Below are 144,179 nucleotides of genomic sequence, written 5' to 3' on the forward strand. Positions count from 1 at the left end.
GGCAGTTGGCAAGGGCCTTCTTGCTGTCTTGGCTCATGGCGGAGGGCCAGAGAGCTCACAAGAGCTTGCTGAGACCACAGTTCATGATGGTGTGACCCTAGTGACCTGGACATCTTCCATTCAGCCCAGCCCCTGTCTACCTAACATTTACACTGGAGCTTCAGTTTTCAAAACATGATTTTGGAGAATACATTCAAACCCTTTCTGTGCACAAATATTAAAAGCAAAACCAAGAATGAGTAGATAAATGAACAAATGAGTGAATGAATGAATGAATGAATGAATGAATGAATGAAAGAATTTCTAACTTGGCAACACCAAAGTGTCCCCGTAACACAGTTACTAAAGTAGTCACTAAAGCTGACTCGTCATCTGTGGGAGTCTGACCCCTCACTGGACAGAAGTAGAAACCCCAGTTCTGGGATGGCATTTGTGTTCTGGAAGACAAGCCTCCAACACAGCATGAGCTAATGTAAGTCAGCTACAGCTAGATTCTTTATTCTTAGCTTCTAATCTGAAGTTCTCTCTGCTCTTCCACACACATGACATTAAATTAACCTTCAACCAGATAATAACCTTGTGTGAGAACGTGCCAGAACTTGATTGCCGTAGTATCCAGGATTGAAGCAGGTTTTCTGGGGTTGTTATGACGGACTAATAAGAAGAAGTTAAGGTATGTACCTGACTGGAAGGTGACTTTGGGGTGTGGTTACTCTACTGTGTACAATGAGCTTTTTTAAAAGAATCATTTTATTGAAATCTGAGGGAACACAGAAACAGCGAGTTTATTTGAATGCAATAGTGCTTTCAGGGAATCAGGTCCAGCCAATTTCTCATTCCCTGAGGCTAAATTCTATAAGGCATTAAAACTCCATTTTCAGGCACCTTGCACTGATGAACACAAGGAACATCTGTGGTGAGTTCCTGGCATTATCAGCACTGCATACCGATGGCTGTAGGAAGAACTAGGCAGTCGTGCTAATGGATCAAAATGAAGAAGCATCTGTTCTGAGACACACCCACCTTCCTGCACCTTAATTCCACCTTTCCATGGGTGGGGGAGATGGGTGCTGGCATTGATCAATACAGCTGGTACACGCTCAGTTGGGTTTTATGACTCCAGTGCATTTGGAGGGCTGAACAATAGACTTGTTAGTAATAAGTGCCATTAGTCGGCCATGTAGTGTATTCCAGATACTTCACGTACATCATGGCAACACTTAAAGTCACTCTGAAGGTCCACGGTGTTCAACAGTAGACCTTCATTTTACAGAACACAAAAGCTCACACATCATACATTTTGCCCCAGGTACAGCCATTAGAGATCAAGTCAAGGCTCATCAAACAAGGGTGGTAACAGACTTGAGTGGTAATAGACTCTTCACTGACCTGATGAGACAACAGAGTTTAGAAGAACATGCGTGGGGGTAAGGATGATCGACCTTATTCCTATAGGAAGAACAAGATATTGGCAATCGGATACTATTAATAGTTATGACTTTCCTTGGTTGCACAGTCTGCAGGCAAACTTTCGCCAAGTGGATGTACTAATACTTCAGTATCTAACAGCATCCAAAGACAGGACTTCAACTACCTCTCTAGACTAACCAGTAACTAAAGGACTGGAAGGTATTGGGCTATCTATAACTTCCTGTTTTTTTTTTTTTCATCCCTTTCCAGCTTCTGGGCTAGAGAGCACAGTACGGATATCAAGGCTATCAAGTAATACGGGGATGATGCATAATAGTGTGAAGAACCAACTTCTATCGAATTTGACTCACACTGAGCAAGTGTTTTATGCATATAATCTCACTGGATGAGACTAGTCTAAGAAGTAAGTGGTAGTATTCCTTGATAGGTCAGTAATAAAGCTCTGGGTAGCTCATATTGTTAATTACCATACATGATGCCTGGTCAATGAGCAATCGGAAAATGTTTATTCAATCCTGGTACCTATCTAGTCTTTGTAATACTGCTTTGTGATCAGCAAACCAAGGGGTTTGCTTTACAATCAGACTTTAGCAAGATGCATCAAAAATGCTTTGTGATCATGTAATGACTTTTATTTGAGTGCCTTTACATAGTCAACTATCTGTCTTTCTCTCTAAATTGTGTGAATCACAGATATACAAAGTAACCTACAGCCAGTCCAACATGCATTTATTGTCAGGGAACATGAATAACATTTTTGATTGTCTAGATTTGCTCAGTTCAGTGGCTAGAGTTCTATTTCTGTGACAAAACCTGACTCCCTAATACTGAAGAAAAATTGATAATTAATAAATTTCCAGAAAACAAGGAAGAAGATATTTTGTAACTTTAGACATAGCAATATCATATCTCTGTCTGTCTGTCTGTCTGTCTATCTGCCTGCCTATCTATCTATCTATCTATCTATCTATCTATCTATCTATCTATCTATCTATCTATCTATCATCTATCTATCTATCTATCTATCTATCTATCTATCTATCTATCTATCTATCTATCTATCATCTATCTATCTTGCTTCAAGTTGATTTAACTCAAGAGTGAGAGAAGAGGACAAACTCCAGGGTTATGCTCTTGACTTGAATCTAGGCACAGTCTCATTGTGAAATATTACCACATCAAGTGTAGAAGATCCTTTAGCCCCAATGAGCTTAATTCTGGACTTGCCTGTCTTTTAGTCAATTTTTGGAGCATATTTTTATTTGACTCCTTTTTTTCTTCAACCATGAAAATAAAAATAATTACTTCATCTCACAGGTTTATTAGATGGGATCATTTTCAGAAAAGTACACTTTAGATTTTTAAAAGCACTGTACTATTATTATCTTCTATGATGAATGCTTGTTTCATAAATTCAAAAGGCAGAGGGAACTGTGAAGTGAAACCCCTCCGTCTACCACACAGGTTAAGAAATAACAGAGCAGTGATTGTTTGGCATTTTTCTACCTACGTGCTGTGTCTTTTCTTTGTACAAGTACTCCTTTTGACTAGAGAATTATCTTGAATTTATTTAACACTATAAGGCATTTAAAAACGAGTTTATAGCATGAATACTTCTCCACACCCGCCCCCCCACGCACACTAGGTGTTTGAACCATTGAACCCTTATGATACCTGTTTTTTCCCACTTAGATAAATTTTTTGGTAAGATTTTATCCATGTTAACAATGGTCATTCATTAACAAATTCATTTCAAGTTATATTCTAGTCCATTATATAAATAAACTACATTGTTATTTGTCTTCATCTTGTTAGAGAACTATTTCCTTTTTAAATTTAGGAATATGTATAATTCTCTAGTCTGGGTTCTTTTAAAATTACTTTGTGCACAGAACAGTATCTTGTTAGTCCTGGAAGTGACTTTAATGTCCTTCTTCCCTGACATTGCTGGTGGGATGTGTCCCCAGTACTGTGCCGTAGCTGTGAGACCCTTCTCTGTTCCCAAGGCTCTGCTGCCCTCTCAGACCATCACCGCCTGTTACAGGCTCTCTGACGCCCTCTACTTCAGGCTTCATTACTGTCAATAATTTTGATATCAACCATTGTGACTTTCTCTAGCCATATTGCGGCCATTACATTGGTGATTTTGTTATTTACACACATGATTCTTCTCACACTGTGAGCTCGAGTGACTTCAGTTTCTCCCCTTCATCTCATCTCAGATATTCACTTGCATGGTGAGTGTAGTGTAGACTTTCGTTCATCTTCACATATGCCCAGGCTCAAGCATTCAGCCCTTTGGGCCTTTTTCTGTTTGTCCAGATTGGCCCTTCAACTGCTCCTGCTCTGTTCAAGGTCCGGGTCAAGGTTCAAGGTTCAAGGTTCAAGGTCTACAGCTCATTGTCAATGAGACTTTTTACTCTTTTTAATCCCCACTTACATCCTTCTGATTCGCCTCCTACAGTTCAAATGCACCCCCAATCATTACAGGTCTACCTTGCAGACACCCTCATTCCCTTTCTTTTCTTTCTTTCTTTTTTTTTTTTTTACTGTGATCATTTGCTTGGCAGAACTTTGACCCTGAAGAAGTCTAGTTCTACCTTGTGATTTCATGCCGAAAGAAAACCCATAGTCACACTGATTCGTTTCCCATTGACGACTTCATCACTGTGACTATCAATGGGTCTTCAGAGCTGCCAGGAATCTTGTTTTTCTTGTCTGTTCATAGTCTTACCCTTTTAGATGGCTGTTCTATGCTTTCTTCCCTCTGTTCATAATTTCAACAACTTGGTACCTCCCTGTCCTTCATTTGATGACCTGGTCCCTATTGTACTTGAAGAAATAGAAGCAAGACAGAGTGAGTGTCCATAAACCCTATTGTTGTTTCTTGGCTCTTTTGTGGGGGGCCCTCCACCCAGCTCCCAAATAAATCACTTATTTTTACTAATGAATGCCCAAACTTAGCTTGGCTTAGTTTCTAGCCAGTTTTTCTTAATTTAAATGATCTCATCTGTCTGTTGCCTCTGGGTGTTTCCCATTCTCTTACTTCTGTAAATCTTACGCTTACTCTGTGGCTTGCTGTGTAGCTGGGTGGCTGGCCCCTGGAGTTATCCTCTTTCTCTGGCTACTTCTTCTTTTTCCCCTTTTTCACAGATTTCTCTCTATATATAATCTTTGCCTGCCAGCCCTACCTATCCTTTCTCCTGCCTTGCTATTGGCCACTTCTTTATTAGACCACCAGGCACAGTAACACAGCTTCACAGAGTTAAACAAATGCAACATAAACAAAAGTAACACACTTCAAAATAATATTCTACCACAAAACCCTACACATACACTACTTGCCAGTATCTACCCCTACGAGCCTTGTCTTCCCTCCTGGGTTCTAGAGAATGGATGGCTGTGCTAAGGTCAAAGTCACACATATGCCATCAGTGCCACTGCCTCTGTGCTAATCACGTGTTCATTGCTGTGCGAATTCTTGAAAGAAACAACTCAAAGGAGAAAGTTTGCATTTTGGCTCACTGGCTCAGAGGTATTGATCCATCGTCAGCTGGTTCTGTTGTTTCAGGGCTGTGGGAAGCCAGAGCAGCATGGTAGAGCATGCAGTAGGGTTGCTTACCTATGGCAAGAAGGGAGCAGCAAGGAACAGGAAATGGCCAAGAAAAGATGTACCCTCAAAGATAGACCCCAGTGACCTACTTCCTGGAGGTGGCTACACCTTCTAAAGTGTTCATAGTCTCTTAACATAGTACCACCAGCTGGAGAAGTGTTCTTTTTAATACACAGCTCATAGAGGATATTTCAAATTATTAGCCTCGCATTTATTTAAACAAAAAAATTAAGCAGACATTTCTTACATTTTCTTCCTCCTAGAATAAAAGTGCAAACACACACACACACACACACACACACACACACACACACACACACACGTAAAAACTCTTCTGTCTCTCATATTACTCATTTCTCCAGTTGCTATTTTATTTCTCAGCTTCCCCTGCTCAGGGCTCCATCACATATCACACATATGTGCAAAAATTATAATTAAGGAATAAAGGGCCATGGGTTTGAGAAGGAGTGGGAGAGACATAAGGCTTCTAACTGGCTTTCCTGCTGCTGTGCTTGCTGTACCACACAGGCTTGCATTTTAACAGCAGCCAGCAGAACCTATTAAAAATTCAAATCGGGTCACCCCTGCTCAAAATTCCTCAGCGATTCCGCAGCACATTCAGAGGAAAAACTAGTCCTTTCACATTTTACAAGTACAAATGATTTAGCTTTTTAAGAATTCTGGGGGCCGCACTCCTGCTTCTCACCCTTTGCTCGTGGTGGTGTTCCCACCATATTAGGATGTGGCACATGCTCAGAACTCAGGTGTTTTGTGCTGGCTTCTCTGTGGCCATAGAGTTCTTTCTTTCCATAGAGCCACGAGACACATCCACTCTCTTTCCTCTTTCTGAAACTTCTGTTTATTCTTTTAGAGAGCCTCTCTCTCTCTCTCTCTCTCTCTCTCTCTCTCTCTCTCTCTCTCTCTCTCTCTCTCTCTCTCTCTCTCTCTCTCAACACAACCAATAACAAAAGCTGCTCATGTTTCAGGGACAGCTTTGACTCTTCCTTTCCTTCCTTCTTTCTCTCCCTCTCATTCATTCTTTCTTCTTTTGCTTTTAACTTCGTGTATGTGCGAGTGTACATGTGTGTAGAGTACAATTGTATCATAAATAAAACATGACAGTGAGACGCTTGCTTTCGGTTTTCACAGGTTCAAATTATTAAATATGATTTTAAAAATATCTATTTATAGCAGATCTTCATTAAAATGGGGGAATTCTCTCTTCTTAATTATGTGTTTGTCATTAAACAAGTTAATGAGAAATAAGATTTTTCTGTAGCTATTTACACTACCTCACGTTTTAACTGACACATTTTTATTTGTATTTTTTTCATACTCTCTATATTTTGATCATATCCTTTCCCCTCCCCCAACTCCTCTCAGTCCCTCCTCACCTTTAAATTTCTTTTTTTGAGACAGGGTTTCTCTGTGTAGCCTTGGCTGTCCTGGAACTCACTCTATAGACCAGGCTGGCCTTGAACTCACAGAGATCTGCCTGCCTCTGCTTCCCGAGTGCTGGGTCTAAAGGTGTGCGACACCACTACCTGGCTCCCTTTTAAATGTTAAATCTCTTATGCTGATAATTTTATCTCTAAAATTTCTAATGTTGAACTTGAATAAATCCAATTTGTTCAAGATACATTTTTTTGTGATTATTTATTATGCATGTGTGTGTGTGTGGGGGGGGCAATATAATATCTGTGTGGAAGACAAAGGACAACTTGTGGTAGTTGATTCTTTCTTACTCTGTGACTTCCAGGAATCAGAGTTAGTGGCAAGCTTGCTGAGCCATCTCACAGACCCATGATAAATTATTCTTTAAAAAGATCTATTATTGTTGGACTTAACATGTTAGTATATTATATATTCATGCTTAATTTCATAAAGAATGTGTCTGTCTGACTCCAATTCACACTAATGTTGCTAGTTCTTTTTTTTTATATCAGTTATACTAGCCTCATGTTGTAAGCTGGCAAGTGCTTAACTATTTTTTTAAAGCTTTGGAGAATTTTCAAAATGTTGGGACAATCTTTTCCTTTCAAAATTGTCTAGAAATCCCTTCAAAGAACCATGGAACAAAACACCCATTTGTGAATGCTTTAATTATGACTCAACCTCTCTTAAAATATAAGGAAAATGAAGATGTTCTGTTCTTTTTTTTTTTTCTGTCAGCTTTGTAAGTAACATTTTTTTTTCCCCAGAAAATTTCAAGTTTATTAGCAAAACAGGCAAATTCTTCTTACTGATGTCTCCGTAGCTGGAGTGCAGTATTGGTTTTCATGCTTCTCTTTTGTGGTCTTTCCTGACAAGTTTGTCTATCTAGTTTTTTTGGAACTGCCTTTGGGTGAGATGTTTAACTACTTATTCTTTATCATTTCTTTTTTATTCCCACCGAAACATTCAAAGTCATAAATTTCCTTCTGAGGACTTCATTAACACATAGTATTTTATTATTACCCATTTATATATATATTTTAGCCTCATTGTGATTTCTTTTTCACCTCAGTTATTACCTATAACTGTACTCTCCAATATAAACATAATAGAAATCTATGCGCAACTGAAAAAAATTAGCCAAAATGAAAATGAAAAAATATTGAAAACAGTTTCAGCAATACATTTGTTTAACTTGATATATCTAAAGCACTACTATTTTAACACACAACCAATATAAAAATACAATGTCATGTTTTATATTTGTTTTCTGCAGTGTTTTAAAAAGTTAGTGTGTGTTTCACTTTTGAAATCCACCTTCATGGGGTTGGAGAGATGGCTCTGTACTGAAAAATGCTTACTGTTTTTCACAAAGGCTCAAGTTTGGTTCCCAGGAGTCATATCAGATGACTCACAACCTCCTGCAACTCCAGCTTTAGGGTATCCAACTTCCCCTTCTGGCCTCCATGGGCAACTTCACTCGTGCATATATATCTCTACAAACACAGTCACATGTACATAATGAAAAATAAAATAAATTGTTTAAAATTACACCTTCATTTAGACATAAAAATTTCTTTATAAGGACTTTATCCATCTTTGAATTTAACAAGATTCCGACTTGAAAAATTAAATACTGAGTTGTTCCAAATACACCTAAAAGTTGCCCAATAATTTAGGTCAGTATCGAAATTTGCCCTAATGCCTAATGCCCTTATGCCTTCACCAATACAATTAGTTCGTTTCTTTGAGACGAATTAATTTGATTTTGATTCAAAATCACCTGATTTTCAAACCACGTCTCTGTAAAATTACTTCACTGTTTTGTTCACTCAGTATTATTAACTTTTAATTGGATGGTATTGTGGATTGATCCATGATATATGAATATTACACAAAATGATAAGATAATCCAATTCTATCAACATAGCAAGGAGATCATCACTTTGCAATAATGTTGACAATGATTGTAATAGTCTGTGTTGATTCCTGTTAGGAAAAAAGTCTTTCTAAGCCCGAGCTTTTTGTCCTTGTCTGATAGCTTCTGCTAATAGTATAGTTTATGTTAAAGCTTGCTTTTGCTTACTTGAGCCCTGGGACATGCTACATCAGTTTCTCTCTCTCTCTCTCTCTCTCTCTCTCTCTCTCTCTCTCTCTCTCTCTCTCTCTCTCTCTCTCTGTGTGTTTGAACTGAATAGGGAAGGTCAGCCACCCAGATATCTCTATGCCTACTGACTAACTCCCAACATAAAGAATGCATAGCATGTTTTAGATGATTCTCCCTGGATCATGGCTGAAAGAATTAAACTTTGTGTGACCTCATTGGGAGAAGAAGACTGAGGTGTCATACCTGGTCTTTTCTGTGTCCATTTCCTATCTTTATTTTATTTTTTATACTTTTGCTATTATAAGCAATGATAATAAGACTAACCTCTTGGTTCTTTGAGTCATTATATGAATCCTTGAGATTGAAGGGTGTCTGGTGGAACCCTGATTCAGTTAACAATAAAAGTGGGATATACCAGGATGACCCTAACTCCTAGAAATCTGGTGTAAAGATAGTTTGGAAAAAGAAGAAATTAGGAGACACAGGTAGAAGAGTTTTTGGTCCTAAGTATATACTGGGAAACTCAATGTGTGAAATTGACTATGCCACAACCACTGCATTGGGAATTTAGTTTAGGAATAATAATCAATACGGCTCTCAAGGTTAGCTTCACTGAATGGATAAGGAAAGAGAAACATGAAATAAAAGCTATCATTGTCCTTATTAGCTAAAGTGAAAGTTAAGTGGAAGGATGGAGCAGATATTAACATTGCACTAAACTTAAATTTCACCCAGACCAAGGTTCAGCTCCTACTTCTGAGGCTACTGCCGACTAAATGAATTATGCTGGGGTGACAAATGGATGTTCTACAACCTTTATTCACCACGAAGCTTGTCTAGACAGTGGCAGAAGCCAAAACCAAGAAATGACCTGAATCAGGGGCTATTGTATAAAGAGCTGATTTATTTTGGGGATTGATTAAAACCGATTCCCAGAAGAACCTTTACTAAAATGAGCTGTCACTGTGACCAACTATAGGTTAAGTAGCTTTGGTTTTGGATGTTAAAGAGGAGAAGTGTGAGTTTAAGCTGATTTCGAACACAAAGATAATAAGCAGTGGTAAAAGGATGCATATGGCCCTGATAGAGAACTGGGTAGTCTTTCATAACGTAAGAAGGGGATTTTCTTTTCCTCCATAAATGAAGTCATTGATGTTGTATGTGTGATCTGTGCTAGACTGACTTTGTGAGGGTTAAGGTATCTTATTGTGTTCCCAAACCAAGTGGCCTTTGTGTGGAAATTTCATATAATCTTGTTTTTACAACAATCAAATAATGCTTAGGAAGGCATTATTAGATATACTGTCTCAATTTCCCTTTAGTGGTCTCTATATCCTAAGAAAATTTGTGATTTGCAAGAATAGTGCTTGAAAGACAAAGGAGGAAGTATGAAGGGACTCATCCTTGCAGGGTGGATACTTTTAGTTGGTCATTCATAGATTCTGTGAACAAAGCAAATGTTGATGGGTTGAATCATAGTCTTAATGTAGCACCATAAAAAGCTGAGTGAACTCATTTTGAAGCTTGATGAGCCACAGATTTAAAGGATCCTGAACAAATCTGTTCTACCATAGTTTGAATGAATTGAAAAAAAAAAAAGGAAGGAGAAACCAATGAGAAATGTGGCTTCTAATTCTTGGAGGGTGAAAGTCGGGCAAATTAAGCAGAATGAGGATTCATAAAGTATGAGGGTTTTCTAGTTCATCCTTTGCCTGGAAACGAAGCCATATGTCATAAAATCATCAGTAGGTAGGAAGAGACTTCTGGGACTCCTTCCTAAGAGAGTCCAATTCACTGTGATTCCAGAAGCTTTTGAGAATTTATCACAGAGACTCCAGTTAGATCTGAAAATTTGGGGATGAAGTTGTTGATAGGGTTTAGGTCAAAGTTTTGATGAAAATTGGAATGTTCAAGTGGACCTTTTGTGAAGTGGCCAAGTCGGCTTTATCTAAATGCATTGTCAGGATGGATTCGATGCCTAACTGAGCAATAATTCCTTCTTTGCTACTGTTGAACAGAAGACATGTAAATTTACTGCTCAGCCGATATCTCCTGGACATTGTACATGGAAACCTGTAAGATGTCCAAGGTTACACAGTTTAAATTTGAACATAGGAGTCACTAATTTAGTTATCAGCAATGTTAGAAGCTAGTGTCCTGTTATCAAGATTTCTCTGTACAGTAGTCCCACGTAGCTCATGGAAAATGTACATGGCATACAGAGATCCACAGTAAAATACTGATGCTCAAAATAAAGTTGTGATATCTATGTGTAGCTGTAGTTTTCCTGCCTTGCCCACAGTCAGGACAAATCTCTGTCACCTGCCAGTCCCACAGCCGCTCAGACCCAACCAAATAAACACAGAGACTTATATTGCTTACAAACTGTATGGCCGTGGCAGGCTTCTTGTTAACTGTTCCTATATCTTAAAGTAACGCATTTCTACAAATCTATACCTTGCCACGTGGCTCGTGGCTTACCAGCATCTTCACATGCTGCTTGTCCTGGCAGTGTCTGGCAGCGTCTCCTTCTGCCTTCCTGTTCTTTTATTTCTCCTCTGTTAGTCCCGCCTATACTTCCTGCCTAGCCACGACCAATCAGGTTTTATTTATTGACCAATCAGAGCAACTTGACATACAGACCATCCCCCAGTACAGCCAAGTGCAGACCATCTCAGACACCTGCACTCAGGCCCATGGTCCTAATCATCCTCTATGCAAACCTGCTGGGTAACGCCACAAGGAACCCAAGAAGGGCTCCCACAGGACATACATTAACATCCCACAGCATCTATGGCCCTAACTGTTCTTGATATAGATTCAACAGTGCGAAATGTAAAGCATGCTAAAGAACACTGCTTTTTACCTCTTTTTTTTTTCATCTCAGAAAAGAACTGACTGTAATTTATTGAATATTCTCCATTTTCATTTACTTTCTATGGGGCTGTCTGAATTCGCTAGCTTATTTTCATAATTTAGTTAGAAGAGACATGGGCTTATATAATATATGGATGAAGTGAAAATGCCAGGAAGTAAGGAGTAAGCAAGGAATGGCTTACATGCCGTAGGGATGCATATTGTCAATAAATCTGAGCGATAAAGTCAGCAAAGATCATTGTTCTCCTCCAGTAATGAAATCCTTGGGAACCACCTAGAGAAGAGCCGTCACTGACATTTCAGAAATGTCTGGAAGTCAGCTGCTGTATTTGCTTGTGCTGGGGACTAAGTAAGATCCACAACTCCCACTCAGTTTGGACTTCGGAGAATATTATTGCACATCTGAGAATATCACTGATTCTATCCATAAAACTCTCTGGGGAAAGGTCAGTTTTGAGTGTCTGCTCTAACAAAGATGACTATCTGAATTTTGGTTGCCCAGGCTACAGCAAATAACCTGCCATTCCTGCTCCTGCAAGCCATAAACCCTATTGTCGCTTAGAAAAGATGGTAAGTAGGATGGGACTCCTTTGCAAGAAGAGTTTTCACAGGAGAGAGAAGGCAATGGAGGGTGAAAATGACCAACATTCATTCTATATGTGTATAAAACTGTCAGTGAATAAAAAAAGGGAAAAGAATGAAATCATAGTGTTCTCGATGCCTCCAGATGCTGTGGTCCACATGCAGATATGGGTTGGAAACATCTGTAGCAGCCACTGATTTCAGTAGCTCTGGGAGGCACACATGTATCTTGGCATAAATGCTCACTCATGCCTACCTGGTGGTGTATGAAAAGATCAAAGTAATGTAAAAGGAAGATATCGTCAGCTTAAATCCCCACAGTCCACATTGTCCAATAATAGTCAAATATCATATCAACTGGTCATATCAGATTACATATTGCCATTAGAGTAGTGATTTGAATAATTATTGGAATTGGCAATTGATTTTCTTGCTTAAAGTGAGAATAGTGGATAAAGCCATGGAGTATTTATGTGCTTGCTTTCATGAGTGTAGGGAGTGGATGAAGTCCTTGGTGAATGTATATTATTTACATGACCACAGCCATGTCATGATGGACCTTGATGTCTCAGACACATGGCATGGAAAACCTTCTATGAGTCAGGCTCAGAGGCATGACAAAGCCTCCCTCTAGTCCAAGTATGGATGTTATGAAGGATAGATTTTTAGCTAATACCAGTGTAAGCAGAAACTGTCAACCACAGTATTCTCCTCCAAGGTGACTACAATCTGAACGATCTCCTACAAAGACCTCTTACCAAGATTAGCTAAATCTGCCTCCTCCTTGCTCAGCAGTATATAATAAACTTGCCTCCTTGTTTAGGAACATAAAATAACTGTAGTGAGGAGCTTCCCGGCTGCTGGTGTGGATCCATCAGAATGCACAGCCCACCTGATCATCAGCTGTTCTGTACATGTATCTGTCCTTTCTTCATTCCCTGGTTGCCTCAGTCTGGTCAACTCCAGAGCTCTGCAGGTCAAGTTACAGAACGTATATGCTCACTTTCAACACAATGGAGGGTGGGGGGCCAAGGGAAGGATGACTATTATATCTGGCTGGAGAATACTTCTCTGTATGCTATTGTAAAGCAGATGCATTGAGGGTCATCTAGAAAAAGTCCTCCCTTTTCCTTTTTGTGTGGAGTGTGTGTGTGTGTGTGTGTGTGTGTGTGTGTGTGTGTGTGTGAGAGAGAGAGAGAGAGAGAGAGAGAGAGAGAGAGAGAGAGAGAGAGAGAGAGAGAGAGAGAGAGAGATGGACTCAGCTTCTTCAGTGCTGGGATTATAGGCATGAACTACCATATTTACACGGCCAGATTGATTCTTTAACTTTCTTATGGAACTTGTGGAAGAGAGACGATTTCTGGAAAAGACCAAATTTGTACCCTGGGGCTTTGATCCCTAACAAATGGTTATGTTCCTCTCCGTTGCAAGGGTGATGACATTGAAGGCCCATGGTTAACCCAGAATAATCTCTCTACTTCCAAATTCTTAATCATATCTACAATGTCTTTTTGCCAGCATCACATTTATAGTTTTGGGCCTGAGGGTAAGGACATTCTTTTGGTACCATTATGTAGTAAACCTCTGGAAGATGTCACTCCATGGAGCTCTCACATCAGGAAGTAGCAAGGATATGGAGGCTGTGTGCAACAGGAGCACTCATTAAATCTCACTGAGGCAGAGCTAGCTTAGTTCTTCTTACTGCTGCCATTTGCCAAATTGGAGGCCAGAATGTGTCAGATCTCCTAGAATGGGCCCAAGGTGGCGCTAAGAACTCAGACACTCCTGAAGACTAGCACATGTTCTTAACCATAAAGCCATCTGTCCATCTCCCAAGTCACCTTTTGCTTTTAACGTTTTAAAATATTTTTATGTGCATGTGTGTTGTGTGTCTTACCTGTGTATATTTCTGTGTATCATGTGTGTTCCTGGTGCTAGAGGAGGCCAAACGAGAGCATTACATCTTAAGAACTGAAACTGCAGAGGATTGTGAGCTGCTTAGCGGGTACTAGGAATCAAATCCAGGTCCCCTGGAAGAGCTGCTGGTGCTCTTAACTGCTGAGTCATCATTTTTCTTGCCCTAGGCCACATTTTAAATAAGGATAATTTATTATGTTTAAGAATATTAAACAGAGGTCAAACAAAGTGCATCTTTATTTTCTCTTTGCACTTTTTTTTTCATTTTTCTTTATTAAGAAATTTTCTACTCACTCCACATACTATCCACAAACCCCGCCTCCTCCCTCCTTCCTCCTCCCACCCCCAGCCCTCTTTCCCAAGCCACCCCACAATCCCACATCCCCAAAATCGAGGTCTCCCATGGGGAGTCAGCAGAACCCAGCACACTGAGCCTAGGCAGGTCCAAGCCCCTTCCTACTGCACCAAGGCTGTGCAAGGTGCCACAGCACAGGCACCAAGTTCCAAAGCCTGCCCATGCACCAGGGACAGATCTCGATCCCCCTGCCTGGGTGCCCCCTCAAACAGTTTGAGTCAAACAACCGTCTTCCGTATCCAGAGGGCCTAGTCCAGTCCCATGGGGGCTCCACAGCCACCAGTCCACAGTTCATGGGTTTCCACTAGTGTGGCTGGTCATCTCTGCACATCATCCCATCATGATCTTGATGTCCCTTGCCTGCAGAATCCCTCCTCTCTCTCATCAATTGGATTCCCGGAGCTCAGTCTGGTGCCTGGCAGTGGATCTCTGTATCTATCTCCATCTGTCACTGGACAAAGGCTCTATGGTGACAGCTAGGTTATTTGCTAGGCTGGTCATCAGAGTAGAATGGTCCAGGCACCCTCTGGACCACTGCCAGCAGACCAAGGTGGGGTCAACCTTGTAGATTCCTGAGAGCCTTCCCAGTACCCTGCCTCTTCCTATTCCCATGATGTCCTCCTCTATCGTGGTATCTTCCTCCCTGCCCTCCCACTCTGTTCCTGTTCCAGCTTGACCCTCCAATTTCCCTATGTTCTCTTCCCCCACTCCTTGCCCTCTGCCACTCCCCTGCCCCAGTTCACTCATGTAGATCTCATCCACTTCTCCTTCACAGGATCATCCATGTGTCTCTCCCAGGGTCTTTTCCTGTTAGCTAGCCTCTCTGGAGTTGTGGGTTGCAGTCTGGCCATCCCTTCCTTCCCATTTAGTATCCACTTATGAGTGAGTACATACTATGTTTGTCTGGGTTACCTCACTCAAGATGTTCTCTTTGCACTTTTGCAGTGGAACCATTACGAAGAAAACTTTCATCCTCCTGTAGGCTAGCGCCATTTTTCTAAGCCAGAGAAACAACACACTGCTATTGTTTAATAACACATTTACACATATAATATATAACATATATTAAATATAATAATATATAACAATATAACAATAATAACAATATATTTATTAACAGTATAAAAGGAATGCCAGGAAACATTTCTGCATTTTGACTCTGATATGGGAGTGTCTCTAGTTTCAAGGGACAATCTGCAGAATTTAGGTGATAAAGAAGTTGTCCAAGACCAGAGGTGTTACTTCGGCAAAGTCAGAGGTTTATAAAGTTTTTTTTCTCTCTAAGTTCATCCCTTCCCCATGGTCTTTTATTTGCAATTCCTTTTATCCATAGCTAGTGCCCATGTTACCAAGCAGCTCCCTGAGGTCCTGTTGCTCCCAGTGGAAGCCTGGGCCAGTGAGAAGCACTTGCGGTGGCCATCTTTGGCAGCTTCCTCTCCCTCAGTGTTAACAGCAGTGAGTGGTGGCGGTGGTAGCAGGAATTGGGAACCAGCACCAGGTGGTGTCCTTTAGAGTGACAGCTGTCACGCAGGCCTCCAGGACTGGGATCCTTAGCTCTACAAATGCTAGAGTGCTCAAGAAGGCACTCTAGAGTGATGCAGGGGAGGGGCTTGGACCTGCCTCAACTGAATGTTTGCTGACTCCCCAGGGGAGGCCTTACCTTTTTGAGGGAATGGGGGATGGGTTGCAGGGGAGCGGGAGGAGGGAGGAGAGGGGGATCTGTGGTTGGTATGTAGAATGAATAAAAAATTTCTTATTCAAGAAAAAAAGTAGGAAATTAAGTAAAGTGGTTAAAAGTGTAGATGGAGTTTTCTCCAGTCCTGCCCAGACCTGCAGCCGCTCAGACCCAAACAAACACACAGAGGCTTATATTAATTAAAACTGTATGGCCTAAGGGCTCAGGCTTCTTGCTAGCTAGATCTTACATCTTAAATTAATCCATCTCTATAAATCTATACCTTGCCATGTGGCTTGTGGCTTACTGATATCTTTACATCTTGCTTCTCATGGCGGCGGCTGGCAGCGTCCCCTCTGTTCTCAGCCTTCCTGTTCCCAGCTTTCTCTTCTCTGCTTATCCTGCCTATACTTTCTGCCTGGCTACTGGCCAATCAGCACTTTATTTGTTAATCAATCAGAGCAACACATTCATAGCATACAGAGCAATATCCACAGCGTAAAAGCCCTTATGATTCTGTTCAAAAATCAAAATTATAATCAGGCTATGGTGGCACATGCCTTTAATCCCAATAATTAGGAGGCAGAGGCAGACAGATATCTGTGAGTTCGAGGCCAGCCTAGTCTACAGAGCTAGTTCCAGGATGCTAGGGCAGTTACACAGAGAAGTCCTGTTTTGAAAAAAGCAAAAAGAAACAAACAAAAAATCAGAATTATATGCTACTCTCGTGGTATAATTAGTTTTTCCAGAACCTCTTAATATAATTACTGACTCTCAGTAATCAGAAAGAGTTATTTTACATATTGAAACTGTTGAACTTACTCCAGTTGATTCAGAATTAACTTGGTTATTAATTCAGTTAAAAGAAATAATCAGAAATAGAAACCATCCCTTACATATAACACATATCAGAGCCAATACAGACCTACCAGGCCCTCTAGCACAAGGTAATGATAAAATTGATCAGCTATTGGTAGGAAATGTGCTAGAAGTCTCAGAATTTCATAAGAAACACCATGTTAATAGAAAAGGTTTGAAGAAAGATTTTTTTTGTTACTTGGCAACAAGCCAAGGAAATTATAAGGAAATGTCCCACTTCTTCTTTGTGTAACCAAACTCCACTACCTGCAGGAAGTAACCTAAATGGTACTCAAAAAAATGAAATGTGGCAAATGGACGTTTCATTTTTTTTGAGTTTGGAAAATTGAAGTATGCCCACCATACCATCTCATAATACTTTGGTTTTATTTAGACTCTTCAATAATTTTCTTAAGATGTAAATACTATCTCAAAATGTATAAGATTAATATATTATTTATTATAATATGTTATAATAAATAAAAATTTATAACTTTTATAATGATAAAAATTAATATATATTCTGTTGTGATATTAATGGTCATATAGAGTACTAATTCTAGAATTAGGCTTCATTTACCTTCCTGTATGAGACTTTGGCCTTGCGTCTGAAGCAGATAATTAGGTATTAAGCTTGTATATCCTGGGTGTATTTAATAGTTTGCAGTCCTTTAACCTCTCTGAGATCTGCTGCATACTACATTTAAAATGTTTAAGTTTTCTACAGTGAATTGTGACAATTCCTAACAGTATTCTTTGAACTCTCCAAAAGGATGATAGGGCCCCACAATGATGCTTCCACCTGGATTGTGACAGTACCACTAACCTGATGAACATTACCCAAAGATCAGCTTTGGATTACAAACTGCTCAGGACAATTTCAAGGCAGTTAGCTAAGAAGGTCCAGCCTCATAGACAACTCCAGCCAGAACTTCAGATAAGCCTTGCACTTTCCCATCACACAGAGACTGGACAACAGCTAGGTCTCCCCGAACTTGATCTTTATCTCAATTTTTTCAGGGTCCCCCTGAAGATGCCATCACCTCCAGACAACAGGAAGTAATTTTAAGAACATGACATTCACATTTCCAAGAGGTGGAGTGGGTGGTTTTTGGTCATTTGGTGGATGTTTATCATCGTTTAGGAGGGTTGATTACAAACTGTTATTAGTCATGGTCAAGGAGGAAACTAAGCAAAGGAGATTAGACCCTAGGATCTCATTCTGAAAAGAAAAAGGGGGATGGATATAAGAATGATAGGATAAAAGGGTAGATTATTAAATCTATTTTTAAACTAAAAAAGCAACTACTAGTCTCAAATATTTCACATTGGTATGGATTTTTGTCTATTGATACAAATTTAAGGTTATATTTGTTATATTGTATATATATTTCTACTCTTGTTTAGGATATTTTTGTATGTTGATAGAAATTTAAGGTCATTTTTGTTATACTTTATTATATGTTTTTATTCTTGTTTAAGGTATTGTACTTATGCAACTCATTAAAAAATGTAATATAAAGTTATAGTTTTTGAAAGCTATCAAGGATAATAAAGAAGAACAGGTTAATAGTCATCTATAACAATCAAACTTATAGTCATGTTAGGTATGTTTTTAAGGTCTAACAGAGATATATTTTAAATAGATATATGGTCTTCAAATACTTCAGAGAGTTGAAGAACATGACATTGAAAATATTTTAATAACATAAGGCTTTTCATGACAGTGAGACATGTCTAATCTTGGCAGTACCAATTTACTTAAAAAAAGATGCTGGGCATCAAAGAAACACTATATGGAGTTTGCTTACATTGTGGCAAAGTTAGCCATTGGGCAAGAAACTATCATTGCTTTGGCTGCTGGCAGTATGCTGTTCAAATTGGACAATCAGGACACAAAAGAAGGTGACTGCCGAATTTTGCCAAGGCAAGGTAAGACAGTCCTTCAAAAATTCCTGCTTCACAAAAAGTCTGTCAGATATTCTAGGCCCATAGGCCAAAGATAGATGCCTCAACATTGTGGAGGAACCTTGTGGTGACTGTCCAGGTAGCCAGATGTCTCTGCCATTTCTATAGTTTTAGAAGTTTCTTGCTCTGCACTTCCTGTTTAATCAGGTAATATTATATGCTTCTTGAGTTTTGATGGGGTTGAAAGATTAGATAGTTATAGTTACAGTTTTCTGTAGTTATGACAGAGAGCAAACCGGGCCCAAAACTTTGGACACACTAAAATAGGATAGATAACAGAGTATTTTCTCCAAATTTGCCAAATACTAATGGACTGGACATTGTGAACGTATTTCTTACTTGGTAATTGTTCTTGTTTTATATAGTTTTACTATGCTAGAGTTAAAACCTTTCCTTTTTATTTAGACAAAGGGGTGGGAAATGTTGCAGGAGATTTGTTTGCACTGCTGCTCTGCTGTGCCAATAAAGTTTACCTTGAATCAGAGGGCAGAGTTAGCTACTAGCTGACCAAAATTAGCCATAGAGATTTTGGAAGACTGGGGACACATGGGAAGAAGTTAGGGAGGTACTTGGACCGATGGGTGGCTTTTTGGATCAAGGAAGGAGACAGAGAGTTTGTCACTGGTCACTTCTCTGCCGCTTCTCTGATCAATCAGATTTTAACCCCATATCTGACTCCGGAGTTTTTGTTAATAATAGAATAATTTAGATAATCATGACAACGTTGTTGGCATTTGGTTAGAGTTCTCCTGGCAGTGTGGTGATATGACAGAATGGAAAGGGGCTGGCTGGTCATATGCAGAAGGAGCCTCGTCTGTGGGGCAGCTTTGCTTAGTAACAAAGAACAAACCTGGCCCTAGAAGAGGAACATGGGTTTCTTGCCAAGATGTCTCTCCAGTTACTTATGGGACTCTGACCCTGAAAGAGCCACCACCTATGAATACTGTTGCTGTTACATCAGGCAACAAGCTTCTAGCACTCCAGGTTTGGGGTGGGATGATATATTTAAACCATATCCAAACCATAGGAAGAAAACTGTTAGGATACAGATTACACTAAGTCTGAGCTACTAGCCATGTGCAGAAAAACCAACCACCAAAAAAAAAAAAAAAAAAAAAAAAGAAAGAAAGAAAGAAACCCAAACCAGCCAACCAGCCAACCACCCACCTACCCACCCACCCAACCCAAAACCACCCAGCAACCAAATAAACAAAACCATAAGAAGCAAAACCAAACACTTTGCTCCACCATTCCTGCATTATGAGTAGACGTGGTAAAGCCAAGCCCTACCCATGTCACCCCCCACCACTGCCACCCACACACCCAAGAGAGGCTTAGGGAGAACCCAAAGCTTCATTTCTCCAAAAATGTCTGAGCACAGAGCATGGGCCTAGATGGAATCTGTCACGTCATTCTGCTCTGCTTCTGTTTTTGAACTAACAGACTCCCCTGAGGGGAGCTCTCAGCCTCTCCTTCTTTCCTTCCTTCTCTTCCCTTCCCTTTCTCCCTCCTCCCTCCTTCCCCTCCCCTTTCCTTCCCTGCCCTGTCCTGCCTTCCCCTCCCCTGTCCTGTCCTGCCCTCTCCTATCTTTTCTTCCCCTGCCCTGTCCTGTGCCCCTCCCTTCCCCTCCCCTGCCCTGTCCTGCCCTCTCCTATCTCCCCTTCCATTCCCCTCCCCTCCCCTTCCCTTCCAGCTGCTGGAATATTGTACGAGCAAACATTTACTGATGGTTAGCCATTAGATGGCTCTTATTATTGATTTTTTTTCTTTGTTGTGCTTTTCCTTTGAAAGCTGCATTCTGTATTTTGGCATTAAAGAAAGCCAGGCATGAATAAAAACAGCATAATTTCCCCCTTTCTTTCTTTGTGAGACGCCAACATCAGAATAAGCCACAAAGTCTTGTGTGGCTAAAGTGACTTTTGGAAACCATGGCTATGCTCAGAGTGCTCACACAAGAAGCATTGCCTCAAAGCCATTAGTGAGTGAACAGCTGCCCTGAGGAGAGAGGGTCTTCAAGGCGGAATTTTTGCCTTTGGTTTTTCTTGTTTGCTGCCCACTGTGAGTTACAAATTGGATGCAAACACCTTACCCTTGGCCGGCAGCACTCAATTTCACGATGTCTAATTTATATGTAAACGAAGTCTCACATTTACTTAATTATATTTCTCTTAAGGTTTTTCCACCTTATTTGGGGGGAGATTGTTTAACCTGCAATTCCTTTAATTCTGACTAACTCCTCATTTTCTGGAATACTCTGACAAAATGACACCTGGGAATTTTCCAGGGGTCGCAAGCTGTGAGTCCACCTCCGCGGGAACCACACAGCTCCCCAGAGCTGACAACAAAGTTTCAAGGATGAAAACAAAAACCTGTCTCCATTTGACAAGCGATTGGTAGCACATTGCACTGGGGTTTTTAGATAAAATGAGGTATGAGAAATGGGAAAGAATTAGATGAGGGTCAGTGAGGCTCTGACTTCCAACTGCATCGAGAAATTTCTCCCAGTAGAACAGGTGGGTGCCCATTCCCATTTGATATGACCATAACCTGTATTTTTTTTTTTTTAAGGAATGATGTGGTTAAGCATTCTCTTGTCTTTAATCCTAGCACTCTGAAGTCTAAAGCAAGAAGAAGTTGAAGGCTAGCCTGGGCTACGCAGTGAGATCTTATTTCATAAGAGAAAATAATACTTGTTGGATGTGAATGTCTGTGCTGTGATCTGAGCGCTGGGGAGTTTATTGGAAGTCAGCCTCAACTGTAGAGAAAGTTTGAGGCCACTCAGGACTGTATGAGACTCTATCTCAAAATCAAACAACCAAAGTTACAACTAAACCAAAACAAAAATACTTTGTTGATATTTTTCCAATTCTTAGCTTATAATTTATTTATTTATTTTTCAAACTGCAATCCCAGAATAAAACTAAAGTTACTCCCCACTCCATGTCAAAAGGCAAGGTCCTAAACTGAGCTAGTTGTTCCAGAAAGTCAGCTTTTTGGAGACTGCCCAAGAGAAGCAGCTGTCACTGACTCCAGATACCCAGTGGATGCAAAAAGAGACAACAGAATTCTTTCTGTTGTCTTTCAAATACAGTTTGTCTGCGGAAAACAGAGAACCTCCCCATTCTGCTCCTAATGAACCCTGCTTCCCTGTCCCCTCTTCCCTAGCCTTAGCTACAAAAACCCAGTTTGAAGGTGCTTTCTCTGTTCATTGTGCGGCTGGGTCCTGATGCTGGTCATGGTGTAGTCAGACCTTGAGACACCACCTCTCTGGTATAATGCATTGCTGATAACTCTGAGCTGTCAGGGTCTTCTAAATGCTCATCCTTTATTTCTTCCTACAATCTTAATTCTTATGAAAGCATTCCCACATAAATCTAGGGGCTGCTGTGGGATAGTCTATGCTGGTTGCTGTGTGCATTTTCTCTGGGCTACCATCCTTTCATAAGGATATTTCATAAGGAGCTGAGTCTTCTAGACACCTTAATGGGGGGGGGAACGGTTGGCAGAGTTGCTGTGCCCTCTCCACAGGCTTTAGAGAAGATGCCTTCTTTCCTTTCTCCTGGATTCTATTAGATGCCAACAATCTGATGCATTCTCCACACAGCAGTCTTCTGTGTGTCTTCTTATTTATTGACATCAGTGGGTAATTATCTCTCTTGCCCTAATCTGATGTGACCCCATTCTAATCAATTACAGTCCAGAGAAGGTCCCCCTTTTAGGATTTGGGTTCCTACTACTTACCCAACCACTGCAGTTATTCTTTACTGGTATAAACTCATAATAACACAATGACAAATGGGCACTGTCCTCTGAAGCCTTCCATGTTTTGACAATGGTGACTTCTTTGTGCAGGGGTGGCGTCAAGCATTGGTAGGAGCAGCTCAGGTGTTCTTTTTATTCACAAGAGGTCAGTCTTCAGTCCTCTTCCATGCACAGAGCAAACAGATAACATGACAGGGCAGTCTGGTAGAATGGATGAATTCCAGGTTGCAGGAGGGATCTCTGCACCCTTCTTGCCAAGGAGGGAATGAAGCTGTCCCTTGCAAAGTCCCTCTGAGGGATTCACGGTGACATCTGGATTATTATTTCCAGACAGTCCTTCTTGTTGAAGCTCTGCCTTGTAACTGAATGTTTAGCATTCAAGTGCAGTCTACCACTTACATCTCCAAGACTCAGTGAAACACCTATCTAGTTGAGGTGGGATAATAATGCCTTCCATTTCACAGTAGGAAAACAGGCATGTCTGGGCTCTGCTGGAAAAATTTAGTGACATGCTGACACTAAGCTATTAAAAATTCTCATTAAAACATTCCAGTCTTGACTGACTCATCAAGGTCATGCCTCGTCATTCTAAATCTTTCTAATTTGACTGCATTTGGCAATAGCACATGTATGCAGGGAAAGGAGAGAGGGACAAGAAATGACTAGTCATTGAATTAACTGCCTTCTAGATTTCTCATCTTAATTTCTTGTTGTTAGTCTATCAGTTTCTTCTGAACTCATGTAGGTGGTAGTGAGAGAACATTTTTATAAGAAAGTTTGCATGAGTCAAATTTGTGTGACTCTTGATACTGCCATATGTAGAGAGAGGGTCAGGGTCCTTCATCTTCAGGGGTGTTGCTAGATTTGTTTTAGTGAGAACATGTTGGAAGCCAGAGGGGCAGTGACTGGTAGGAAACAGAGGGAGGCTTTAGACCACTGAGACAGTTACATTTACCCAAATCCTGAAGGCATTTGTTTAAAAATATTCGATCTGTCATAGACCCAGGTAGTCTTTTTCGCACGTCTGCACGATTTGTTTAGCTACCCATGGATGATCCACAGGGGTGTGGGATAAACGGGAAAGATAAATCATTGTAGCATCAGTTTTCTTATTACATGATAACAAGGAAGTATCAGGAAGATTTTGATTCCTAGCTTATCAATCATCCGAGCCAACTGTGGTTATTCTAGAGTTTGGAAACAAATTTGAATCACCACTTTCTAGCTTATGATTATTCTGAATTCTTCTTAGTCACTCTGCAACTAGATTCACCCACTAAATTTAGTTGATTTGGGAACCAAAATTCAAATTAATGCATAGAACTTTATTGTCATCTCCAGTTTCCATTCTCATAAAGTCTGTACAGCGTGAAAGATATGGCTGGCAGAATTCTAAGAAATTTATTACATCTGCAATTATTTCGCTCATGATGTCAACATTAAATTATACATTGGAAATAGACACTTTGTGAAGATATATTTTGTTTCTAGGAATTTCTGACAGGTTACCATGCTACGAAAGGAAACAAATTTAAGGCAATAAATTAGTACAGGCTTTAATATGATAGCTCAGATTTGCTTGTATTTACTGTTCCACTCAAGTATGTAGCAAGTGATTATTTTGCTGAGAGCCTTCTCTGTGTCCCTCACAGTTCTAGAGTTCAGTGATGTGAGAGACAGGACAAGCCTTAGTGTCACACTAGAGCTCACATACCTGAAGGAGGCAGGGGAAGACACAGGAAAGGTTCTTAAAGACTAAAACTTTGAGTCCTTAAAGACTAAAAAATGAATTACTCTGTAACCTAGGAATCCCATTTCCTGATTTTGAAAAGATGTCTTCATTCTTGCAACTGTTGTAGCTCTGTTCATAATAGCCAAATTACAGAATCAACCTAGGAACATCACACACACACACACACACACACACACACACACACACACACACACACACACACACACTTTGAGTCAACCCTTAAAAGGGGAAAAGTTTACCGTCTGTCAAAACATGGATGAAACTGGAGAAGAGTGTGCTAAGTGGAATGAGCCAGATACAGAAAGACAAATGATGTATATTTTTGCTAATTTGTGGAATTAAAACAATTGAAATTGCAAAAAGAGTAGAGTGATAACTGATTGCCTGGATCGTGACTCACGTTGTACTTGAGGTTGAATTACTATGAGCTGGAGGGTGGTTTACTCTGGGTTGTATGGGTGGGTTATTGTTTGGTGGAGAGTGAATATATGTGAAATGCTTCAGTTAGGTAGGATGAATGAGTGAGTCTGATTTTCTTTTCTCCGTTCTTATTTGGAGATCTGTTGCAGAGTGGTGAATGTCGCTAATAAATGAGCACTATGATTTCATTATAGTAAGATTGTACATTTGAAGTGTTCTCATTGCAAAACATGTTAAATATTTGTGGGTTGATCACATCTGCATACCTAGCACTTGGGAGGTTGAAACAGGAGGATTCTGAGTTCAAGGTCAGCCTGGGCTTCATAGAAAATTTGGTCTTAATAAAAGAAGTTAAGGGCTGATTAGATTCAAGTGGTTCCTAGTAGTAGCAAAACAAAAGGGGTCAGAAATCAGGAGAAAAACAGGCTGGAGTGCAGTAGGCAGAGTTGAGTTGGAGGAAGGTAGTGGTGGACGGATAGATCAAATTACACCATACAAATGCAAGACATTTCAGAGATTAAATACAAATATTATTTTTAAGTTAAATAATTAAGGTAATTGTATATGATAATTAGTTGCCTTAATCACTCCACATTGTCTCAAAAATTTTAACATAAATTTGTACTCTCAAAACATGTACATTAATTTATCAATATATGAGAAAAATAAAAGGACACACAGTTAAGTATTTTTGCTAAGCTTACCTTAAGGATCAAAAGTTTAGATTCTACTAGATTCCATTTCTCTCCTTAGCAAAGGTGGAATTGAAATCTGTCTCATATGCTGTAGCAAGATTGTACAAGTGATGCAAAGTGCAAGGGTGTAGACCCTCAGTCACCCTTGGAAGCTGAGGCAAGAGGATCACAAGTTCAAAGCCAGCCTAGGCTGTCTCGAAAACCCATAAATGTACTGCATTTTATTATGAAATAAATGTCTCCTTTTAAAATGGCTGTAATGAGATATGCAACCACGTTTTAAAGATTCTGTGTGCTGGGTTGTTACCCATTTATGTGGCATAGGTGATTCAATAATTACAATGGCCTTGCACCATCAAGTTAGTTTTTACTGTGTTGTAGATGAAGAAACTATTACTCTGCTGAAGGTCAGTTTGGATGGAGGCTTTGGTCCCGGGTCCAAACCAGGTCTGCATTCACACTCTGGTCTTCATACCACACTAGTAATTCTCCAGAAAAGTTGGAATTCTGTTAAATGCATAATTCCAGAGAATGTCAACTCTCAGGAAACGAAAACAGAAAAAAAGGAGACTTTTTTGGGGGAGTGTTGAGTCTAGTTAGCAGAAGAGTGTTAAAATGCTGAAGCCGTTGGCCACAACTTCAGCCTGGTGAGGGAATTTTAAATAACTCACAGCTCCTGTTTGGCAGGCATTTGCAAAAGAAGAACCTGCCAAGATCCCTCTATTAGGAGGATTTAAGATTTCCTTAGGAAGCACTGCTGTCGTTAATATCGTATTATGTAAATTATCTTGCAGTCATCAACATGTTTAGGAAAACAGAACCATTTTTAGCCTTTTTTTTGTAAGTCTGTATCCCAACTCTGTTGGGAGGGCACATTGAGGTATGAGGCATACAGGTACTTGAGTGCACTCATATTCCAAATTTTAAATGTAAATAGAAGTAGAGTAGGCCCCCATCATCCACAAGGACTGTATTTCATAAGGTTTGCGACCCCACCCACTGCCAAACCCCAGAAACGTTCTCCCTGAGCCCCTGTATGCGCAATCTTGTGATAAATTTTAATAAATAAATAAATAAATTAGATTTATTTTTCTTGTATTTGTGTGTGTTTGGTATGTGTATGTGCTCACGTCTGTGGGTGCCTGCGTGTGTGTGTAGTATCATTTATCAGGAGGGTCTACCTGGCTTTTGCATTAAGCTTTTTCGCTGGAGCCTGGAACTAGGCAAGTAGGCTAGGCTGCTAAGCCAACGAGCCCCACAGATCCTCCTATTTCTGCCTCCTCAGAACTGGGCTAGCAGCATGTTACCATCCCTGGCTTTCTGTGTATGTACCAGGCATCACACTTAGGACATCATGATTTTGCAGCAAGCGCTCTACTCACTGACTTATCTCTTCGACTTCCAACTTTAATTGACAAATTAGGCACAGCGAGGAGTGAATAATGACCAATAAAGAAGAAGGACAAGACCAACCACATGCTGGAGTAAAAGTTACATGAATATGATCTCTCTCTCCCTCCCTCCCTCCTATCCTATGGTATTTACTTTTCTTGTGATTATATGAAATGATATGATGCTTAAGGCACTGGTTCTCAGCCTGGGGGTCATGAACGCTTCGGGGTTGCCTAAGACCATCTGCCTATCAGATATTTATATTACGATTCATAACAGCAGCAAAATGACAGTTATGAAGTAGCAATGAAATAATGCTACAGTTGGGGTCACCACAACATGAGGCACTGTATTAAGGGGTTGGGTATATTAGGAATGTTGTGGAGCACTGGTCTAGCTGATCCTTCATAGACTCCCAAAAGTCTCATCTACTCAGTAATTCTCAATTATTTCTAATAACACTGCTGGGAACTTCAGCATGTAAGTTCTTTATTTACATGTTTCATTTCTCTCTGTTGCATATGTACATTGTGTGTGTGTGTGTGTGTGTGTGTGTGTGTGTGTGTGTAAAATCAGGTACATGTGCACATGTGTATATGTGCTTATGGAGGCCAGTACTCAGTGTTGGGTGTCTTCACCAATTGGTTTCCATTGTATGTTCTTTTTTTTTTTTTTCAGTGCATTCCACTGAACCTGGAGCTCATAATTCAGTTAGAGAGATGCTGGCTAACAACCTTTAGGAATCCTCTTCTGTCTGCCCTGGCCTTGGATCTGAAATTACAGACACACATCACACAATTTGCCTGTATTGTTCCTACGAAAGGACCTTCGTTTTGGGCTAGGATGCAAAGGTGCAGTCTGGCTTTTTACCCTCCCCTTGAGTGAGAGTCACATACTTTGGAGACAATGTTCTTTGGTTGGAGAGAGGAAAATCCTTCCCTCCATGTTTTATATACATGTCACCTTTCCTACTACTGTGACTCTAACCACGATATCCCCACTGTGACTCTAACCATGATGTCACCACTGTGACTCTAGCCATGATGTCACCACTGTGACTCTAACTATGATGTCACCACTGTGACTCTCTAACCATGGTGTCACCACTGTGACTCTAAACATGGTGATCTTGGCTAAGCATGGGTGTAGCAGGACCCATACAAGATGCATATACTATTACGCTGGTGGAAAATGATTATATTATTACAAAGGTATTCTGCCAGCACCATGTGCAGTGACCTTGTTACGTTCATCTACTTTATTCTTGTTGGCTACTCAGCAGTTTTGAATCTACCTAATATTTCACCTGTGGATCTGGGCCTTATTCTAGCCCTCTCTAGGATAATTTTGAAGCTCAAGAAATTTGTTTTCTGTGCACAGTTTCGAATTGTGCTTGTCAACACTCTGAGATTGTATCTTCTGTGCTCTGGGTATATTCATATGGAATGCGATCACCTTGGGATCATGCTTGGGACCATGCCCTGATAACACAGGAACTCTCTAGGTGGGATATCATTCTATATTATGTATAGGCCTTTCTCTTATGACTTGTTACCTAAGTTCACCCCTAAGTCTTATTACGTATTTCAGTCTTTCCAATGAGCAGAGAATTACTTTGGGGTGGGTGTATTTCAGCCTGTGTACACCTATCCAGAAACCCTTATCCTAGTGTTTCTTTTTGGATTAAATGGAATGGTTAATTTTGTGCAACAGGCTAGCTTACGCTAATCAGTTATGTTTTTTGCATGAAGCATTAAATGCCCCTTTCAGTTCTCTGGATTTTTATGTTAACTTTGATTATGAGGATGGCAAGGCTCAATCAGATTTTAACACATTTTTCATTGAAAAAAATTCTAAAATAGTCAAGATTGGTGGGAAGTGGGTATTTCAATTTACTCAGAACTGTGTATGTAGGCACGAGTTTCAATGATAGCCCATAACAAAATAAACAAACCCCAAAACCTAGAAAGGTCTCACTTACCCATGTAGGATCACAAGGTAATGATCTAAATGGCTGGCAAGAAGGTATCTGTTTATAGAGTCACAGAAAATGGAGCTTACTGCTCCATAGATAAGAGCAGGGAGAATTTGGGGGATTTAATCAGTGTTCATATGCTGGGCCAATTCCAGGTTAAATTTAGGTTCCAGGTTGATTTTTCCAAGAAGCAGCATGTTTAGCACTTGTATCAGGATGTTTCGAGGTTTCTTTTTAAATTTGGAATCCCGGTGGCTTATTGTTTACACAGTTCAACAGCGTTCCTCTTTGAAAGTGGGAGTAGAAACCTCCTGAGGCCTGACAAGGTCAGGTCAGACTCTTTCCCTGAAGGTTTTTTTTGGGGGGGGGAACCAAGTTTTTGAATTAATTTTAAGGAAGACAACCTTGATTGTTCCAAGGTCAGGGTAAGTTTCATCCAACCCGGATGGTCAAAATGGAAGAAATATTTAAAATTGGATTTGTACATCCGTCCTTGAATTCCAGAGACCCTATTGAAAAATAACCCTGGCTGTGGCTGAGTAACCAACTCAGCTTCTAAAGTTTCTGGAGAAAGAAGTGGTGTCATTGCCTTAGCAAGGCTTTCTTGAGAGAGCAACATGCCAGACTCTTGTTCTTGTTAGCCCCCATGAAGGCTGTAGCTCTGGGAAGGCCTTCCGGATGCAGCCTCTGCACTCGCTGCAACAGCTGCTCTTCACTCCCTTCTCCCTTCATCATTCGTGTGCAAAGAAAAAAGAAAAAGAGGAGGCAAAATGGCTCAAGGCATAAAGACAAAGTTGCCAAGCCTGGTGACCTGAGTTTTATCCCCAATACCCACCCAGTGAGAGGAAAGAACTACTGTATCCTGCATGTTGTCCTCTGACTTGCATACATGTATTTTCGTGTACACACACACACACACACACACACACACGAATGAATTAGTAAATAAGCAAATATATATATATATATTAAATGAAATTTTTAGAATGGGAATGAACAGCTCCACAAAGTTCCTGTTCTTTAATTTTCAATCTGATTTGGTTTGACAAGTAGAACTCTTTTTTTTTTTCTTGCTCCTTTGCATCTTTCCTGGCCATTTCGGAAATTCTATAATGATTGAAAGCACTCAGGATGCCCCCTTAGGAGAATTGACTCAGCCATCCTCTGCTAAGAGGAAAGGCACCCCTTCCCATCTTCTGATGGGTTTGATGATCAATACTGCTTACACTGATACATTATCTTCTCAGTAAGGGATTGCAACAGTGGAGTTTCTTTCTCTGTGGATCCAGTTAGCAGTATTTATATGGCACTCACAGCATAGTCACATGCTGGGCACAGAGTCAAAACGCAAGGAAACCACAAGAGCATTTTCAGACCCTCATAATGGATATGATAGTGATGTGTTAGTCAGGGTTCTATGGAGACAAAATGAGAAAGACCGTGGCTATATATAAAAAAAAATTAGACCACGTGTTTATGATGGCCAAGGAATCCCCAGATCTCCAGAGGTGGGAAGTTGGGCCCTCAGCAGAGTCAATCATATTAATTCTATACTCAGGGCAGAAAACCAATGTTCCATTTCAACAGTAAGATCAGGGAAGGACTGTCTTAAAGTCTTTTTGTTTCAGTCATGCCTTCAACTGAGGAGAAAGGAACACCCTGGTGAGGAATGTCAACAGGCTTGCTTGGGCCCCCTAACTCAAATGCAAACCTCATTGTAAAATATCCCACAGAGACATCCAAAGGGGGATGTTTAGCTAAGTCCCGAATGGTCCCTTGGTTCAGTTAAGTTCACATAAAGTCAAACATCACAATAAGCACGTATCAAGGATTTGACAGAGACTAAGTGACTAATATATTTGATGGACTTTGTTGGAGATTTTCCTTGTCCCTTTCCAATCCATGGTAGATTATAATTCTATAATTTAAAAGTGCATTTAATGTACCTAGTATATTGAATATTAGAGAACAGGAGCACAGTGTTCTTGCAGAGAATTATTTGTTTACCCTTATTATCATATGGATAATTGGACCTGTCCCTTGCTTCTTCTACCCAGCACCAGGAGAGTGTTCTATTTCATATCAGTATCCGGTAAAAGATCAAAATTCAAAGTTTCTACCGAAGACACATCACTTTTATGCCACAATAAAGTTGAACCTTGGAGTTTGGAGACTGTCTGTATTTCCTGGGAAGTTAAGGCTGGTTCTCCATGTGTGCATATGGAATCAACCATTCCTCTGGGACCAGAATGTGTTCAGAGAATGAACACGCAGTATGCATGCTGTTTCTTGGGGGATAGGGTAGGGAAAGATGTGGTGAAAACTGATGCTGAATATTATTCCATGTTTTTCAACATGATTTTATAAAAAAGAGCTGGTTGTCTTAATGCAATGTAGAACTTATTTAAATATTCTGACTCCAAAGAGAATTATGCCTGCAGTTGGAAAATGCTCTGGGAAGACAGAAGCAGTTAAGAGACATATTTTAAAAATTAAATTTATCCACATTTGGGATGAACTAGATTTCAAAGTATGTCAAAAGCAATAAAAATGTCTTTGGGGGTTAAAAGTAAATAATTAAGATAGAGATTTTTTTTTTTTACATTTAACATACATTTGGAGGCTCCTTAGAAGCTAAACATTTGGAGAAGAAATAAATATAGTCAAGATATCATTTCTCGGTGTCCATGAATTTAGAGTGTTATAGGGAAAGAGAAAATCGGTGAGGATCCCTGATATTGGAAGCAAGGAAAAATGAGGATGAGAGTGAGATTTAGAAGACAGACTGTGGTCAAGTGTGCAGAAGACACCTCAAAAGGCAGTAGAAAGGACAAGAGCATCTCCATTTTAAAAAATCCTGTAATGGGTACAGACTCTCACCCATTGTGCTGTTTAGTTTTAAATGTCAGCTTACCATAACCTATATTGTCCTGAGAAGGGAGTTTCAGTTAGAGGGTTACCTAGCCCAGACTGGCCAGTGCACATGCCTGTGGGGTATTGTTAACTGACACAGTCCACTGTGGGTAGCACCATTCCTTGGGCAGTGGGTTGTAGTGGGTAGCTGTTCCAGCTTTGACCTTGAAGCACCACGCCAGTTAGGCAGCCCGTAACTGCCATGCCAACCTAGGACCTGCCCCTGGGACATGGCCAGGACAGGAGGCCTTAAGACCTGAGATCTGGACATGCCGGCTCTCTTGGTTCCTCGTGATCCTGGATGCTGGATGGCAGACTGAGAGTCAGAGTTCTCAGAGAACCCTGCTGGACTGCACTTCACCTCTCCCAGATCCTGTAACCAACCCCTTTACTGGCTGCAAGTTACCCCCAAATAAACCTCCTTTTAACTATGTGGAGTTGCCTTGTTAAATCCCCGCATTAGTGGGTCTTGAGATGTGTAAGAATGGAGATGGTTGACTTGAGAGTAAGCATGCAGCATGGGCACACATGTCTCTTCCTGCTTTTTACTGTGGATGTGATGCTTAAGTTTCTGCCTTGACTTCTCGAAAATGGAATTATAAGCCAAATAAAATTCTGTCATCCCCTATGTTGCTTTTTGTCATGGCATTTTGTCCCAGCTATCAAAATGAAACTGCATTTTATGTTCTAGGCTGCTTAGGAAGGAGTCTTAGAAGTCTTCTAGGCTAGTCCCTCCTGCAGGACTCCTTTTTTTTTTTAATTGTTCAAATGTATTTTTTAATATTGTATTTTTTGAGATTCTAATATATCTATTCCCCCTTCCCTTTCCTCCTTCCATACTGTCCCATGTACTGGATTTATACATTTCAGAAAGTTCTAAAACAAAGATGCTCAAGATTTGAAATCATTTTGTTGCTGATCAGTCTTTTTAATTCTCCCGTGCAGACGCAAGCAGCTTGCTTTCCACAGAAAATTTCCTTATTGACGATACGAACATTAGATCAGGAGAAAGGTTCTCTGAGCTCATTAGCAGCACAGTGCCCATCAACGTGTATTTCACAGGGGCACAAAAGTGAAGAAACACCAGCTAGCCCATCAAAAGAGAGCTGCTCTTCAAATGATGTTCCTCCCTCAAAAAGTTTGAACAAGAATAACCTTTGGGCTGTTAGTACCTTTGCCTTTTGTTTTTGCTTGTGTGTGTGTGTGTGTGTGTGTGTGTGTGTGTGTGTTTACATGTGTGTGGATGCATATGTGTATGGGCCTCATATTGACATTGAGTGTCTTCCTTAGCAGATCTCGATCTTATATGTTGAGGCAAAGTCTCTCACTTCGAAGCAGAACTTACCAATTCTGCTAGTTTCAGTTTGCATTAGCTATCCCTTCAGGTACCTGGGAGTGCAGGTGGGCTGCATCACTCACTGGTTTTTATATGGATTCTAGGGATCCAGGCTCTATTCCTCACCAGGATTTGTCTCTCAATGGCTATTATTGGTGGCATTTCATTAGTGTAGACTACAGCTTTAGTACTATAGTGCTTGCATTTTACCTGTTGTTTCTCATTGTAAATCCCTCGTTCTGCCCGTTCAATCTCTCTTTCCAACTCCTTATGTAACTCATATAAAAAATAGCTTGAAGTCTATTTTGTTAGATATTAGGACGGCTACACCAGCTTGCTTCTTAAGTCCATTTGATTGGAAAGTCTTTTCCCAGATTTTTACTCTGAGGTAGTGTCTGTCTTTGAAGTTGAGGCGTGTTTCTTGTATGCAGCAGAAAGGTGGGTCCTGCTTTCATATCCATTCTGTTAGCCTGTGTCTCTTTATAGGTGAATTAAGTCTATTGGTATTAAGGGATATTAATGACCAGTGATTGTTAATTCCTGCTATCTTTTTGGTGGTAGTGTGTGTGAATTTCTCTTCTTTGGAATTTACTGCTGTGGCATTACCTATTGCCTGTGCTTTTGTGGGTGTACTGACTTCCTTAGGTTGGAATTTTCCTTCTAGTGCTTTCTGTAGGGCTGGATTTATGGATAGGTATTGTTTAGATCTGGTTTTGTCTTGGAATGTCTTGTTCAATCCGCCTGTGGTAACTGAAAGTTTTGCTACAAAACAACAGCCTACAGAATGGGAAAAGACTTTCACCAACTCCACATCTGACAGAGGGCTGATCTCCAAAATACATAAAGAACTCAAGAAACTAGACAGCAAAATAATGAACAACCCACTTTAAAAAATGGGCTATAGAGCTAAACAGAGAATTCTCAAAGGAAGAATTTCAAATGGCCAAAAGACATTTAAGGAATTTCTCAGCATCCCTAGTCATCAGGGAGATGCAAATCAAAATGACTCTGAGATACCATCTTACACCTGTCAGAATGGCTAGGATCAAAAGCACTACAGACAGCTTATGTTGGAAAGGATGTGGGGCAAGGGGAACACTCCTCCACTGTTGGTGGGAGTGTAAACATGTACAGCCACTTTGGAAATCAGTATGGTGGTTTTTCAGAAAATTGAGAATAAATCTACCTTGAGACCCATCTATACCACTCTTGGGCATATACCCAATGAATGCTCAATTATATCACAAGGACGCATGCTCAACTATGTTCATAGCAGTATTATTCATTATAGCCAGAACCTGGAAACAACCTAGATGCCCCTCAACTGAAGAATGGATTTTAAAAAAATGTGGTATATATACACAGCAGAGTAAAACAATGACATCATGAGGTTTTGCAGGCAAATGGATGGCACTAGAAAAATATCATCCTGAGTGAGGTAACTCAGACTCAGAAGGACAAACATGGTATGTATTCACTCATAGGATACTAGATATAAAGCAAAGGATAACCAGACTACAACCCACAGCTTCAGAGAAGCTAGCTAACAAGGAAGACCCAAAGACAGATGCATGGATCACCCTGGGAAGGAGAAATAGATGAGATCTCATGAGTAAACTGGGGATGAAGGGTGGGCAATGGAGGGTAGGGGATAGGGGCTGAGAACATAAAGGAATGGAATGGATGAGCTGGAACAGGGATGGAGTCGGACAGCATTGAAAGAGATACCATGATAGAAGGAGATATCATGGGAGATAGAGAAAAACCCAGTGAAAGGAAAGTTGCCAAGAATTCCTAAGGATGACCCAAGCTTGGACTACTAGAAATAGTGGAGAGGGTGCCTGAACTGAACTGGCTTACCCCAGTGACCAGACTGGTGAATACCCTAATTGTCATCATAGAGCTTCTCTCCAATGACTGATGGAAGCAGATGCAGAGATCCACAGCCAAACAACAAGCAGAGCTCCAGGAGTCCAGTCAAAGAGAGAGAAAAGGGATTCTATGAGCAAGTGCATCAGGATCATGATGGAGAAAGCTGCAGAGATGACCAAACCAAACTAGTGGGAACTCATGAAAGTTGGATCAATGTCTGTGGAACTGCATGGGACTGGACTAGGCCCTTTGCATGGCAAGACAGTTGTGTAGCTTGATCTGCTTGGCGGCCCTCTGGTGGCAGGATCAGAATCCATTCCTGGTGCATGAGTAGGCTTTTTGGAGTTCACTACCTATGATGGGACACCTTGTATAGCCTTGAGACAGGGGAAGAAGGGCTTGGACTTGCCTCTACTGGATGTGCCTTCCCATGGGAGGCCTTGCCTTCTTGTGGGGAGAGTAGGGGGTGGTTTGGGAGCGGGAGGCTGGGGGGGGCGGGAGAAGGGAAGAGGGGGAATCTTTGATTGGCACATAAAATGAATGAAAAAAATTTCCTAATAAAAAATAAAATAGAAAAAAATAGCACAATCATAAAGGCCACAAACTCACTTCCTTAAAATATATTGGTGTGTGGGGTGTTTGTGGGTATGTGTGGATGTCTGTGGGGAAGTGTTTTGCGGAGTAGGTTCTCTCCTTCTACCTATGGGTAGATTCCTAGGATGAAACTCCAGGTGCCAGTTTGGCATGGCAAAGCACCTTTACTCACTGAGCCCTTGTGCTGTCCCATCATTTTAGATGTCTGTCTGCAAAATGATCTTGCTTGAAAAAATGGCTGTTGTTTGACTGCATTCTCATCCCAGATCAACCACACTCACACTTTGAAAGTTTTCAGAGAAAACTGTTCTAAAAATACAAACACAACTTTTCATTTTGCAGATGTTTTGAGGGTTTTGACTACTTTAGCTTTAATTAATGTCAGTCACAAATTTAAAGTTGGGGAAAAAAATCAAGGAACAAGTGACAAGAAATAAATATGCGACTGTGAATCATCATTTATTATAATTACGATGTGGTGGTATTTCAACGAAGTTTATATGAAATACAAAGCAAATCTTGTACATCGTGTATCAGAACAGCAGTGCAATTTTTATATTTCAATGAGGAATATTTATGCACTTTATTTTTTATTTAACATACAGAGTAATGCTTCATTACAGCATTTTCATACATATGTCATTAGACATTGTTCTCATTCATCCCTCTCTCCTACTGCTTTTCCTTAAGCACCCCTCCATGGGGAATGTATTAATGATGATTTCAAAACTCTGTTGTGGGGTTGGAGTGATAGCTGAGTGGGCAAGAGCTCTTCCTGTGCCATCATGAAGAGCTGAGTTCAGATCGTCCACCCACATAATAATCTGAGAATTACCATGTATGTGTCTGAAACACCAGTACTATCGAGGGGGGGGATAGGCAGACTCCTGGGGCTTAATGTCTACTATCTTAGTTCCAGGTTTGGTGAGAGATCCTGACTAAAAAGAAGTAGGCTGAGAGTGGCAGAGCAGAATATCTGATACCTGACGTCCTCCTCTAGCTTCCACATGTATGGGCACGGTGCCTGTATTTACACACTCTTATCACAGATACATAGATACCCCACCCCTCTTAAAACTGCTATAGTCTAGCAAGTAGTAGTGCATCATTTCATCAACTGAGTACTGTCAAGTAGTTACGTTTATGTTATTGAGCCCCACATTTCACTAAACTAACATATTTAATGTTGATTCTCATACTGATTTGAGAAATTATTCAGAGCAAATTTGTTGAAGTATGTATCTATTTTAAAAGTTTTTTTTTTCCTTCTCTCTAGATCAGTGGTTTGCAACCTGTGTGTTAAGACCCCACAGGGCGGGGGCGGGGGGGGGCGTCTAACGACCCTTTCACAGGGTTTGCATGTTGATATCCTGCATATCAGATATTTATATTATGATTCATAACAGTAGCAACATTACAGTTATGAAGTAGCAATAAAAAAAGTTTACGGTTGGGGTCACCACAACATGAAGAGTTAAAGGGTCTCAGCATTTAGGAAGGTTGAGAACTACTGCTTTAGAAGATGGCATGAGGTAGAGCATAAGTCTTGAAGAAAACATATCCCCTAGTAAGCACAAGGACTAGGAGGGTCCTAGGTGTCAACTTTTGAATTGCTTACCAACTCTTTTTTTTTTTTTTTTTTTGAGACAGGGTTTCTCTGGGTAGCTTTGCACCTTTCCTGGATATTGCTCTGTAGCCCAGGCTGGCCTCGAACTTGTAGATATCCGCCTGCTTCTGCCTCCCGAGTGCTGGGATTAAAGGCGTGCGCCACCACCACGCGGCAGCTTACCAACTCTTTGATGTGCCCCTTCTCTTGCTCACTCTGCTACTGTCCTTTCTACCTCACACCAGTGCTCTGAGGTTTACTTTACTTTTCTTTTCTCTTCTCTTCTTTTCTTTTCTGTTTTTATGGTTCTGGTCCCAGCCCTCCTGTGACTTTCTCAGGGATTTTCTGAAACCTTAAATACAGCAGGGTTTCTCACTGTTGATATTCTAAATTTCTCCATTCCCCATTTAGAAAACAGAGTTGCTGCAAATTCCACATCTAGAAAACCATTGCCTGAGACACTGCTTTCAATGTGAGATGGACCACTCAGTGATTTCTGCAGGATTTCTCTGTACTGTGTTATTACATCTGACTTGGCAGGAAGGAACATGGATGGGGAAGGTGAAATATTACTTCCTCAAATAAAAACTCAACTTACTTTCATTTGACTCTTTTTTTTGTATTTGTGTTACACATTTGTAGTAAATGTTTACAATCATTTATTTATTTGCTTACTGATGTGATATTGCTTGGTCTGTATCCATAGGAGCAGAGACTTACTTAGTATAATCATTGCTGAATGTTCCTTGTCTTAACGATATGTATCACATATGGATATACAAATGTTGTGAAATAGAGTGTCATAAAGTGATTCAATCATGAAATAATTACAGATGTGAGGCTGGATTTCAATGCTCTATGTGCATTTCTTGGAAAGGATTTGGTGTGTAGTAGGCAATTTACCAATATTCCATCTCTCTCCAACTTTCTTTGAGAGGGAGGCTCAGTGAAATCTTTGCAGTTGCTACTCGGAGAGGATTTACAACCAGAGACCAAGAAGTTACTCCATATCCTCTATGTATTTATACAAACTCAAAGTTACCAACACCTTAGAGTCCATCAATCTGTTCTCCATGCTTGGCAAACATTTAGTTTTTGTAATGGTTCTTTGGCTGTATTTTGTAACTCAAGAGTTTTTCCTATGTCTGAGTGTCCTTCCTTCTTAAGCAGGAGCCATTAATGTGGATGCTATTAAAGGATACAATTTTTTTTCCTAAGAATGACTGGTAACCTAATCAGAAACTCGTATACCCACAACATTTCATATACTTTATATGGCCACTGAGATAGGAATGAGTGCACCAGTAGATGTATGCACCACAAAATTGGATTATGACTTATCTGCTCTAATAAAAAGAACTGTACATTAGTGCTTATTAGTTTTATCTTCACAAATGAGGCCTGCCTGGGGTTTTGCTAACAGTAAGTTCTATTAATTAGCATATCTCCCAGCTTGGTTAAGCAGGCACATGGTAGAATCATTGCCCCTTGACTCCATTTCTAATTCAGAAAGGAGGTTGCCTCAGATCCTGGAATCAGAAAACCATTGCCTTAGAGGTTTTTTTTTTTTTTTTTTTTTTTTTTTTTTTTTTTTTAAAGAGGATTTTGATAGATTCAAAAGAATGTGCTTGTCTTTCTCATTAATTCATGTTTTCTGTCTAAGACTGAAAAGATGCAATCACTGTAACATTGCACCTGTCAAAACCTTAGCAATCATTCTGTCAAGATGAGAAAGCCAAGCTCTCCTAGGTGTGTGCCGTGAGCAAGAAGCACCATTCACCACCCTGCTTCTCCCCAAATGACCCAGAACCATTGTGTACAGCCTTTGTAGGTGAAACTGACAGCTTCCAGGTTGTACGCAGTTGGAGCTTTATTCTTCCCATGTTGAGCACTTGCATATCTCCACCTCCGTAAGGAAGAGGCTTAGGGTCTGTTAGACACTGCCTGCCCCCAGCTTCAACTTCAGCTCAGGATGATTGACCTCCTAAGTGTGAGGATCAGTGCTAAGGACCTTATGATATCTTGGGTTTAAGATAAAACCAGGAATTCATTTGTGTGGTTGATCTATGATGCCCAGGCAGGCATTACTTCTATAGCTCCAGTTTTCATAACGCAAATTATGCTATAATAGAACTGAATAATTAAGGGAAATAAATTTCATGATGATGATCAGTGTAGGTTATCACTTGAACATGCTTGGAAATTAATATTCTTGTTGAAGGAGGGGCTATGGTGGATCTGTGACTTGGTTCCTTTTGTGGGGGCCGTATATTGTGTTTTGTAATATTGACTGTGAGTGTGAGACACAGGAAGAAGCCTGTGTTGATGTGTGCCTGGAGGTACGGAAATAAAGGATGCTCACGGAGCTCTCAGCTCCTGTACTAAAAGACAGCAGCATGCAGTAGGGGTCCTTAGATCACATATTAGGGGATATAACTCTTTCTAGGAAAAAGAAGCTCCTATCATCAGATTGAGTCTGTATCCCCTATTCCTTTTCTGTCATTCATTTTAAAACATGGTATATTACATTTCTCCTATGCACCAAGCTCCAGGGACACACTGGTGAGCAAAGTCCATTGCATCCAAATACAATTTTTGATAATGCATCCTACTTTAGACTTTATTTAGGGACAGGGGACTGTTTCAGCGACAATTTTCTCATTACAACAGAAAGCAGGCTGTTTTTCAAATTCTAAAGCTCCTCAGATGTGCTCTAGGTTGTCCCCCTCGCCCTTTTGGTCTTATTTTTTTTTCCTTTCTCTGCTCTTAACTTCCTTTGGAACCAGCTTTTGAGATTGGATCCAGGGCCTTGTATATACTAGGAAAATGTTGTATCATTGACCTATAACCCAGATCATAATATAAGCAACTGGGAGGACTGGAGTCTATACCCACACTGGTCTGGAACCTTGAAAAGATCTAGGAAGAACCAGGTGTAGAAAGTTCAGCTCAAAGTATAGTAGACTATGAGAAAACGCTGAATTGCGCAGTGATGTGATGAACACAAGACTAGAGGTGTGCCCAAAGCCTTTCAGAGGCTAAGCCACATACCAGAGAAGTAGGGACATCTTGACAGAATCTCACCATCCCTAGTGAGATAATATCCAACTTGCAGGGTGTTTTGGAACTTGAATGAGATATGTTATCTAGAATAATCAGCATACAGTAATCCTTTACACCTATTAGCTACCAAGATGATGAAAAATTACACTGTTGCTTATATCTGGACTAAAGGAATTTGCTTTATAATTATCTTAACACCTTCAGAATATGGAAGATTTTTTATAATTCTTTCTTTAAAAAAAAAGCCTACTTATCCAGATTTCTTCTTCCATTCCAGACACGTGTCTGTCAGTAAAACTAAATTAAAACAAAAAGATTTAAGGTAGAAAGTAGAATTGGGGGGAATTGAGAAAAATGGAAATGCAGAGCACCAGAGCTCTGCATGTTCCTCTGCATAACTGCAGGAGCTGGGAATCATACAGGGAACCTGGCCAGAGGACGCAAATGTTTCTCTGATGAATGTCAGTGCTGCAGCTGAGGATGATAAGATGTGTCAGCAGGAGAGAAGAAGGCCAGGGGAAAAGAAACCATCATTCTCAGCATGCTACCTTGGGACAGAAAGGCAACAGGTGGATTTATAGGAATTTGTGGAAAGGTACTTAATATCATTTTCAGATGCAATGTATAAAGTAATATACTTTTATGAGGGTAAATAGTCTAGAGATAGCGATGCACTTGGTAGATGTAAGTAGATACCATCTTTGGAAAGTATTCAGGGCATTCAAAAAATATCACTGTACTCCACTAAAGCTGTATGGCATTCAGTGTTCAATTTTTTCTTAAAAGTTGAAGGTGGGTAGGAAGCAATATGTTACAGAAATTAAGGACACTGTTAAGCTTGTCACTAGCTGTATTAATTATTGTTTGTTGCTGTGATGAAACACCATAACCAGGCAACTTATAGCAATATGAGTCTATTTTGGCTTACTATTCTAGAGGGAGTTTCTATAAGGTCAGGGCAGGCTTACAGCAGGCAGCTGGAGCAGGAAGCTGAGAGATCCCACATCTTCATCCACATGAGGGGGAAGTAGGGGCAGCAAGGTAAAAGTGGGGTGAAGTTCTCCAAGCCCTTGGACATTGACATACTTACTTGAACAAGACTTTACCTACTAAATGCCCCATCACTTTGCCAACCAGTGCCACCAACGGCAGACCAAGTACTCAAATAACTGAGCCTATGAGACACATTGCTCATTCGGACTACTACACTAGCCACATGACTTTGAAACAGCAGCTTCAAAAGCAGTAGCAGTTGGGCCATAGGACTTTGTGAGGAAGGAATGGAATTTCTCTTATGGTAGTTATCAGTGCACAGCACACCAGGACATTTTAGCAGTCACCAAATTATCCCTTCACTTTTGAACACAGTGTGGAATAGTCATATGCTAAAGGCATCTTCAAATCATGCCCAGGGTTACTTTTCAGGCCTTTTTGGAGATGAGGAAGTTAAGTATGGGAGTATTTCCAAAGACTGCTTTGGTCTAAGAAGCTCTTTGCTTGGGGCTGGGGGGATGGCTTACTTGGTAAAGGGCTTCCTGTGTTAGCATGAAGACCTGAGTTTGGATTTCCAGTACCCCATCATGGTGGGAACAGTTATGAGAGGATCTGTGGGGTTTGATTGCCAGCCAGTCTAGCTGATCAGTGAGCTCTAAGTCAGTTAAAGACCCTGTCTAAAAAAAAAATAAGGGGAGAGCAACTGAGGAAGAAACCAAAAGCCCATCTACCCTCTTACATGAAGTTCTGTTTTATAGCTGCTTGACTCTTTGCCACAATTTGGGGACTGAGAGTGTTGTTTTTTTCTATTATTTCTGCCATGCACCAAGTCAATTTTAAGTGCACAAGGTGGGTCCCAGCCCTGTTGCTCATCTCAGTGATTGTGAAACCAATATTCCCTCTGTAACTTGGGAAATTTTCCTCCAAGGAGATCAAGCTGAACAGAAATGCACAGCAGTCACCAAGAATGGGCTTGACCTTGTGTCTGAACATAAGGAAACTTCACACTTGCGCCAAATTTCAGCTGTAGCATGTTGGGACCTGTCATGTAGACCTGTCATGTAGACCTGCTGTTGCTGACCAACCGGAGCGGCAAGTCTGTGCTCCTTGACTTCAGGACATCTGCCAAACTCCTCAGGTGGCGGGGAGGTGTTTGTCAGGATGTGGAGACCTGGATAAGTTTTGTTGTTTTTATGTGAGCTTGTGTCTTGTGAGAGAGGATCGTCTAGAAGGAAGCAGTCAGATGTCCAGGAAGTAAAGGATGAATCCTAGTTGATATATTGAAAACTATTGATTTCTCAGGACTTTGTTATTTTAGATTGGTCTGGCCCCGTTTGCAAAATGCATTAAAACTTCCAATTCATCTTTCATCTGTCAATTAGCTGTTGCCTGCCTGCATTTGTTATTAGCTGCGCCATCATCCAGTTTTCACAAGGACATGGAATAAGTCCTAAGTGCTCTGTGGCATGGGCTGATGTGATAGGGGAGGTGGCCGGTGACATGATGGTGCAGGTGCAGAGGTCATTTGTTCAGCCCTTACCCTGTGACATTTTAATCTATTCACATGCTGTTTTTGAATTGCTTGGTTTGACCAGACTGGGTGTTCAGAATCAGTTATTGATAATTTTTCCATTTGTCTTCTTGGTTCACTGAATGGACCAAATCGACCGACTGAACCACCGCAAGAAAACACTGTAGCAATTCCTTACCACTCAAATGGAAAGAGAAAAGGAGAAAGCCCAAGCCTCATTTTATCCACTAGTGAACCACGGGATTTAATTCTAACTTTGTAGGCTTTAGTAAGATAATTTTAATGAAGAATGACTGGAGGAAATAGGTGAGCATGGTTTGTAAACTGTACAGCCTGGTACGGAAGCAAGGCATTAGCAACGCCAATTTGCCACTCAGCTCTTTGTCTTCACATTTTAGCTTCCTCTGCTTTATTGCCATAAAATATTGCAACGTTATTCTAGAGCCTTCAGCACACAGACTGCATTCACTCCTGAGACGCAGTCCTCATTCCCTTTGGAGAAGTATGGTGTCGGCCATATTGTCTCAGCATTGGTACGGCAAACAGTTGATGAGAACCTTCTGAGGTGTCCTATGGGCTGTCAGTCAACGACAAACAGATCTAGTTGATTACTTCTCAGTGCCGAATGTTAATGTAGGATGAGCAAGGTGAGGCCGAGTTCACTCTCCAGGAGCCCTTCCTTTTAGTTTCAAAAGGAAGCTCTATGCTTCTTTTAAGCCAACAGTTTTAAAGATTAAAATTGTGATTACAAACACATTTAGACTAATTTTGTGAACTGCAGTGAGTGCAGGCCCCTAATTTTTGTGTGTGTGTGATAATTTTGCATCTTGTAACAACAGTATATATAGGCAGGTAATGATCTGAGGTGCTTCTCTGCCTGGCATCGCCTTCAATTGGTTTGTGCACATGGTCCAAAATATTAAACTCCCATAAATTTCATAAATTTATTTAATCCCATAACCTTCCACCCCTTTCCTCTCTACCCTCCAGTCAAAATTAACTGTCTTTTTCCTTCTTCTCAGTGAGAGATGCTGTGCCAAAAACAGGGTGGGGGGCTCCTGGGGAGTGATAGTGGAGGTTCTATTCTACTCTTGTGAATACTTGTATTTTCACATATGAATTCACACACACACAACACAACACACACACACACACACACACACACACACACACCATACACGAGTACAAGCTTATTTTTTTTTTTCCTAAAATTGCTCAAATCCAGCCAACTTCCAAAGGAAACAAACTGTCTTTTCCTTTTCTTTATCAAGTAAAGCATCACACTGAAGAATAAAGTCCTGCTGTGAGTTAATGTGGAAGTCCATAAAGACAGCATCTCTTTTGCAATTAGTGTCTGTGTAAGCAAGACTATGACAGTTGACTTCTTCATTTTGTAAAATAAAGGAGGCCCACGCTTGCCAACGTTTTTATGTAAGCATTGAGTCTAACAAAAAAAGAAAATCTTAGTTCATTTTTTTCTTAAGGCCTCTGGCATCTTGTGTTGTTAATGTGGAGCAACATCTCAAGCTTTATCCTGCATATGAATGACCAGGCAGATGGTGGTACCAAAGTGCTACCCCATGTGATAGGCTGACTAATGGCCCAAAGACAGCCAGGTATTTATTTTTTGAACCGGTGAATGTTTCCCTATGTGATAAAACTCATGGACCTCATGGACATTCTAAATTCAGAATCTTGAGATGGAGACTCATGCTGGGTCACTGAGGTAGGCCTTAGGAATCACAAGTGTTTTTTTGTGGTGCATTCTCATGCATGCAGAGGCCAGCAGAGGATGTGATGGCTAATTCTGGTTGCCAGTTTGACACACTTAGAGGAAGAAGGACCTCAGTTGAAGAATTAGCTCCGTAAGATTGGTCTGTGGGAATGTCTGTGGGGGAACTGTCTTGATTATTAATTGATGTGGGAGAGTCCAGATTATTGTAGGAGGTACTATCCCTAGGCAAGTGACCTTGGGCTGTCTAATAAGAGCTCACAGAGTCTAGATTGACAGCCAGGGAGCCTGCATGGGACTGACCTACATATATGTGACAGTTGTGTGGCTTAGTCTACTTGTGGGACTCCTTAACAGTGGGAGCAGGGGCTGTCCTTAATGTTTTGCTTGGCTTTTGGGAACCTATTCCTCATAGTGGATTGCCTTAATACAGGGGGAGATGCTTAGTCCTGCCACAACGTGATATGCCATGTTTTGTTGATACGCATCGGAGGCCTGCTCTTTTCTGAACAGAAACAGAGGCAGAGTGGATGGGGGGTAGAGGAAAGGGAAGGTGGGGGGGAGGGATGGGGGGAAAGAGGGAGGGGAAACTGTGGTTTGGATATAAAATAAGTAAAGTTAATTAAAAAAAAAAAGAAAGGTAGGTGAAATTCAGCTTGGAAGCAAGCAAGCCAGTGAACAGCGTTCCTCCATGATTTCTGCTTCAGTTCCTGCCCCCAGATTTCTGCTTGCGTTACTGGTATGACTTCTTCTAAGGATGAACATGGAGCTGTAAGCCTCCTAATCCCTTTTCTCCCCCAAGCTGCTTTTGGTCACCATGGTTATCACAGCAACAGAGCAAACGAAAGGGGAGGATATCGGGTGTCCTGGTCTGTCACCGTTTACTATTCCCTTGACACAAGATCCCCCACGGAACCTGGAGTTAGGCTCACAGCCAGTAAGCCTGGCAACTCTTTTGTCTCTGTTTCCCATGATTCTTGAGTTACTGATACATTTTGCTTCTGTATGGGTGTTGGGGATTTGAACTTCGGTCTTCAGACTTGTGTGCCAAGCACCTTTACCCACTAACTCATCTCTCTAGGCTTCCTTTAGTATTTCATTTGGGGTTGGTCTTCTAGTGATGGATTCTGTATTCTTATTTGTCTTGGAGAGTATTTTTATTTTTAAAGAATGTCTTTGTTGATTATAGAATCCCAGGTTTGGATTTTCTTACTGCATCTGAACATTTTAAATATTTTACTCTCTCCTTGAGTTATTTCGAATGAGAAATATAATTTTTGTTCTTTTCTGCTATAGTTATTTCATTTTTCTTGTTTTCCTTAAAAATTTCCCTTTGTCATTGCTTTTCACATTTTAAATACAGCCCATTGAGGTTTGCTTGGGGCCTGTATCTTGCTTTAAGAACAATTTTCTTGCCGGGCATTGGTGGCACACGCCTTTAATCCCAGCAGAGCCAGGTGGATCTCTGTGAGTTCGAGGCCAGCCCAGTCTACAGAACGAGATCTAGCACAGGCACCAAAACTACACAGAGAAACCCTGTCACGAAAAATAAAAAAAAAAAAAAAAAAATTTTTTTTGTTTGCATTTGGTGTCTTTGTTAGGCTCTGTTATTAGTTTGAGAAAGCTCACTTTTCTTATTACTTTAAACATTTCTTCTATGCTTTCTTCACCTTTTGTGGTTCTGCGTGCCACTCCTTTTGATATTGTTCTGTGAGTCGTGGATGCTTCCTTTTCTTTTCTCCTTTTTACTTTGAAATTGTCCAGTTATATGTCTTCTGGCTTGGGTTGTTTTCTTGGCTGTGTTGACTTTAACGAAGACCGCATCAAAGGCATTCTTTGTTTCTTTCATCACACACACACACACACACACACACACACACAAACACACACACACACACACACACACACACACACATTATTTCTAGCATTTAGTTTGGTTTCTCTGTTGAAGGGTTCCATTGTTCCTCTGACCTGATCAATTTTGTCTGTCATCTTCCTTTCCACTACATCCTGTTACATTTTAAACATAGATATTATGAATTCCTTGAAGTACCGACGAATAATCCTAATTTTTGTATCCTATTCAAATCTGGTTTTGATTACTGCTTTTTCAGTATGTCTTTCTTGTTTTTGTCATGCTCTGTATCTTTGGGATGAAAGCTGGATGCTTGTGTGGATAATAGCCACTGAAGAAAGAAGGCCATTGGCATGATGGTCTTTGTTAACATGGCCTGCAGTTGGAATGTTATTAGTTTTTACTGTGATTGCTAACATCAGAGCCTTCAAGTGCTGCTAATATACTCATGTTTTTCTCTGGCTTTGGCTTTGGGCATTTCTGTATATTTGTTGGAAGAAAGGATATGTGTGTGTGTGTGTGTGTGTGTGTGTGTGTGTGTGTGTGTGTGTGTGTATTGCAGTATATAGCTTAATACACCATTGTTTTTCTGGGGCTTGCTTATGTAGTCATGATTTGTATGGGAGAGGAGGCATATTTTAATTGCTCACATATGTCTGAGTTTTGGTGGGCTTGTGTAGCAGGAATCTTAAAAGTTCTTATTAATAAAATCAAACCCGAGGCCAGTTATTGGGGTCAATGCTGGTAGATCAGAGAGACAGAACAAGCCACAGCTATCTCACCTTGCCAGTTCCTCAGCTGGTCCTGTTTCCTCAGACTGGAAGCTTCTGTGTCCTTATCCCAATGGCTCTCAGCTGAACTGCTCCTTAAAAGCCTGAATGCTTACCCAGCCAAATGCTTAACCAGCCAAATGCTTAACCAGCCAAATGCTTCTAGTTTGTGGTCCTCACGCCTTATATACCTTTCTGCTTTCTACCACCACTCTCTGGGATTAAAGGCTGGCTTTCTGGGATTAAAGGCATGTCACCATGCTTGGCTGTTTCCAATGTGGCCTTGAACTCACAGAGATCCAGAGGGATTTCTATCTCTGGGATGCTAGGATTAAAGGTGTGTGCTATCACTGCCTAACTAGTGGCTTTTCTGTTCTCTGACCCCAGATAAGTTTATTAAGGTACACAATATTTTGGGGAACACAATACCACCACAGGCTTGTATCTTGAGGAATTGCTTTCACAAATGTTCATGTTCCTTCTACAAGTCACATCATTTTATTCCTCTTCACGGCCCCTTGTATTTCCTCACTGCCGTGCTCCATATATGTTTGCTCGAGGATTTATCCTCTAGAGATTATAGATCTCCCACTCCTAGGATAGTCGGGAGGCAGGAGTAGTCGGAGTAGGAAAAACTCCCCTTCTCCTGGCAGAATACCATTTCAGCATCATCCTCTAGTGAAGTTGTTCCAGGGGGGTTAGTCTTTGTTGTGAGCTGATGGGGGTGATGCCTTAGGTTGGGAGGCCAGAGAACAGGGAAGGAGAGAAGAATCTATATAATGTGAGTGGCTAAAAAGGAGAACCAGAGGAGGCATCAGGAAGAAAGCAAGCCATCAAGAATTACTGACCTGTCTCAACCTAAGGTATTGGGGGATGTTGTAGGCCCAGGAAAAGGAATATGGAAAGGGAGACTCACCAAAGTTGGAGAACACTGCCTCTATCCTACTGGGGGATGTGTGCCATAGAAATTGTATCATGCTGTCACTTGCAAGGGAAGTTTGCTTACAGAATTCTTAACCCTCAGTCATACTAGCAAGGGGTTTATTTTCCATCTTCTTGTCCTACATATTCCAAGAGAATGTATGTTTTGTTTATCATTTGCTTTCAAAGCTATAAATCTAACAAAAGAATGCAATAATTCAGATTGCTGGCCCTGCAATTCCACAGTGGTTACTACTTGGCAAGTTAATACATTATTTAATCTTCATTTCTTTATCTTTAAATTTGGATACCGTGAGTCTCATGAAGAAAATCCATTCATGATCTAAAGTGAATGGTTTTATTTCTGGTTCTTAAAAGAAATATCAGTTTATGTGACTGAATTTATCATAGTAATGAGAACTAATTAATAGTTACATATTATATGTACATAAACATACACACATGTATGTTTACATATACATAAATAAACATATGTGCTGTGGGATGTTCTGTATGTCCTGTGGGAGCCTGTTCTTGGGTTCCTCGTGGCTTTACCCAGCAGGTCCGTATAGAGGATGATAAGGACCACAGGCCTGAGTGCAGGTGTCTGAAATGGTCTGCACTTGGCTGTACTGTGGGATGGTCTGTATGTCAAGTTGCTCTGACTGGTCAATAAATAAAACACTGATTGGCCTGTGGCTAGGCAGGAAGTATAGGCAGGACTAACAGAGAGGAGAAATAAAAGAACAGGAAGGCAGAAGGATTCACTGCCAGCCACCACCATGACAAGCAGCATGAAAAGATGCCGGTAAGCCACGAGCCATGTGGCAGGGTATAGATTTGTGGGAATAGATTAATTTAAACTATAAGAACAGATAGCAAGAAGCCTGCCACGGCCATACAGTTTGCAAGCAATATAAGTCTCTGTGTTTACTTGGTTGGGTCTGAGTGGCTGTGGGACTGGCGGGTGACAAAGATTTGTCCTGACTGTGTGCAAGGCAGGAAAACTCTAGCTACACATATGTGTGTGCATATTTTAAGCACACATATGTTTTCTGGGAAAAAAAATCTGAAAAGATATGCCAAAATTTATGCTGTTTATCACAGTAAAATTAACATGGAAAATGGGGAGCACAATAAAGAATTATGAATCAATTTGATGCACTAATTTTGTCATATTTTTATATTTTATTCATTGCTGTATTGTGGAAAATACTAGAAAATAATATTGCAAAAATCTTTTGAGTGCTTGCTTTATATACACCCGAGCAAGAGATTTCAAGTCAATGAATTGTTATTGCTTTGCAATAACTCATAAAACATGTGCCTATCCAATGGCAGCAGTGCTGTGGATATCGCTCTGTATAAATAAACACTGATTGGCCAGGAGCCAGATAGGAAGTATAGGTGGGACGAACAGAGAGGAGAATTGAGGGAACAGGAAGGCAGAGGGGGAGACTGCTGGAGCTGCTACCAGGACAAGGAAGATGTAAGGTACCAATAAGCCACGAGCAATGTCCAAAGTATAGATTAATAGAAATGGGCTAAATATAAGAGTAAGAGCTAGACAATGATAGGCCTGAGCTACTGGCCAAGCAGTTTAAATAATGTAAGAGTCTGTGTGTTTATTTTATAAGTGGGCTAAGGGACTGCTGGGGCTTGGCGGGACCCAGAGAAAAAACTCTCCAGCTACACAGCAGCTTTTAATAGAAGACACACAGATACAGGACCATGAGACCAACAATGGAAGAGAGTTCTTTGAGAAAATGTGTTTGTTTTATTTTATTATTATTACTCTCTCTCTCTCTCTCTCTCTCTCTCTCTCTCTCTGTCTCTCTCTCTCTCTCTCTGTGTGTGTGTGTGTGTGTTCAAATGAGTGAGGTCAAATTCTCCATAACAAAATAATTTCACATAAATTATGGGAAGATGATGGTCAAAGGGCATCGTGTTTCTGTCAGACAAGGGAAGCAAGTTTGAGAGCTCTGTTGTACATGACATGATGATTTATGACAATTGCGTGACTTCAAAACCACACAAGCTTTCAACGTTTTAAGTGCTTACTCTTTCTTCCCCCTTAATTCCCTTCCCCTTTCCTCCATCTCCCCCCACCCCCTACAGATCCCCAATAGCCCAGGTTAGCTCAAATTTCCTATGTAGCCAAGGATAACCTTGAACTCCTTATCCTCCTGCTACCACTCCCCACATGCTGAGATTACAGGAGTGTACTGCCACACTTGTCTCAATATTTTAAGTGCTTTCACTAACAAAAATAATGATTACATTATGAGGTAATGTATGATGAGTTAAGCAGTTCAGGGTAGCTGGCCCATAAAACCTACTGCATACCATAAATATCTGTAATTTTGGGGTTTTTCGATTTAAAAATACATACATAAACAAAGAGCATGCACAATAAACATGAAGGACTGTTTGTGTGCTGTTGGAAGCTTCAGCAACCAGACAGTAAGAGCGACATCATGTATTTTTCGCAGGCTGTCAGACTCTTGATTGGAGATCATTATCAAGAAGATGCTGTGGAGACTTCTACAGGGCAGAGAACACAATTCTTCATTATTTCAGGCAGGGCACAGACCCTTTATTTGACTGGACATCTGCAAATTCAAGCCTTTTGGGGAAAAGTGAAATAACCAGTTAGCACCCTTCTCTCTTCTTGGGGGCTGTTTAGCAAGTGAGCACAGCAGATCTAGCTGTTCTCGTTGACTGCACAATCAGGATTGAGGTCCAAACACCCATCATCCCCCTGTAAGCCGCTCTCAGGCTCTCAGGGTCTTTGCATGTACTACCGGGGGACCAGACACAATATAATCTTGATGAGCACTTGGAATTCAGCTTGTATAGAGGGGGCCTAAGTTATATCAAAACAGGTTTTCTGATGTGGTGGTGATGAGCTGAGGCATTGAAGCTCAGCTGTTACTACTTGTCAGTTTATATCCCTCAATTCTGAATCAGCCATGAGCTCGAGCACTGGATGTGATGATCCCGGTCATTCTCAGTCCATACTTTTTGAAAGGGCTGTGTTGTTGAGAGACTAAAGTGTCAGGGCTGTGTTGAAGATATGCTTTTGATTTTTAAAAATCTACCTTATAGACATTCCTGGGGAGCAGCAGCAAGCTACTCTGGCCAGACAAGCAGGTAGGCTAATTACAGATCGTCACCTCTCCCTCTGTTCCTCCAAGTTCAATCCCCCACTCTCATCCCCACTTTTATAACAGACCACCAGCTGCTTCTCTGCACCCACCTCCAATTGATGATTCTAGACCAGCTCCTCCAACCTTCCTTCCTCCCACTTTTCACTTTATCCTGGCCCTCAACTCCAGCAGGCATTCCCTGGGAACCTGCAGGTTAGCTGCAGATCTTCACCTACACCTCCTTTCTTCCAAATCCACCCCCTAGCCTCATCCCTAGCACCATAGCAGAACACTGGCCTTGTAGGCTAGCTGCAGATCACTACCTCTCTCTTCTCTCTTCCCAACCTAATCCCCCAGTGTCAGCCCAAGTCTGTAGCCTGTGAAGCCTTGACTACCTCCCTCCCTTGCCGACCTTCACTGGATCACACAGCTCTTCCCAGTCAGCTTTTCTCCCCACCCCCACCCCCCCATTCCTCATTTCATCTCAGCCTGGAACCCCAGCATGCATTCTCTGGTCCACTTTTGCCAGGGAAGCAGGTAGCCTAGCTTCAGATCTTCACCTTTTCCTCCTCTCCTCCAAATCCAATCCCCCAGTCTCAGGCCCAGTTCTGTAGCAGACCACCTGCCATGCACCCACCCCTCCCCCACTCCCATCTCAAATCATCATCCCCATCCAACCATCCTCCCTATTCATCTTGTTATCCCAGTCACTTCTCCATCAGACACTCTCCGGGAACCTTCGAGTCAAGCCTGCCAGAGAAGCAAGTAGGCCAGCAAAGTAAGTAGGTGAGCTTTAACTCTTTTTTTTTTTTTTGTTTTGCTTTGTTTTGTTTTGTTTTTCGAGATAGGGTTTCTCTGTGTAGCTTTGCGCCTTTCCTGGAACTCGCTTTGGAGACCAGGCTGGCCTTGAACTCACAGAGATCCGCCTACCTCTGCCTCCCGAGTGCTGGGATTAAAGGCGTGCGCCACCACCTGGCCGAGCTTTAACTCTTCACTCTCCCTCCTCTCCTCCATATCAATCCCCCAGTCTTATCCCTAGCTCTATGGCAGACTACCTGCTGTGGCTTCTCCTAGTTCTCTGTCCCCATCCCCAGATGAGCAGATCCTGGTGGAACTGCCTGTTTTCCTCCCTCCTGTCCACCCCAACAGCTCCACCCCAACAGCTCCCACTCCTAGCCCATCTCCCATCCTAAGTGTCAGCTCCCAATACCCAGAAACACATTTTACCCAGAACCCCCAGTGACCACACCTATCAGGACCCCAGAAAAAAATAACTAACAGGGGACATTCAGCCACCAAAATCTCCTAAGAACCAGAGAGGGCAAAAAAAAAAACCAATGAACAAAGCATCTGCCCAACAAAGATAAGACTAGATGTCAGCGCCTAGAATTACAATCTTTCTAATCCCAGATGCCTAGATGCCAGAGTAAAAACACAATCAATAACAGCCAGAACAAGATGTCTCCATTAGAGACCAGCAACCCTACCACAGCAGGCCCCGAGAAGCACAAAACAAAGACCTTCAAATCTCCTTTATGAATATGATAGAAGTCCTTAAAGAGGAAATAAATTAATCCCTTAAAAATCTATGAAAACACAAACAGTGGAAGAAAGCAAATAAAATTGTTCAAGATCTGAAAGTGGAACTAGAATCAATAAATAAAAAACAAAAAACAAAGTGAGGGAAATCTGGAAATAAAAAATTTAGGAACTCGAACAGGAAAGCTTCAACAACAGAATACAAGAGATGGAAGAGATAATCCCAGACACTGAAGACACAATAGAAGAAATGGATACCTCGGTCAGAGAAAATGTTAAATCTAAAAACAAACTTGGCATAAAACATTCAGGAAATCTGAAACACCATGAAAAGACCAAATATAAAAATAATAGGAATAGAGAAGAAGAAGAAACACAGGCAAAAGGTACAGAAAATATTTTCAATAAAATTATGAAAGAAAATTTCCCTAACCTAAACAGGGATATGCCTATCAAGGTACAAAGACCATACAGAACACCAGGAAAGATATTTCCCTTGTCACATAGTAGTAAAAATATTAAATGTACAGAACAAAGAAAGAATATGAAAAGTTGCAAGGGAAAAGGATCAAGTAAGATATAAAGACAGACCTATTAGAATAACACTTGACTTCTCAATGGAGAACTATAAAAGCCAGAAGGGCCTGAGCAGATGCTCTACAAACTTTAAGAGAACATAGATGCCAGCCCAGACTACTATACCCAGCAAAACTTTCAATCACAATAGATGGAGATATTAAGACATTCCACGATACAACCAGGGAAATGCAAATCAAAATTACTTTGAGAGTTAATTTTACACCTGTCAGAATGTCTAAGAGCAATAAAGTAAGTGACAACTCTCATGCTGTCAAGGATGTGGAGTAAGGGGAATACTCATCCATTGCTGTGGAGTGCAAATTTGTATAGGCTGTATGGAATTCAGTGTGGTGGTTTCTCAGGAAGATGGGAATTGATCCATCTCAAGATCCAGTTATACTATCTTGTGCATATACCCAATGGACATTTCATCCTACCATTAAAACACTTAGTGACCATGTTCATAGGTGCTCATAATATCTAGAAACTAGAAACAACTCAGATGTCTCTCAATAGAAGAATGGACAAAAATGGTGGTACATTTACACAACGGAGTTGTTAAAAAAATAAAATGAATGGAAGAAGAAAAAAATCATCCTGAGTGAAGTAACCTAGACCCCAAAAGGCAAATATGGTATAAATTTGCTTATATGTAGATATTAGCTGTTAAGTTAATGATAACCAAGCTACAGTCTTGTAGAACCATAGAGGTTAGGTATAGAGTAAGGGAATAGAGGGAACAGATAGATCTCCCCAGAAAAGGTAAATAGAATAGATATTTATGGATGAATGGGGGGTGGGGTTATGAAATGGGAGGATCAAGTGGGGAGAGGGAGAGAAGGGTCAGGGAGGGAATATGAGGAGAGACAGCTAAAATTAAGTCATTTGAGCCGGGTGGTGGTGGCGCACGCCTTTAATCCCAGCACTCGGGAGGCAGAGGCAGGTGGATCTTTGTGAGTTCGAGGCCAGCCTGGTCTACAGAGCGAGATCCAGGAAAGGCGCAAAGCTACACAGAGAAACCCTGTCTCGAAAAATAAAAAAAAAATAAAAAAATAAAATAAAAGTCATTTGAGGAGTAGTATGGAAACCTAATAAGTCCTGGGACTGGGTTATAGTTAATTGAGTTGTTGGTCAATAGGGTCACATAGGAACCCCTAAATAACCCTGGCTGTTGCTGGAACTATAGGTTTCTCTCCACAAACTAACACTAAGCCCCATTACCGAAGAAAACATGTACACAATTCACTGAACGTGGAGAAGTGGACCTGGTGTATATATAGAACCGTCACTGCTATGGACTGTCATCCTTCATACAGTAAGGCCCTTCGCATGTTACCAAAGGAAAACATATGCATCAAGCTAGCCACAAACCCTTTGATTTACAATCATGTCCTGCCTGCAAGATATGCTAGTGGAATGGTGGTACAAAGCTTTTTTGCAGTAACCAGTCAATATTTCATTTGGTTTAAGGCCTAGTCTATAATATGGAACCCATACTCAACACTGCTTGAGTGACCAAGAACTTTATGGCCTAGATAGCCCAGCAACCTAGAGTAAAGCCAAATACTACTGTTCTAAAACAAAAACCAAAACAAAAATAGTAGCAATAAACGACTCCGAATGACATAAGTATAGATCAATGCCTTGCTCAGTCATCATCAGAGAAGCTTCCTCCTACAGCAGATGAGAACAGAGACATCACCAGGTATGCAGACAGTGAGAGACCTTGGAACACTCAGCCCTAAATGTGATGTCTCTGTCACATTCCTCCCATCAGAGCTCAGGGAACCCATGAAAGAAGAGGCAGAAAGAGTATAAGAGCCAGAGGGGATGGAGAACATTAAGAAAACAAACAATGCCGGGCCGGGCGGTAGTGGTGCATGCCTTTAATCCCAGCACTCGGGAGGCAGAGCCAGGTGGATCTCTGTGAGTTCAAGGCCAGCCTGGGCTACCAAGTGAGTTTCAGGAAAGGCGCAAAGCTACACAGAGAAACCCTGTCTTGAAAAAAAACAAAACAAAACAACAACAAAAAAAAACCCAAAAAACCCAAAACCAAAAAAACAAGGCCTTCTACACCCGAAGATGGACACACACATGAGCTCACAGAGACTGCGCATGCACAGGGCCTACACAGCTCTATACCAGGTTGGATTGTAGATCTGAGAGGAGAAGTGAACGCATGCTCCCATCCCTATCTCTAACTGATAACCTCTTGCAAATGAAAATTCAGTTTTCCCAATGGGAGTCTTCCTGGGAAAACAAACCGCTCTTAAATATAGGCCATATTCCCTGCAGTAGATGGCTACCAGGAAATGAATTCTAGGGCATCTTCGAGGTTCCTTGACTCAAAATATCATGTCAGAGCTTTTCCCTTTTTAAATGTTTTTTCTTATTATTTTAAATTTTTATTTTATTTGTATATACTTATATACTTTTTCTTCTGTTTTTTTTCACCCTATAGGTCCTTTGTGTATAAATTATGGTTTCCAGTGTAGTGTTGTTATGGGATTCCCGAGTGTAGGAACAAGTGGGTCTCTCCTTCTTGTGACTTCTCTGAGGCTCTTCCCCTTCTGTCTGCTTGTTTTGTTCTGGTCCACTGCATTAGTTTTTGTTTTATCTTACCATATTATATTTGACATTATTATTATTATCCTTTGGAAGCCTATTTGTTTTCTGACAAGAGACAGGAAGGGGCTGGATTTGGATAAGAGGGGAAGTGAGGAAGAACTGGGAAGAGTAGAGGGAGAGGAAACTGTAATCAGGATATATTATGTGAGAAAAAAATTCTATTTTCAATAAAAGGAAAAAAGTCTACATTATACTCCTTGACTTCTGGATGCTTACTTGTGAGAATGTAACCAGTTGTCAGGTAGAACGGCCAGGCTCAGGCAAGAAACATTCCTCATTACCGGCCCCATATTCAAGCATAAACAGTTTGCATGTTTGCACTTCAATATGCGACCTTGAGCCTACTTGCATTAACATTCATGGCTAGTCTGCAATACTTGCCAATTATAATGTCAGAAATCAGTAGATGAAATGGCAAGAGCAGGGTACTGCTCTTTGCAAGTTCACAATTTAACTAAGACCTTCCTTCCCTGGTGGTGGCAGGTTAGTTAAGGATGGCTGAACTAACTGCTACGAAATCAAACACTTTGACTGTTCTAGTACGGTTTATCTCTAGGAAGATCCGTTTGAGTATGTGAATTTGTATGTGCCACCTTGTTCCATAGGCAGACTCCCTAAATTAGAACTTTGCAGGCAGATTCTGCCATAGATTCACTCCTATCACGGGCAGTTGCTAATATTTACTTGATCCGTGTATTTATTGAGTGCTTAGACGGTGGGCGCTCTTCAGCCAGCTGAGAATATGGCAGTATTAAAGAACGAGAAGTTCATGGAGAAGACAGGGGGAGGCAAGCAGAGAAATAAAGTTGTAATACAAGATTAATGTACTGAGGCAAATAGGGAACTAGAGATGGGCAGGGGGAATACAAATGGAGTAATCCTCATTTTCTGGTGAGGGAAGGCCTTTTTGGTATGATGACATATAAACTAGAAGTTGACAGGTGAGAAGGGGTTTGTGAGAGAAAGATTTTGGAGCTCAAGAGTCCAGGCAAAGGAGTAGTAACAGTCAAGGTTATGGAGGAGAAATTCCATTGAGGAAACCCACAGGAGGCCCGTGGGTATGGGAAGGAGTGCAATTCTCCATCTCCCCCTCCGTGAGTATCTTCCTAAGAGGCGGAAAGAGGCAGCCCATTCTGTGGAGCAGTCAGTTAAAAACCTGCTTTTGAAGAATATGCCAGCAAGTCAGAATCGGTTTGCAACTTTTAAAAAGAAAAAAGAACCCCAAACACCTCTTTTCAAGTTTTGTTTACTTTCACAGAAGCTTGGCCTTGCGCCTCTCAGGTCTCCACTGTTGAGATAACAATATATGATGACAGTTTATGCAGAAGTGATATGCAGAAAGTCCTCTTTACTCTAATTCTTCCCTCCTGGAACCAACCCTTCTGTCACCTTCTAAAGAGGGAGTGGTTCTACCTTCCCTGCCCATGGGCAAGCCATTCCTTTCTCCACTCAAATCCAGCCTGTTCCAGTTACATATTCCGGGTACTATTTTTTTTTTTTTTTTTTATTTAGCTTGTGAACTCTTCTGGTTAGCTGAATTTTAAAGCCACAATGGGAAAGGAATCTGAAGTTGGCAGTCATTTGCTGCTAGCCGGAGGTCATTGCTGGGAGCCAAACTTGGTCACTGGAGGCTAACTTGAGAGGGCTGTGCTCTCTCTCTCTCTCTGCCAGCTCTTCTGTCTCCATGCTCTAATTGCACCTGTTGGAGGACATCTGGTGTGGTTGGAGGACAGCGGAAGCTTTTTCAAGTAGCATGTGTTCACAGAGATGTCGATGGCGCCAACATCACAGCGGAGGAGGCAATACATGAGTGAAATAACCGGAGACACATGATAGGAAATACGAAGATCAAAATCAAGCAATGAGGATGTAATTTTTTTTTTTTTACCAAAAGGATTGTTAGGAGGGAATGCTGTTAAGGATAGCAGATTTGGAGGGGGTGGTGGTGTCATAAGGGATATGATTAATTAATATGAAAAAATAACCAGTGAACAGTGAGATCAGAGACAGTCAAGGCCAGGCTCACCTGGGCCTGCTCATGGATGTGTTCATGAGTCAACACCCCTTCTTCTCTCTGTTGTCTATATACCTTCCGGGGAAGTGGGTTGCTTGTGCACCCGGTGACAGTTTTCGGCAGGCATCCCTGGCTCCCTGGAGCAGTACAGCATCAGCCAACTGTCATTTGATGAGGACCTTCTTCATAAAACTCCCTGTGTCATTCTCTAGCCCATAGGGTCAAATACCAACCAGTGAGAACACCCTCTGAACTCCATCAGTCCTGAGGCATGTCTTCATATCCTCCTCACCCTATTCTATGTTCCTTTTTGCTTTATTCCCCTTCTGGTACCATGTGTCCCCCTGTGTATAATGCTCCCTCTGGCAGCAAGTGTCTAAAGTACAATAAATAGAGCTACAAATGAAGTCAGTTATGTATGTTAGCTATGTGTAATGCTGCATTAAAATGATATTGAAAATGGCAACATATGACAGACTGAACTGGCAAAATGGTAATATGTATATTTTATTAACATATATAAGAGCTAGTGATGAGCTCTACTAGTCCCATGCTATTGAAGTATTGTAAATGATAGTGAGGAATCTAGGTCAATTAAAATGTGATATGAAAATACCCGATTTCTCTTGGGGACAAACATGCATGTCACTAACAATTGACAGAAATTTAGCACATTATTTCTGACTAAGCAAATTTTCCAGAAAACACAACTGTAACAGCCTGGATTTATAAGTAGAAAGTACTACTAATTTAACTATGTGATTCTTTTGGCTTATTTACAAATGATATTCTAAATCTCTGTTTGTTGACAATAAGAACAAAGACATACTTTTTTTTTTTTTAATCCATCAAGGCCACAGGCCACCTCAATTCTGTCCACCATTATCAGCCTCTAGCTATAATGTAAGGATCTGCAGTTGGAGATCTCCCTGAGAGAGGGAGGTCAGGTGACCAGCCTATACATCCCAAATTGGTGGGACATACTCTGGTTCAAGGCTTCATTTGTGAATTTAAAGGATCCTTGAGGAAAGAGTAAAGTTTGCATGATACTGGGAGCTTAATGCATTCTGAAAGTGGACTGGCTAATCATTGGCGCATTGGGTATCAGAACAACCGCCAGAGCCTGTTTCTCCAGTAACCCACAAGCCTGGACTTAGCAGAGACCCCTTGTCGGGTAACCATGGGTTTCTGTAATTCCTACATATCACATGGTAATGGACGGCAGCAGGGTGGCTCTGATTGCAGCCTCTCAGACCAGGTGAATACTTTCCACATATCAAGCGGTGTCTTTAAGAAGAAGTAAAATTGATTTTCTTTGTTGCCTGTTGGGATAATTCTTGTTCAGAGCCAGATTTCATCTGTAAATATCAGGCCATGGTAATACACATGCTATTTGAGGGTAGGAAGCGGCAGATACTCCCCCTGCCAAGGTGTCATTATGTATATAGCTGAGGCTGGCCTAGTGTTTTTGATCCTCCTGCCTCAGCCTTCCAAATCCTAAGAATGCAGGTGTGGACCATATCTGTTCATATCTACTTAGATGTGGGTAGAGATTTAGTGAGGCTTCTTGCCTCTGGCATGAGAACACATTTGGCGGGCACCAAGTCATGTGGGTCTCACTAGAGAGTACCTGAGCCAAGGGACAGGCTGGATCAAGGTTACAGAGTAGCTCACAGGAGAGAATCCAGAACAGTTTTCCTGCGACCCTGTCAACAGTTTCTTAGGAAGAAGAGTGAAACAAAACTTCCTCAAGGTGAGAGCGTATCCCCAAGGGTCTTCCCCTCAGTGAGGACCTCCTCTCTTCTGCATCAGACTCTTGCCTTCTAGGTCCCTTGATCCCAACCTCCAGCTTACTCACCTGCAAGCCTTGGCTCTTTCTGGTCCCATTGATGAGAATGCTCCTTCCTTATGGAGATGTTCACCTCTCTCATGACCTAGACATCCACCTGAGTTTCCTGAGAGAGTTGCTCAACTGCCACTCCAGGGAAAGCACTCTTACAACTGTGGTTCACTTTGAGCTTCTTCCTCAGGATCCTTGGTGAGGGGGGAGGGAGCCAAAATGAGTGAGCAGGGTCTCACGGCTTGTGAGTCGGTGGAGACAGCTCTTTGGGGAGATAGTGAAATGTTACAGTTCCCCTTTATCCCAGGAAGAAAGGGGAATATAAAGGCTTTTTCATCCATCAAGGTCACAGCCACCTCAATTCTGTCCACCATTATCAGCCTCTAGCTAGAATGTAAGGATCTACAGTTGGAGATCTCCCTGAGAGAGGAAGGTCAGGTGATCATCCTGTGCATCCCAAATTGGTAAGACATACTCTGGTTCTAGGCTTCATTTGTGAATTTAAAGGATCCTTGAGGAAATAGTAAAGTTTGCATGATACTGAAAGCTTACCCTGCAAGGGGTCTCTGCTAGGATAGGGGCAGGGCCATCACCTAATTTGCATTAGGAGGCACGTACCTACCATAAGGCTCCTAGTACGTGCCACAAGGGAGCCTTCTAGCAGGGATCTATGTCAGGGTTCAAGCTAAAGATAAGTCAGGCATCTGGTTTAGAGACAGCTTTCAGATAAGGTCAGTCCTCCAGGCCTAGGGACATCCTCCAGAAAAGGGTAGGTAGAGAACAGGAAGCTTTGCTGGGGAGGGAGGGAATTTCCCTATTGCCCAGCTTAGAGAGAAAGCTGCTAAGCTATGGCAGACTGCAACCTCTACCAGCCAGCAAAAATCTCCCAACATATGTCCACCTTTTTATTTAGCATCTTAAGGTGTATTTTAAATTTTGATTTGACACAGACATTACATGTACTTAGTGAACGCATATGTATATTTGCATACAGTGTGTAATGATCCAATCAAGGCAACTGTCATGTCTACCACTGCAGACACTGGGTGGGTTACTTTTCTCTTTTTGTGATAGAATACCTGAGAGAAGAAACTGAAGAGAAGGGTTTACTCTGGTTCTTAGTCTGAGAAGGAACCATCTATGAAAGCAGGAAAGGCATGGCAGAGTCCATGGTGGCTACAGCATGCATCTGAGACTTGTTTCTTAATTCCAAGGAAGGAAGTAGAGACCTCAGGCCAAAAATAGGGCTGAACCCTTTAAAATAATAACAGAAGTACAATAAATGCACACACCAGTGACAGTCATTCATTATGGTTGCCAAGTGTTTTTCCTGTAGTAAGTGTGTAAATTATACATTTATGTGACTGGTATCTCAGTACATATGTTTGCTCCAGAGTCACTACAGTCACAATGCAATGCTGTCCTGTCCTGTGATGTGACAGCTATACCCGTCACTCTCAATAAACTTGGAATGGTCCACTCAGCAGGAAATGCCATTTCTGGAATGTTCACACGGGCTAACTGTGAGCAGCATGTTTTTCAGGAGACAGAAGTCTTGAATATGTGTTTGGACTGGATCATCTTTTTTTTTTTTTTGGCCACTTTCAACTATAAAAGTTATGATTCAGTGATTTCATGAAATGCTGCTTAAGACAAGAATGCTGTGGACACAAAGGCACTATTGTTAGCTCCAAGTTTTGAAGTGATGTTATAATCTCTGCTCATCTTCAGTTTTGTTATTCATTTGAGCTTGGTGAATTTTCTCACCAGCTCCCCCTTTTGTATTATCACAATATCTAACAGCTCTAATCAGCCAATTTGTCTTGACAGAAATTACATGCATGGCCGTCCCTATTCACCGCATGGTCGTGTTCTTTAGAGTCTCTATCCAGCCATAACCTCCCTCTCCTGGAATACCCGATATGTATATTCAGACCCAGTGTTTTGATTTTGTCAAAGGCTCCCTTATCTGTTTTCCACAAGCATAACTCACTTTAATGCTTATTGTCTGAGAGCATTGTTTTTAATCATCTCAATTCATGTGGAACGCATGTAGCTCCATTCAAGATGCAGAACGAACCAGCGTTACTTAATGGAATCTTTAAATAGATTGTTAGAAGCAATTTTAGTCCCTCTTGTAATTTAGTCCCATGCTCCTATTTTATCGAGAATGATATTTCCTTTTACCTGGCCTTGTCGAACTTGATCGTTGAGCAAGGGTGTACATTAATAAGATAAAGTCCATAGTCAAGATTAGAATCGTATATGAAGCTCAGATTTTGGTCTGCCTTGAAATTATCTGGAACACTATTCATAGGTTCAGTTTGAAATTGGTCACACTGTTCTACTTTGGGTCGAACTCTCAGCAGCTACCACCCGTTCAGACTGTTGAGGTTTCTAATGATCCATTGTGACATATTTATAGTGTGCACATCTCCTGTAGGTGGGTATTTGAATTTTGTTTTGGAAGATGAAGTAGAAGTTTCTAAGTAGCCGTCTTAAGTAGCATCTCCCAGACTCCAGAGGGCTGTTATATTGTTATATGGATCATCCCCCAGAGCAGAAAGCAAGCTTCAGTGCTCTAAGAAACAAAACAAGATAACACCAACAATGACTGCCAACAACAACAGAAACCAGTTGCAGTCTAGGCAAAGGAATTCTGAAAGTGCAGATATCTTGTGGATGGGGGTGGGTTTCTATTTGGAAATGCAAGGTGTTTATTTGAAAAGTGTTGTCGTCTGCTCCTAAAAGCTTTTATTTTGTTTTGCCTAGTTCAGCTAACATCAGAGGGCATAGGGATCTGCACAGATCATGGCATGTGTGGGAGACTTCTTCCTCATGTAGGTACTCCCATGTGGACTTCTAGACAGTCTGCTTAACATTATACAGCTTTGACTCACATGCAGGAAGATTAGATTTTTGTTGACTTCTTTTGGATCACTCAAAATTTGGAGGCAAAGATTTAAAATGGAAAACATAATCAAAAGGGGAGATGAAATCATTTTGGAATTATCCATTCTTAAGTCCCATGTTTCTCTGCCTTCTCCATTAGCTTGAGTAATTTATTTAGCATTATAAAGATTTTATAGATAAGAGCATGAGTACTTAATTATAAAACTTAGTAAGAAATAACTGCCTTTTTCTCAGATATTCGATTTTCCCGTTTACTCACAGAAACAGCAAGGCAAACACAGGCATACATTAAGCTCTGGCAATAGTCGTGTTTCCCTGAAATTAACATTTAATCAATTGCTGGCAGACCAATTCATATTTTAGCAATAGGAGCAGGGTTGCAGAAGTGTTATGCTATTTAAAGGAATCTTATTATGGATTTAACAATTAAGCCCCTAGCACACCTGCTTTTACAGACTTGGAACTCTTAATAATGACATTCTGTCGAAGAATGACTCAAGTTTTATAAATGAAGTCATGTTTTACATGCACTAGGGGAACACTCTCTTAAAAATACAACCTTCTGTTGAACCCTTCTCTAAATATGCCTCATGATTCACTTCATAATTTATTTTTGACTCAGTGTTTCTTAAAGTAGGGCACAGCTGGATAACCCTTCTTCATCCTGCAGGGGTGTACTGAGTTGGGTAATTAGTTAATATCCACAGCTTTCCGGAGACATGAATAAAACATAGGCTGCCGTACGTTCTCACTCTCCTCTCTCACCTTTCCTCCTTCTCTCACTCAGGTAGGTTCGTGGTGGTTGAAAAGATGGCAAGAAGGTTGTGTCAAATTTACTCAATCTCAAGGTCTTGCTGGTGCTTTTGTGGCGAGGCATGGTTACTTTATGAAGGGAAGAAGGAATAAAAATAGCTCAACTGCACGCAAAAGGCAAGGGGAGCAATAGGAACTCAGAAACTGCAAATTGATTACAGATTAAAAAAAGATAGCATAAGGACAAGACAAATCCCACCTTTTCATTTCTGTCCTGGAATGCCTAAGAAAGAACAAAAGCACACGTTTCACTTGTTCATCTGTTGCACACTTCTTTTTTAATCACAGGGAAACTCATTTCATCTCCTTTGTTCGTGGAAACAGTTAAAATGCTCCCTAAGCTCTCTCTCTATTCCTGCTCCCTGCTCAGACAAACACATGCACATATACACATATCACACACAGTTCACACATATGCACACAGATTACTCCATGCATATGTACACCGCATAAACACCACACGTGTCATATCCAAATCACACACATACACCTCACAGTCACCATCCACATCTGTATCACATGCACAGATACTGATCCTCGTTCCTTCTTCTAACCTGGACTCAAGCCATGTCCCTCATGAGCTCCTCTGGGAGGGTGGTGGTCACTGTCACCATTGCGTGGGTGAGAAAGACAACGCCGTATGAAGCACCTTCTGTGACCTTTGAGTTTCATGAGTTTCTTGAGAACTTTGTGAATATTGAGGTGCAGATGAGACTCTTCTCTTCCCTCTTTACTGTCACCACACCTATGTGGGATTCAAGGTGACTTTTCAAGAAAATGGGCATTCCCAATCTCTGGAGGATCGGGGGAGGAGTCCTGGGAAATACCTTCTGAGCGTGACATGGTTGTTACCTGCATCAACCCACAAGTGTTGTTACTTGCACAAGATGAAGTCAGTGAAAATTCCAGGATGAATGGGGCACAGACTCCCACTCTTAGCTAGGAGTCCATCAGCAGCCAGTGGATGCTGAGGAGTGAAGGACGTTGCTCATGCCCCAGTGCCTAGCCCTCACCCATGTGCAGGTGGTCAACATAAATCAGACACAAGGTTAGTAATAATAATAAAAGAGGACATGAAACTGGGAAGGAGGGTTCCACAGGGAGGTGGAGGGAGGTACTGGAAGATGTATATGATCAAAATATGTACGTATATAGAATTTTTGAAGAATAAATAGAAATATTAGTAACAAAAGAAGAGACAATAGGTATTTCTTACCGGGAAAAGGCATTTATTGTAAGTTGAAAAGGCCAAGTGCTAACTCTCTGTACTTGCTTATGCCTATTGTTAAACATATGAGACATATTTAAGGACTGGGGAATTAGGGTTCTGGGTCTTCACTTTTACAGATCATCTACTTATGTGATTTTTCTCATACCCTGAGGCAATGCAAGCCTCCATGTAATACTCTTCAGAGGTCCATTTAGACCTTGTTCACATTTTGGGATCCTTCGGGAGCTGTTTGGTATTTTCCTAGGAAAGCAGGCGTTCATGAGGCTCATGTTACCAATCCCTGTAGGTCACAGTGTTTTCCGTGTGTGAGGTGATAGAATGTATCTGTGAAAACGCAAAAGAAAGTGTCAATACCAAGGAGAAAAGACAGCAGTACCAAACAGTCGGGCTGCAGAGAGTTCATATACTTGTAAATCACTGGACCTAGGAAACTCGGAAGCAGAAACCGTTAGGGAACTTGCCTAGCTACCAAGTCAGGCAGGGCCTTCACCACTCCCCTGGATCTGCATTCTGAAGAGATGATTTTGTCATTTAGAAAGCGAGTGATACCTGATGCTGCTTTTGCTTGCATTTGATTTATTTAAATAGCTTAACGATTTTGAAGCATAATTCACACACTATGCAGTTCCCTCCTTGAAAGTATGCACTTAAATATTGTTGAGCATGTTCATAGGGAGGTGTGAAACAACCACCTCGGTCTCATTATATTACATCTTCATTTTCTTTAAAAGAAGCACCATACACATTAACAACCGCTTTTTACGTTCTCCTGTCTACTTCTGCTTCAGCACTAATAAGCCATGGTCTATCATCTTACCCTTTTGCATTTGCTCCTTCTGGACATCACAGAAATAGAACCATATACCATAGTGCCTTTTGTGACAAGACTGTTTTCATTTGGCATAATGATTTCAAGTGTCAAGCATCTTGGTAGTACACGTCAGTATTTCACTCCTTTTTTTTTTTTTTTTTTGTGGCTGGATAATATTTCATCCTAGGAGTCAATGACGTTTTAGTGGTGCACTCACCAGTTGATAGAATTGGGATATTTCTGATTGCTGGTTATTTATATGGAGACAAAAATCTTTCATTGTTGTGAATGAAATTTCCTGGAATGAATCACACTTACACCTGAACCTTTTCCAAGGCTGTTGATCAACTGGTAAAAACTTCAAAGATTTTGGAGAGGTTGGAATGTTTCAGTTTTGGAGTCTAATTACAACTCATGGTGGGTCACTTTTAGCTTCTTAATAGGCATTTACTCCTCAACTTTGTAAGTGACCTAACATCTCTGTGACCATTAAGTACATCTTTTGGAGTGTACAGTCAGATCACTGCTTCCACCATTGGAAAGGCTAAGAATGCCATCGGCTAGCATCTGAAGCCTACAGCTGAGATCTCCCCATTTTTCTGTAACTCACCTATCTGATGTTTACACCAATGTATTTTTTTTTAAAAATAGCCTCAATTTATGACTTCTTTTGTTTACTTACTATAAAAACTTCCTTAAAATATTTTCACCTTAGAATATGAAATTCGGGGTCATGGTAACTGTATTTGGCTCCTGAAGAATCTCTCAATCTCTCTCTCTCTCTCTCTCTCTCTCTCTCTCTCTCTCTCTCTCTCTCTCTCTCACAATTTTTTCGAGACAAGGCTTCTCTGTGTAACAATCGTGGCTGTCCTAGAACTCCCTTTGTAGACCAGGCTGGCCTCAAACACACACACACACACACACACACACACACACACACACACACACACACACACACATTTACAATGCACACACATACACAGACCCCCCCACTTCTCTTTATTTGCTACCCAAATCCCATTCTTCTATAAAATCACTTTTTAAAAAAATTAGATTTTTAATTTTATTTAAATTTTTATTTAATAATTTTAATTTAACTTTATTATTAAATTAAAATTAAAATTTATGTGTATGGCTGTTTTGCCTATGAGTCTGTATGCCCTGTGTGTGGCTGATACCTGAGGAGGCCAGCAGAGGGTGTTGGATCACTTGAGCCTGAAGTTATGGATGGTGATAATGGATGTTCAGAATTGAACCTATGTTCTCTGGAATAGCAGGCGGTACTCTTAACCACAGAGCCATTTCTCTGGGCCCTCTAAAATCACTTCAATCCCCCCTTTTCACATGATTTTAAATGTATCTTTGAATAATTTCTTTAATTTCTCATGCCTGGAAGATTATTAAAATGCTTTTATTTTTTAGGTGTTCTTAAAAAGGTAATATTGCTTCATAGAATCATTTAGTATTTACAGCCTTTAAGATAGAGTAGATGTCTAATGTATTTTAAAAAGCAAAAGAAGTAAGCTGGGCATTTTTAGAGGGATGTCAATTATAGTATGTTTTCTAATTAGACATTGGTCTGACTTATTAGTGTTTCAAAATTTGGACAGAGACCCATTAGCATATTTATCTCTGGCCCATTTGAATGAGAGGGTAAGGAAACAACACCTGATGATGTGTAGCAAGGATCAGGCTTTCGTGCATTGGTCATGGCTTGTGAAACCTTGACCTCTGTGTTTCTCACTAGATAAAGGAGCCCTTAGTTTGTCCCCTTCACCTCTAGGGAAGCAATTATCTCTATTGTACTTAGAAAAACTATAACTCATACAACCTCTTTCTCCTCCCCAGGAAATAATCTGCTGGAATTCAAAACACAATTATCACGCTTGACCAATTTCCCGTATCCTGGAGCTGACCATTATTAATGGCATCCAATTATTCACAGCGATCAAGCGGCCGACCTTGCTAAGTAGATCGCAGTGGTTGGCATTTGACAGTCAGCCTGCTGGCTGTGTGTAATGGAAGGAGACAATGTCTGATCCTGGTTGTCGTCAGTAAGAACAACATGCCACTTGCAGGCTTACCCGAATGCTGTAATAACTTGATTGCAACATTTTGTCTGTCATTATGTTAAAAGCATACGTGTATATAAATGCTGGCGGGAGCAGAGGAACAAACTTGGCATGGATGAGCTTCCCAGTTGGGTTTTCCTTGTGCCATTACAAATCGGCTGGGCGAAGCCTGGTAAGATAGGAGGTTTTTCCAAGCATCAGTTTCTTCAGTTAAAAAATGAAGGCAATTTCTCTCCCTTCAAGGGTGATTGTGAGCACTAAAATGATGTCATTACCATGGAACGATCAGGTAAACAAAAGCCACTCACTCACTGTGAGTTTCCTGTTCACAACGTCAGTCAGAGCCCAAGTTCCAGCAGCGGTAAAAGAAACAACACAAAGCCCTTTTGTTCTTCCCCAAGGTGAAGGGCAGGCTTTGACTCTTGTATGGGGGCTGCTTTTTCATCCTGCCTGGTCTACAGGCTCACAAACCAAAGGTTTTCCTTTCGCCTCTGTGGTATGGGAGTGTAATATTTATTTGCAGTAAAGGAGCGTAAGCATACATTCTGACATAAATTTCTAGGTGGTTGGCTTTTGACCCCTCCATCCCTTTGCCTCAATTTTTTTTTCTTCTGACTCAGATGATTGATCACAGGTCGGATCCAGCTCGAGGAAGGGGCAAATTGTTTATGTTAGAAAGGCATCAATTTTCTCATGCCGTGACGAGGGGAATTTTCACAAGGCACCCAATTTGTTGGAATTTTAGGCGAGGCCATCCTGAGGGGAGTGGGGAAAGAGACACACAGCTTTCATCCACTGGGTGACATCAAAGGTTCTGACCCAAGAGACCCTTTTCTGTCACCAAGAGAGATGCTCCAGTGTTCTTGGCATCCCGACATAGAAAAAAAATGCACACATTTATGATTGCCAGAGTGAGTGAAGTGAACACAGCATAACCTCATACATGTTACCCATCCCGGTGGGTCTGTTCTGCTTATGGGGGGGGGGGGGTGTCATTCAACCTTTTCGGAACCGTTAAGGAGCACTGAGCAAAACTACCTTAAGAGAAACACGAAGTTAATTTCAGAGATCGTGCCTGATGGTGTCCGATTAACCCTGAGGGTAAACTGGGGATTTCCTGGTGACCTGAGACACACAGCCTCTATCTCTGTGTATCGAGTGGATCTATAAGCAGGTGGAAGGAAGGGAGACCGAAAGGTGACTTGGGATTCTCATAGAGTCAGCTTGCAGGTTGAGCAATTTAGAAAGTGACCCTGCTTGGTAAAATGGCATACTCATTAAGGGGATACTTAAACCTGGAGAGACTGCACTTTCACTTTCTAGTTTTTCCACATTACTACTAGAATTTTTTTCTCCTGAGAGGTAACAAGAGAGACTGTGCAGGCACCAGGAATCTAGGGTTAAGTGCAGAGGGTTGAATGGAAGTTCTCCCCCAAATATTCATGTTCTTATTCCTGGAACTTGGGAATGTGACCAAATTCATAAAAGGGACTTTTGCAGATTTAATTAAGGGTTTTGTAATTACCTAAAAGAGCCCAAGTCCAGTGAGAGAGAGGAATGGAACACACACACACATACACATGTGCACACACAAATAGACGCTCATATACCTGTTAGGTTCAGACAAATGTGTACACACATACAAATGTGTGTACCTTCAATGCACACACACACACACACACACACCTACACACAACACACAACACACATACAGAGAGAGAGAGAGAGAGAGAGAGAGAGAGAGAGAGAGAGAGAGAGAGAGAGAGAGAGAGAGAGAGAGAAGGAGTCTGTATAAGACATGAACTAAGGTTGGAGTGGACACAGCTAAAGTCAAGGATGCCAGTAACATTAGTGAGGAGCTAGAAGAGGCAATGGATGAAGCATCTTGTAGAAATTCTAGGGAAATGTGACTTGGTCTAAAAAGTACCTTAATCTTAGACTTGATGGTCTTCAGAGCTGGTGAACAAATTTATGCTCTTTTAGCTCACTTTTGACATGTTACGGTAGCCTTGGGAGGCAAGGGACAGTACAGCATCTGGTATGGGGTCCATATTCTATATGTTGTGGCTTTATTTTCCAAATGAAATAGATCTTTGGGGGAGATAAACACATGCCTCCCAAGATTTATTTTCTTACGTTTGCCATCTCTTTTGTTCTAACTTACTAATTTAGTCATTTTTTTTCATTCATCACTTGTTCAGTATCTAGTATGCTAGTATGATCATCATGCATCAGAAGATACTTGGGACCAACTGTAATAAATATTCCTAAAGGAGTGTGGTAAGACAGTGAACAGAGTACACATGGACTCGAGCCACATTGGATTTATGCTCTCAGTGGATATGCATATGAAGATGAGTAAAGCTCATTGCCAGATAAGCACTATGAAGAAATCTGGTTGGAGCTGCTACAAAGGACAAAGAGGGCTACTTTAGCATCATCAGGGTGGTGGACTTCTTGTAAAAAAAAAAAAAAAAAAAGGACCTGAGCAGGGAGTAGAGACACTGGTGTTGACCAAGTGGCTGAGCCTGAAGATAAATGGGAGAAGTTTTAAAAAGAAAAAAGGAAAGGTTTTTGTTGAGAAATTCAATTGTTAAAACCAAGGGGGCTTGTTTTGAATTTATCTATTATCTACCCAGCATCCATCCAACCATTTGTCTATCTATCTATCTATCTATCTATCTATCTATCTATCTATCTATCTATCTATCTATCTATCTATCTATCTATTGTCTATCTATGCTACCAAGCATGAAGCAAAGGGTTTGTCTTTGCTGGCTAGAACACTGATGCACTGATGCTCTATCTGGCAAAAGGCAATTTCCTGGATATTTTAGGGCCAGGGTTGGCATACTTTCTTTTTAAAGGCGAGTTAAGAAGTACAGCTTGCACACTCTGCTTTCTGTGTCTGCTCTTCAATACACCAGCAGGAGAGAGGTTCTAAGCAATATGTAGGTTGATAAGTCTGACTATGGTCTGGGACTTGTTTATTGGACACTGGGACAATTTCTTCCTATCATTTTCCTTGGCTTGAAATATCTTTCTTTTTCCTTTCTCCTCTCTTGTCTCCAGATGTTAAAAATGCAGTGATTGTCTTTGGTTAATAAGCTGAATCAGAACAGGCAGGAGCTGGTGTGGCTCTGAGGCCTTTGTCTACCAAGCCCTGAGATCTAGCACAACCTCTGATCTTTTGAGGTTTCTGTGTCTAAAAGTTGTGCCATAAGCAGCCAACAGCCAGTGAGAGTGGAGAGCTGTGTTGGGAGAGAAGTCTCCTCGGGAAAGTGGTATGACCTCTGCAGAATTCTTAGCTCTTGCTGGCTCAGTAAACATGAGTCTGGGTTTAAATTTTAAAAAATGACTTTTTTTTTTCTTTTTTTGCTTCACAGATCAACATTTAATAATAATGTTTCCACTTGATGTTTCAGCTATAAGAGGGCAAATTACGCATGAAATTGATGTACATTATTCCATAATGAAAACTAATCTGATAGAAAAATACATTTAGGTATTTACCTTGAAAACAAGCCATTCATAAATTGTGAAGACTTTTTGCAAAGGACAATCGTATCTTCAAAATGCCAATGAGTGGAAATTGGGGTCATTCAGTCATAACCAGAGGGGTGGAGCATCATGTCTTCCTTTCTGACAAGTGTTTCCTCATTCATGGCAGTAGATGGAAAAACCGATGAGTAAAATTCTTTCAATTTCTTGTTCAGTGACATCATTTCCCGAGAGATAAGAAACAACACCTTCCCACATAATACTGCATCCACAACCTCCTCCCCACTCTCGGCTCTGGGAACAAACTGATGAATAAGAAATCGTCATAAATGTGAGCTTGTCAAATACTCTTTAGACAGAGCCCTTACAGGTGCTCCACAGATTATTAAGTTTAGGTGTGACTCCTCAATTCACAGTGTGCTTTTTCATCTCCCTTTAAAAATCCTGTGTTTATGCTAAACCAGATCTATGTTAGTATTGCAGAAATTATGGTCTTGTAGTCAGGGAGATTTTGTGAGTTTAACATTAAATGTCCTGTTAAATATAGCTACTCTCTACAAAGACTCCAAGAGCTCAAGGAGACCTCAGAGATGACATATCCTGACTTCCCATTTTACACCCCGGTGGGAAATGAAAGGGAGGCGGCTTTGTAACTCATTAGTTTCATCATTAGCTGTGTGTTGCTTCCATTCCCCTCCATAATGAGCTCAGTTCTCCTCTGTACACTCAAGAATGCTTGCTCAGCAAGGGTTTGTAAAGGAGACAAATTCATTCATGGCATCTCTTCTGTAGACCCAGTTTCCTTAGTAAATATACCTGGGAGACTAGGAAATCCAAAGCAGATTGTTTTAACAACTTTTTCCCATAGCCCACGGCCTTGGACTTGGATAGTAAAAGTAGTTCAGCATAATATCATTGCCCTTATTAAGAGAAAAAGTACAGGAAATGTGTGCACTCTTAATCATTTCGAAAGAGTGGACTTAACATTATTTTGGAGGGATCCTTCCTGTAAATAAGGCTGGGTCAGGATCCTCTGGGGGAAAGGGGGTGCCAATGACTAACTAGATGATTTGATGGCTGAGAGTGACAATGGGATGGAGGTACCCAGATTCAGGAAGTGACTGAGACAATGAAGATCTGTTCAGGGTTTATTATAACAACACAGATGGTAAGGGAGGTCCGCAGAAAGCTGGAGAACTAAGTGCTGGGTTTGGGGCAGAATCCAAACTCTAGACAGAGTTGATTCGTCAATGGGAGTTAGAAGGGGACTAAGAATGACATTTTTTCTGCAACTGGGGAAGAGGACATAAGAGAAGAAAGGGACTCAGTGTCTATTGCAATGCTATCACAAAGGTGCATTAAATCAATTTACAGACCTAAAACTGAAACTCATTTGTCATCTGTTTCCCTGGCATCAGGGAGATGACTTTGTCATGAAGTCAACCTTCCCCATAAATGAAGTTAGCACAGACAGGACTGTGAGCAGGGCCGGGTCTACCTGTCATTTCAGTGCAGATGAGGTTCAACAGCAAATGGGAGCTGTTTCCGTTGCATGGTCTGTGGGCCCAAAACGTTGATGACCTTCTTCTCCCCAAAGACTTTCAGTTTGGAAACTTTAGGGCTTCTGTGTGAATAAATTCTTCATTAAATCTGGAGCTAGCATTCTCTAAGTGACTTTTATTATAGTGACCACAAGTAGGCAATGCTATTTCTTTTCATGAATCCCGATGACTAAGGTGCTAACTCTGTAGTAATTGAAATGGCTTTTTATGTGTTTGAGGCTTAATTCTCAGGGTTATCAGATGGCCAGCCAGTATCTTCTGCTATGAGTCAAGTTTCACTTCTGCAGTTCGTGTTTGACATCTTGTTATTGGCATTCCAGCTATATCAGAGACACTTGAGTTTAAAAAGGATATAAAAATTCACATCTCCTTAAAACTCATTCCTCTGGTGGAAATGGTCCAGTGTTTGTTTGACCCACTTTTATTTGTGGCGGTTGATCATGCCCACAAGATTATTCTTCTTTTGGTGACCTCAGCTCTGCTATATTAGCAACTCTGTGGGAGCCTGAGCTTCAAGCCCATCTTGGTGCTCTTTCTCCAAATAACCTGCCAGGCTACACACTCGGTAAGGTTCCCTGTGCTTACCACTCACCACATGGATCAGCTTAGTGGCTATATTCCCATTCCTAGAGCAAGAACTCAGTAATTACACCTTTTAGGATGTCAGCTAAGCTGATTTGCCCAAGTTTCCTTTGCTAAAATTAGTTCCTCTAAGTGTTTGAGCCTCTCTACTTTTGGATAACTCGAGGTCCTGTTTCTGACCGGCGGGTCTGTCAAGGTCCTCACACATCTTGTTTCTGTTTTTCAGCTCGAGTACTGTGCAAATTTCAGGCTTGGGATCCATTTTACACAACTTATTTTCTGGATCTGCTTTTCACTTCTGAGCAGTCTGTAGTATCTCCAACCATCTCCACTCTCGGCTTTGTTACTAGGCCCTGGGGGATCAGCCTCAATTTAATCATTGCTCACAAACCATTGCCTCCTCTGCCTTTGCCAGTGGTGATCCTTTCATTTAGTTGCATGTCATGCTCCCACCCCAGACTTTTTTCCCTTCTCTTTCTTTTCTTTCCTAGATGTCTAGCTCCATTAACACCACAGATAATATCTCAGTAATCAATCTCCCTTGTATATCTCTTACTTCCATTCTGACATTCAAGAATACCTCTTTCATCTCTTATGTCAAAATATGACTAGATGTCAATACCAGAAGCCTTCCACATTCAGACAAAAAGCAAGAATTTGGGCTCAGGGTGAGGTTCAGTGTTACAGAGCTATAATTGTAATTCTTGATAACTGTTTTGTTACATGTAATTTTACTATGTGAAAGTTAAAACCTTCCTTTTTGATTAGACAGAAAATGGGAAGTGCTGTGGGATGGTCTTTCTGTACACTGTGAATATGTGTTGCTACTATTGGTTAATAAAGAAGCTGTTTTGGCCTATGGCAATATAGGATATAGCCAGGCAGGAAACCCAAGAGAGATACAGGGAAAAGAAAGGCAGAGTCAGGGAGATGCTGCAAGCCGCTAGGGGAGCAAGATGTAATAGAAGACAGATAAAGCCACGAGACACGTGGCAATACATAGATTAATAGAAATGAGTTAATTTAAGATACAATAGCTAGCTAGCAATAAGCCTGAGTCATATATCAAACAATTTGTAATTGATATTAAGCCTCTGAATAAAATATAATATTAAAAACAAAATATAAAAACAGCTGCTGCCTGGGTGGGACTGGGCGGGATCAAGAAACTTCAATTCCCATAGAGCATTTGCCCAGCATGCACGAGGGAGCTCTGGATTTGAACCTAAGCACCATCGAAAGCAAAACAAAACATGTATAGTTCCACTCCAAACACCAAACCACATGTTTTAAAGAAATAACAAAGAGATCCTGTCTCAGGACTAGTGAAAAGAGTGTTGAGTACCAGGTAGCATCATGTGTATTGACGTCAGAGCCTCGCCCGATTCAATCGGACAGATTGCTATTCACCTACAGCAGACACACCTTCCTCAGAGCTCTAAAAGCAACACATCAGGCTGCCTGCCATGCTTACATAATTAAGTCTTATTTGAATTAAGAAAGAATCTCTCTTGATAGCCCCATTCTTGCCTTTAAGATGGTTCATTCAATGTAAAACCTATTTCAGTTACTTGATGCAACACACTTAGGACTTTTGACTGTTGGCTGCATTTTAGTAGCAAGCACAGTGCGATGGGTTTTCAGAGCAGCTGACTTTTGATCATTTATCTTTTGATTGATTGTTTAAAACTACCTTTCACTGAAAAGTTTTCTCCTGTAGATCCTGGGATATCATCCAGTTCATGAAAGAAGATGGAAGAAAAAAAAACCAAACACTTGTTTTTAAAATTTATTTGATAACATCTTTTTAAGCTAGGCTCTATGTTCATGTACAATGATGTAGGCTTTGTAGAGATCACTAGCAGAGGCCTCTTTCAAACATGTTTTAAATAAGCTATGAAACAGGGATAAACTGAACTTTTGCAATCCTTTTAAGTTACCAAGACATGATTTACGGCTCAGTGCACGGGCGTTCTTGGTAAATATGTCACGTGTTCTCAAAACAGATGTGTATGCTTCTATTTCTGAAGGTCAGCCCACAGTCATTTTGTTTACTGATTTTCTGTTTACCCATGGATTTCTAGGAGGATTTGAAGTTCCCAGCTCTACCTGTAGATTCATTTAATTTATTTATTGATTTTAAAAGTTTCTGTCAGTTTTTGCTTTACTTATTTTCAGGATTTAGTTTTAGGTGCACTTACATTTTTAACCCTTCACAGTGAATTCTTTTATCATTATGGTTCCTTTATCTTTATCCATGGTAATATTTCTTGCTTTGATGTCTACTCCATATAATGTCAATATCATCACTTTAGTTTATGATTAGCACATAGCATAGATTTCCCCCATGAACTGCCTTCTGACTTACATTTTTTGTTCCCTCTTTTGGCATTTATGTACATGTGGTGCGTCCATACATTCATATGCACATGTGTATATGGGTGTGTATGAACCTATTTACACATGCCGATGGAGGCCAAGGGTTGATGCTGTGTATTGCCTTCAATCACTTTCTACCTTGTATATTAAAGCATGGTCTCTTACTTGAATGCAGAGCTCAATAATTTGGCTAGTGTAGCTGTCCAAGTAGTTTCAGGGGTCCCCTGTCTCCTCTTCCTGTACACAAGGATTACAGATGGGCTACCACACCCACTTAATAGTTACATAGGTTTTAGATATCCGAACTCTGTTGCTAACATTTGTGCTGACTTCTGGTCTGAACACATATGACAACACAAACTCACACATGCACACACAAATGATGTAAAAAAAATTTAAAGTAATGCCAATTGTGGTGTAGTTCTGATTAGTGTTTCCAAATGGTTTGCTAGTGTATTTTAGATCTTTATCATTCTTTCATCATTATGCATGACCTTTCTAATTGTCATACTAATTATTTCTCTTTTCAAAGCTGTCTTTGTCTAATTTTTAAATATAATCAATATACTTTCTAAAGTATACTTTTATTGTGTTCTATCTTCTGCCATCATTTTAAATCCAATCAATGTACACTTTTATAATTAAATACATCTTTTATGGACAGCATATATTTGAGCTTGACTTTTTGTCCAGTACAACAGTCTATGTTTTTAATTAGAATGGTTTGTCTGCTTATATTTAATGTAATTAATGATATGGTTAGGTTTAAGACTATTACTTTTTTCTAATACACCCATTCTTCCTTTGGTATGATTTGCTTTTTCTATTTGAATGTCCTTTAGTATTCTATTTTTTATCATATTTCATTGTATATATCACTTAAAAATTAGAATTTGGTATAGAAACTAACCTATTTTAACTTGTTAAAATCTAGCTTTAATTAACATTACATCCTTATAGTAAATGTTTGTGCTCCCACCACATTCCTATAATTCATATATCACAGTGTTTTTTGTTGTTGTTATAGTATTTGTAACTACAGGTTTTAAGGATCATTAAGTCATGATGGCAGAATGCTCATTCTGAGATTAATGGCCTTAAAAGAAGAGATGTGATTTATGGTCAGCTAGAAACCTGATGCAAGGTAAACTTCCATGAATCTACAAGAATGACCCCAGCTAAGACTCCTAGCAATAGTGGATATGTAGCCTGAACTTACCATCTCCTGTGATCAGATTGGTGACTACCCTGTCATCAGAGAGCCATCATCCAGTAACTGGTGGAAACACATGCAGAGACCCACAGTGAAACATTAGGCTGAGCTCAGGGAATCATGAAGGAGAGAGGGAGGAAGGATTGTAGGAGCCAGAGGGGTCAAGGACATGACAAGAAAACCCACAGAAACAGCTAACCTGATCTAGGAACTCACAGAGTCTGAACCAACAACCAAGGAGCTTTAATGGGACTGACCAAGGCCCTCTGCATATGTGTGACAGTTGTGTAGCTTGGTATGGTTGTGGGACTCCTAACAATGGGAGCAGGGAGCTTTGCTGGCTCTTGGGAACCTATTCCTCATACTGGATTGCCTTGCCCAGCCTTAATACAAGGGAAGGTGCTTAGTCTCACTGCAACTTGATATGCCATGCTTTGCCGATACCCATGGAGGTCTGCTTCTTTCTGAACAGGAACAGAGGAGTGGATTGGGAGTGGGGCAGAGGAGAGGGGAAAAGGGAAACTGCAGTCAGGCTGTAAAACAAATAAATAAAAAATAAATATTATTTTAAAAAAGAAGAGATGTAATTACCCTCCTCTCTCTTTCTTCTTCAATAAATACACCAAAAGTTGTCTATTAGCAAACAAGAACCAGGACTCTCCTCAGGGCCTGAATTTGCTGACCCTTTACTTTGGACATCTCAGCCTCCCAAACCATGGAACCTATATGACCATGTTATTTGAGATAGCACTCTTAAACACAGAGTATTCTTGAGAGGGTAGTTAAGATGTATATATCATTGTGCTTCTATTGTGTCCCTTTTATTATTTCTCATTTGTGTTTTATATATGCTAAACACACAATCTACTGCCATTGATTTTTGCTTTCAGCAGTATTTTAAATAAAATTGAAGATACACAAAGGTTGTAAACACATGTTTATTGATAATGGTGCTCTTCATTCTGCATGGTGCTTCTGCAAAGCCCTAGAAGTAAATACCTTAAGCCTTACATGGGGGATACATTCCCAACTGTGCCTATGAGAAGTGAAAGAGCCATGGACAATCTTAAAGCAAATTATAGTGACTGTTTTTCCAATAAAACTTTATTAATAAATTCAACAATTTTATTTTATGTGATTTTTTTTTACAATACCCGGAATTTGTCTCATTTTAAATTGTCATTTTTTTTTTTATTTTTCCCAATCACATAAGTATTTGGAAACCACTCTGGCTCATGAACAATGAAGCAAGCCGCTGAGGCACTTGATCTTCATTTTTCAAAGGTCCTGATCTCTGTGACAGACACGTGTCAGAGCTGGGGTCATGCAACCTCAATCTGAAACCCATTCTGTAACGTGTCTTGTAATAAAGGTTGAGTATTCTGACTCTGGTTTTCTGAAAATTTAACTCGTTCTTCTTTATTCCGAACCATAAAACCTGGGGCCACGGTGTTTGGTTTTCAGTATACTAAAAATGATGTTCTACAGCTTTCTGGTTAGTTAGGTATTTGTGTTTTTTCCTCTGTCAAACAAAGAAGTCTTTGTTTGCTCTCCCGAGCTCCAGTCTGGAAGGATAGACTACAGAAGTAGACACAACTGTCTTTGCTTCCTGTGCTTTGCTTTTCTTAATAGTCTACATCTCATACTCTACATTGTCAATTGTCTAGTTTCCAAACCGTTGTTTATATATTCTACTCAGTTATGCACTTATTTTATGGTCAGAATAAGTCCCAAGCTCATGTTTTTTTTTTCTTTTTTTCTTTTTTTATCATGGCCACATTTAAAATTATTAGCTTTAGTTTAAAATAGATGTAGTGATTAGTTTATGTTGTATTATAAAACATGATGGTTTGGAATGCAGAGATGATTCAGTTAAGGTGCATATTACTCTTCTAGAGGACCCAAGTTTGGTTCCCAGTGTCCATGTTAGGTGGTTCACAACCACCTGTAATTCTATCTCTAGGGGTCACAACCACCTATAATTCTATCTCTAGGGGTATCTGCCTGGGTACCTGTACTTATGTACAAATCCACACACATACATATTTAAAATGGTAAGAATGAGCCTTTAAAGACATGTTTAAATGTTTAAATTTAAATATGTTTCACTTTTATTTCTTACTCTTTCTTTCCAAATTCTTAAAAGATAGAAATCCTAAACATTTAGACCATGAGGCCATTGCAAAATTCTCATGCTAGTATGTGAGAAGTGAAAGACATAACCTTAACTAATCAGCATCTGTTGAGCATCATCTATGTAACAGCTATTGCTAGGTCTTAGAAGTGTTATTTTTGCTAGCCCAATGTCATAGAATTTTCATAGCATAGTATCTGTTTATAAAGAAAAAATAAAAACAATGCCATAGCAACCACAACTCTGAAGCATTGAAAGCCAAGAGTTGCCTGAAAAATGAGCTTTCTGAAGGTGACACTGAACCCAGCTGGAACTCTGCGCAGTTCCCACAATCCTTCTGGGCCTCTCTTTCTTCTGTAGTCGTAGGAGTCATGCTCAGCGATCTTTAAGTCCTTTGCATGTCTAATGTTTGTGATCTGATGCTTTTCCTTAACGGTTTTTCATATCGCTCATCTGCCTTAAGTTTTTAGGACACAAAGAGAGGTGCATCCTGTTTTTGAGAGCCTACCTTCTGAGAGTCATTGCGATTACTGAAAACAGAAAAAGTCAGAGTGTACTTACATGGCAAAAGAAGGAAATAGAAGTTTTCCAAGCATAATCGCTAGTTACCTAACACGTGGGCTCTTATGTGTCCTCTGAGTCATATCTACTCTCAGTAGCTGCTGACAAAACACGATTTTACTGCCAAAAGAGCAGCAGATCTAATATTTCTGCAAAAGAGCAGGCTGAATTTTATTTTGCCTTGGGTCATCAGTAAAATTCTAGTCATGCTCTGATCCTACGCTTTTTTATCGTTCCCCATGAAACACCATAAGTAAAAGAGAACTTAACATTTTTTTTTCAAGCCGCTCAAAACTTTAGATAAAGAATTAAAAATGCCTGAAAGATGGCGTGCAAGACTTAGAGCTCGGGAAACATCAACTCTGACTTTTTGCTAGGTGCCCATGTGTGTGTGTGCCTGCCAGGGTAATGCTGACTGCTGTAGCAAACAGACCTTCATGGACAATGACACAGAGCTAATAAGAATGTGTTCCTTGTCTATGTAGCAGTCCCGGGTAGGTAGGTGTGACGAGGCCAGCAGTGCAGGTTCCTTTTTGAGGACTCCGATGGTGGAGGCTCTGCCATTATGTGGGTTTGGAGGCAGGTCAGGGGGCGCTGATATAAAGCTGTTCCTATGGCTGCTGCCGCCCTTAACATCCCAGCATGCCACAGGGGAAAGAGAAAGAAGTTTGTAAGAGACTTTTGATAGGCTGGTCTTTTATATTGTTGGGTTTCATCTGTCTGGAAGGGAGCTGGAGAAATTTTGGATTCAGGAAATACATTTCGGATTGTCTGGTTCTAAACCTTATTAATGTACATAGCCCTACTCTGGTGCTGGGGATCTCACATAGGATTGCACACATGCTAGGAAATCACTCTACTATTGAGCTACAAACTATGTCCTCATGCTCTTGGCCTAAATTTTTACATTAATTGTTTTTTTTTTTTTTTTTTTTTTTTTTTTTTTTGTGTGTGATTGTTTGTTTGTTGGGTCTTATTTTGTAATCTTCTAATGTATGTCTTGGATGGTTAATCTTGGTTGTCAACTGGATTGGCTCTGGAAACAAACCCTTTGGCATGTAGGTTATTGATGCTGGTGCTTTGAAACTTCATGAACGTCAGAATACTTTCGACATGGACTAAGAAACATCAGCTTTTCAGGAATTTTCTAGCTTTCACTGCCAGAGTGGGAATCCATAGGCATGCAGGCTCAGTTCTCAGTCTCTCTGGAGTGAAGACAGCCATTATTATTGGACTATGCAGAACACTTTGTATGAGCCAAACTAATAAATTTCCTTTGTGATATATATTCATTGTAATAGTACTATTCCTCTAGAGACCCCTGATTAATGCAATGAGCAAGTCTAAAACTCTGTAAGTACCCGTTTTTAAAGGATGCAATCATTTGTGCTCACTTTGGTGCTGGGCATAGAAATCAAGGCCTTGTGCATGTTGGCTAAGTGCTCTATCACTGAGTTGTGTGTCCAACCCAAATACCACCTTGTAAAAAACCTGTGCTAACTGAGTCGCATGGAATTTTATGTGTAGATTTCCTATGACTTTGCTTCCACAGAGGTCACATTGCTCTTTCCTCAACTCAGCTTGGTTGAATGGAAGCCACTGTGTCCTCCTTTTGATGACTTGAGCTTTACATTGGGAAATGCAGACACAGATGAGTGACAATACTAAATCAACAGCAGTTTCTGTCTGGCGCCAACAGGTTCAGCATATTAACGGGGATTTTTTTTTTAATACTCTAAATTGGTCTAGATCTGTTGCAAAGACAAGCTTCTTTGCTGAGGGCTGATGACTACACTTATTTGTGGGTATAAGGACAAATGTTCAGAATGTAATTAGGGGTTATGCTAGTTTAGTAAAGTGTTAGCTGTAGGTTGTCTTCCAAGATCCATGACTTCACTCTCTCGGGGTAGGTTGCTAGCTTCCAGTTCCAGGCATGATTTCCCTCTTGTCGAGTGGATCTAAAACCCATTTAGTCTAAAACATGAGCTGAACAAGGATGACACCAATAGAGGCATGCTAAAGAAAACAGAGAGGAGCCCACGGGGCCTCAAATCTACACAAAGAATTGCAAGCAACCAAGGAATGCCCAGAGTAGGAGAAGTAGTCTTCTCCAGGGAGGGTCATACCGTTTGTTTAGCTAATACTACATGGTAAACCCTGAAAAGATACTTATAAGTAACATCATACAGACTAGTAGGTTATATTTATTTATTTAGGAATACATATGTACATACTATATAGTATATACATATAAACATGCATATATATGTATGCATTTGTATATGTATATAATAACAATTAAATTAATGTAAAAAGAGGCCATGGATTAGAAAGAGAGCAAGGAGGGATATATAGGAGGTTTTGGAGGAAGGAAAAAAAAAGGAGAAATGATGTCCATATGTTATCTCAAAAATAAAAGAAATAAACTCTCTAAATTAATCTACAGCTGTGTTATGGAGGAAACTTTTCTCTTTTCTGAATTAAAAGACTAAAAAGGTCTATCTACCTTAATATGTATAAGTCAATTTCCTTAAGTTTCAATTAAAATTCAATTGGTACAGGTGATCATCTGATGTCAGGAAAAGGATGAAACAAAGAAACAAAAATAATGAAATGCAGACATCCAAAACAAACACATGGTCTCTGAATCATCTTAAGAAACTCTCTCTGGATTGGATCACTGAGGCCCCACTTTTTGTTTGTCTTTTGGACTGCCCTTCTATAGTCCCCGAGAACAGTGTGACTAAGTTCAACAACATACTACTTTCACATGGGATTCATAAATGAGAGACATTCATAAATATTTCCAGTTCCAACACACCCACCAAATAATGGGCTCTTTTTAAAATCACATCCATTCTTGCAACTGTGATCTTCAGGTTGATTGAAAAAATTCCAATTTAGCTCTTTAACACAGAGCTCTCCTGAGATACGGTGATAAGAACTCTGTATATTCAGCTTTTAATGTAGGGAAAATTTGTTTTGTGATATTTCTACCTTTGAAGACAAAGATAATTGGAGAAAGAAAGTGTGTGAACTGAGACAGAAAATGAAATGGCCGACATCTGAAGAAGACTTCCGAAAATCATGACATTCTCTCTGAGTCATTGATATACATCGGAACAACACTGAACAGGGATTCAGTGTTGAGTCATTTTTATATACCTCAGGAGTTGCAAAAATGTTCTAAAAGCATAAATGATACATTCCTGGGAGTGATTTTACCATGGCTTTACAAGTGGCACAGGTATCATGTGATAGGAAGAGCATTAATTTTACAGATAAAATTATTTGAATTAGATTTTTGGATTTTGAATGCTCAGTTGACTCAGAAATACGTGGTCCTTAATTTCTTCAAACTCAGTTTTTTTTTAATCTTTGAAACATAACTTTTATGGGATTCCTGTGTGCATGAATATGTGTATGTCTCTGTGTCTATATGTTTTTCTCTTGTTTTTGTTTTTGTTTTTTTCCTTCTGTCTGTTTTGTCCTATTCTGATTTGTTATTTACTTATTTATTTTATTATTATTCTTTAGATGTCCCCCTTTTCTAATGAGAGACAGAAAGGATTTGGATGGGAGGGGAGGTGAGGGGAATCTTGGAAGAGTTGGGTGGAGGAGAACCCATGATCAGAATATATTGCATGAAAAGAAAATCTGTTTTCAATAAAAGAAAGGGAAAAAACCCCAAAATAAAGAACTATGAATACTTTCTACCTATTAAGAGAGAAGTTTCTTAAATTTTTTATGAAGATAAATGCAGTAAGTAGCTGGATAAATTGTGGAAAACATTTATGTTCTTTGAAAGCAGAATTATATAAAACATGAAAGGTCATATTTATTTAGTGTATGATTAACAGATACAACAGAATATTCTGGACAATTCTGTCCCATAGGGCATTGTGTGATGGGGGAGATACTATCTGCACCATACAATATGGTGTATTTTGGTCACTATGTGGCTATTTCAGATCTCAAAATAGGACAGTACTGCTAAGGAACTGAAAAGCTTCAAAAAACAAAATTTGTGAGCCTAGAAAAAATAACAGGGTTGATTCTGCTGTCATGTTAATTACAAGGCAATTTTGATTTGTCGTTTACCTCCACTTCCCACTACCAGGAACCATTTCCCAGCCCTCCTTGCTGACTCCCTGCCCTCCTTCAAACAGCCCTTTTCTGCTTCCGTGTCCCACATATTCCATTGTTCTCTCCTTCAGTCCCCCTTTTCCCTCTCTTAAGCATCCTCAGAGAGGCTTAATCCAGCAACTGATGGAAACAGATGCAGAGATCCACAGCCAAACATTAGGCTGAGCTCAGGGAATCCTGAGGGGGAGAGAGGATTGTAGGAGCCCGAGGGGTCAAGGACACCACAAGAAAGCCCACAGCATCAACTAACCTGGGCCCATAGGGGTTCATAGAGACTGAACCCACAACTAGGGAGCCTGCATGGGACTGACCTAGGCACTCTGCATATATGTGACAGTTGTGTAGCTGGGTTCTCTTATGGGACTCCTTACAGCAGGAGCAGGGCCTGTCTCTGACTCTTTTACTGGCTTTTGGGACCCTACTCCTCATACTAGGTCACTTTTCCCAGTCTTAATACATGGGGAGATGCTTAGTCTTACTGTAACTTGATGTGCCATGTTTTGTTGGTATCCATGGGGGAGACCTGTCCTGTCCTAAACAGAGACAGCCGAGGAGTAAGAACAGAGGGGGACTGGGAGGGAGCAACTGGAAGGAGAAGAGGGAGGGGAAACTGTGGCCAGGATGTAAAACAAACAAACACACAAACAAACAAACAAATAGTTCTTCCTCCCCTCTCAGGGTCTTAGAGTCTCCTTTCTATTGAAGGTAAGAGCATTTAATGCTATTTCTTAACCCAACTTAGGGATCCCTGTCTGAGTAGTGGCTGCCTTTCTGGAGGGTACATTTCTAAAGAATATGATGTGTTCTCTGGAGCATACGCTTCTTTAGGTAGGGGATCTATCTTACTCATCTCATTGTGTGCAGTTCAAACCTCCCGATGCTGCATACTAGGTAGGACTCAATAAATAATTGTGACAATAAAGGACCAAGGCTATTTGGAAAACATTACATCCTATGTCATGTTTTTTCATTATGGATAATGCATACTAATATATTTGATGCTTTCAGAAATCTTATAAACAGCTCCTTTGTTTTCAGTCTGCATCTTTTTAACTTACTCTCTATAGACTTCTTATGTGTATGTGTGTGAATAAGAAAGGGTGGTATAAAAGAAGGAAGTGTGTGTGTGTGTGTGTGTGTGTGTGTGTGTGTGTGTGTGTGTGTGTGTGCATTTAGAGAGTGTAGGGAGGGGGTACAGAGAGAGAGAGAGAGAGGAAAAGGAGTCTAGATACAGAGACAGAAAGACAGACAGACACACACCCTATAAAACACAATACTGTGGAACATAATGTGTGAACCAGCTCATTTATTGAGAGTCTTTTTGTTTAAATGCATGACCAACAATCTGATGGGTGAGCTTATTCTGGCCCAGTGCCTAGATTCTGCACTGCAGTGCAATAGTGATGAAAAGTATGGAGGTTATCAAACACTTGGGAGGGTGAGCACCTTGGTAAGTTGGCAAGAAGATGTACAAAGACTAGGACTCCTCTAGGGAGTACATTTATACACAATTGTGTATGTCCTAGGAAGTATAAGAAATTGAGACAGGAAACATCACTGTGGGCTCCACAGGACACTTGTTCTTATGAAGTAGGCATAATGCAACAGTGAGATGTACTCACAGCTTCTGAATATTTAGTGTAGTAATTTTCTATAATTTTTAAAGTCCCCAAAGATATTGCATATTTAGAGGTCTTTCTTTTAACAAGAGCGCTTGTTTCAAAATTAATGTTTTAAATGCTAGGATTCCTTTCCATAAAGATTTTAGAAATTTATATTAAACCAAAACCAGACAGCCTTAAAATTTGACAACCAAAGCCTAGGTTTGAGTTGCATTACATTTAATGGAAATTTAGAAATGGTTGGTAGCTAAGCCAGGGGACAAGCATACACGGGACAATGCTTCTTATTGATCCAGTTGCATCTTTGTGAGAATCCATTCACAGAAATGTGAGGGAGATATAGAACTTTGGGAAACTTAGTGGTATGACATGGCTCCCATCTCCCCCCACACCCACCCCCTGAGAATAAAAATGGTCCGTTACTGCCTGGTTTATGAGGCAGTGAAGTATTCCAGCAAATAAATATTGATGCTGAGACCCAAGGGATGCTGGGGTACTGAGCATATTTGCAAGACATGAAGACCGAAGCTAAACAAAGTTATCTTCCCCTATAAAATGCAATCTGCTTCTCGATGCATTTTACCATCATGTTGTTTTTATTTTCCCCATCTTTATAATTGGAGACATGCCAGCCTCTTGAAACACCACTCATATTTCCTCCAGAAAGTTAGCCAAGCTACAAATTATTCTTAAAGGTCTGATTAGGTGTTTACAGCTAAAATTAACACATCAGGGAAATGTCAGGATTTTGAACAGGAAAATGGCTATAAATAAAGGCATCGAGAAAACAGCCAGCAGGAACAGTACTCTGAAGTGAAAAATACTTAAAAAAAATAACAGAGAATTGTGTTGTCTTTTAACTGCCTCTGAGGAGGAAGACTCTGAAGTCTGTATATTGAATATAATTGCTTCTACTTTTATTTAGCTTTTATCTCCATGGACAAGAAGAGGGTAAATATTGATATCGTTTTCCTTTATAAAATTTCATAAAGGAAGCAAATTATGAGCACCATGTGTGGGGTCTCAAGCATTTGTGGGAGAAACATCATTTTTTTTTTTCTGATCAGACCTTGTTTTCAGTATCATATAAGAATTCCCCAATGAGATATAAAGCTTTAGAAATCTTATTTCAATTGTATATCTTTCTTCACTTGGCTAGATAATAACACCATTGAATATAAAGGCAGTAATAATTCATGTACTTCACATTTATCTTTAGCCCCGTAGTATTTTAGGTAGCGGGCTCAGCCACAAACATATGTTACCATTGAGGCCTTAGCTCTCAGCCTGGTGGAAGGGGAAAACAATAGCAAATGAAGAGCTAAATATAGTTCCGAGAGCAACATCTTCTAAGAGACAAAGATGGGGAGGCAGGCTTCTTAGGCAGGTGGTGGGGGAGGACCTTTCTGGGGATGGAGTGTGATACTGAAGTGGAGGATAAGGAAATACGAACTGGAGGAGCTCAAGCTCAATTAAGAGAAATGACATGTAGGGGAGGCCTTTGGGCAGGGTGGGGCAGTTTTTAGGGAGATAGAAGGCCAGCATGTTTTGGAGTGGAGTAGAGGGTCCAGACCGTAGGACCTTATTAACATGGTGGCTTTGATTGAGAGTTTATTTGCTATTAGACATCAGTTGGCAAAGTCACAGCTCTGGTTGAATTTCAGCTCTGTCTGCTCAACCATACCAGTTGATCCCAGACCAAATTCACACCTCAGAACCTCTATTGACCTCTAATGTTGTCTTCAGAGTGTGCTTATTCAGTTCACCAATTCTCCTCTTCCTTTTAATTATTAAAATAAGTGTATAAGCATTGTGTCTGAATGTGACTAGTGCATGTGAGTACAGGTTTCTTCTGATGCCAGAAAAGAACATGGGATCACCTGGAGTTGGTGATGCAGGTGGTTGTGGACTGGTCGCTGTGGGGGTTGGGAACAAATCTCAGATTCCCTGCAAGAACAGCAAATACTCTCAACAGCCCATAATTCAACTTACCTTTTTGCTCCCTGATGATACTTCATATTTCTTCCTCTCTTGGAGCTAACCATGTCTTGCTTCCAGCATCCGTCCTTGCTTCTCACTCTGCTAATGTGGTAGTTTGAATGTGTAACATTCCCCAGGTGTTGTTGTTGTCAGGACAGTTGTGGAACTTTTAGGGGGTGTCACCTTCCTGGAGGAAGTGAGTCACAGTTGGCGGGCCTTGAAGACTTAAGGCCTGGCCTCACTTCCTGTTCTCTCTCTCTCTGCTTCCTGGGAATGGCTGCAATGTGACCAACTAGACTTCTGGTCCCATCATTATCATGCATCCCTACTAGTCATGCATCCTTTGTGACTATAGCACAAAGAGCCTCCTTTCTTCTGAAGTTGCTTTTGCATCTACATCATAGGAACAAGAAAATAAATAATGTCATCACAAAAAGTAGAGCAGGAAGAGCAGAAGTAAGACTTCCCATGACAACATTTACTCACCAATGTCAGCCTTCATTTTTTTTTATTATTAAGAAATTTTCCATTCACTTTACATACCAACCACAGATTCCCCCTCTTCCTTCCACCCAGCACTCCCCCAACCTACCCCCTATTCCCACCTCCCCCAAGTCAAGGTCTCCCATGGGGGGTTAGCAGAGCCTGGCACACTCAGCTGAGGCAGGTCCAAGCCCCTTCCCCCTGCACCCTGTGCCTAGTGTCCATGTTCCTATTTCCAAGCTACTCTCAACACTTGTGAACTAGACTATAGCTTCCCTCCACCTCCATAACCCACCTCTCTAATTCTCTTTCTTCTTAAATCCTGATGCTCCTCCACCTGTTTCTTACTATATAATTAGCACAAAGCTTTGGTCATTTTTTACCACTTAAAAATAACTCTCTTTGGATTCTATTCTTCCAGGAAATAGCTATTATTCTTTTTTTTGTGCTACCCGCTCAGTGAAAGTCTTGGAATCATATCTCTTTGTAATCTCAGTTCCTTTATTTCTAAGTTCTCTAGAAACCCATGGCCAACAAGGTTTTGCCTTCACGGGTCTATCAAAGACATTTCACCAATGTTTCCAACGTCTTCCATGGCTACATCTAGTGATCAGTTCTCAGCTGCCATCTTGATCCACGCCGTGAACTGGTAGATGACTTCTTTCTTTTCCTTCATCTCTCCTTTGGCTTCCAGAATATGGAACTCTGTCATTCCTTCTTATCACTTGCTCTAAGTGCCTTTTCTTGACTCTCCATTTTCTCTAGTTTTTTTTTTTTTGCTTTGATTTCTCAAGGGATAACATATGTTCAAGCTTGTATGTATAAGTGTTTAAATGCTGCCAAACTAATTAACATCTGTATTAAGATCCAGAGCAGTCATCCAACTCCAACAGTCTCTCCTGTACCCCTTCCTTGTAATATCATAGTGCCTAACCACTGTTATAACCATGGCCATCTTAGGTCAACCATGTCTGATCTCCTTAATGGTCCATTAATGGTGACTGCTGTCTGGACCAAGAGATCCCAGGTTCTTGGCATCTTGTTAAAAAAGACAAGGTAAAAAAGGATTTTATTCAAAAGCAAAGGGAAAGTATAGACAGAGCAGATACACTGTAAGCGAACCGGGCATAACCAAGATTTGCTTAAGGGCCCCAAGACTACTTCTCAGAGTTTCCTTTTTGTGGGTTCAGGAAGAAGACAAATTGATTGCTAGGGCTAGGGTATGGGTTATTTTCTCTTTTGATTCATAGTCTTGGGTCACATAAGATTTTGTTCACTGAGTATATCCTTTTTTTTGTGATGCATGTGGTACATGCCAATCCTGCACAGGCATAGCATGACAAATAGAAGACTTTCCCCTAAAACTTCATTCTGAGGACACAATTCACCTTACTGCACCTGTACCTAAACCCAGCCAGGCTGGACTGGTTCACTTCCTTTATTCCAAGATGCGTTGCTAGGCTGTTGCTAGGGAGTTATTAGGGCAGAATGGCCAGCTGCTTTGTTTGGTCACTCTCTCTATCCTCCTCTTCCTCCTCCTCTTCCTCCTCCTCCTCCTCCTCCTCCTCCTCCTCCTCCTCCTCCTCTTCTTCTTCTTCTTCTTCTTCTTCTTCTTCTTCCTCTCTCTCTCTCTCTCTCTCTCTCTCTCTCTCTCTCTCTCTCTCTCTCTCTCTCTCTCTCTCTCTCTGGTGTAGTTTGATCCAGTGTGATAGGTTTCAGGTTACTGAGCCATCCCTACTCCATTCACTGACTTCTTCAAGAGAAACATCATAGTATTCATTACTACTTAGTTTATTTCATTCAGTTTAAATTATGAGAGTCATCCATGATGTCTCATGTTTCAGTAGTTACCCATTTTGCTGCTGAGTCATATTTCATTCTGAGAATATATTATGCATTTAATCTATTTTCATAAGAATTTGCATTTTATTTTGTTTCGGTTTTTGGATATTGCAGACAAGTGGCTAGAAACACTCTTACAGAGAGGTCTTTTGGTCAACACAGCATTAATTCTACTGGATATTTATCTAGAATCACAATAGCAGAGTCATAAATGAAATAAACATTCAAAGTTAATAAGTACTGTGTAATATTTTCCCCAAATCAGTTCATACTCCTAGCAATTTAAGAGTGTTGTAGTGGAACATATCCTCGCAGCCAGGTGACATTTATAGTCATTTTAACCTTAATATTTTGAATTTTAATTCCCACACACCAGCAAACTTTCGTCCTATACTTCAATGCTGTGAGCTCAGGAGCTTCATGATTGAACTGTGGTGCAAGCAAATGGGGCTGGCTGACTCACTTATTAAAACCAAGATCAGTATGCTTTCTAGTCAATTGTCTGGCATCTTCACTTGGATATTGCACCAATCTCTCAAACTCAACATATCTGAAACCAAACTGATGTGCCTACTCCCTAAAGATGCTGTGTCGCCAGCCTTCCCTGTCTCTGTCTCCTACTTTTCCCCACTTGCTCATGGTGAAATCTTTCTGGGTAATTCTCAATGCTCAGTCTTCCTAATTCTAGAGGTGGTTTCTCAGGGAACACTGGCTTTCCCTTGAAACTATCCAGATTATGACTATTTCTCAGTGCTTGCACCTGCACCCATGAACACAGTCCCTAGAGGGGTCTTGTGACCTGATAACTCATAACACATGACACTTTTTAAAAAACTTTCTTTTTCTTTATTCTTTGTGTCTTTCCCATCATGCATCTCAATCCCATTCATTTCCCTGTCCCTTTGTACCCACCCTCTGTCCTTGCAACCTCCTCCCCCAAGTAAAATAAAATAAAATTTAAGAGGAAAAAAAGAAAGAAACAAAAAAGGAAAAAAATAAATCTTGTCATGGAGGATGTAGTGGGTCATGCAGTAAATTCTTTTATTCATGTATCTTTACTTGCAAGTATTCATGGCAAAGAATCACTGTTCTTGTCTCTGGTTTCTACACGCTATCAACACTAGGACCTCACTGGGACTCCCCTTGGATATCCTGTTGTTGCTTTGTGTCATGGAGATCCTGCAGCTTTGGGTCTGTTGGACTGGCCCCTTCATGTGCTCCAGCAGATCACAGATGGGGTGGATATTGGTGTGGGCTAACTCATAACCCTGGTTCTGGGCCTCGGCAGTGCAGGGTTGGTCAGCCTGCCAGCTCTCCCTTGTCCTCACCAACAAGGTGAGCTCTCCAGCATTGTCCTTGCAGTGATGAGCAAGAGACTGGGCCAGCTCTCCTGCTTTCACATCCTCAGGGTCAGCACTTCTACATCTAGACCATCAGGGCCAGCACTACTGTTTTGCCCAGGTAAGGTGCAGGGGCCACTCTCCTGAGTGCTGCAGCTATCGAGGAGCAAAAACAGCTCTCCAACTCTGATGACCTCTCCCAGTTAGGGGATGGGGCAGTCTGGCATGACTAAGGAGTCAGTCACAGTACCTTGTTCACAGTACCATCTGAGAGGTTGCCCAGAAAGAGAGAGGAGTGTCCAGTTGTCCCTTGGATGGGCATCCGTGGAGATGTCTGACCCAAGCGGCTCTGTCAAGACTGAGTGGGCTGCTCCCATGTCCACCATGTTGACCAGGAATTAAACAGATTTGCTCCTTACCTTTAATGTTACCTTCAGCGTGTATAGGCCTCAGAGGAATGGAGCCCTGTCCCCATGTGTCAGTAACCAAATGAAGGACAGGGCACCTTCCTTCCTTCCTCTGATTTGGACACTCATTCTTCCTGTGTCCTTTTTTGCTTACAATAAACACAGTGGTCTTTCTAGCCTCTTCCTTTCCTGATGTCTCTGGCTTCCACCTCTGTGACCTCTTTTATCAGTCTCCCCAAACACTGCCACTATTGCTCAATTCAATCGTTTGTTCTGATTTTCTTCTGCAGAGCATGGTTACCGTAAGTCTTTTGAGCAATCTCCAGTATTTGGGACCTACTCATACCCTCAATCCCTTCTAATTTCTGAAGGTTCCTTCTAATATGTGGTGCCAAGTTCATAACAAAAGCCGTATTAGTTCCTTGCTGGTTTTCTGGTGCAGTTGGGTCTATGGGGTAACACCCAGTAAGCCTTGTAGAAGTGCATCAGGACCCCAGCGGGCAATTTTTGGGGCTCTTGTGTAACTTCACTCACAGTTAGACAGAATGGTAGGTTTTCTAGCAGCTGCCTCCAGTTCTCCCAAAAGGGTCTTGGTACAACTATCCAGAGTTTCCTTACCATGGTCAGTGTTGGGTTTCCTGTCAGGCTGGGCAGAGGTGAAAAAATCTACTGTATTTGGGCTGTATTGTTCTCAACAGATCCTCTGCCCTGACTGAATGGCTTTCCTATTCTAAAGCCAGAACCTATCCCACTAAGGCTGTGTAGAGGGTGGCCAGGAGCTGTTGGAAATCATCCTAGGTTGGTTGGTGGGTGTGAAAGACTGTCTTGAGGAGACGAGCATGTGAGGTTTTACAGAGAATGATGGGTTCTGACTTTTCCAGTTATACAGATCCACTAATTGAAAAGGTGACATAAACCATAAAAGGGGTGGTGGTGGGAAGTTTTGGGTCTTGGGCCCGCCCACCGGGGGGAGGGGCTCCCTTGGAGGGAGGATGGAGGAAAGCTGCTTCTGCACAAGGGAAATTCCTCCTGGAGCCTCCATAGGCAGAGCCACTTTTCCTATGTGGAGAGAAGAAAGGGATCAAGGGAAAATGGCTTGGGAACCTGCCCCCCCCCCATCTCCAGGTGCTATTGAAGGCCATACTGTGGTATCTGGTGGGGAAAATTCAACTTCCTGGGATGGGGCTGAGAGAACAGGTGGAGGTTTGTGGTTTTTCTGTGCAACCTGACAGAATCTTGTTGTTCCCCAACAAGAGGGTTCAGGACTTAAACCAGGAGGATGGTTCTTGAATCAGAACAAGACATTGGCCAATATAGGGAACTGGTCATAGTGATGGGGGCGGGTCTTCAGTAACCATGTTTTAAAATGTCTGAACCATCTAGAGGTCCAGAGATCCTTCACTGGGCCACCTGACTCCAAAAGAGGGTCAGTCAATTTTAAAGAAGGTCTGGAATTGTTTGCATGAGACATGGACACCATACCTGTCCTTGTGTGCAAAGCACTCCTTGAAGTGTTTTAACATGCACTTTGGGGGTGCCTTGGGACTGCTCACTCCCCTCCCCATTTTAGATGTTTCCCCAACCAACAGAACTGACAGAAATACGCAAAGAGACACACAGAGAGGCAAACAGTAGAAACGACCAGAAGTCTCTACTATGCAGACTTAAACCAAGGTGTCTGGTGATATCTCATGAAGATCCTGGATACCAAAATTAGGACCACATCCAGACTTTCCTAAATGCTCTACTCAGAAGGCACCATAAACAGACTTACCTCTGGGGGCAGCAGATTCAGGTGGCTTTCTGTAATTTCCTGTTTTGCTATCAGTGTAGTACTGGTTTCATAAGAAGAAACTCGTACTGTTCCTTTCCTTTCTGTTTTGTGGAATGGTTTTTTGAAGTACTAGCGTCAGTCTGGTAGAATTCAACAGTTATCCATCCAAGCCTGTGGTTTTTTTTTTTTTTGTGGATATATTTAATTACTGCTTTAATCTCATTGCTTGCTATGAATCTAAGATATTTATTTCTTATTGATTGACCTTTTTGATTGTCCTATGTGTTTAAAAAGCTTCCCACCCCACTTCTACATTTTCCAGTTTTTTTGGAACACTAGTTTTCAAAGTGTATCTTACTGATGCTCAGTATTTCATTGGAAAAGTCAGTCACTTCTTGCTTTGTATGTTTCCTTTTGGTAATTTTACTTTGCGGTTTTATGTCTTGTTTATCTTCTCAAGGAACAAATTCTTATTTTGGTTAATTGCATACATTGTTCCTTTGATTGCTGTGTTTCCAGGCTTTATGTCAACTTGACATGAGATAGAATCATCCCAGAAGAGGGACTCTCAATAGAGAAAAATGCCTCCACAAGATTGGCCCATAGGCAAGTCTATCAGGAATATTCTGGATTGATGATTGGTGTGGGTTAGCCCATCCCATTGTGAGTGATGCCAACACTAGACAAGTCCTGAGCTGTACAAGAAAAGTGACTAAGAAGGTCATGATGAGAATTCAAGGAGGAGCACTCCTTTATGGTTGCTGCTTCAGTTCATGCCTCCAGGTTCCTGCTTTGTCTTCTCTCAGTGCTAAACTATGATGGGGGACACGCAATGTAATTAAATCCTTTCTCTCTCAAGTAGTTTTTTGCTAATGGTGTTTTATCACAACCATGGAAAGCAAACCAGGACATTCTTCATTTCATTAATTTCTACTCGTGTTTTTATTTCTTTCTTTTGAGTTTGGGTTGTTTTGTTTTCCTAGAACCTGGAGACACATTCAGGTTATTTATTTGTCATCTGCCCAATGTACATGCTCACAGCCATAAAAATCTCCTCTTAGAATAGGCTGAGCTATATTCAAGGCTCTGACATTTTAAGTTTTATTTAATTCTACAAACTTGTAAAAGTTCTTCTCTTCCTTCTTATGTTTATTAAAGTTATAAGATTGTGTGTGTGTGTGTGTGTGTGTGTGTGTGTGTCCGTGTCCAATTTCAATAAATGTTATTTTGGGTCAAGTTCACCAGAACTGAAATCCCGAGTGAATTCACATGCAGCAAATGTATTACATGTCCCAAGAATAATCACGAAGTGACCCGAATAAATGAGAACAAATGAGAAAAACCTTACTTTCTCTTTCAGCCTCTGCCCCAGCTCAGCCTGCTGAAGTAGGACCCACTGGAGTGTGACGAAGACACCACATTGTGTACCAGCTGAAGGCAAAGGAGCTAATGTCTAGTCAGTCATTTAACAAGGGCTACCCACAGGGGATGTACATTCCTAAGGACCTCTCACCCAGTGCTAGCTCTCCAGGCAGCCCTAGCCATTCCTCAGGAGAATCTCAGCTAAAAGCTAGGAGCAGAAAAAGTCCCCACATGAGGCCAGGAGGACCGTACCAGTATAGGATCAGTAGGGTTTGGGTAGGGCACAAGGAATTAATTAAAGAACCATGGAAATTGCAGCCCAAAGAATGAAGCTATGGAATTCTTAACATGGAAATAAGAAAAGAACTCCCTACCATCACTGACAGTTTTCCTATTAACCATAGGTTGATCTATGACACTTGATGCTTTTCCTCTCTAAAAGTGAGTTGGTAGTATTACCATAAGACACACAAAAAGTCTGAGTCTTAAAATAGAGGGGAAAAAAATCAAACTATAGAGGTATAGAGAGATTCAAATTTGTAAAATGCACAGGCTCTTGTGATTTTTGTATTTTTTAAATATAAATTTACATTTTACACAGTAAAAATAGTGGCAGGAGAATATAAATGAGAGAGAGCCTGGAATAAGAAGAAGCAACTGCTGTGTTCCCAGGATAAACACCAATATAAACCTGAATTTCCATGTGGATGCAGATGCAAAGGCAAGCAGTGAAACAGAGACAAGGTACTTTTTTTTCCCCTAGAAAGGAATCTTCAATACATCATGATTCCTCCTTTTGGCTTTCCTATCATTAAAAGAAATCCACGGAAGAGGGGCAGAGGGATTTTAAGAGCCAGAGGATCAGGGAGCTTTCTGTGAGATTGTGTTTCCTTACAATATTGGAATCTACACCCATAAGGTCTTACTAACATGAGAGTCCAAATGTGAGCTGAACAAGGATGACACCAATGGATATGCCACATGGGATGAGGAAAGTGGACACACACACACACACACACACACACACACACACACACACACACACAATTATTGACAAAAGAGGCCACGAGAAGGAGATTGAGGAGAGGGTGTATGGGAGGGTTTGGAAAGAGAAAAGGGAAGGAAGAAATGTTGTAATTGCATTATAATCTCAAAAATAAAACCCACAGTGGAGTGTTAAAATAGCACAGTCAAGAATCACAGTTTCTCATTATCAGCATTAACGGAGACAAGCACCAAGTCCCACCCCTTCACACTGAGACAGTCTAACTCAATCTTATGGAACACACTGGAAAAGACACGAACCTCATTGATCTCCCAGGCTGTTTGATGAGTCCACATGATTACTTGATGCATTTCTGAATGGAAGCAGACTCTTACCAGTCCTTTTCAAATTTGACAATTCAAATATTTCAATTTCTGGGATTAATAAGAACCTGATTATAAGTGGTTGACACAAAAGGAGACATCCTTGCCCATAGGCTGCTAACATTTTTACTAGGAGAGCACACTGTCTGTAGTGAAGAAATATATAGGTCTTCTGTAGGGAATATTTCTGTGTTGCATTTTTATAACCCTGCATTGCATCTGATTTGAATATGATATCCAAATGTTAATGCTCCAAATGGGCAGGAACAATGCAAAATGGCAAACAATACAGGAATGACTAAGAATTTTATTCCCTTAGAGACTGTTCTTAATCCCCATTCATAACCTCTGACCTCTACTAAATTTACACATTCAAGTAGATATTACTTAATATAGACCCTGCATTCATCAAGTTGCAAAGCCCATTCTAAGTGCCTTTTCTTCTCTGCATGCATTTGTGTTTATTCTATCCTTCAGTTCTGCAATCCACCGTGTATGACACGCTGAAAAATCTATAGCATAGGGCAGCAGCAGAAGACCCAGAGAACCGCTGCACTTGGAGTCCAAAGGCAATCTGTGGTCAGAATTCTCCCTTCTGTTGGAGAACTCAGTCCTCTGCTATTAAAGGCGTCAACTGATTGAATAAGGACCAATTATATTATGGAGGATAATCTGCTTTACTCAAAGCCTACTCGTTTAAATGCTACCCTGGTCTGAGAATATATATATACAGAAGCACATAGATTTTGGTTTGACTAAACATCTGGGTATTGTGGTTTGGCCAAGATAACATGTAAAGTTGCTTATAGACATATGGCAGTATATATCCTTGTCATGAGCTAAATTGTGTCCACTAAAATCTATAGGTTCAGTCTCTATGTCTCCGCATATCAGAATGCATTCAATGTTAGAGAATAAGTATTTAAAAAGATGAGTTCAAATGAGATTTTTAGAGATCCAAAATAGAAGAAATTTAGGTATCAGACATACCTGTGCACTGAAGGAGGCCAATGCTGTGGCTAATGTAAAAATTTGGTAACCATGCATGAGTCCAGATGACAGATAAAGCCACATGTGGCCTGACCTCAGCCCTGGACTTACAGCCTCCAGCACTGATATCATAGTTTTGTCTTAAACTGTTCAGTGTGTAGTATTTCATTATAGAAGTCCTAACAAAATGTAATCTTTAAAACCTCTCAGAGCCAATTAAATATCAAAGCACACAACATGTATGTAAAATAAGCGCTTGGTGCCTTTAAGATGTTTGTGGTCCACATTAAGCATACTTGCATTATTGTTGTAGAGATGACTGTTTTCCTTAGACAGAAATAAAGTTACTAAGTCAAAGAGAGGACGTAGTGAGCAAAATGACCCCATAGAGAGTCATTAGCAAGACGTCCAAATAATGCAAAGAAATAATAAACATGGCAAGTTAATGACAGATTACTCTGTTTTTAATAGTTAAGGCAGTAGTTTTAAAAATCCAAAGGGAACCTAGGCAGTAATATCTGGCTGTTGACTGTTGAGTTCTCAATATTCAGCACCCTGTCCATCACAGAACAGGCCCTGCCCATTGAAACAGACTGCCTGACCATGACTCCTGCTTAGATTAACTTCATGTTAAATGTTGGAGAGCACTCATTTCAAATAATAGGTTCAGTCATTTACAAATGACAATGTGACAAGCAAAACTTCCAGTGCTTTTATATGGTGTCTAACTAATGAAATCCTTGTATGTTTAGGCTATGGAGATATGAGCAGATGGTTAAAGTCAATGTTAGAGAATTTGGAGTTGGCACAGCAGATACCCTGTGGATAGGACAGAACATGATCACAACCAGGCTGATTTATGTTTTGACATGTTACTTGTTATAAAATAACTCTGGACAGATCCTGCTTCATTCAGTTTTGTTTTTATTTTTTATTCTTTTGGTTTTTCGAGACAGGGTTTCTCTGTGTAGCTTTGCTCCTTTCCTGGAATTCACTTTGTAGGCCAGGCTGACCTCGAACTCACAGTGATCAGCCTGCCTCTGCCTCCGGAGTGCTGGGTGGGATTAAAGGCGTGCACCATTACCACCCGGCTCAGTTTTGTTTGTAAAGATAAGCCATTTCTTTACTTCAACCAAGCAGAAGAAAAGTTAGGAAAAATAAAAAGAAATGTTGTCAAATGTGTTGGGGAAAGAGTGAAACTCACTCGTCGATAGCTGGAGAGATGAAGCAGACCGTGGAGGTTACAGTTATAAAGCTAAGAACAATAAAGGAAGCTGTGAAGTTATGGCTTAAAGAAAGAAAAAGGATTGCTATAAACATATGCTTCTGAGGATAGTTTGGCTACGGAGGTGAAGTAGATGGATTGGGTCTTGAACATAATAACAGGAAGGACATTCATACCTCCCCACTACTCTCCAAGGTAAAACAAAGGGCTGTGGAGGGAAGATATATTTCTGGAAAATAAAATAGGTGGAGACCATTCAGGACCAAGACCGGAGAAAGAGGCCATCTTGAGAACCACCTCTCCATCCTTTCATCTAGTCCATGGGTACATAGCAACACCTTTTCACTGGGTGGTTGCCATGAAATTTTAGGAAAGGTATATGGTAACCTATCCAATTAAAAAGAAACAGGATTCAATCTCTTCAATAAATAGAAATTGGTAGCTAAAATAGTTTATATGTGCTGCAGTTCTTACTACTAAAGTAGATTAGTTGAGGGGAGGCAGCCTACTCATGCATGTAAGTTAGGTACCAAATCTGTGGATATGCTGGGATGACGAAGCTGGCCCCCAAACTCTGTTCTGTTTGCTGCAGTTGTCCTTTCGGGAGATGCTCTCTTGAAACTTTCACTAATTGTGCTAAAAATTAAGATAGCTAGCACAGTTCCCTTTGGAATATTTCTGTCTAAGGCTTACTTTAAGGGGAAGGAAAAAATAAAGAATAGTGCTTTAGAAAGGCAAGCCAGGAGCTGGGGGAAAAGAGAAACATAATGAGTGATGATTCGGTACAAGTCATTTCTGAACTGATTAAGACACATCAGGGACCTTTCCTAGCAAGCATTAGTTGTCAACTTGACATGTCTGGAGTCGTCTGAGAGAAGAGCCTCATCTGAGGAATTGCCTGGATTAGATTGTCCTGTGGATCTGTCTGAAGCTGAAGTTTTCTCCAGTCCTGCCCAGCCCCATGGACCCTGCAGCCACTTATAAAATAATCACTCAGAAGCTTAATATTATTTATAACTGCTTGGCCATTAGCTCAGGCTTATTACTGACTAGCTCTTACACTTAAATTAACCCATAATTCTTATTTTTGTTTAGCCATGTGGCTTGGTACCTTTTCTCAGTTCTGCCTTGTCATCTTGCTTCCTCTGTGTCTGGCTGGTGACTCCTGACTCTGCTCTTCCTCTCCCCAGAATTCTCCTTATCTGCTTATCCCACCAATACTTCCTGCCTGGCTACTGGTCAATCAGTGTTTTATTAAATCAGTGTACAAAAGCATTATCCCACAGCATTTTGATATTGTCTTGATTATTAATTGATGCAGGAGGACCCAGCCCACTGTGGGTAGTATCATTCCTAGGCAGGTAGTCCCAGGCTACATAAGAAAGCTAAATAAACAAGGGCCCATGAGTGATCCAGCAAACAGGGTTCCTCCCTCATTTCTGTTGTCCTTCCTTGACTCTGAGTGAGTTCCTTTGTCAGAGATAATGGTTTGGGAAATGGGAAGCAGTCTTACCTCAAGCTTCCTGCCTTGAATTCCTGCCCTGACTCCTCTCAGGGGTGGACTGTGCTGCAGAAGCATGAGATGAAATAAACCCTTTCTTCTGTTGTTTTTGGTCTCTGTGTTTGATCACAATAATAGAATAGAAACTGGATTAGTTCCAGTATGTTCTAGACGATGGTATGTGATAAATTACCAACTCAGAGAACGGAGGGAGGGAGATCTTGAAGTTTTCCTGGTTGACAATAGATTTAGTTTAAGAAATGAATAAAATAAATGCTCTAAATATAGTAACAAGGAAGACTAAGTGATTCTAATATACAGTATGAGATTTGTCACCGTGATTGTAATTGTGGGTATCATGCAGTTCACTTGAATTATGTGCTCAATTCTCTTTAAGAATAGAATTCTATGCTTCTCCACACCAATATATTCACAATTTCAAATTGATGCAAAAATGATCCTGTCATTGAATTTTAGAATACTAAGAAAAATCTTACCAGAATATTGGGGCTGAGTGGAATAAGGATCCGAATACTATTTTTAGATGAAACATATGAAAACTTCACTATTTTTTGTTATTTTATTTTATGTTTGGGAAGCTATTCACCCAAATAGTCAGAATTCTGTCTTCACTCTCTCCTGAACTTACTCCTCAAAGAGCATAAATTTATATGTACGTATTTTCCAGAGTAATGCTAGAAATTTTATTTTTACCATAAAATCATGTCTGTGCTGAAATAGTTTCTGTAAGAACCAATTTTGTAGTTATACCAGGAAAAATAATACTGATTACAAATGACAAAGAATTAGGAATCCAACAAATAAACACTTACGTTGGTAGATATAAAAAGGAGTTCCATCCTTAACCTGTCACTAGATTCATGATCACAAAGCAACCTGAAGCTATGCCACACTGGGCATTCCAGCAAAGGATGCCCAGTGTTTAATATCTTTATGATGAAAGCCATTCATCTTTTGACTATTGACCTGCTCAGATTCTTTGTCTGTCTATTGCCCTCTGGAGGAAGATACTTTCTCACTTTAAATTGGCACTTTAAAAAGATGATCTGGTGAGGGTTTCCATGTGGGCAAGAGCAAGGCAGTGATTAGATTTTCTCATGTCAGTAGAGAAACTATGAAAAGTAAAATCAATGCTGTGAGTTTTTTTAGAAGTAAACTCATTCTACAAACTACATTTGTCTTTATTCCAAGAATATGTTCTATTTACTTCTATGGTTTTTTTTAAAATTATGAAACAGTGATGACAGTCAGTACTTGTTTAACATTTTTATTAACAAATTTAACAAAGAATTGATGCCTTATTGATCCTCAAATAAAAAAATAAACAACAAAACCAGAAATCAGTAAAGTTTGAGAAATTGTAAACACTAAGCTCCCGCAGGGCAACTGGCTGTAAAAACACTGAAATTCATAAGTGTTGCCTAACTCAGTTACCTAACTTTACCAAAGCTGGTCTTTCAGACTTCTTCCATGGGAACCCCGCCCCCACACCTCCATCTTCTCAAAATTAATTAACTAAAATATCTGTACCATCATTTCCTGTCATGGATGAGATTTTCAGGACACTCTGACTGCTCATGTTTTACCAGCAATTATGAATTCAAAAGCAATATTCATATCCTTTGAACCTTCATGTTAGAAAAGCAACATTCTTGCTTTTCCAAGGTAAAAACCGCTACAGACACTTGGGCTATGCAACCCTATAAGAATGCATCCGAGACAGTCTGCTAACTCCAAGTTTGATAAAGACAATGGTAGGGTTGCTTTGCCTTTTTCTAGGGAGTACAACATAAGAATCTCCAGGAGTGAAAACACAGGGCTTGGTATTTCTAAGGATGGAGAGCTGTATTCTGAGAGCAGGTGGGAAGACCTTTAGAGAAAATGAGAGTTTACAAAGTGAGACAACCTGTGTCCCTTTTCTGCTTTCTTCTTGGAGTTTCTTCTCTTATAGTAAGAGAAGCATGATCTATGTAACAAGGAAAAGAAATCTGTCAAAAACAAACCTTGTAGCTTTAACAATGATCAAGGATTCCATCCTCTTCTCTCAAATGAGGACAAATGTATTTTTAATTAGTTTATTTATTTATTTTACATCCTGGCCACAGGTTCCCCTTCCTTTTTTTCTCCCAGTCCCTCTTCCACCCCCCTTTGTTTCCATTCCCCTAATCCACTCCTCCTCCACTTCTGTTCAGGAAAGGGCAGGTCTCCCAAGAGTATCAACAAAACATGGCATATCAAGTTGCAGTAAGACTAAGTACCTTCCCGTGGTTATTAAGGCTGGGCAAGGCAACCCAGTTTGAGAAGTAGGGTCTCAAAAGCCAGTAAAAGAGGAGGACAAATATTTTAAAAAGTATCACTATAACATTAAGTGAGTAAAAGACATTGAAAATCTTGTTTTGAATTTGTCAGAGAAACACTAAGGAGTAAACATCACTCTTTCCTTTGTTTTACATATACTTTCCTTCAAAGCACAATGTAGGAGGGATGGAATGAGTCAGCTTGGATCGACTATTTGACAGCTTTTATGAATTCAGGGAGCACATCTCACACTTGCAAATAAATCAGAGCAGCTGGTATTGCCCCTGCACAGTTAAGGTGCAGAATCACTTGAAAGAGATGATTAACCCTCTTTGGTGTCTGAGTCATCAAAATGTTTGATGCTTTTACATGAATGAGACCATCACTTGAAGCATAGACCTCATCACGTCTCTATTCTTTGAAAAACATTAAAGCAGTCATCTGTCTTGCTTATTTCTTTTATTTTTGAGATTATAATATAATTACATAATTTCCCCTCCCCTTTCCTCCCTCTAAGCCCTTCCATTACCCCCTCCTTGCTGTCTTTTAAATTTATGGCTGATTTTCATTTATTGTTGTTATGTGAATAAATGTATATACATACATATTCCTAGATATAATCTGATCAGTCTGTATAGACTATTTCTATGACTTTCAGCATTCTTTAGTTGCTTGTAATTCTTTGTGTAGGGTTGAGGCCTTGAACTGCTAATGAATTGACAGTTCTAAGCTACCCAAATAGAAATATTAGAAGCCACATACATGTTTAAAAAGTATTGATAAGATGGCTATTTGATTATGGCTTAGAGTTTCCGCATTCCTGTCTTTAGAAAGAGATGGTAATGAACCCGGAAAATAAGAGTAATCTCATTTCAGGTGTTTGCTCTAATGGAGTGTCAATGGAGAACAGGAACACACAAATAGGGAAATGATATCAAAAGAAATTCACATTCATTTTATAAGAGTGGCAGAGATACTGTGTTACTTCTCTAGGTTTTCTTTGTCTATTTTTTAGCTTTATATATTAGGAAATATAAAATATATGCACATACAATGGTACGTGCATTCATACTAAGAGCTCCTGTTTATCAAGCCACAATAAAATGTCCCCACCAACTTCTTTTCTCTCCCAGATTATTCATTTCTGTTTACAGACAAGGTTTACATCTAAGTCAGGAGATTTTTGGGTTGATCTAATGGTCATCCATGACATAGGTGACATTCACTCAGTCATTTTAAAGTCTTCATGAAATAAAGGCTGGCTTCTCCCTAACAATAAGAAATTCTACAAGCAGATGAGATGTGAATTGCCATGAGCAAATCCTCTGGGTCTTGAGCCTATCATCGAGATTTCGTCACTCAACAGCATAGATTAGTACAGGCTGATTGCATTTCTATTAATCTCATTTTTTTCCTGTGCACAGAACTGGACTATATTTCCCAGCCAGCCTTTCAATCAGGTTACATGGTTTGCTATTTTTCTCCTTGGATAAGTGTGAATGAAGCTATGAGTTTGGTCTACACAAACAAAAACTTTAGGATACCTTCACCTTTCTCTATGAATTGAGGTTGATATACAGGATGTGTTACAGGTAGCATATATTCCAGTTTTTCTTTATTCCCTGAGTAAACCACAGAAAAGGAAGAAATTCCTTATTGCTTGTAGTTTAGATTTAGATGAATGGGATACATTTATGTTGCATAAAATCACTGAGATTTCTGGGTTACCTTGTTAGAGCCACAAATATCACCCTACTTAGTCTATGAATGTTATAATTAGCCTTATTTTGAAGTAAAATAAATCAGAAAAAGGTTTTGTGCAGTGACTTTCAGCTGCCTTTATTGCATTTAGGAAGAGGTCCTTGTTACAGGGCTGAAGCTCAGGATAAGGGTTGACCTGATAAATCCATTCATGGGTCATCTACGTATCTGTCATGGTTAAAGTTAGAGAAAGGAAAGAGATATCCCTGGAGACAAAGCAGAGAGCAAGTGGGCTCAGGGCAGGTCGTCAGCAACAACCCTCTTTGAAAAGTGGAAAGAGTACAAGACACCAAGAGAAAAAGTCAGGGTGCACATTTAAAAAAAAAAGAAGAAAGGAGAAGATACTTTTTAAATGGAAAGTCTGTCAGGAGTACCGACACGACACAGTTAAGGCAGCTAAAGACTAAAGGAAAGGCCACTTAGCCAATTAGCTGTCGAGCGCTGACCTTTACAAGAGCCTTTTCAGAAAGTTGGCCTGAGTGGACGCCAGACTGAGATGGTTTGACATGTGACTGAAAAGTGGGAACTTGTGGGTGTTTTGTGTCGAGTCCCCATTGAAGGTATTTGAAAATAAAGACCCCCCCCCCAAAAAAAAAGGTGTCACATAGAATAAGCATTTTGGTTACTGGACCAGCTGAACATTGAGAAAAGCAAAAAATGACAACAATAGGGAAGGAGCCAGTCCCTTTTGATTTGAGAAATTCTTATGTTGTCGAGAATAATAAAGGAATCAGTTACCCATCTTAATAATATATTCAAGCCATCGGTAAGTTATATATGGGACTACATTGAAAGAATCATCACCGTGTAAGGCACAGTGATGGTTGAAGTTATTTTGTCAAGTTGGAAAGATAAGCTGAAATAAAATTGCATAAAGAATATAGCATATAAGAGAATATACAAGCATAAATAAGAGCATAAAAGTACCATATAAGAATGAAGTTTGGGGTTGAAAAGGGAGAACACTGTACTATCATAAGGTGGGGACTAATAAGCACGAAAGAATTGGTGAGGAAAAATATTGGAGGTCACCAGCATTGGTGGTGAGTTCTTCATGAACTATTGGCATTCTTCAAATATTATTGACATTTAAAGACCATAGAGAAAAATCTAGGATCCTGTTAGTTTATTTATTTTTCAGGCAATATCACTGAACTCATGTTGAAGTTCAACAAATTAAGAATATTGCCTGAAAGCCAACAGAGTCCACAATGAGGAATATGCCATAGGAAATGTGCATATGTGGGAAATTGAAAGGGAACAAGACAATAGAGCTTACAGTTTTGAAGAGGCTTCAAGGCAAAAAAATGAAACCTTGTCCACAACCATGTGTACTGACATGGAATCTGTGCCAGATGGGGCTCACACAGGTGGTGCCACGGAAGAAAATCATTGTGAGACTGGGAGAGAGAAGCCTGTCAAGAGGTGTACATGGCAACCTAAGTTGCCTTAAAGGGTTGGAGGACTTCATGGCCTAGTGAGAGCTAAGCAGATATTCTAGCCTAACAGGATAGGGTGTCCCCAGGCCAAGAATATGGAGCACACATTTACAGGGGAAGGTGGATTAATAGAAAACTAAATAGCAAAATTCAGACGACTGGATAGATACGGAACTATGAAACGGAAGGAAATTGGAGCAAAGATTGACCTTGAGGTAGGATGATGTTGAACCTTCTAAGCATCTTCCCAAGCTCTGAACAGGTGGGTGGCGAAGAGGCTTGGGTGGTACCAGCAATAGGTTCCTGTGATTTCACATGGTTGTAAAATTTGCAGAAATAAGATTATTTTGTAAAAAAAAAAAAAACAAAAAAAAAAAAAAACATCTTTTTTCTAAATTATGTATTGAGCATCACTAAATCTAAATACTGCATTAACAGGACATGAATGTCAAAAAAGAATTGTTCCTTTCCTGCAGATTTGGGATAGAGGTAGTAAAAAGCAGGTGCTGCCTACTCTTCCTGTTTCCTGGCATTGTAATAAGAGAGTTTTGTGAACTGGAACTGCTAGGCTCACAGCCTACCAAAATGGACATTTCTAAAGCAGACATAATGTAAGAAAAGTAAATACCAAAAGCCATAGAATACACGTGAGAGTGTGAAGAAGACACAATTCTGTGGTGCCAGCAATGATGTAGAAATGAAAAGAGGAACGTATTTGAAGACCATACCCCAAAGTACTTGATTGTTGAAGAATTCGCCATTCTACTAGTTGCAAGATCTTGTAAAAACATACCCAGCTCCTTTTGGTCTGCTTTTATGTTTATGAAATTTATCCCTCCTCACCTCCATGTTTCTGGCACTCTTAGGCATATGAACTGTGAAAGTCATGTACACTGTAGGATTGTAGTACCGGTTGGGGGAGAATCCGTAGAGGATAAAAGAGAGCCATATATCATGCATGACTTCAATAATCAAAATTCACAATTTAAACTTATAATTAGCTTATGTGAGAGAGTCATTAAAACTTGGTTAAGACTATAGACTTTAGAGCATGACTTGGAATGTGTGTGACTAATGATTAACTTGGGCAGGTGGCTTTACACTTTCTTCAGGTTCCTTCTCAGTTTCAGGAGGAACCCAATAAGTAGTGAACATTTAGTACCTTCATCACGTGGTTGTGAAGATTAAAGGATTAAACATGCCTTTCATGTTGGAAATACTGGTTAACACCAGCAATTGTTATCAAGGTTTTTAAGTCTCTTAAACTAAATCCTAGTTTTCCAGACTGTGATAGGTGGAAGTGACTGGAGAGATGCTAGCTGTTAAAAGATAAATAGAAGCTATCATCTTGAGGTTTTCATTTGCTGGTATCCATTCAATTTTTTTTTATCTTTTCAAAAAATATAAAATCTTTTGAATGAAAGTGTACATTTACTATTTTAATAGGGCATATGTATAGGTTGCAATAAAATACATCTATCCACCTAACTATCATCTGTCTGTGTGTCTGTCTGTCCATCTGCCTGTCCACCACCCTATCTATCATCTATCTACTATCTATCTACTATCTATCTATCTATCTATCATCTATCTATCTATCTATCTATCTATCTATCTATCTATCTATCTATCTATCTATCTATCTATCATCTCTTTTTTTCCAAGACAAGGTCTCCTTATATAGTTCAGGCTCACCTTAAACTTGCATTTTTCCTTCCTATACTAGAATTATAGGGTGTGATACTGTGTCTGGCTGCAGTATGCCAATATGTCTATAAGGGATTATGATCAAATAACAGTAGTTATCACTTCCATCTCCTGAAACGTTTACAATAGTTTATTTCAATTAAAATTTTTTTACATTTGCTTTATTTTATTTCATTTGTATGTATGCATGCATGTGTGAATGCATGTGCGTGTGCATGTGCGTGCGTGCGTGCGTGCGTGTGTGTGTGTGTGTGTGTGTGTGTGTGTGTGTATGTGTGTGTTAGCATACATGTGGAGATTGTAGGCCAACTTGCAGGACCCACTCACTGTTTTCGTTTTACCATCTGTGTGTTCCAAGGATCGAACTTAGGTTATCATGCTTGGTGGCAGGAGTCTTTACCCACTGAACCATGTTAACAGTCTTTGAAATACTTTTTGATAAATATATGGCTACTTACATTTATGAAGTAGCATTTGTTTGATATAAATGTACAATATATCACTATAACTTCTATGTAATTAGAATTTGCATCCTTTTATTCCTTTGTATTTGAAACCTACTTTCTAGATATTAATATGCAACAATTTCTTATGAAGTATAGTCATCTTATTGTGCTACAAACACTAGAATTATTTCCTCCTACCTGACTATAGGCAGCTGATACAATCCCCCCCCCCCACACACACATTTCTTAGCTCCTACTAATCTCCGTTCAACATTCACATTGAACCATGCATTTACAGAGAGGACTTCAAAGAAGTCTTTGGGACTATGCTGTCTTGGGGAGAATAGGGATCACACCTTTGGGATTCTCAGAGGAGATGGGCAAGAATTCCTGTTCAGATTTAACCCTTGTTGAGAGCTATAGAGGTAACACCACCTCTTGTTTTATCACTGACTTGGGTAGATTGAAAGTCTAGAGTTGTATATAGCTTGTGCAAAACCTAATTTCCTAGATTGGAGAAAAATCTTGACAGGTTTTAATTTATCACTTTAACTGAGACATCTTTCCAGTATCTTGCTGTTTTAAATAATTGAAAGCACTGCAACTTGGATGGCTTATGAAAAAGGCATGCTAAGATAGTTCCAGAAATGCTGAATTTGCTATGCATATTTTTTTGTAAATTCTCAATTTCCTTATTTACTTTGACTAAAAATATTGGCAAATTTTCAAGTTTAGAATACCTAAATATATAACTCTTGGAGAATACTTTTTTTTTAAAAAAATCTTTTCTCACTCGATAGACTTGCCAAAATGTAAGAATATGCTTTCTTATTAACACTGTGTCTTATTTTGAAAGAGAAACTGAACTTGGCTCTAACATAGACATATGGACAAAGAAGGTATATACAAACATAGAACAGATTCCATACCATTCTTTGCATATGTGTCTTTGGCACTGTGGACCTCTTCTTTGATTCCTTACTTCTTTGTAAGTGAGGGGCTTCATGTGGGCATTGGAGGAGGGGTTGTGTTTCTTGCTTCTTTACTTTTACCTATTTCTTTCTCTGTTTGGGTGAAAGAAACTCTGTTTGTTTCTTCCTGGAACAAATCAAAGCCCACTTTGGATATATCTTCTGCTATCATGCCTCTCTGATGATCCAGCCATCCATGCATGACTTTATCTTTGTGTGTGCAGCATTCTGTACTCGCTAAAGTACAGAGAAATCATTTTCTTACCTATCTGTATTTTCCAATCTTTTGGCTTGTTTGTTTAGATGTCACATCCTAGTTATCTTAATGATTCTGGCATGGGTGTGTAGCGAATTCTCAATATCTACCTTTTAATGGAAGCTCAAGGAATGCATGGTAGATACCAACTTGTGAAAGTGACAGATGTTCACAGAGGGCTCAGGGAAGCAGTCCTGAATTGTGTCGTGTAAGCATCTTTGAAACAGACAGATCTCTGATGGTGGAGCCACCCACAGTTATGCCAGACTGTAACTATGTAAGGAAATTAGGGGTGTCTGGAGGAAATAGTCGGGGCACCTTGCAGATGAATGTAGTCAACTTTCATCAACTTTTAAGTTAAGTATTTATAATATGACAAGTAATTATACATTTCTTACTCAAGTAATTTTGTAATCAAGTAATTTATTAATCAGGTGATCTGTAAGCCCTATATGGCACAGATCCATAATATCACAAGTAATTACGTGTTCATTAATCAGGTAGTTTGCACCCAGTCCTATGGTACTTGATCAGAGATGATTGGGGATACCCAGAGAATTATAGAACCTGCTTCCTAACACAAAGCAGCTGTATTTTATGCAGGAATGGGTAGATAAAAGATAGAACAAGAGGAGATGAAGTAAGCTGGTATAACTGGATGAGACATAGGATATATCTTTTTACCAGGCTTTGGCTAGTGCCCAAAGTTGAGACAATCAGGTAGTACCTATGCTCATGCTCTAAAAGAGAACTTCTAGAATTTCCCCCTGAGATTTAAAAAACTGGACCCAGGTGGACAATCCAACTTTCTTCTTCCATCTTATCTTGGGGCTATTGAGAAGGCTGAGAGTTGGAAGGCTGAAATCCCATAGATGGGAGAAGTCTGTGGACCCTTGATCCAGTGAACAGCATTAAGTACTGCTGGGAGGGAACACTTAATAAATGGCAATGGGGAGAAAGAGAATTGCTTTAAAGATTAGAGGCAATTGTATAGTGTACACACATTCCCAAAAGTTCTCTGGACTATTAGACTTACAGTGAGACTATTTTGTGCATTACAACTGTCTGGGTTTAGGTTCCACTGAAATGGACAGTTCTGATTTGGGAGACACATAGGAGAGACATAGATGGAAGAAATCCTTGGAGTTTCTTGAGAAGGGAAATGATAAATATTGTGGGAAAACTGGATACCACCCCATGTAGCTATGGGGAGAACAGCACATGTCAGGCTCTGTCTTGAAGGTGTTTGGTGTACAGTTGTTCTTAACTTTATGTGTCAAATCAATTGATACTTCATTTTATACTACTTAAGATCTGTTCAAGATATTGTTCGACTACATCAGTTTTATAACACAATTCTCATATGTCACCTTAAATTTTTTTTTAAATTATGATTCACATTTAGGACTACAAATTCATTTGAGGGTTGATATCTCTCTCTCTCTCTCTCTCTCTCTCTCTCTCTCTCTCTCTCTCTCTCTCTCTCTCTCTGTGTGTGTGTGTGTGTGTATGTGTGTGATGTAACTTCATGTGGACATCCAGTAGGCCTACACAATGTGTTACAGAAATATGCATTTCCTATAAGAACAAAATATATTACTCCTTTGTCATAAATCATATACTTGGTCATTAACTTGAAAATCTGTTCCTGGAATTTCTGTTAGGATTCCATTTATTTACCATCTCCTGTCTTAATTACTATAGCTTTATAATAATTCTTGATTTTTGATTGCATAAATCTTCCAACTTGTCTTGGCTGTTGTTGGCTCTTATCCACATTCACTTTTAAATCAACTTGTCAAACTCTATATACCGTAGAAAGAAACTTGGTGATATGCCTTTGAGATCACATTGAAACCTAGATACTGGGAACACTGGCATGAGTTTCTCAGTTCATAAACATCTCCTATCTTCTTTCTTATTTAGACATTCTTTAACTTCTTCTCGTATTTTATAGTTTACTGTCATGAGTGTGTATACATTTTTTAATAAGCCTGATCCTCATGTATTTGCTATTTTTAAAATGTTCTTTAGATGGCTTTATTTTTAAATCTTATTTGGCATGCATTGCTGGTTTTGTATTCTAATTTTTTCCCCCAGCACCACAACATTGAAGACAACGCAGCCTAACTTCTTGGAGTCTTAGCATGGATTTCTCTTTGACCTCTTTTGTCTGTCAGCTTCTGTACCACTGAGCTACACTGCCAGGGGAAAATGGCTTGGATGGTTGAGATGGCATCTTTACACTTATCTCGTCAGAGCGTCACTCTGTTTTCCAGTTGCTGCCTGAGCAGCCTAAGAAAATACAGAAATTTCATTCAATCTCTTTGCCCCTAAGACACTGCTCTCACCATGATTTTGTATCTTGTTCATTGATGTCATCTATGAGTTGGAAAAAGCCTGGAGGGAAAAAGACAGCATCAAATTTGAAGTTCACGTTGAGATTAGAACTGCATTTCTGTCAAGAAACTTGCTTGACCCTGTTAAATAATTTCAAATCCATTTTTAAAAAATATCTATTCTATACATTCTAGTTCTTCTCAGTGAGAAGTGGATTTTTTAAAAACAAGTCTTGGTTTCTTATTTTCATGTTTATTTGTGTTTCTGTATTGTTTCTCATCCTTATTATATTATTTCTGTTTATAAAAATAATTTCATTATCTCCCCCAATTACCTCTATAAGCTTTAAATAGTACTGTTAATTTTTACTTTCTAATTCACCAAATGCACTTTCTTCTTTATTGATCTTCCCTTTGATTTATGTTGTTATTCAGTTTTTGTGTATATATTAATTTTTAATATTATCTTATGTACTGATTTATGTGTATTTAATTAGTTTATATTAAAATCATCAATGAATACCACAAATGTAATTAATATCATGAGTGTAATTAATGAGTATCATGACTGTAACTAAAATAAATAAATAAAAAAGTCATACATACCTATATCTGCATTTTCATTTTCTGTTTCTAATATACTTCTGTTTCTTCTTGAATATTCACTAATTTTATTTGTAAATATTAATGCTATCTTTTACCATTGATAGATTTGCCCTGTTGCTATCATTTTTGCTGATAATTTATCATTTCAAAGTCTTTTTCCTTTACCTTACACTATACTTATTAGCCATTTATTCAATCCACATTTTATAATCATGAATTCTGAATTCTGTCTCTTTAATAAACCAGTAATTTTAGATTTTTTTGAAGTAATGTTTTAGATTGACTTACATGTATAATCTCCACTTTGTCTGTGATAATACATAGAAGGAATTTTTTTCTCCTAGAAGACATGATAAGTTATATTCTTCTTGAAAGAGCAAATATGTTTTCCTTTTCACTTTTGCCATACTACTTTGTTTTATGCTCTATGCTTACAAATTTTTTTAAGAATTCTTCATGCCGTGCTTTGGCTTCTCTCATTCATTTTTTTTGACTCTTCTTTAATGGTTATAAAAGCATATTCTCGCTCATATAAACCCTCCTCTTTCTCGCTAATTAGACTCCCAGCGCTCCACCCGGGGCCGAGCCATGGATGTCTGCATCCAGATTCCTCAGTCCTTGGATGGGGTTTCTGGCACGACTATTAGGGTGTTTGGCCATCCCATCACCAGAGTAGGTCAGTCCCAGCTGTCTCTCGACCATTGCCAGCAGTCTTTTGTGAGGGTATCTTTGTGGATTTCTGTGGGCCTCTTTAGCACTTTGTTTCTTCCTTTTCTCATGTGGTCTTCATTTACCATGGTCTCCTATTCCTTGTTCTCCCTCTCTGTTCTTGATCCAGCTGGGATCTCCCACTCTCTTTCCCTCAACCCTCACCCTTCATTGCTCCCACTCATGTCCAGGTTGTTCATGAAGATCTCAGCCCATTTCTCCATCATTGGGCGATCCTCGTGTCTTTCTTGGGGTCCTATTTTCCAGGTAGCCTCACTGATGATGTGAGTAGCAGTCTAGTCATCCTTGTTCCACATCTAGTATCCTCCTATGAGTGAGTACATACCATATTTGTCTTTCTGAGTCTGGGTTACCTCACTCAGGATGATTTTTTCTAGATCCATCCATTTGCCTGCAAACCTCATGATGTCATTGTTTTTCTCTGCTGAGTAGTATTCCATTGTGTATATGTGCCACAATTGATTTATCCATTCTTCAGTTGAAGGGCATCTAGGTTGTTGAAACCAAGGTTGGATAAAGCACAGGGACAAATAGCCAAACGAATGGAAACACATGAACTATGAACCAAAGGCTGAGGGGCCCCCAACTGGATCAGGCCCTCTGAATAGGTGAGACAGTTGATTGGCTTGATCTGTTTGGGAGGCATCTAGGCAGTGGTATTGGGTCCTGTGCTCATTGCATGAGTTAGCTGTTTGAAACCTGGGACTTATGCAGGGACGCTTGGCTCAATCTGGGAGGAGGGGACTGGACCTGCCTGGACTGAGTCTACCAGATCGATCTTAGTCCTTGGGGGAGGCTTTGCCTTGGAGGAGGTGGCAATGAGGGGTGGGCTGGGGGGAAGGGGAGGGGGGCAGGAAGGGGGAGAACAAGGGAATCTGTGGCTGTTATGTAGAACTGAATGGTATTGTAAAATAAAATAAATTTAATTTAAAAAAACTAAAAAAAAGCATATTCTTTCCTCCAATATGTATGTATGTGTGTAATGTGTTCATTCATGCTTGTGTGTGCATATTTGCATGTGTAGGGGGTTGTTCATAAGTAAATGTGTGTGTCCATGCTTGTGGAGGCTCAAGTTGACCTCACAATATTTCTCTGTGACTTCTGTGCACCTCATTCGTTGAGGCAGGGTCTAGCAGTTGAACTCAGAGCTGTGTCTATGGCAAGTCTGGTTAGTCATCTGGGGTCCAGACATCCCCTGTCTTTGCTGTCTGCCTTCCAAATATGAGGACTACAGGCAAGCCATTATACCTAACTGGTATTTACAAAGGTTCTGGAGATCTGAACCCTGGGTCCTCATTTTTGCACAGCAAACTCTTTAGCCAATGTGCTGTCTCCCAGACTGGTATGTATTTCTCATGATAATTGTTTTCTACAGTCTATAACTGTCTACAGTATTTTTAATTTCTTTCTTTAGATAGTGTTTATTAATTTGGTGTGATGATTAGTGATGGAGTTATATGGTTTTCTTCTCTTCTTTGCTTCTCTTCTAATTTTAGTTAATTCTATGATATTTTATTATTTCCCTTTTGATATATTAAATAGGCTTCTTTTTTCTATTATTGATTTTTTTCAGATTTAACTGCATTGGATCTTCAGAGATTAAGAGTAAATCAGGACACTTGGAGTCTTTCTGTTCCCTTTATGTTAACATTTTGTTGCTGTTGCATACAATTAAGAATTGCACATCCTGTTCTGACAAGAACAATTTGACAGTGGTTTTTTCCTGTGCTTCATGGTTGCATAGATGCCCTACTCATTGAGATTCCTTCTGCCATTTTCTCTTCAGCCTTCCATTAATAGACTCTCTGGTAGATTTACCCAGAAATCCTCATGAAGGTGATATTTATAATATTCTTGCTGTTCTTAGTGTTATAAAACTTTGAACAAAGAAAGTCTAGTGTTAAAATCACAGTGAGGAAACGTGAATGCTCCATTCAATGGATTCTGTTCCGTCCTTTGTCCCATCTTCTTCTCTCTTCTTGTCATCTATCTAACTGTAGACACAAAGGTACTGGCAGCTTTGTTTCTACAAAGTGACTGTATATCCCTTGGCCACAGGTTCCTGTCTCAAGGCAGGAACCAAACTTTATTTCAGTCACCCCAATTCTCAATCAGATGATGCCGGGGGTCCGAGGGGCTGAGGTGGAAGTGGGAGATACAGTTAGAGGCAGAGACTTAAAACAAGAAGCTTAGGAATGCAGTAGAGGGAGGGAATAAGGGAAGGAAGAGGACAGAGTGATGGGGAAGGAGAAGGCAGAAAAGCAAGAGGGAGTGGAGGAAGAAGGAGAGGCAGGATGAGGGGGAAGGAGGAATGGGGCATGAAATTTAGAGAAATGCTAGAGACCTCTCCTCTTCTAAGTGTATGTAACAGTAAATGCAGTTTGGTGGCAGTTGTTTTTACAGTAAATAGGAAAAGCAGAGAAAAAGATAAATGTGAGCAGAAGCATATAGAAAATCAGAGCTAATCACCTTTGTTCTTGCTAATTTCTGACTCCTTCCTGAGCACTAACTACTTTTCTATTGTTCATAATTCACCTTCATGTCATAGAATCTAGTTGAGGAACCATTTGCTGTGTTTGTGTTGATCACAAATAGGTGAGGAACATCTTCTTTGGTGTGGACAACCTGAAGTTTGTGAACGTGTGGGGCTCATGGGATGGGTTTTCACACCCAAGAGCTTCTGGGCTTTGGATGTCAGCAGACCAGCACCCAGTAGCAAGTACGAAAGCACAAAGCTTTGGGACTCTAAAAGCTGATCTTTTAACTCTTGGCCACTCCCAGGAACTCTGCCACTGACCCTGCCAAGCTTAAAGCTTCTTGCCTTTGTCTCTCTGTTGTCCTAGGCCTCTCCATAGTTATTGTTTCTGGCCACTGTCTGTGTCTCTTCAACTGCCTTCTTGACCCTTCTGGATGGGTTTGGAGCTAAATCCATAGCTCTTCTCATCTTGGTGAATCCAGCTTAGCCCTCTCTAGCACAATTAGACAATGGAAGACTTTTGCAAGATGCCTTTATTGAGCCCAATGTTGAAATACCAGGGGAAGTACTCAGGGTAAGCCTCTGAGATTATCTGACAAGACCAAGAAGTAGCCTTTATTTCTACCTAAAACAAACAAACAAACAAAATGAGCAGGGCACACTTGTGTATGGATTATAACCCAGCCAACCACAGTTTTGCATGTGTGCAGGCTATATAGTTCAACTACTCACTAGCTTTGCATGTGCACCAATCACAAGCCTCACTTATAAGCCAATCACAAGCCGTTCTGTACACCAGTCATAGGCTTTTCTTCAGCCAGAAGAAAATGCTCTCCTGTGCAGAGCTGCCCAGTGAAACAGTCCTTCAAGCTGCCTGGAGTAACCATGACTGGAACAAGATCTCCTAAAACAGAAGTTGAAGTTGCTCTTGTATTTGTAGGTAGAGTGGTGTTTCCTCAGAGTGCAGGGGCGGTGTTCAAAAGAGCCAGGCTTCCTCAGGAATGTTCATGCTGGTTGCCAAAACAAATGGTTGATCGAATGAAAGTTCTTTGCTGACGGTAGCTGAACATAAGGAAGATGCCTGCCATGTGTCTCTTGAGGCTCTATGTCTAACTCCCAACACATTAACTAATGTAAAGAGAAATAAAGGGTGCTTATGACAAAAACCTTTTATGACACTAACATTCTCAGAAGTACTTAACAGGGATTTGTCTCCAGCCAAAGGCCCTTTGAGGGTGTTGGGTCACCCTCATCCGCCATACCAAACTTTATAAGAAATGTTCCTATTTTACTTAAGTATGTTTATGTTATTTTGATCTATGCTAAGCCCACTCATACTGACTCATAGTACTGTAGGTCTTCAAAGCTAAGAAGAATGAGGAAGATCATATTAGATTATTTCTTTCCCTTCACACATGATTTTTTTCTCACTATAGAGTTGGTTATCAAGTGAATTAAAACACAGCCTTTATTATCTAGCTTAATGGCCAGATTAGATCTGGTTTAAGTACCAGGCTTATTGGCTGTGTCGATATAATACAATAGTGTAAAATTAAAAGCAACCTAGAGATTTAGTCATTGGAATTTGGACTGGTTCATTAAGTCAGCTGATGAGCTGGTTTGTACATTTAGATCCTCATAGCTCAGTAATCCTCTTCTCCTTCCAGTTCTGTTGTGGTTTCTTTCTTTTCCTTTTTTCTTTCTCTCCTTTCCTTCCTTTTTCCCTTCCTTTCTCCCTCGCTCCCTCTCTTTTTCCTTCCTTCCTTCCTTCCTTCCTTCCTTCCTTCCTTCCTTCCTTCCTTCCTTCCTTCCTTTCTTTCTTTCTTTCTTTCTTCCTTTCTTTTTTTCTTCTTTCTGTCTAGCTTTTGTTCCTGTCATTGTCTGGTTGTAACAGCATTTTAGTGAAAGAAGCATGTTTAACCAGAGTGTGCTATTCCAAATATCTAAAATCAAAGGCTTACCATTCAGGTTGAAGTGTCCCTGGACTAGTGAATATTATTTTGGTACATTTAAGAGTAATCTAAGCTTCTGAAACTAGGATGCTTTTTGCAAAGATAGCTGTGTGTGTGTGTGTGTGTGTGTGTGTGTGTGTGTGTGTGTGTGTGTGTTCTAAGAGTTCCGAAGAGGTTGTTGGAATCCCCAGAAGTATAGTTAGTTATATGGAGTTACAGGCAGCTGCTAGCTGCTCTGTGTAGGTGCTGGGAACCAAGCTCCAGTCCTCTGAAAGAGGAGCAAGCACTCTTAATCACTGAGCTGCATCTCCAACCCATTCCATATTCTTTGCTGGGGCAGGTTGCATAGACTAAAGGAAGGACTTTCATCCTAAGGGTCAGTAAGTATCCAATGTCATGCACCCTGGAAATTTTGCAGGCTGATTCAAAATGTATTTTAAAATGTGATGTTTCATTATTCTTTAGCCTAAATTCTAGTTGAAAAGCCTAATATCAATTTTTATTTTTTCCTATTGTGAAAAACAGATAGTTTATACACCTTTTTTTTTTTTAAATAAAAGAAAACGGAGCAGTGGGAAAAGGACACCTTTATCAAACTAATTCTAGCATTTGAAACATTTTATCTTTCAATGTGTTATTGTTAACTTGTCAATAAATTTGTATGTATGTTCAATAACTTGGCATAATGTTATAGAATTACATATGCATATCTCTCTTTTATTTGGATATTCCCAGTGACTGTAATATTTCATAGGACAGTTGCTATATAATTAACCAATCATAATTCTGACATTACAGTGTCTTTTGAGAGAAAACATTCACCTTTTCCACATATTGATTTTTCTATATTTAGATCTTCAGATATTTCTGTCACAATTTTGAGTATGGTCACCCTAGCAGCTCATCTTTGTCTCCCACCTCTTCCAAGTGCCCTTTCAGATGTTCAGGCACCAGGCCCAGATCTCTAAAGTGCAGGAGGCCCAAGGCAGGTCTGGGAACACTGAATGAGAACTGCAAATTTGAACAAATCTGAAATCCGGGTTGATCCCTTTGTTTTCACTTCACTGAGTCCCAAAGATGAGAACTGGCAAAGAATGTGCCAGGATTTGGCCCTGCCAGCTGGCCAGGCATCCCTGAATAATGGGAGATTATCCAAATCCTTGCCTTCTCCAGCAGCCTTTTATCCATTCATTTCCATGTTGTGCCCATTAGGAATGGCATGGTGGTTTCCTTTGTAAGTGCCCACACAGATTCAGGAGGAAAATCTTGTGAACTACGTAAGTCATTCTGGCTTTTCATCATGTTGCCTGACAGCAGTGTCCAGGTCCCTCATGCTAAGTGCATAAGTAACTGTATGCCTGGAGAGACTATCTGTTGACAGTTTGGTTCTCTGCTCTCTCATGAAGGCATTGTCTCCCAGACAGGACTAGTGATTACAGAGTGTACCCTGCTGCTCACTCACTCTCTGAAGTGTGTTCTTTTTCTGTAACCCGTGGTGATGCTGTCTCAATCCATACTAGAGTTACAAAGAGATACAACAATGAAGTAGATTCTAATGTGATCCATAGTCAGACCCCATTCAATTATAATTATGAAAAATGTCTAAAGTCTATTGGCACATATTTTTCCTCCATGATTCTTCCACAGTCCTACAAGCCAGTGTGCTTCTCTGGAGCCCAGGGAGGTGTTTATTGAAACCCAAATGTCTTCTTTGTGTGTAGCTGGTACAGTTCCAGAATGGGGTTTGTCCTCATTTCATCCTTTGGGTATCTGTTTTTTTGGTTGGGGGCTGGATAAAAGAAAAATAAAGGAGTTGAGTTCGTCCATTTCTTATTTAGCCAAAAAAGGTTTTGTTGTGTTTCTCCAAAATTCACTTGTTATGAACAAGAGTGTTTGTGTGGAACTCCATGGGTTCTCAGTGCCCATGAAGAGAGCAACTTATAAGCAATCAGAAAGTGGAATCAGAGATGGCGCCTATCTATGAAATGACCTATTTATCCAAATCTTTTATTTCTTTTATTGTTCATGTGATTCTGCTTATATGCAGTTAAGGAACTGTCCTTCACCTGATACTGGCCAGGTCACTTCAAGTACTAGCAGTTGAATAGAAACTAGTTGATCCAGGATAGCAGTAATTGCTTTTCTTCTGGTCATTGTCACTAGTGGGAATGAAACATTGGAATATAGGAGCTAAGATTTCATATAACAAAAGAGCTATTCAGCCTACACCTCTCTCTTTGTAGGTGGACTCTCTTATTGCAAGGTTGTGTTTTCATCTTGACATTCAAAAGAGAAAGGCCAATCAATATATTCTAACAACACAGATGAACCTAGAGGACCCCATGGTAAGTGATAGAAGCCAGACTCACAAGGACAAATACATACCACTTGACTCTATTTGCATGAGGAATCTGAGGTAATCTTATAAAACTAGGGTGTTGAATCATGCTATGGTGGTCATAGAGGTAGTGATGGTGTAGTGGAAGTGATGATGGTATAATTGTATAATGGTGTAGTAGTGATGGAAGAAGGTGGTGGTAGAGGTGGTGGGAGTCATGGTGGTGGTGGTGTATGTATAATTTGAGGACAATTTTAACACGCTGATGACCAGTAACTGGTCATCCTTTTCCTTCAGAGGAGAATTTATGGTATTTCACAGAATACCAAAATCTATGAGCAGAAGATGCCACAGAGATCCTTTATTCCAACTTCCATAATTTATAGGTCAGCAGGGATGAGGTGTGGTTTTTAGGGATGTTCCCCAAAGCAACATTGCTGTGGACACAGTCCCATCCATAACCTGGGTCTTCTGACCAAAACCAACTGTCATTTATCATATGCCATTGTAGCATGAATCTTAAATGTTCTTATTAATAAAAACAAACCCAAGGCCAGTTATTGGGGTGAATGCTGGAAGATCAGAGAAGCAGAACAAACCACAGCCACCTCACCTTGCCAATTCCTCAGCTGATCCTGTTTCCTCAGACTGGAAGCCTCTGAGTTCTCATTCAGAATGAATCTCAGCTGAACTGTTTGCTCTAAAGCCTGAATGCTTAACCAGCTCTAGTTCCTGGTTTTTCATGCCTTATATACCTTTCTGTTTCCTGTCATCCCTTCCTGGGATTAAAGAGGTGAGTCACCACACTGGTTTCCAGTGTGGCCTTGAACTCACAGAGATCCAGGCAGATCTCTGCCTCTGGAATGCTAGGATTAAAGGCATATGTGCCACTGTTTTCTGGCCTCTGTATCTAGTGGGCTGTTCTGTTCTCTGACCCCAGATAAGTTTATTGGGGTGGTGCACAATATTTTGAGGAACACAGTACCACCACATGCCATTATTGAAAAAGAAAGAGAACATTTATTTCTGTATTTTTATAACAAAAACACTGTGCAAAGTAGAAAAGTAAGATCATGTGAGGCAGGGGAAGATGGCTCACCCAGGTGGCCTGCCATGCAATCCTGAGGGATTGGGTTCAGATGCCTCGCCCCCATGTGAAAAGCCAAGAGCAGCTGCATGAGTCTCTAATCTCATTCAAACTCTTTCAGTTTCCTTCTGTGATTCTAGTCTGTGGCTAATCCAATTTAGTGTATTTTTTTTTATTCACATACTGTGCTTCCTTTTTCAAAAAGATTTATTCACGTTTGTTTTCTGTGTATAAGTGTGAGTACGCATGCATGCATGTGCCTGGTGTTAACAGAGGCTCGAATTGTGTGTTAGATTCCCCTGGAACTGGAGTTAAAAGCAGCTGTGTGAGCTGCCATGCTGGTTCTCGGAACCAAATCCTGTCCTCTGCAAGAATAGTAAGAGCTCTTAACTCCTGAGCCATCTCACCAGCCCGATGTGTTTTCTTTGCTTCCAATTTATACTCACATTTGTTGCCAACAGTCTGCCAGAATCACTTAAAAAACACATATTCAAAAACTGAATCCTTAAAAATTCTAAGTTGTTGTCACCAAATCATTAAACAAAACATAAGACTTTTTTCAGCTTTTTTTATTATTAAGAAATGTTCTATTCATTTTATATACTAACCACAGATTCCCCCCTTTTCCCTCTTCCTGCCCCCCAGCCTCTCCCCCAACCTACCCCCTATCCCCACATTTCCCAAGTCAAGGCTCTTGTGAACACATGTCAAAGGCCAGCAAAAATGGTCCTATCCAAACTCCTTGTAGTTGAGATTAGCAGATGGAGGATTAGGAGCCCCCTGAGTAGCAATTGAGATTCTGCAATGTACAGAGGGCTCCTGATGCCTTGTGGGGTTCAGGGTATACAGAGGGGTTCGTCAATTTGATCACCAAGGGGTCAGGAATTGGAACTATGGGCAAGTGAGATATGTAGAATGTTTTTTTTCCATCTAGAAATTGTATAAATGTATCTTCATCTCTTAAATTTGATTTGGGCATTTAAAAACACGTGTTTTACTGCTCTCTGGGTAAATTTCTGAGTGCATGATATACAGTTTAACATCTGTTTTAGTGTTTTTGCTTTCTGATCTCGATTCTGCACCCATTCTGAGTCAGTTTTGATTGACAGAATTATTTTCTTTATTGTGTTTTATTTTCCTTCTCATCTGTCTGGGAATTTATTAGGGATACCATATGCCATGAATTTTATCTTGTTTAGATTAGCACACTTAAAATTATTTCTATTCATACCACTGGCATTGCTTGTAATGCATTTAAGTTATTTAAAAAAATTGCCTTTTCCCCCCTCATTTTGCTTTCAAGGTCTCTTAGGTAGAACTATCATGTTGTGATTTGAGTCTGAAATGTCTCCCATGGGCTTAGTTGACTTTTGAATGCTTGGTCCCCAGCTTGTGTAATGGTTTACAAGCTGTGAAGAAGTCTTATGAAGGCTTGTGAAGGTTCTCCCTCCGTCCAGTTCTGGCACACATTCTCTGCTTCCCAGTTGACCACAATGGAAGAGGTTCTGCCATGTGCTTCACCTGACCCATCTCTGCTGCAGTGATGGACGGAGATTCTCTGAAATGACGAATTAAAATAAATCCTTCCGACCTTACATTACTTAGCTATTCTACCCCAATGACTAGAAAACTAATTAAATGAAAAAACTGGTGCCAGAAAAGTGGTTTTGGTGCTGTGATAAATATGATCCTATGGTTGGTTGTTAGGCTAGCTAGTTTGTCAGAGAACTGTGGAAAGAGATTGGAGAGGTGGGCTCTGGGAACCCCAGAAGAGAATAAATACAGCTTAATGAGCCATTCTGGTAGAAATTTAGGGACCCAAATGCTGATAACAATGTGGGCTGTAGAGGCTGAGCTCATCAAAGTATCTGATAGAGTGAGGATTCTTTTAGGAATTGAACTACAGACCTTTTGTAGCTAGAGTTTTCCTGCCTTGCCCATAGTCAGGACAAATCTTTGTCACCCGCCAGTCCCACAGCCGCTCAGACCCAACCAAGTAAACACAGAGACTTATATTGCTTACAAACTGTATGGCCATGGCAGGCTTCTTGCTAACTGTTCTTATAGCTTAAATTAATCCATTTCTATAAATCTATACCTTGCCACATGGCTGGTGGCTTACCGGCATCTTCATATGCTACTTGTCCTGGCGGCGGCTGGCAGTGACTCCTTCTGCCTTCCTGTTCTTTCTTTTCGCCTCTCTGTTAGTCCCGCCTATACTTCCTGTTTAGCCACTGGCCAATCAGTATTTTATTTATTGACCAATCAGAGCAACACATTTACCATACAGAACATCCTACAGCAGCCTTTGTATTATATTCTCACTGTATTTTCCCCATGCTGGGAAAATACATGAGAAATTGATTCTAAAAATAACAGGCTAATTCATTTTGTGATGAAAATCTGAAGACAACTTAAGGATCTGTGTGATGGTGGCGTTATTATCTGCTGCTTTTAGCCTGGTATGTGTGCGGTCTGCAGGAATCAAAAATCAAAATGGAAGGATTTGAATATGGAAAAAGAGACTAATATTTTTCAGATCATAGACAAGTTTTCTGAAAAGCTCTTGTAGCTTTTGAGGAAATCAGAATTGTTAGAGAGAAAAAACAGACTGTGCACTTGTATGCTAAGGAATGTTCACTGAGGGCAAGACCCTATTCACATTTGAAATGAGAACACTTGGAAAGAATGTTTGGAAGAAGAGATGCTCCAAAGAATTTTTCCCAATCCCCTCACTCTGCCTCAGCTTTACAGGCACTCAAAGACTATGGCAGCCATGTTCCAATGAGTGTTGGTTACCTCTTATGCTGATAGTACAATTTGCTATCATCGATATTATCGATATGATATTGGCTTTTCAGGCACACAAAATTTAAGAATTATAGTCATGGGGTCTTGCATTATGGTTCAGGGTCACACTTACATCATTTATGTTACTCCTGAGTGGGCTGTCAATCCATGTAGCTGCAAAGACAGAGCCTAAGTTGCTGTGGAGACTTCAGAATCTTTACACCACGGTCGGTGGGAACATGGGCTATCTGAGGGAAGCCACAGATAATGAATGGAACCAGCTAAAGGTAAAGATCAGGGGGCCTGAAAATTTCAAGGCCACAGTGAGAGGTGGCTGCCCAAGTCCCCTGGAGTTTAGATGATAGCATCCTATTCACTGGCTGCAGGGCACAGAGCTGTAGGATTTACTGCTTTTTCCTACAATGTTTAGGCTTTCCTGAAGCCAGATTTCTCCGCCAATCTTCTTTCTCTGCCAATCTTCTTTCTCCTTCTTCGTCATGAATTTTTTTTTGTTGGACAAGAGCTCACAGCAGAGAGTTTGCCTTGACTCTCAGGAGACAATTCGAACTCTGAACTTTGAAATAGCATTGGGACTGTGAGACTGTGGGGACTTGAAAAGTTTAATTTAGTGCAGTTTGCCTTATGTTGCAGCAATGAAGGTTCAGAGACGAGGGGAGAGTATTATAATTTAGCTATGACGTGTTCTCTATGGGGTCAGGGTTGGAGTGGTTGCTACCCCACTTGTGGCATTGTTTTGAAGGCTGTGAAGCTTTTAGGAACTGAGGCGTGGCTGGAGTAAGGCTTTGAAGGTGTTACCCACGTTTAGTTCTGGCCTAGGTTCTCTTCCGCCTGCTCAGCTATGGTGGAGCAGTCTTCCCCACACTTTCCCACCAGCATGTCTTCCCTGTTATGATCTGGACATTTCTGAAAACCTAAGCCCAAATCCATGCATGTCCTCTAAAGTTGTTTTCGTCAGGGGTTTTGTCGCAGCCATCAGGGAATAAGTTGACACATTTAGTGATGATCATTTGGAGGAGAATTTCTCCCCTGCTGCAGAGACATAACCCTTCTGCTCTGTGGAGTCATTGCTTGGTGAATGTTAATTTTCTATAGTGACTAGTGGGAACAGGCTCTACCCACCTTCCCCCTGCGCTTTCCAGTGTGTGTGTGTGTGTGTGTGTGTGTGTGTGTGTGTGTGTGTGTGTGTGTGTGAGAGAGAGAGAGAGAGAGAGAGAGAGAGAGAGAGAGAGAGAGAGAGAGAGAGATTGTTTCTTACCCTTCATGCTACCCCTTTCTTAGCCTCAGCTGAACACAGACTGCTCTCTTTCAAATGTTAGTTATTTCACTTTTCAGGCATCTGCTCTCTGATTGGCTGTGCTACAGCCACCCAATCCAAGGGCATTTAGCCCTCTCTCCACTAGTTAAAGTTTGCTATGCTCCTCTTGGCTCCCTTTTCTGTCCAATCATCTGAGACCCTCTTAAGGACATAAGCTTGATCAACTGCAGGGATAATTTCTGTTTTCTTTCTAGGGGCAGCGGCGCGGGGGGTGGGGGTGGGGTGGGCGTCACTGTTCCTTCATCACTTGATAGTGAAGGTACTTAAAATGTTTAAAAAATTTATTTTTATGTTTTTGTTGTTGTTGTTTCAGGCTGAAGCATGATGCTGGGATGGAACAAAAGTTCTTAGTGGTACTGAACTCTTATTTAAATCTTTTATGCATTTCTCAACTTCCGAATGTTTATATATAATTTCCTTGATAAGTAGGTAAATTGTTCCAAAGCGAAAGGCCTGTTTGAACTCACACTGTATGCTTTGTTATAAATTTAGGAAGTTCTTAGCATAGGGAAAAATGACAGCAATAGGATCACTTGCAATTTTTTTATGTCTGAGTATACCATATGACATTTAATAATATTATTATGGGCTCACTTTGTTTTTATCTGTGCCCCTGTAAAGGGAGATAGTGGGGAGAATGAGCCTGTCTTTGGATGGAAGTAGGAGTCCTAAGTCTTGGGATTTAGGTGTTTAGACTAAGTCAACAATCAGGTAGACTGGTTGTTCAAGACCAGATGTTGGGAAGAAGTATGGCAAAGTCCAGAGATGACAATTCAAATGTCAGTAAGGAACCAAAACTATGGAAGCTGGAAGCAAGGATCAAGGGAGCAAAAGAAGGCTTGCACAGAGCCTGAGAGAGGGGCTGTGTAGATGGCTATCCTATTTGAGATTTTAAAAGATGCCCTTGCCTGAATCTGGTGAAAGGAAAGCGAATTCAATATGCAGAGACACAAGCCTTATGGAAAAAACACTTAAAGCATATGACTAAAAAAATTCCCTCTTCTGCCTCTGAATATAATTCTCATTTTGTTCTAATTCTGTTATATATAGGGGCTTTAATCAGCTATTGGTATATAAGCTCTGTTTCTTTCTTATTCACAACTCCTTTGCTACTCGATAAAGGATGTATGTAAACAGAATAAACACAGAAAGCAAACATCTGTCTCAATATTTGCTTAGTTTCTTTGTAAATAGACATTCTGATCTGATCACAATAAAAGATCATTCTGCCTGTTATTTGAAAAGCTTTTCATTACATGTCGTGTTTTGAATGAACAGAGAGTTTACAATATGTGAGATATGATATCACAACACATGCCCTGGGTTTGTTCCTTGTTTGCATATAACATCTAAACATAATGTTTATCTACAAGGCTTTCTTCAATATAATTGCAATTTCCTATCTTTTCTGCCACTCACCAACTCCATCAGAATTCTATAAAAGCCACTGGACTACTTAAAATATTCCACTTTATGCTGCAAGTCATGAGATACATTTAATATTTATGATAATGGTAAGAGATTAAGTGTTCTGTTATTATTTACTATAAGGAATGCTAGCTGGAAGGGTTTAAATATCAGGTCCAAAGTTTTAGTTGTCCAGGAGATCAAACTCAGGTCTGTTGACTGTAAAGTTTATTAATCACCATTCTTTCTTTCTTTATCCCACCCCCCCTTTTGAGTATCTCTTGTGTATGGAGGACAAAGCTACCTACAAATCTAAAAGGCTTCACATTTTCTTACCTTTCAGTAGTCCCAAGGCAGTTCTAGAGTTTGTCCTTGGAATTTACCTTGCTTTGTAGAGGAAGGGTTTGTGTGATTTAGGAGTCTCTATGCCACCCTTATCTGCTATCTTAAACTCAAGATCTGGGATAATATGTCAACAGGTGATTGACAGAATTGCACAATGTAATATGTTTCCTTGGTTTATGTTATTGTAATGTTTATATTTGCTTTCACTTTCTACAACCCAAAGGAATCCAATCTTGGCTCAACGGGAGGGAGAGTTTGTGGAATGGCCTCATGTTGACTGATGGGGGCAGCAGAGGGCTTTCGAGTGAACTTAGGTGAGGCAACATTGGTTTCTTGGGTTTGGGAATGATGTAAAGGGTAAACAGTAGGAGTAAATATGTGAATGAACTAGGGAGAAATCTGTTGTGGAATATTATTCTAACTGGGCAAAGATGCATTACATTTGCTTATGCTTCAGAATATTACCTTAACTGTGTAAAGGTATATGTACGCTTTTGTATATGCTGCATGTGTTTAATGATGTAAGAATGTGTGTTTAATTATGTAAAGATGTGCTGCATTTGTTTCAGTTTGTCTGCCTAAGGCAGCTGATTGGTTTAATAAAGAGCTGAATGACCAATAGCCAGGCAGAGAAAGGATAGATAGGGCTGGCTGGCAAAGAGAATCAATAGGAAAAATCTAGGCTTGAGAAAAGGAATGAGACAAGAAGGAGAGGAGAAGAGAAGGAGGAGACAGGGATGCCAGGGGCCAGCCACTGACCTAACCATCCAGCAAGCTAGCCAGCCACAGAGGAAGCAAAAAATTAAGACGTACAGAAAGAAGGAAAGAAAGGTAAAAGGCCCCAACGCAAAACATAGATAAAAAGAAATAGGATAATTTAAGTTAAGTTAGAAAAGCTGGCTAATGTGAACCAATAGCTGAGGAGCCCCCATGAAACTGGACCAGGCCCTCTGGATAAGTGAGACAGTTGATTAGCTTGAACTGTTTAGGAGGCCCCCAGGCAGTGGGACCAGGACCTGTTCTTGGTGCATAAGCTGGCTGTTTGGAACCTAGGGCCTATGCTGAGACACTTTGCTCAGCCTTGGTGCAGGGAGGAGGGGCTTAGACCTGCCTCAACTGAATGTACCAGGCTGGGCTGACTCCCCAGGGGAGTCCTTGCCTTGGAGGAAGTGGGAATGGGGGGAGGTAAATTGGGGGGGGGAAGGCTGGGGAGTGGGAGGAGGGAGGACAGGGGAATCCGTGGTTGATATGTAAAAATGACTAGAAAATGTCTTATATAAAATTAAAAAGAAGAAGGAGAAGAAGAAGAAGAAGAAGAAGGAGGAGGAGGAGGAGGAGGAGGAGGAGGAGGAGGAGGAGGAGGAGGAGGAGGAGGAGGAGGAGGAGGAGGAGAAAAGCTGGCTAGAAACAGTGCTAAGCTAAGTCCAGTCAGTTGTAACAAAGAATAAGAAGTCTCTTTATTTGTGAGCTGGGTGGGTGGTCCCCCCAAAGAGAAAAAACCAGCTACAGAAATCCTCCAAGGAAGGCACACAAATGGTCAATAAACATTTGGAAAAGTTGCAGCATCTTTAGCCATCAGGGAAATGCACACCAAAATTGCTTTTTTATTTCATCTCACCCCAGCAGGATAGCTATTACCAAGGAAACAAGCAAAAGTAGATGTGGGGACTAGATCTTTAGTCACTGGTCATAGGGGTGTAAGCTGGTAGCTACTATGGAAGTCAGTTTGTCTTCAAAAAGCTAAAAATAGATTTACCATATGGTATAACTGTATCACTCCTGGTCATATTCCAAAATGAGGTACCTGAACACTCACGTTCATTGCGACACTATTCATAGTAGCCTAGGTATGGAACCAGCCTAGATGGCTCTCAATAAATAAATGGATAAATAAAATGTGGTACATATATGTCGTTGAATTTTAAGAAAAATGGAATTATGACATGTGCAAGAAAATTGTGTTACTGGAGACCATAGTGTTAAGTAAACTCAGAGATACAAATACTGAATGTTTTCTCCATTATATAGATTTAAAGGTGTGTGTGTGTGTGTGTGTGTGTGTGTGTGTGTGTGTGTGTGTGTATGTGTAGAACATGAAAGTAAAAGGTGAACTATGAAGAAGAGGAACGTACCTTAAGGAAAGGAGAGGGAATATATCATGAAAGCTGAAATGGGGATCACTTCAGAGGAGAAAATATAGGCAGGCAGGAGTGACATAGAGAAGAAATCAGAATGGTACATTTGTGTGAAAATATCATTTTTATGCTAATAAAAATTTAATGATAATAATACTTTAAAAATGTAAATTATGGAAAGCAAGAGAAAGAGGAACCCAGAGATGAACTGGGTTGATCCAAGTCTGGAAGGGGCAGAGAAACTGTCACAATTAGAGTTTCAGGTCAGACACAGGGCTTTCTGTCTCTCAAAAGCCTCAGGCCATGAAGAGCTTCAATTATGGCTTCAAAAAAGTCTTGCTTGTTTTCAGTTTTACAAACTCTATTTATTATCACTATTATATATGCTATTTATTGTTGTTTGGTTTCTTGTTTTTTCCTTATATTTGTTGTTTAAACCTCACACATCTTACTTTAAAGAAACAAAAACAAAAACTGAGCAAGGTCAGAATGTTTAAAATTACTCAGGTCTAATCTAATCTCAAATCCTAAACATTTCTTCTAAGTCTCAAAACTTGGACAGTTTTCTACTAGAAAAAGATTATTTCTATATCTAGAAAATCAATGCACTGCTATTTCTAAAACCCCAAACTCCCTTTCTAAATATATTTGTGTCTAAGGAACACTCTTTAGAATGTATTTTTCAGAATGGAAATCTTTGCCTTGGAGATTTTTTAGATTTTTGGTGTATTGTTCGAATAATTTAATTACAAAATGATCCAATGTCAATAAGAAATAGTAGATATATAAGATTAGAGAGTTCCTGTGAGTCTCAGTTACAGAGATGTGCATGACCTTGAGAACCTCATAGGATTGTGACCTTGTCTTAGAAGCTGGTACCTGCTATACTATACTATATTATATTATACTATACTATACTGTACTGTACTGTACTGTACTATACTATACTATACTGTAAAGGTCTATAATATATTACATATAACATGTAGAATATTATATAAATTATAATTTAAGTAACATATTGATGAAATACACAAACAGACAAAGACATTTAATTGCTGCTTGTATGGGTTATATCATTTGTAAAACTGAAAAAATAGAAATACATTGATTGGTTAGTTTATAAACATTCTAAAATAATTTAGAAACGAACTAATCCTACTTTCTGTGTCCATAAATTTTTAGTGGAAAGTACATTAAAGCCTGTAATCTTTGAGTTCTATATTCACTATAATGTATATTTTGTTGATTTAAAGCCAGGTTTTTAACTTCCGACAGTCATAATTGACAATGGACACAAGGCATGCTTCGTGTGGTCTGTTCCTGCCACTCTCACGCTCTAAAACTTCATGTTTGCCTGAATGTAGACACTTTTCCCTATTGCTAATGATTAGCTCACACAAATACTCAATGCTCTTCTGCCTTGTGTGTGGACACAAGCTTTAGGTATGATTAGGGGAAGTCACGGAGTGAGCTCTCCTCTAAGTAAATACTGTAGTAAAATGCTGGAGTGCTTTTCTTTTAACCTGAACGATAAAGGAAAGCCTTTGCTGAACTTCTAACAGTGATACCTCTTCAAAAGCACCTTTGACCTGGGCTAGGTGGAGAAACAAATGCAAGATGGAAGGCAGCAATGGAGTGTGTGAGGAAACGACACTGAGGAAGTTTCTTGTCCCATTCTTCCTTGAGATCCTGCAGCCATTTGGAATCTTAAAACCTTTTTTTTTTTGGGGGGGGCTTATTTTTACTTCCATGTTTATTTATGTATTTTTAATTAAGATTTTTTTATTCTTTCCATACACCAACCACAGATCCCCCATCCCTCCTCCTGTTCTTCCCCCTGCCTCACCAGCCTTCGACCCCAGCCCACCCCCATGCCTTCCTCCAAAAAGATATGGACTCCTGTGGGGAGTCAGCAAAGCCTGGCACATTCACTCGAGGCTGGTCCAAGGCCCTCACCCTGCATCAAGGCTGTGCAAGGTGTCCCACCATAGGTAACGGGCTCCAAAAAGCCAGTTCATGCACCAGGGATGGAACCCATTCCCACTGTCAGGGGTCCCTCAAACAGACCAAACTATACAACTGTCCCACCCATGCAGAGGGCCCAGTCCAGTCTCATGCAGGCTCCATAGCTGTCAGTCCAAAGTTCATGAGATCCCACTAGCTTCATTTGTATCTGTTAAGTTTCCACATCATGGTCTTGATGCCCCTTGCTCATAGAATCTCTCTTCCCTCTCTTCGACTGGACTTCTGAAGCTTGGACTGGTGCTTGGTCATGGCTCTCTGTATCTGTTTCCATCAGTTACTGGATGAAGGCTCTATGGTGACAGAGTACTCTCTGATCTGATTACCCAGGTAGGTCAGATGAGTCACCCCCTCCATCACTGCTGGTAGTCTAAGCTGGGGTCATCCTTGTGGATTCCTGGGAACTTCCCTCACACCAGGTTTTTCCCTGTCCTATCCTCATGATGTCTCCTTCTATCAAGATATCTCCCTCATTGCTCTCCCACACTGCCCCTGTTCCAGCTTGACCATCCCATTCCCCATGCTCCCATCCCCCATCCCCTCCCCTCCATTTCCCCCTATCATCCCCAGTTTACTCATGGAGATCTCATCTATTTTCCCTTCCCAAGGTGATCCATGCATCCCTCTTAGGGTCCTCCTTGTTAGCTAGCTTCTCTGGAGCTGTGGGTTGTAGTGTGGCTATCCTTTGCTTTACATCTAGTATTCACTTATGAGTAAGAACATACCATATGTTTGTCTTTCTGAGTCTGGGTTACTTCACCCAGGATGATATTTTCTAGTTCCATCCATTTGCCTATAAATTTCATGATGCCATCGTTTTTTTTTTTTTTTTTTTTTTTTTTTTTTTTTTTTTTTTTACTGCTGAGAAGTACTCCATTGTGTATATGTACCACATTTTCTTTATCTATTCATCAGTTGAGGGGCATATAGGTTGTTTCCAGGTTCTGGCTATTACAGATAATGATGCCATGAACATAGTTGAGCAAGTGTCTTTGTGGAATGAATGAGCATTTCTTGGGTATATGCCCAAGAGTGGTATCATTGGGTCTTGAGGTAGCTACTGAAGCATATTTCTTTTTAAGGCCGCACATAAGTGTATGGTGGGTAGCTAAGCAGTAGTGATATTGTTCATTTTATTTGGAGTTTTCCATTTTTTTTTGCATGCTGTTCATGGCTCTTCTTATTTTGACATTGTGATTTTGAGTAGGTCATTCTGGTTTAAGGTCAACCTAGAAACAACCAAAACTGATTTATTGGAATTTATTCGGATAGAGCTCATGCCAGGGAATGAAAAAAAAACCTGTAATATCAAACTTTTATTCAATATTAAATTTAGTGCCTGTCCATAATAGACAAAGTTGTTTGATGGAAATACTCATAATACATGTTGGTTTATGGAAAGATTCAAACTAAATCACCGAAAATACCAACATATTGTTAGGAATATGATTTGGATACCTATGGATTAACTCACATACATGACTAGGTTTTTGGTTAGTTCTTTCATCTTTTCCCATTCAGCCTGCATCCTTCTTGTTTACTCTCCTAAGCAGCAGGAATCCAGGCTCCCTTCCCATTGCTTTGCTTGCCCAAGCAAGTGGAGAGCAACAGCCAGCTCCTGTTACCTTATTACAGACCACTAGCTGAGCTCACCAAGAACAGTGGTGGCAGTGATCTCACAGAAAAAGAAAATTTCACTTGGTTGGCATGGCTCCCTTCATTTATAATGCTATTCCTTGGAAAAGCCCTCACTGACACAATATGGCACACAGACTCTTCAGTGACCTCCAAGATCTTTCTTTGTCTACTGTTGTACATATCTTTGTATAATCCATCCTGTCTCCCACTGTGAGTAGACATGGCTTGCTTGTAATCAGTAAAATACAGCTAAAGTAATGGAATATGACTCCTGTGATTGTACTATATGGCATCAACCTTGAATACTTGAATATGGACATGATGAAGCCATTTGTCAGTTCTAAGATCTGAGGAACTGGGTCAGCTCTGAGGTTTAAGGCAGCTTCCTGCCAATGTTCAGTAGGAAGCCTGATGTTCCATTATATAGCTACCAGAAGGTGAATTATAACAACAGTCTAGGAAATAGAATCCTTCCCCAGCTAAACCTCTAGATGAGAATATAACCCAGCTGATAGCTTGATTCCTATTGTAAAATGTTAAGAAGATTTACATAATCCATGTGTAGATGTCTGGGCCATAGAAATTATGAGTGTGTTTTTTAGGTTGCTAAGTTTGTGGGAGTTTTAAAATGAAATATTAATAATTGTCACTATCTACTTACTACTATCCTCAATCCAACTGTACTGTTGGATTTTATTGAGACATCAAACATTTCTTAATTTAAATATTTTATTTTTCTACTCTCAGCCATCTATCTCCCTTTTGATATTCATAACTTTGTAGCCTCTAATACACCATTGGAATTTTATTAAGGTCAGTTTCTTCATCTATCAACTGGTGTCAATCATACTTTTGCCCTCAGGGTTGTAGGATCCAATGAAGCCTGGTGTTTTAATTCCTTTGTCTCTAGGTTTCATCTTTGTTGCCTTAACTTTCATAATGACTTATCCCATATACCCTAGATTTTTTTGCAAAGCAATTCCTAAAACCCTCTCTTATTCCCTCCATGTTTTTCATAGTTGGTGTCCCAAGTGTAGAGCAACATTCAGCTCCTCTGGCCCTATTACAGAACACAAGCTGAGCTCACTAAGAACAGCGGTGTCAGTGACCTCACAGAAAATGAGAATTTTGAGGCTGGTGCATTTCAAAGTACTTTGGTAATTGTGGACTAGCTTGGCTTCATTGGGCCAATTCCATAGCCATCTTCCCACTAGATAAAGCAGAATGTGCAATTACCTTGGTATTATTAACTCTAGTGGGGAACACATGACAGTACTGGGTTCCTAATTGACTAGAGAATGAAATCTAATCCCAAACTATTTAAAAGAAGTGGAGCAGACCCACAGGACCTGTAAAATGGTACAAAATGGTAACTAGTTTCCCAAATCATTGTAATGGCTTATCTGAATACGAGTTCCCTACTGTTTCCAAAAGTTACCTCTGTTTTCAAAGCCTCCATAAATATCTGCCCAATCTGTATTTATGTTATCTCCTGATATAAATCCCCCACTGTGTTACCTTAGCCCTTTGAAAACAATTACATATGAAGTATAGAATTACAGCAAATTTCTAGAGAAAAGAACTTAGCAATGTTTGAGTAGCAATTATGACATGTAGCATCTTTTGAAGCCGTTTGCATCATAGACGATACAGAATGCTTGGTTTACAATGTCATTCGATTCCCCCTTACTCTTTACAGGGGGAAAGTCTGACAGTTTGGTGAACCGGGAACTTTCTCTTACAGTATCAGGTGTCTCACTGTAGTGGTTAAATACAAACAACTGAATTTGTAACTACATTATTTTGACGTAAGCAGACAGCTTATTGGCTAGCACTGTTTGTCTTTGCATGGTACTAATATGAGTTTAAATAGTGGTTATATTCCTCTCTGGCTGTGTGATGGAAAAATTACTTAACTTCTCACGATTGCTGTTTCTCCACCTGTGTTTTGGACATGATAATGCCATACTGGCTCATTGTAGGAATAAAATAAAAACAAGAATATGAAGTTTATGTTATATATACTTAATAGCCATTATTATTAAGTGATTTCATATCAATTAAACCTTGTATGCATATTATAATTACTATCACATTTTATTTTAAATGACCTTATCCTTTTACATATATTCCAGGCAAGAAAATGAAAACTACAAAAAGAAGTTAAATTCTGCCAATGCTTGTCACTTTCTCTGTGGTATTAGAGAGATAGGTCTCAGGCTGATAAGTAAAAACTTCAATATTCAAGTTCTTTGTGCTTCTGTAATGCTTCTTTTTACACATTTATACAATGGAGGTGATGAGTTCATTCAGCCTGGAACGTAGTTCTTTGCATAGTCTGTAATTCCACTTGGATAGGATATTTGCATCTCCAGAGAATCTAACAGTAGGTCTGAAACAGATATGCATTTATTTTGTAACAAGTTGGCACAATTATGAAGAATAGGAGCACTTACTTTAAAATAAGTTGCTGATTACTCAAATGTAAAATATATAAGATGAAGGGAAGATAAGAGAGAGGTGTCCAAGTACAAAGTATAGTGGGAGATATTCAGAGATCCAGCAGAGGGAGCCCCTGCTGGTGAGTTAGACTTCTGGTAAACCTATTCACACATGCATTAGACTAAGGGTATACACACTTGTGCATATTCCTCTCCACACACTATATTTTTTTCTTCTTTGCTTCCCGTAACAGTGTTCTAGATTTTTCTTTACAAAATAATATAGAGATTAATAAACTAAACAGATACTTACAGTACTCCTGTGTGTCAATAACTCACAAATCAGTAAAACCAAGCCTTTTGTAATTTGCAATAAGGTGGAAAGATGGAATATAGAATAGAAAACATAATTTTAATAGCATATCATGGAGATTGAGGAATTGAAATTGGTCTTAGAATGCAAAGTAAGGAGGCTAGTTCTAAATTGGGAAAATGAGAGGAGATTCTCTGGGAAGAATGATAAGTCAGATAAATACCAGAGGAGTTAACTAGGCAGAGACAGGGGCCTATCTATTAAACAGTGTATATTCAAAGGCATGAAGTTTTAAGTGACAAGAATCTGTTCTGGGACATACAGATAACTCTACATTGCTGAAATCAACAGAATATGGCTAGAGCAATAGAAGTAGCTAGTAAAGCCATTGAGAAAGACCTCAATCACCTCACAAAGTATGAGAAGAAGTTGAGATTACAGAATAGGAATTACTGGGCATATAAGCTAGGCAGCGACATGTTTAAAGACGAGTGCTCATCTGTGAAGATTGGACTAAGGGCCTGTGAGGAGGAAGCTGTTGGAAGCTGGTACAGTCAACAACTTGAGAAATAATATCAACTTGGGAAATGATTGTGTAAGGGAGAAGTAAGGGAAAGAAGAAAGTGTGGGTGGGATTCAAACATTTGACTTTCATGAATGGGAGCATTGTAATTTTTATTTTGTAGCTATTAAATGCAATGGTCTTACAGGTTTTTCCAGTGGACGTTTCTAGTACGTCCCTAGATGTTCAGGCCAGGAAATGAACTAGGGTAGAGGTACTGCTAGGGATTCATCAGGATATAGACAACAGTGGACCCAAGGGAGCAGGTAAAATGAGTCAGGATAAGTTCAGATGGGTGGACATAAAAGGGAGGGGAAAAGAACGGATAAAGAGATCGGGGGAAGCAATGGTATGGCTGAGGGTAAAGGGGAAATGGGATATGATGAGGTTATGTTTGCTTCATAGAAACAAAGAGAGAGAGGGGAGGCAGAGGGAAGAGAATACAAGCACAGAAGTGCTAATTGGATTTAACGACACATAGGTCATTAATGAATGGCAAAACAGTTTTAAAGAGGAGCTGGAAGTTCAGAAAAGAAGATTATGAAGAAAAAGTACTGATAACAAGGACAGATAATTCATTAAAGAGGTTTGTATGTGGAAGAGGGAGGGACAGGGCCTTTGCAGGAACTTGGTCTGAGATTTTGGTTTATATGTTTGTGGTGCGTGCGTGCGTGCGTGCGTGCTTGTGTGTGTGTGTGTGTGTGTGTGTGTGTGTGTGTGTGTATAACTTTGGAAGATGCAAAATACTTCCCATTTTTCTACTTGGAGGGTAAAGATCCCAAAGATGTCATGACACTCATCCCCCATTGTCCCACCATGTAGGCACAAGGCAGGTGGGATTTCACTTCTCAGTTGATGAAGTCAAAGCCCTGTGACTTGATGTTCCTAGTGAAGATGTGACAAGTAGATGTGACATTGTCACTTTGGGGTGGCAACTAGAAGCAGTGAAAAGTTTTCTCTCTTACCTTTTCCCCTTTCAGTGACCTAAAAAATATGTGTTAGGATAAATCTGCCATTAGCTTACATCCTAAGAGAATAAAGTAAAATGAATATAGCTTCCTAGGGGAACAGTGGAACAAGCATCAAAAGTCAGGGACTTAGTTAATGTTGATTTCTCCATCTCTTGCATTCTGCATTGAATCTCAGCTTAGCTTTCATCATTGCTTATTTGTTTCTCTTAGTTAATTGTTTTGAGGCATTTATAATGTAGCCTACAAGACCATGACTATAAACTAACTTGGGCTTTCAGACTCTTACCAGAACTTACATTGTTGACCTGTTTTACCCAGCCTTTCTCAGGCCTTTGGTCTTGAACCAAACGATGCCACTGACTTTCCAGGGTTTCATTTACAGATGCTGGCTGAATTGACTGAGGGACTTTTCAGACTCCATCATCTCATGTGAGCTCATCTTTGTAATAAATCTGCCTCTTGCGTCTGGGAAGATGACTTCAGTGGGTAAAGTGCTTGTCACATAAGTGTGAGGATCTGAGTTAGGATCTCTGAAGCCCACATAAAGTGAGACATGGTAGTGTGTGTCTGCATCTGTAGTCCTAGCATTCCTATAGTTAGGTAGGAAGTGGAGATAGGAAAATTCCCAGAAGCCTATGGGCCAGATAACTTACTGTATGGAGAGGCAAACAGATCACCCTATTTTAAATAAGGCAAAAGGTGAGCATTCTCATGATTGTTTCCTGACTTCTGCAATCAGGCTGTGGCATACATATGCCCACACTTACATATAGAAAAATGTATGGACACAAACATTAAAACTCTCTCTCTCTCTCTCTCTCTCTCTCTCTCTCTCTCTCTCTCTCACACACACACACACACACACACACAGAGAGAGAGAGAGAGAGAGAGAGAGAGAGGAGAGAGAGAGAGAGAGAGAGAGAGAACTAGCTAGCTTGATCTCTTAATTTGGTTTTATTTATCTGAAGTACCTGACTGCACACTATTTATGTCTCCAAAGACTCAGTGTTTGAATAATGTGATTTCAAGACTTCCCTTTACAAATAAAGAAACCAAGGCCCTGAATAGGTCCAGATTTTCCTACTCCCATCACAGTTATCTTTTCTCAGACTTTTGAATTTAATTTACCCAGACTTCCAGTTTCCTGAGGTCTCCTCTGTGTGTCTAGTTTCGACTCCCCATTCACTCAGACTCAAGGTAGAATCTTGCATGTTCCCTGACTCAGACTTTTCCATTGAAGCTGGATTGGCTCGGCTTACCTAACCGAGAACTTTACCTATTGTTTTTCTCTGCTGCACATTGAGTTTTGTTGGATAATGGGGGTGTGCATACACCCAAAAGCTGTTATCTTGAAACACATACAGCCCAAGGTCTTAAAACAAAGGGGACCAGAATTTCTTCTTAGCCAGGCCAGAAATGCCTTGCACTTATCTTGAGTTGAAGTGGTGGAATAGTGACCAGCAAGCAAGGCTCAAGGGCAGACCTGGGCCAAGACTTCTAGAGCAGAGCTGCTTTAGACATAAAAAGACAGCAGAAGCCTGGAGGCTAGCTGTCTGTTCTTAAATACTCGAGGGATGCTTTTAGTATTTGGGAAGAGAGCAGTTTCCTGGGAGGTATAAGTGTGCCACTCACAGAAGACAGCAATTCCTTAACCAAGCCCTGAAAAAAATATCTGGTGATTTATCACCTTCATAACAGCTCCTATCTATCAGCAGAATTCTGAAAAATTGGATGAGACTTTCATTACTAGGTTAAGGAGTTTATACAATGCTCTGGGTTTTTTGTGTGTGGAAATAATAACAAAGAAGCAGCTATATATTATGGTTATCACTTCTATTGTTTTTCACTGAAAAGCACTCGAAGAATGGCTGTTAAGAGCAATGCAAGATCAGCTTTTCAGTGAAAAGGGATCAAATAATTTGGATATCCCAAGGCTGCCTCTAGTAACCATTTTCCAAAGTGCGAACAGTAGCCTCCCTAAGATGTATTCATCTGTCAGATTAATTTATCAGATTAGCTAGCAGAGAACTACTTGGGCTCAGTGCCCGCTGCTCCGGGCTGCCTGGAGGCAAAATTGAGACTGGTAGATGGCTAGATGGGCTTGATTAAAGATAGAACATATTGAAATTTCTTTGGTTGGGGTGGAGGCAAGGAAGCCTTCCTTAAAAGCAAAAGTAAAACGACAAACAATTGGGTGGTCAGAACGCCTCATGGTAACTCAATCCATTTAGCCAATTCAATTAAATCAAATATTCAGATCAAACAGATTGGATGTAGAATAGAAGCAACATGGCTTGCTTACCGCCAGGAGACAGGAGAAGTAGCACCTCTCAGTTGCAAAAGTAGATTGGAATTTCAAAAGGCTGTGCCTGGCAACTGCTCTGTATCTTGTCTCAGTAACTACTTATCATCTGAATTTCATGGGTCAGATATTAGGATGAGCCCGAATTGCAAGTTTTGCCAAGAAGGAAAGAGCTAAATGAATAATATTTATTTTTACTGCTTGATAGTTTTTGAATCAATTTATTTCTAATTGCAATATTGTGTTTCATCTCTTACAAGATTGTTTTTGCCCACAGAGTGAGATGACCTGTAATATACACTGCCATTATTGCTGGGACTTTCTTGAAGCTGCCATGGTTGATAGAAAATCTTTAAAAAAAAAAACCTATAGCATAGTGAAATATGAAATAAAATGGGCATTCAGCGACAAATTATACTTCTACTTGATTAAAAAAAAATCCTTAAGAAACCTGGCATAATTCATTCCTTCAGTGTCCTTCATTTGCTGCCAAATAGGCTGACACACTACAGCAAATCTCTGACAGTTTTAATAGTAGGAGTTCAAATCTCATAGACTGAACTTGTATTTGTGCATTTGTGTCTGAGTGTGTGTATGTAGTATATAGAAATTTATTTTTTCTACACATTTTTTTGAAGTAGATTTTTGCTGTTAAATTGGGAAGGAAGAATAATATTTTTTTGGTGTATGTGTGTATATGTGTATTAATGTTCACATGAGTGTTGGTGTGTGTGTGTGGTGGTAGCACATGTACATATATATGCCCTTGCTTATAGAGCCCTGAGGCTGACATAGGGAGTTTTCTTTGATCATCCTTCTCCTTATACTGAGTAAAGGCCCTCTCAATCAAACCCAGAGCTTGCCAACTTGTCCCAGGGTTTCACTGTTTCTGCTTTTGACCGTCTGTGCCATACAGTCCTGAAATTAAAGATGGTGATCTATGTTGAACCAGCATTTATGTGGGTTTGGAGATCTAAGCACCAGTCTGTATGCTTTCATGGCAGATGCTTTATCCGTCAAGCCATCTCCCCAGCCAGATATGAATAGTTTAATAGCATGTGATACTCAATACTGTCTTGTGACTCAAACAAACGTTCCAGCAGATGGAGTGGCAGGGGAGAAGTCCCAGGGTGGTGGGGGAAAACTGGTTAGTTCCTTCTCACAACCCAGTCATTGACAACTGGGGTATTAAACTTTCTTGGCCAGGCCTTATCATTCTTCCTTGTCATTTGGCAACTTGTTGGCAACAAGCCTACAAAAGGAGGCTGACACTAATGGAGTTGGAAAGAAATCTTCCAAAAGGAAAAGGTACAAGGGAGAGAAGAAGAGATGGGAAATAAATAAGGTACATATAATACATCCTTTAACTTAGACACAGAAAGGAAAATGCATCTGTAAAGGTCCTCTGTGTTTGACTGAATGAGGACCTGAGCATTCTTAATGAGTAAGGTCATAAACCCAAATCTATGTTGTCATCCTTTGTAGAAAGTATCTGAATCCTGACAGAAGACATATGATGAAACTATGCTTAAAAGAAGACCACAATGAGGTATGATCAGAACCCCGTTACCAGTGAATGGTGTGAGACAGGCTACCTGGGTCAGCCCAGTCAAATCATGTGAACATGTTAAAAGTAGTACTTATGCTAGCTGGTGGCAACAAGGGAAATCACAGAGACTTAAATCATGGGGTTTTGATGCTGTGTTGCTTGATTAGAGGAAACAGCCAACAGGTAAGGACGGAAGAGTGGACACACTAAAGAGTGGAAGCACGTCCATGAGACATGAAAAACCCAAGCCTGGTTGTTACCTTTGCTTAGTAAAAAAATAACCAACTAATCCTGCTTGGCTTTACTACTTACAGAACTGTTGTCCTTTGGCAAGGTATGGACATGGTTGTGGATATGATGGGCCAAAGTGAGCTGCCTATCACCTCTAAAGCTCAGGTGAAGTGGTGCAGTAGCTATTCATGCCTTCTTCAGAGAACACCAAAGCAGAGTCCTCTGGTTTACTCATGATCCAGGTACACTGGTATATGGTATGGAGACTTCATTCTCTTGGGAGATCCCCTATGTATACTGGTTGCTGTAGTAAGCCACAAGAAAAAGATGCTAATGGTATCTACAGAATGATGCCAAATGGGCTTCCTTCTACTAAATTGTTTTTTTGTAACTGAAAGTTAGATCAATACTACTACAAACAATATCAGTCATCAGAAAAAAATGTCAATAGTAATGTATCACAAAGTCTCCATTGCTTTACTATAATTCATTTTGGGGACTGTTTTTCACGACCTCTGAGTTTAGGTATTCAACCATAGTGGTATGGATTGTACTGTGTCATGCTTGGGTGGGTTTCAGTTGCGTAAGTCCTGAACTAACTTGGTTCTCATCCTTGTGCTTGGTCATGTAGTTAAGAAAGGAAACAAAGGTTTTTTTTGCCCAAGTCATGAAGACGCTTTGCTTTGATACTGGAGAAGAGACATCTGGGAAAATGAGATCAGCAGTACAGAGAGCTGAGTAAACAAATGCACTTATAAACCAAACACTTACCGGAATGCAGCTTCCATTCCCACCCTGAACATTCTATGTGGCCTTGTGATGATAAGATTTAACATTTTTTAATCTGTGTGTATGAGTGTGTGTGTGTGTGTGTGTGTGTGCTCGTGCTCGCACGCACGCGCGCGTGCATGTGTGCATGAACATTTGTGTGCACATGTGTGTGAATGCAGGTGTGTGTCTCACGTTGTATATGTAAAGGTGAGGGGACAACCTTGAAGGCTGGTCCTTACCTTTTATCTTGCTTGAGACAGAGTCTCTCTTTTCTCTTTGTTAATCACCTCTGCATAGCTGACCTGAGAGATTCTGGCCATTCCTTGGTCTTTACCAGCCCCCTCACCATAGGAGAATTGACATTACAGGACACACACTACTTTGCCTGGCTCTCCATGAGCTCTGGGAATCTGCTCTCATGTTCTTACGCTTGGGCAACAAGGACTTTATCCACCGAGATATCTTCCTGGGAAGCCCTATTTTTATTATTTTGGTTCAACTCTCCAGCTTCTCCATTTTCCTGTCTGTGGAATGTTGATTCTAAGTAAACAAATGCCCTTATAAACCAAACACTTACCTGAATTCAGCTTCTATTCCCATGAGTGTGCAAATCTAGATACGGACATCTGAACCCACACCCCATTATACTTGTGAAGGAAATGGCCTGCTCTGATATGGAGGTTGGCCCAGTTATCTGATAGACAAAGAATAGTTGTTTTAAGGATGCTGCATTTGAGGAATGATTTAACCATTTCAATGTTGTATAGCAGTTGACTGTGATTTCACACCTGATGGCAGGGTAAATATTTGGAGCTGTAGAAGTAGGTGCTTCTTCACAACTGAAGAACTCTGAGCATTAGATTTTCTTAATTAAAAAAAAAAAAAACTCCAAAAATAAAAAACCCCAAAACTGAACAGAGGTGATTTTGGCTAGATGCTGTGACTTCACCAAATCTCCCTTAGATGAGTCTGGTTGACAATGTTCTATATACCTATACTGTTGCTTATTGCTAATGTCCAGTCTGGGATGGTAATATCATAGCCCTGATGTCATTGCCTTATGCAAGCATTTCCTATTGTAGCTATGGAGAATAAGTAAGAAACTAGCAAGCTTCTATATTTAACCAATTAGTGAGTTTGGGAATAGAATTTCTGTGGATAATCACCATGAAGTCTCTTGGGCTACAGAGTTCCAAAAAGTGGGCCATGGTAACGGGACAGTGACCTGTTAAGCCTTGGTACAATTGTCATTGCAATGTACACATCTACATCTGTGATGGAAGGACACATGTCTTCAACCTTTATACAAATGCTTCTGTTCTCTTCCTTTTCATGGACCATGGCCTTTTTTTTTCCCGCTTTGATTTCTTTTGACTGTATTTTAAACCCTGATGCACAAAGAGGCTAGGAGATGTTCAAAACACAAAATCGCAAGTCATTGTTCCGTTTCTGATTGTGTTCTGGTTTAGACCTGGTTTGGAGAAGCTGTTTCTTTAAACTCTCTCTTGCCCTATTTGAGATTAATCTGCTACAACACCTGTTAATGTGGCTGGACCTTCCATGGTGCTAATGTGAATCACTTAGCTATTTAAAAAATGAGAGGGAGTAGCTTTCATCCCTTTGGCCATGTGCTAAGATTAAACACTTACTTTGTCAAACCTTAGCAGGCAGCCTAAGTGAGGGCACCGCAGAGGAGATGATGAACAGACCTGAGAAGCGGCAAGCATCCACGACACCCCTGAAGGTGAAATTCAGCAAACTCCTGCTGTTACTGTTGCTAAAAGTGAACATAGGATTTGGCACTGCTGAAACCCACCTTTTCCCCCCAAACCTCACAGAATCGAGGAGAAGGGAAAGGCAGGGGATTGGAACAGATGCTGAGGCAGCTGGAGACAGACCCTGAAATATATAATTGTACCCAATTTGGTTACTAAATGTAGGGTGCTTATAGACACTGTGTTTTTAAAGAAGTAATAGACTTTTTATTGCCACTAAGGCTGAAATGAACAAGTCATTTGATCATTTTGTCTAGATTAACTGGTAATGAATCAATTAGCAAACACTCATTTCAGACAGTCACCTAGTTAGTAATTGGTGTATAAATCCACCAATGCAGTAAAAAGGGTCAAGTGTTTATGTAAGGTCTTAGAAATGCAGAGTCCTAGAGTAAAGGGTTTCCAAGCACACTCAGACACATAGACACACAGACACATACACACAAGACACCATATATATTAGGTAAAAATAAAAATAACAATGGTTATTATTTTTTATTATTATATTATTATTATTAGTGTGTATGATATATGTAAGTGTGGGCAAGTTTGTGCCATGGCCTGTGTGTGTGGAAGTCAGCTCTCAACCTCTGCGTCAGCTCTCTCCTTCCGCTGTGATGCTTCCAGGATCTAGCTCAGGTCATCAGGCTGTTGTGACAGGTGATTTCCATGGCCGAGTTGTCCCACCAGCCCTCATGCACATATTTTCACATATCTGTGGATGCTTAGGTTTGCAAGTGTGTGGTATCTTTTATACCTTACTCACTACTGCAAAGCAGATGAAATGACTAAAGCCAGTTTTTCTATAAAAGGACTACTCCTCCTACTAGGTTTACAGTTGTCCATCATCCCCACCCCATTGTGTTTACATCTGTGAATTCATCTGTAACAGACCAAACATATTCAAGGGAAAAATCATATGTTTATGCTTTTCTCATGTCACTATTTTCTAAGCAATACAGTGTAACAACATTTGCATAGTGCCTCTATTGGATTATATTTCAGATGATTAAATAAGTAGAAAAGCATGTACAGGGGCTATATACATATTATACATCATACTATGCAAGAGCTATGACTATTGTGGACTTTGTTATCCACAGGGGTTCCCGGAGCCAGTCTCTCATGGAGACTGATGAATGACTGTGTATACTTAGCCGCTAAGTCCTGCAGCTATTGACCCAATAATTACATAAGTACCTTTGAAGTACTTGTTTATGCTCATTCTTTTGCTGTTTATACCAATGCTCCGAGCCTCGTTCTTTATTTCCATGTGTTGGAGGTACGCCTAGCATTGACTGCAGAGCCCCAAACTGACTGGAGAAGGCTACTATTGGTAATAAGACAGAAACGCTCTGCAGCATTGGAATGAGACAGGAGGCCTTAGAGCTCAGCTCAGCAGCTTATTCCAACCTCTTGGTTATGGTGATTGAGCAGCTGGCACAGAAAAGGCTATGTTCTCCTAAGATAAATTTAGCAGCTCCTGTAACATGCAGTAGAAAAGCAAAAGACATAGGTGCTCTGAGTTATGCCAGTAAACATATTTTGACAGTGGAATTTTAAAAGGTTTTCAATTAAATTCAATTTGAAGAATGGGTACT

This window comes from Peromyscus maniculatus, chromosome 22 (genome assembly GCF_049852395.1).
Source record: "Peromyscus maniculatus bairdii isolate BWxNUB_F1_BW_parent chromosome 22, HU_Pman_BW_mat_3.1, whole genome shotgun sequence".
Lineage (NCBI taxonomy): Eukaryota > Metazoa > Chordata > Mammalia > Rodentia > Cricetidae > Peromyscus > Peromyscus maniculatus.